A 111,811-nucleotide genomic window follows, 5' to 3' on the forward strand; every position below is an offset into this window, starting at 1 on the left:
GTCTGGATGTGTTCACTGATCCAGTCTCTACTCCATGTGGACACAACTTCTGCATGGTCTGTCTCAGAAAGTACTGGAACAGCAGCTCACACTGCCAGTGTCCAGTCTGTAAAGAAGAATTCTCCAAAAGGCCAGAGCTCCGTGTGAACACCTTCATCTCTGGACTGGCTGCTCAGTTCCAGAAGTCAGTTCAGGTGAAACCAGTACAATCTCAGGTCTTCTGTGATTGCTGTGATGAGAAACGTGCAGCTCTGAAGTCCTGTCTGATCTGTATGGCCTCTTACTGTAAAACTCACCTGGACTCACATCAGAAAGTCGCTTCATTAAAGAAACACAAGCTGATGGATCCTGTGGAGAACCTGGAGGACTACATCTGCCAGAAACATGAGAGACCCCTGGAGCTGTTCTGTAGAGATGACCAGACGTGTGTGTGTCAGTTCTGCACTGAGGGAGACCACCGGACTCACAGCACTGTTCCTATAGAGGAGGAGAGTGGAGAGAGAAGGGTGAGAAATTTGAATATGATAAATATGATCTTAATTTTTATTTTAATATTTATGTGTAGTACAAATTCCTTCATATATGATTGTTTGTCACAGAATCAGCTGGAGAAGACACAGGCAGAAGTTCAGCAGATGATCCAGGAGCGACTGGAGAAGATTAAGGAGATCAAACACTCTGTAGAACTAACTTGGGTAAGTGTGAAAGTTTGAAACAGTGGTTTTTAATCTTGCCCTCAAGAACATAAGATGATGTAAGATGACATTGAAAATAGTTCCCCCAGGACCACTGCTCTAGACCATGCTGTTCTTTGTAAACAGTGGTGTCACATTGACTATTGTAAGATTGTTAGGCTTGGTGATTTTTTCTCCTTAATTTAATGACATCTATTCTGGATTAGCTCAAGGGCAGGGGCGTTCACATTTGTTTTTTGATGTGGCTGCAGGTTTTTATACCAGCAAATTAAAATCATACATAATGACTGAGCTCAACTGGTTGAACAAGTAGGGACAGGTGTGCTTCAGTTGCTGCCCATTGTAAAACGCTGTATAGCTCACCCAAAAGTACAGCACGACAGTCAATGTAATGTATTGAATTATTATACAATATCTCACGACAGTGAATACACTCCTCACATTTCTGTAAATATTTAATTATATATTTTCATGTGAAACACTGAAGATATGACACTTTGATACAGTGTAAAGTAGTTGGTGTTCAGCTACTGTGCCCTTAAAATAAGTGAAACTGGCCAAATTGTCAATGTATTTGTGGTCACCATTATTTTCCAGCACTGCCTTAACTCTCTTGGTTATAGAGTTTACTAGTTCTTTAAAGCTTCACAGGTTGCCACTGGAATCCTCCTCCAGTCCTCCATGACAACGTCACAGAGTTGGGAGCCGTTAGAGGCACTGTGCTCCTCCACCTTCAGTTTGAGGATGCCCCACAGTTGCTCAATAGGGTTAAGGTCTGGAGACACATTTGGCCAGTCCATCAACTTTACTTTTCACCTTTATCTTCCTCAGCAAGCAGTTCTCACCTTGGCGGTGCGTTTAGGGTCGTTAACGTGTTGGGAAACCTGCCATGTCGCCCAGTTTCCGAAGAAAGAGATCATACTCTTCCTTAAAATGTCACAATACATATTGGAATTCAGCTTCCCAGTTCTGAAAACACTCATACAGCCCTAGACCATGGTGCTACCACCACCATGCTTTACTGTAGACATGGGACATTTGCTTTGGTACTCTATACCAAGACACAGCCACACATGCTGGACACCATCTGAAACAAATTTATCTTGGTCTCGTCAGACCACAGGACAAGGTTCCAGTAATCCATGCTCTTGGACTGCTTGTCTTTCGCAAGCTGTTTGCAGGCTTTCTTGTGTTTTGGCTTCAGAAGAGGCTACCTTTTAGGACAGTTCTTCAACCTCTGCAGCAATGCTGGCAGTACTCATGCGTCTAGTTTTTAAAGCTAACCTCTGTATATTGCGCTGAACATGTGGATTTAACTTCTTTGGTTGACCGTGGTGAGGCTTGTTTTAAGAGGAACCCATCCTGGAAAAAACTGCTGTATGACCTTGGTTATCATGCTGTATCTTGGTTTTAGGGTGTTATCAGTCTTCTTATAGTCTAGGCCATTTTTGTGGAGAGCAACATTTCTGTTTTTTTTCAATGGTCTCATGATAAGTTAAATTTTCAGTGGCCACTTTAAGTGAATTGAACCCAAAACAACAAATTTAACAGGCCTGATCTGGTAAGACTAATGAGTCACATGACACCAGGGAGGGAAAATAGCTAACTGGGCATACTTTGAACGTGTTTACTTAGGGCTGTACATACTTTTGTTGTCAGTGGTTGAGACATCAATGGCTGTGTGTTGAGTTAATTTTTTTAAATCATTACTGCTGTTGTTTATCATTAGAAAATCAGAGAGAAGGAGGAGGCAGACAGTGTGGAGATCTTCAGGGCTCTGGTGCGCTGCATAGAGAGAAGCCAGGCTGAGCTGCTGGAGGTGATGGAGGAGAAGCAGAAAGCAGCAGAGAGGCAGGCTGAAGAGCTGATTAAAGAGCTGGAGCAGGAAATCACTGAGCTAAAGAGGAGAGACACTGAGCTGGAGCAGATCTCCCACACTGAGGACCACCTCCACCTCCTACAGGTCAGAGTCCCTCTGTTTCTCAATAGTAATGCAGTCCATCACAGGACAGCACTGCCCATGCTGAGGGGTTTCTCCTCTCTCCTGCTGTACTGTAGATTTACCCGTCCCTCTGCAGACCCCCACACACCAAGAACTGGACTGACGTCAGTGTTAACACTCCTCTGAGTGTGGAGAGTCTGAGGAGAGCTCTGTCTCAGCTTCAGAAACGTCTCACACGGGAGATGCAGAAGATTGATACGAGTGGTAGGTATTGGCTATCAAGAAAGGGCTTGTTGTGCCGATGGTCTGTTTAACATGAAGGCTTTTTTCTTTATGAATTCACTCAAGTTTCGAAGTATTTAATTTGCAGCAAGGTCATTACTATTGAACTGCAGCCTTTTAGTACATGGGGATGTCGATCCACTCAGAGTGCGTACATATTTGATACCCTGTGTTAGTTTCAGGGTAAAATTAAAACTTGTGTAGAAGTTTTGTTTGTTTATATTAAGGAAATGTGTTGTAAATCATTCAGTGTTAGTTCAAATAAATCACTAAAAAGCCCAGCATTACATTTATGTTTAAATATTCAGTTTAAATAACATTTTTCTCTCTTCTGCAAACAGAATTTAAGAGAATTCAGCAATATGCAGGTAAGTGTATTCACACTGTTCACATAACTGAACATATTTCTTCACTTTTACACTTTTTACACCATATTTAAAATTGGTTTAAATTGAACTGTGTTTCTCTCTCAGTGGACGTGACTCTGGATCCTGATACAGCAAATCCTTTTCTCATCCTGTCTGATGATGGAAAACAAGTTAAGGATGAGGATGCGGAACAGAAACTTCCTGATAATCCAGAGAGGTTTGATTATTGTACAGGTGTTCTGGGAAAGGAGGGTTTCTCCTCAGGGAGATTTTACTATGAGGTTCAGGTCAGAGGGAAGACCGAGTGGGAATTAGGAGTGACCAGAGAGTCCAGCAACAGGAAGAGAGAGATTACACTGAGTCCTGAGAATGGATACTGGACTGTTTGTCTAAGGAATGAAACTGAATATAAAGCTCTGGATTCTCCTCGTGTCCTCCTCTCATTGAAACAGGCTCCCCAGAAGGTGGGGGTGTTTGTGGATTATGAGGAGGGTCTGGTCTCCTTCTATGATGTTGAGGTCAGATCTCATATCTACTCTTTCACTGGTCAGTCTTTCACTGAGAAACTCTATCCATTCTTCAGTCCTGAGCTCAATGAAGGAGGTAAAAATTCAGCTCCACTGATCATCACTCCTGTTCAGCAACATCAATAATTTTCGGTAAATTTTTGTGAATTGTACAAATGAGTAGGTAATCAGTACAGAGGCGAACAATTAAGAATACCAGCAATTGTCTAATTATCTGATCTCCTTTCACTACCTGTTGTTTATGAAATATTCATTAGTGTTGTTATCAACTTATTGCATTGCATATAATTTATATTTGTCTTGGTTAAAGTCAAAGTACTAACAATGTGTTCTGTGACTGAGAACAATATTAAAACTCTTTTTTAATTATATTGTACAATTGTCGACAGAATTGAATTAGATGCCATAGAATTGAAAGTTGTATTTATCTTGTCATCACCTCACTTTGTTCCTCCAGAACTGGAAAACAAGCCAGTTCCATAACCATAAATCTATTATATAGCAGTCTTAACTTATTATATTTACACCTCCAAAATGTGCATCAATCCAGTCCTGGTAAAAGACAACAGCAATTTCAAGATAATATGGTTTTGATCAGAAATTCCCAGTGTCCCCAGAAGAGTAACCCAATTTAACCAGTCAATAAGCTTTCTTTAAAACGTGGTGCAGTCTGGAAATCCTGACTAACAGCTGGGAAAATATCTTGTGTCTGGTAAGGCGGGGCTTGTGTTTTGTTGTGCAGAGGTGGAAAAAGTACAAAAAAATTGTAATTGAGTAAAAGTACCTTTACTTTGTTAAAATTCTACTTAAGTAAAAGTAAAAGTACCCATCTTAAAATCTACTCAAGTAAAAGTAAAAAAAGTACTCAATTTAAAATGTACTTTGAGTAAAAGTCACATAGTTACTTTTATTTATTTGATGTAAAAAGTACAAATCATAAATTAAATAATTAATACATTAAATCATTTGTTCAGACCACCCCATAAAACATTTTTAAGAACAAGTGGCATAGGTTTTTTATGATCCATTTTTTTTTCTTTACTGTTAAAAAGTTTGGTCATATAGGTGACTGTAAACTGTATTTTTATAGTTTTACAGTTCATTATTATTTTTGTAACTTGCCATTGCTATGCTTCAACTGCTGTTTACATGTTTTTTTATCATTCAAGCACATGTTCCTAATAAAAACTTAAGGAATTATCATAAAAAACATGAAAACATAAAAAAAAATGTTGGTTGGTGCATGTGGTGCCATAAAGAAGCACATATCGATATGTAGCATAACTCGCCTGCACAGCTAATTCAGACAGCTAATTCTCCTGCTAACTGTAATAAACACTGCATAAAGAAGTTCAGCTGCGCTTTTTTTATTCAGACAATTTGTTTTTGCATAAATGTTTTACTCAGTAACGGGAAGTTTTCCAATGTAGCAAAGTAAATTACTTGTGTCAAAATGTACTTAAGTAAAAGTAAAATTACTTATTTTAAAAACTACTTTAAAAATGACAAATTACTAATAAAATCTACTCAGTTACAGTAATGTGAGTAAATGTAATTAGTTACTTTCCACCTCTGGTAGTGGTTGATATTTAGTCATTTAGTGTGCAATGGACATTTTTATTTCATTTTCCTTAAAAGTCAGAAAAATTCTTTGGGGAAGTGTTTGTCTAATTATAATCTGCTACCACCTTAAAATTGTCTTGTTGTGTGACCAAAGGCTTCAGGGCATACTCCACCGAACCGGTGCCTTTCTGTCCCCAGGAAATTACATCTATAAATGTGCACATAAATTAACTTTAACAACATTTTATTATTGTCTTCTACATTGACCTAATAGTAAGAAAAAAAAGTAAAATATTTAATTAAAAACTACTTAGAACACTTAAAAAACACCTGCCTCCACTCTCTAACTATAAACTTAAACATGAAATATAATTATAAAAATCCTTCAGAGATGTAATTGTTTTCGCATTGTTTTGTGACTCCAAATCCCATCTATGCTTTAAAAATACTTTTAATAATAAATCCATAATATTTAAGCATTAAAATGCACATTTTAGTTGTGTCTCTGGGTTTCACTCAGTCCTGTTACCGTAACACATTACCCCAAATCAAACATCTGGAACATTCTACAACAGGAAGTGACATCAGCTGGTCCTTCTGAAGAACATAAGAAGACCAAAATTAAGTTCCCTCATTAGTTTTTCTGTTTATTTGATCTTATTGTAACGATATCTGAGTATATCAATCTCAAAACTCACTCCTGTTACCTTAATTAATTCTTAGATCTTACTTGTTTATTTTGAAAATACACATTTTGGGAAAATCACTAGAATGTGCTCAGTGTCCTCATGCTATTAGCATAGCCATCATTTAGCTATTTTTCATATTTTTGCTAATTCTTTGCTAAAAACTCTCTTAAAACAAACTCACATTAAGTGTAACAGGAGTGAGTTCCAGTAACAGGAATGAGTATTGTCCCCTGGTTTATTGATTTATTTCAGGTTTGGATCTTCTTTAAAAGATAAAAATAGCTTTGCATCTTTTAGAAAAATACAAAGTGTATGCAAATATATTGTGATTCTTTTGTCATAAATATCAATTATTTGAACATGCAGTCAAACGTTTCTTTAAAATATAGATTTTCTTGAGGGAAAATCAAAGGAATTAGTGGACTTGCTTTTAAACAAGCAATACATTTTAAATGTCACGTGAGGTTTTTAACCATCTTCTGATTAGAAACCTTGTAATAAATGAACTAAAGCTGCCTAGGATTGACCAGTACATGTTTTGCATAATTAAATATATGTTATTAGATTCATTGTTGAAAAAAATATTAAAAATTAAGTTTAATTGGCTTATTAGTCAAGTCAAGTCAAGTCAAGAGGCTTTTATTGTCATTAAATCTGAGTACAGGTACACAGTGTGATGAAATTACGTTCCTCCGGAACCATGGTGCAACATAGAACAACAAGCAATAGACAACATAAAGTGCAGGAGTGACGACAGTGCAACATAAAACTATAAAATTATAACACTAAATAACAATAAATACAATAAATACAAAAGACGAGACAATTTAAAGACAGGACAGTGCAGTACCGATACGGTATAATAAAGTGTATAGTGGGGATAAGGTGCAGAGATGTGTGACATACTGTAACATATATAATTACAGCAGTTACTGAGGTAGAGTTTATAGTTTTTAAGAGTGCAGCAAATAAAGTCATGTCAGCCTCTGTGTGCTGACTGGGTGTGTGTGTGGGTGAAGTTCAGTTCTTTGTGAGTGTAAAGGGGGGGGGGGGGGTGTACAGTTTAGTTTTGTGTAAAGGGGGGGGGTGTACAGTTTAGTTTTGTGCGAGTGTGTTGGGTGAGTGGTGGGTGGGGTGGGAGTTCAGTTCTGTCTCTGTGCGTTGAGAAGTCTGACTGCCTGGTGGATGAAGCTGTTGCAGAGTCTAGTAGTGGAGGCTCGGATGCTCCTGTATCTTCTGCCGGACGGCATCAGAGCGAAGAGTCCGTGTGAGGGATGGGTGGGGTCGTCCACAATGCTGGTGGCTTTGCGGATGCAGCGTGTGGTGTAGATGGAAGAGGGAAGAGAGACTCCGATGATTTTCTCAGCTGTCCGCACTATCCGCTGTAGGGTCTTGCGGTCTGAGGTGTTGCAATTCCCAAACCAGACGGTAATGCAGGTGCTCAGGATGCTTTCTACAGTCCCTCTGTAGAACATGGTGAGGATGGGGGATGGGAGATGTGCTTTCCTCAGTCTCCGCAGGAAGTAGAGGCGCTGCTGGGCTTTCTTGGTTTCTTGGTTACAACAAGCTAATTGCACCCATTCGGTGGAATGGCCCCTTACAGTGGTAAAAGCTAAAAGTGGTAAAAGCTTACAGCTAGGCTAAGCTAGACTCCTTTTTTCATCAGTCCTCCATCAAAGCAAAATAAGTCTGTTTTATTCTGAGGTAAAATAACTGATTGTTAAATAGGCTTGCAAGACAGCATATGTGCATTTTTTTTATCTCAATCAAAGTCTTTAACTTACCATTTACACATCAAACAAACATACATGCCCATACACACTACTCAATAAATGCTTTCTATGACACCATTAAAGGTCGTAGCAGATGCAGAAGATGTTTTTCTGATGTTTTAAGAACAATGTAACCTCGGCAAAGAACAATATTTATGTATTTACGTATTTAGTTTAGGAGTTTCCATGGTTAATTATTGTCTTTACTAAAATAATAAGTTTATGTATATTTTTTGATGGTCTCATATGGGGGTTTCTTTCTGTCTTTTTTTGTTTATGTATTTTATATTAGCACAATGCATGGACTATACCTACTAATCACTCTGTAATTCATAGAATTCTTTGTATACAGTGGGATTTAAACGTATGTGAACCCTTTGGGTTTAAGGTTTCTGCAAAAAAAAAAAATGTCTTGATATAATCACTTTTATATATAACCTTTTTACTATATTATAATATCTCAGATAATTTAGATGCTTTTTGAATTAGACTAATTAATGTGTTGAGTTACTGAGTTTAACAGAGCATTAGTATTAAACAGAAGCAGCTGTGTGTGAAAGAGAGCGAGGAATAGAGGGTTAGTGAGAGTTAGTTATTAGGGGTGGGAATCGTTTACTATCTCACGATTCGATTCGATTCCGATTTTGGGGGCCACGATTCGATTCAAAATCGATTTTTGATTCAAAACGATTTGAATTGTAAAAATTTCTGCTTCTGGCTTATGAATCTTATTGAAAAAAAACCCTCCATAATATACACTGGTCCTGGAGCAAGTAATGTGTTACAAAAACAATAAAATGTGCAGGAATGTGGGTCCTCAGTGACAGAGGAATCACTGGGATATCACAATGACGTTAATGAACAATAAATAAATAATAAATAACACTGCTTTATTACCAGGCTACTAGTGGTGGTGTGTAGGTGACGCTGCTGGGCTGATGTGATGATAGCAGTGGAGCGCTAAAGTTCAGGAGCAGCTGCTGATTAACTAGTTAATTTAAGGTCGTTGTATTTCTTCAGAAAGGGGGCAGGAGGTGGAGAAATTAATTCATATGGTCCATTCCTTAATTCCTCTGTGATGAGGAGCTGAAATTAGCTCTGATTAGCTCATTGTATTTTTCCGTTCCGCCTTAAATGCTGCAGCCCGCTGCCACCTGTAGCGTTATTTAAGGTGGAACTGGAAAGTTAGCTAGTTAGCTAGCTAACAGTTACAGAAACTAACTACTAGCGATCTTTTTTATGCTTGTTATGAAGCATTCTGCCATAAAACATTGAAACTACACGTTAATCTAAGGTAATATAGTGCTTGTTCTGCCATCTTACCGGTGATTCTCAAACACCTAAGTTACGCTCTGTGTGTGTCTGGAAGATCTCCGTTTGAAAGGACAAGCGCTATCCCCAGGGTTGCCAGGTCCAACAAAAATACCCAGCCCAAAATCAGTCTAAAACCCGCCCCTCAGAATCGATTTTGGGACATTTTAAATCGATTCTGAATCGTAGTAAATGAGAATCAAGATTCTTATGTGAATCGATTTTTTGGCACACCTCTATTAGTTATGAGATTTAATCCACATTTCAGCATAAATAAATATTTTTTACCCTTTGAACTCAAAAGTTCACTATGTCACTTGTTGTTCAAAAGCGTCACTATGTTGTAATGTATGATGTACTATGTATAAATTAAACTGCTAATATGTCACCAGGCCCATGGTAACATTATTACTTTGTGTCAAAAGAAATAAATGCATTAAAATTGACAGCTACTACCAAAGTCTCACACTTACTGTTTAGACATCAAACAACTATAATTCTACTCAATGAATGCTTACTATAACACCTTTAAACACTTTATAACCTGGGCAAAGAACAATATAAGCCTTTAAGTGTTTAAATTAGAAGTTGCCATGGTTTTTCATCATTGTTTTTACTGAAACATTAAAGTGTATGTATCTTTTTAAGGGTCTCAAAAGTTTGATCTTTTCTGGAGTGATGCTTTTTTTGTCTACTAATCACTCTGAACACATGCTAATTACATGGATTACTTTGTATACAGTGGCAATAAAAGTATGTGTATGGGAATGAATCTGATCTTCATCCAAGTCAAGGCTATTGACAAACATAATGCGCCTAAAATAATAACACAACAAAAATTATGATCTTGCATGTCTTTAGTAAACACATTCATTCTACAGTAAAAGTGGTAGTGAAAAAAATAAGTGAACCAATAGCTGGTTAATCCCTCTTTAAAGCAATATTCTCAGCCAGTAGCTGTGGGTCAAATCTTCACATGGTTCAAGGAGGAATTTTAGCCCATTCTTCCTGCAGAACTGCTTCAGCTCTGTCATATTCATTGGATGTTTCAAGCGTACATTTCTCTATAAGTAAATGCAGAGAATCTGAGATCTGAGCTCTGGCTGAGCCATTCCTAAATGCCAGATGTTGTTTTTCTTTAAATATTCAGGGCAATTTAGGACTGGCAAAAGACTCCACACACACAAACACCATCAGTGCCTGGAATATCAGCAGTAAAAACATTTAACGGTGTGGAGTTTGCATTGCTATTTTATTAGATTGTGTGCACTATATAATATTTGCGGTCAGTAAGAAAATCTTACATTTTCTATATCAATTCTGAATCTCCCCCCATTGTGAAAATGAGGATCTGGGCACTTCCTCAGTTCTTGTGCTGCCTGTAATCATTATCTTCCACCACAGTGTGGCGCCCAAAGCCTGCAAATGGCAATAAAGCTGCAAGTGCCTTCCTAAGGATTGGAGTTTTACTCTAGGCCTGTGGTAACACCAATCCTCCCCTCCTGGAAGCTCAGATCAAGGTTGATCAAGGTTTCTCAATATGCATTTTTGAATGTTCCTGCATCCTCATGTTCAAATATGAATTAGTTACCCTCAGTTCCAAATGCTACCCTTGTGGTCCTATAGGATGTCCCTTTTACATTGGTGAAGGGGAGGGGGAGGGCAGTATAGGGTTACTAAGTTTATTTGAGAGCTTAAGCGTCAAACAGGAGCAGCTTTGTGTGTGTGTGAAAGAGAGATAGAGGGTTAGTGAGAGTTAGTTATGAGGTTTAATCAAATGTGTGAGAAGTATCTTTATTCATTCCTCTGTAGTTAGAAGTATGGATAGTATCTACAGTATCTATACTACATGCCGATTTTACCCAGTCTCTTTCTAATGGTTGAGTCATGAACGCTGACCCTAACTGACGCAAGTGAGGTCTTCAGTTCTTTGGATGTTGTTGTGGGTCTTTTGTGACCTCTTGGATGAGTCGTCCCTGCGCTCAATTTTGGTTGGCCAGCCACTCCTGGGAAGGTGTCTCCTGGGAAGCCACTCCTGGGAAGGTTAACCACTGTTCCACATTTTCGGCATTGGTGGAAAGAGGGATAGAGAAAGTTATTTATGAGATTTAATCAAAGGTGTGAAAAGTATCTCCATTCATTACTCTGCAGGTAGAAGTATAGATACAGGTGCTAGTGTTTAAAATACTTCTGTAGAAGTTGAAGTATCAACTCAAGCTTTTTAGGTGTAAAAGTTTTGGTTTCAAAACTACTTAAAGTATAAAAGTAATGTAAGGGTAAAAAGTACCATCAACGCATTGCTCTCTCTGGGTGGGTAGATGGCGCTCTCTTCCCACAAGGCATCTGTGAGCTGATGTATGAATCAGCAACAGTTCTAAAAGAGGCAGTCTGAATTCACATGTGTTGGAGGAGGCAGGTGTTAGTCTTCACCCTCCTGGTGTTGGGGCATCACTAGTGAGAGAGGGAGTCCAAATGAGTGGGTTGGATAAAACTTGGGTAGAAAAGTGGGATAGAAAAATAAAAACATGTAATAAGCAGAGCTTTTCAGCTGGAGTTAAACAGATTAATCCTGATATATAAACTATGGTGAGAGTTTTTATAGAGGCAATTACACAGCTCTGAAAAATAATAAGAGACCACTTAAAAATGATGAGTTTTTTTATTTTACCAAATTGAAAACCTCTGGAATATAATCAAGAGGAAGATGGATGATCACAAGCCATCAAACCACCAAACTGAACTACTTGAATTTTTTGCTCCAGAAGTAAAGACAAAGTTATCCAAAAGCAGTGTGTAAGACTGGTGGAGGAGAACATGATGCCAAGATGCATGAAAACTGTGATTAAAAACCAGGGTTATTCCACCAAATATTGATTATTTCTGAACTCTTAAAACTTTATGAATATAAACTTGTTTTCTTTGCATTATTTGAGGTCTGAAAGCTCGGCATCTTTTTTGTTATTTCAGTCATTTCTCAAAAAAAGACAATATTTTTTATTTGGAACTTGGAAGTCTGTAGTTTAAAGATTAAATGTTCATTTTACTCAACCATATACCTATAAATAGCAAAATCAGAGAAACTGCAAAAAAATAAGTATCTGACTAGTTGAAATCAGCAGAGTCCCAACAGCTCTGGTACTCTATACAAAGATACTGCTGTAATATAGGCTTATACTGAGTTATTAATCTCATATCTGAATGTTGTTTATTTATTTCAACAAAATTCACCAGAATCTATCATTTAGGGGCTTTTAAAAAGTATTCTCCTAGTTGAGCATACCCCTGCATTACTGCATTACCCATGTGTTACTTTTACATTCAACTTGTCTACTTTTGAGTATTTTGCCAAAAGTCTCTTTATTATGGTGGATTTATGAACACTGACCTTAACTGAAGCAAGGGAGGTCTGCAGTTCTTTGGATGTTGATGGGGGTCTTTTGTGACCTCTTGGATGAGTCGTCGCTGCTTTCTTGGGGTAATTTCGGTCGGCCGGCCACTCCTGGGAAGGTTCACCACTGTTCCACATTTTCGCGCACTTGTGGAGAGTGGCTCTCACTGTGGTTCGCTGGATTCCCAAAACTTTGGAAATGAATTTATAAAATTTTCCAGACCAATAGATCTCAATTACTTGATTCCTCATTTGTTCCTGAATTTCTTTGGATATTGGCATGATGCTGAGTGTCCTTGGTCTAATTCGCTTTGTCAGGCAGGTATCATTTAAATGATTTCTTGATTGAGAACATGTGATGCAGTAATGAGAACTCAGGTGTGATCAAGCACAGTTATGTTTTAACTAGGTGGGGCAAACACTTTTTCACACAGGGCCATGTAAGTTATATAAAACCTTTATTTAAAAACTGCATTTTGTGTTTACTTGTGTTGCCTTTGGCTAATATTTAAATTTGTTTGATAAGCTAAAAAATAAGCTGTATATTTGGCCCCGGGGGGCCTACATTGTTGTGTTAAAAAAGTGTGGCATGACCGGCAGCATCTGGCTACAACTGTCCATATAAACAGACATGTGCCCACAGTGTTCTTTAGATTTCATGGGACACAATGCTAGTAAACACTGGTTTGAACTTGCAGAGAGGCCTTAAACGCTGGTGAAAATGAACGTTCTCCAGTAAAAAAGCAATTCCAGCCCATCCGTCAGCCGTAATGAATTCCCCGGGATTAAACGCTTCGATTCTCACATTCCAGTATAAAATAAGTTGACCTTAGGAGCCTGTAAGGACGATTCTTAAAGGCTTCGGAAATTCCAGTGCAGCTCTGAGCCTGGCGTGATTCATGGCCAGAAGCATTAAGTTTGCGAGCTGTAATCCATTATAAGGTAATAGGCCCAAATAAATCTCCCCATAATTGAGATCAATCCCTCATATCTACGGGACAAGTCGGGTTTTTAAGACCCAATTAGCCCTTTCTGAGCTCGGGGAGGGAGCTGACCGCTGCATCGGCCCAGAGAGAGAGAGAGAGAAAGTGGAGATGGTCCAAGGATGAGATGGGGTGGGAGCACTCACTTTCTCCCGCTAATAGATTTATGAGAAACGCGAGCAGCGTTAATTTGTGTCCGGCGGAGAGCGTCTCTCCGGGCCAGCTCGGCCTCGCGCTATGTTTCATCACTGGATGTTTCTTTAATTATATGTCAAAGGCCATAAAACTCAGAATCCCAGCTTTTTACCACACGGCCGCACTCGCGCCACGCTTTCACACACTTACGCTTTCTTTCAAATTCTAAATCCTCACTAAAACAACGTATTTAACCCGTAATAACGACGTAATAAGAGACCAGATCCATTTCTGATCACTGACATCAAATACAAAACTGAATCAGATAAATTCAGAGAGCAGATCATTCATGTTTTGCTTCTTACTACGAAAATGTGACTGTAAATATTTTAAGGATAAAATCGTGATGTAACAAATAAAACACAACAATTTCCTAACTTATATTTTGGAGCGTACAATATTAAAACATTTAAAAGATTGAACGGTTTGGGGCAGAGCTGTGATACTAATTAAATTGCAGTTACTGCTGAAACTGCAGTGCCAAAACTTGAACTAAGGTATCCGTGGTGGTAGCTGTGGGGTTACTAAGGTATTGATGGTGGTAGCTGTGGTGTTGCTAAGGTATCTGTGGTGGTTGCTTAGGTTTGCTATGGTATCCATAGTGGTTGCTAAGGAGATGCTAAGGTAACCATGGTGGTAGCTGTGGTGTTGCTGAGGTATCTGTGCTTGCTAAGGTCTTGTAAGGTGGTTGCTAAGGTGTTGCTATGGTATCCATAGCGGTTGCTAAGGTGCTGTTCATTTATCCGTTGTGGTAGCTATGGTGTTGCTAAGTGTTAGTATGTAGTTGCTTAGGTGTTGCTATGGTGTCTATGGTGGTTGCAAAGGTGCTGGTAAGGTATCCATGGTGGTTGCTGTGGTTTTGCCAAGGTGTTAGTAGGTAGATGCTAAGGTGCTGCTATGGTGTCCGTGGTGGTAGCTGTGGTGTTGCTAAGGTCTTGGTAGGCAGTTACTAAAGTGTTGCTATGGTATCCATAGTGGTTGCTAAGATGCTGCTAAGATAACCAGGGTGGTTGCTGTGGTGTTAGTAAAGTGTTGATAGGTGGTTGCTAAGGTGCTGCTATGGTGTCTGCGGTTGCAATGGTGTTGCTATGGTGTCCATGGTGGTTGCAATGGTGTTGTTAAGGTATTTGAGGTGGTAGCTGTGGTGTTCCTAAGGTCTTGGTAGGTAGTTACTAAAGTGTTGCTATGGTATCCATAGTGGTTGCAAAGGTGCTGGTAAGGTATCCATGGTGGTTGCTGTGGTGTTAGTAAAGTGTTGATAGGTGGTTGCTAAGGTGCTGCTATGGTGTCTGTGGTTGCAATGGTGTTGCTGTGATAATCGTGCTTGTTGCTAGTTGATTGCTACAGTGTTACTAAGGTAACTGTGGTGTAGCTAAGTGGCTGCCAGGAGGATGCGAAGGTCTTTCTAGGAGGTTACTAAGGTGTTGCTGTGGTATCTATGGGATACTTAAAGTTTGGGATATGTTTTTATAACACAACACTGCTTATAACGTCTTCCCCACAACTTTATCTCTGACCTGTCTGGTGAGTATCTTGGTCTTCATGATGCTGTTTTTTCACTAGTGTTCACTAACAAACCACTGAGGCCTTCAGAGAACAGATGTATTTATACTGAGACTATATTACACACAGCTGCAGGACTCTTATTAACTAATTAAGTGACTTCTGAATGCAATTGTTTGCATTGGATTTTCTGAGCTGAATACATTTGCATTTCACACTTTTTAGATTTTTTTATATTTGATTAAATATTTGAGTTTGTGGTTGTAAAGTGTATGTGTAAAGTGTTAATTTATTAAAAAAAAAAACTCTTTATGTATTATATACATATATAGTGGCATCATGGGCTCATCAAAACAACTCTCAAATGATCTAAAAACAAAGATTGTTCAACATAGTTGTTCAGGGGAAGGATACAAAAGGTTGTCTGCGAAAGAAGTCATTTCTAAAAGCACGCCACAAACAGAGTCACCTGAGGTGCGCTTGTGGTGTGCTTGCAGAAATGGCTTCTTTCGCTTGTGCAAAGTGCGCTGTATTGTTGAGCGATGCACAGTGACACCATCTGCAGCAAGATAATGCTGCAGCTCTTTGGAGGTGGTCTGTGGATTGTCCTTGACTGTTCTCACCATTCTTCTTCTCTGCCTTTCTGATATTTTTCTTGGCCTGCCACTTCTGGGCTTAACAAGAACTGTCCCTGTGCTCTTCCATTTCCTTACTATGTTCCTCACAGTGGAAACTGACAGGTTAAATCTCTGAGACAACTTTTTGTATCCTTCCCCTGAACAACTATGTTGAACAATCTTTGTTTTTAGATCATGTGAGAGTTGTTTTGATGAGCACGTGATGCCACTCTTCAGAGGAGATTTAAATAGGATAACAACTTGCAATTGTCCACCTTAAATACCTTTTCTCATGACTGGATACACCTGGCTATGAAGTTCAAAGCTCAATGAGGTTACCAAACCAATTTTGTGCTTCAGTAAGTCAGTAAAAAGTAGTTAGGAGTATTCAAATCAATACAATGATAAGGGTGCATATACTTTTGCACCGGTCAAATTTTGGTTTAATGCATATTGCACATTTTCTGTTAGTACAATAAACCTCATTTCTATCCTGAAATATTACTGTGTCCATCAGTTATTAGATATATCAAACTGAAATGGCTGCTGCAAACACCCAAATATTTACAACTAAAAATGATTAAGATTAATAGGGGTGCCCAAACTTTTTCATATGACTGTAAATAAAAAACACGTACAGAGCTCTGTTGCAAATCCAACAAAAAACATATTTAATATTTTTTTTTCCATACATTCTCAAACACTGACATACAATTCACTTCTGTGAACAAGAGATGTGTGTTATTTCAGAATATCTGGGACACATCATCAGGGATTGTTCGAGTTATCAGGAAAAAAAATCTTAATCCTTACACGACACATTCTGTCTGAAACAGTCAAGCGTCCCATGCTGTATGAACGTGGTTGAATGCTGGGAAAATGCGGCGCAAACTGTTGATTCCACCCAAAATGACGACACTGGGAGATGGTTGAGCAAAACTGTTGATTCCACCTTAAATGATGATGCTGGGAAATGATGGAGCAAACTGTTGACTCCACCTTAAATGATTAGGCTAGGAGATGGTTGAGCAAAACTGTTGATTCCACCTGAAATGATGATGCTGGGAGGTGGTGGTGCAAAACTGTTGATTCCACCTTAAATTACAACGCTAAGAGATGGAGCAAAATGCTGACTTTGCCTTTAATAATAGACATAAAGGAGATGTTTGGGCAAACTGTTAATTCCACCTTAAATGATGATGCTGAGAAATGGTGGAGCAAACTGTTGGTTCCACCTTTAATGACGACGCTAAAAGATGGTGGAGCAAACTGTTGACTTCACCTTACATGATTAAGCTAGGAGATGGTTGAGCAAACTGTTGATACCACCTTAAATGAACATGTTACGAGATGGTGGAGCAAACTTTTGATTGCACCTTTAATGACGATGCTGGAAGATGGTGGAGCAAAATGCTGACTCCACCTTTACACCTTAAATGATGATGCTGGGAGACGGTGGATCAAAGCTGTTAATTCATCTTTAAATGACAAGTTAAGAGATGGTGCAGCAAAACTGTTGATTCCACCTTAAATGACGATACTAAGACATGGTGGAGCAAACTTTTCATTGCACCTTTAAATGTGATACTAAACTGCTGACTTCACTTGATGCTTGAAAATGGGGGTGCAAATAGCTGACCACCTTAAATCATGATGCTGGGGACGCTGTAATAAGTATAGAAGGAGATGGTAGGGCAAACTGTTAATTCCACCTTAAATTATGAAGCAAGGAGATGGTGGTATGAAGCTAGGAGATTATGGAGCAAACTTAATTCCACCTTAAATACTTAAGCTAGGGGATGGTGGAGCCAACTCTTGATTCCTCCTTAAATGACGATGTTTACTTTGTTTACTCTATCATCTCCTAGCTTTATAATTTAAGGTGGATTCAACTGCTGATTCCAACTTTAATGTGGATGCTTGGAAATAGTGGAGCAAACTTTTGACTGCACCTTTAATGACTTTGCTAAAATAAGGTGGAGCAAACTGCTGACTCCACCTTTAATGAAAACATTAGGAGATGGCAGAGCCTAAGGTGGTGGAGCAAATTATTGATTGCACCTTTAAAGACGGTGCTGAGACTTGGTAGGGCTAATTGCTGACTCCACCTTAAATGATGATGCCAAGAGATGGTGGAAAACTACTGACTGCACCTTTAAAGACAATGCTAAGACTTGGTCGGCTAATTGCTGACTCCACCTTAAATGATGATGCCAATAGATGGTGGAGCAAACTATTGATTGCATCTTTATTGACGATGCAGATACTTGGTCGGGCTAATTGCTGAGTCCGCCTTAAATGAATATAGCAAAAGATGTTGGAGCAAACTACTGATTGCACCTTTAATGACAATGCAGATACTTGGTAGGACTAATTGCTGACTCCGCCTTAAATGATGTTGCAAAAAGATGGTGGAGCAAACTACTGACTGCAACTTCATTGACGATGCTGAGACTTGGTAGGGCTCAATTGTTCTCCACCATCTCTAGGCATCATCATTTAAGGCGGAGTCAGTAATTAGCCCGACCAAGTCTCAGCATTGTGATTGAAATTGCAATCAATTGTTCTCCACCATCTCTTGGCATCATCATTTATAGCGAACAATTGATTGCACCTTTAAAGACGATGCTGAGACTCGGTAAGGCTAATTGCTGACTCCACCTTAAATAATGATGACAAGAGATGGTGGAGCAAACTATTGCTTGCACCTTTAATGACGATGCTGAGACTTGGTAGGGCTCATTGCTGACTCCGCCTTAAATGATGATGCCAAAAGATGATGGAGCAAACTAGTGATTGCATCTTTATTGACGATGCAGATACTTGGTCGGGCTAATTGCTGACTCCACCTTAAATAATGATGACAAGAGATGGTGGAGCAAACTATTGCTTGCATCTTTATTGACGATGCAGATACTTGGTAGGACTAATTGCTGACTCCACCTTAAATGATGTTGCAAAAAGATGGTGGAGCAAACCACTGATTGCAACTTTATGGATGATGCTGAGACTTGGTAGGGCTCAATTGTTCTCCACCATCCCTTGGCATCATCATTTAAGGCGGAGTCAGCAATTAGCCCTACCAAGTCTCAGCATAATCATTAAAGGAGCAATCAGTAGTTTGCTCAACCATCTTTTGGCATTATCATGACAATGCTGAGACTTGGTAGGGCTAATTACTGACGCCACCTTAAATGATAATGCCAAGAGATGGTGGAGAACTACTGATTGCTCATTTAATGACGATGCTGAGAGATCATAGCTGCATCTTTAATAACGAAGCTTGGAGATAACAGAGCAAATTAAATCCAGCTTTACTGAGGATGCTTGGAGATATTGGAGCAAACTGTGGATTGAACCTTTAAAGTTGGTGGGCAGTTGAGAAAGTTCAGGAAGTTCAGAAAGGATGAAGAAACCTGTACAAAACTCAGGGTTGGAGAGGAACACCACACTCAAACGTGTCCACGTGAACATATTCACACGTCCATTGCAAAAGGTCTCCAGCAGGGGGGCGAGGCGGAGGGCGGAGTCTGTAATGGGAGGAGCAGCAGCCGAAAGAATTGCGCTTAGCGTTGGAAAAGATGCCGACAAAAAAAATAAAAATAAAAATGTCATGATTAGGCTGAGAGAAAAAAAGGATAAAAATCACATTGCTTTCTTTTTTCAACTACAGAAACATCTAAATATTGTTTATAAAGAAAAAGGAAAAAGAAAAAGAGTTATATGTAGGTTTCAGGAGGCCTTCAGGCTCATCATTGCGTACATTATTGCACATGGTTTCAGTTTCAGTGCTAAGGCTCAACAAGTGATGTATTTCATTTCCACACATTCTATTGAGTACATAATTCACACGACCATGCTGAGCTCGTACATCCCTTCAGGAACTGTGCGTACAGTTAATATTCACAACATAGAGAAGAAGAGCTCACGATCATAAAACCATACACAACACCTAACAGTGCTCCACAGGAGGGCCAATCGCTTGAAAAAAAGAACTACGTCCACACAGCAGGTGAAAGTGGCCACCAAATCCTATGTTTTCACCCAATTATAATATTTAAAAAACCTTTATTGTATATCTAACATTCGTCTGAACAGTGTACGCCACTAAACTCCGCTTCCATTGGTACAGGCCTTTTCTTTTTCAATGCGTTTTCTTTATTTTCATGACTATTTACATTGTAGATTCTCACTGAAGCATCAAAACTATGAATGAACACATGTGGAGTTTTATGTACTTAACAAAAAAAAGGTGAAATAACTAAAAAAAAAAAAAAAACTTTTATATTTTAGTTTCTTCAAAAATAGCCCCCCTTTGCTCTGATTACTGCTTTACACACTCTTGGTATCATCATTCTCTCAATGAGCTTCTCAAAGACCTGAAATGAAATGTTTTTCCAACAGTCTTGCAGGAAGGAAGGAGTTCCCAGAGGTGTTTATTAGCACTTATTGCCCCTTTGTCTTCTTCACTCTGTGCTCCAGCTCACCCCAAACCTCAAATCTGGATTGGGTTCAGGTCCGGTGACTGTGGAGGCCAGGTCATTTTTTGTTAAGTACATAAAACTCCACATGTGTTCATTCATAGGTTTGATGCTTCAGTGAGAATCTACAATGTAAATAGTGATGAAAATAAAGAAAACGCATTGAAAAAGAGAAGGTGTGTCCAAACTTTTGGCCTGTACTGTGTAAAACTGTTCTAAAATGGAAATGAAAATATTAGATTTAGTAACACAAATGTTCACCTGCTACATGTACATAGCTAAACTTTCTGCGATTGACCATGCCATACAAGTAATTTCGCAAACATAACTGCAACCTTTTAAAGGGGAATTCCAATACATTTCAAAATTTCCTCATAATTCAAATAATTAAGATGTTAACTAGATCATCCAGAGTGTTTTTTTGTTGTATAAAACTTCATTTAAGAGAACACTGGTTAAGCTGAACCAAATGAGTAGATTAGACCAGTTCTGATTCTGCTTCTTTAGGCTGGGCTACATACTCCCCAAAGGATGGGTATTTTAGTTGGTAGAGTACGGTGGCCGAGAAAGCCCAGCGCAGTGCAAATTGAAAAGCGCTGCAAAAGCACAAAACACATCCATCAAAATTGCAACACAGGCGCAGCAAATAGAAAAACGCGCTGCAAAAAGAAAAACGCGCTGCAAATAGAACCACAACACAACGGAAGTGAGTCACAACACAACAGAATTTTCCCGGGGGACCTTAAAAGATGCTGTACCAGCTGTATACAAAGGACAGTAACTTAAGTGGCAAACAAGCTTCTGAAAAGTAAGTTATGTTTATTACCTGTGATTACCACGGTTGTGTGCATATTATTAAAAGTTCTGCTTCACAAAACGCCTTGTTTGCCACTTATTGTCCTTTGTACACATAGTGAAGTCCGAGACGTTACTGAAGATGCAGCTTAGCTGGTACAGTATCTTTTAAGGTCCCCCGGGAAAATTCCGTTGTGTTGTGACTCACTTCCGTTGTGTTGTGGTTCTATTTGCAGCGCGTTTTTCTATTTGCAGCGCGTTTTTCTATTTGCTGCGCCTGTGTTGTAATTTTGATTGATGTGTTTTGTGCTTTTGCAGCGCTTTTCAATTTGCACTGCGTTGGGCTTTCTCGGCCACCGTAGAAGAGTCTGTATTTGTGGCTGAATGACTGTTTAACATCTCCACCACTGAATTATGCTGTAATTTTGTTAAAAAATTTATAGAATTCCCCTGTAAATCTTCCATATAAACAACAGCAGCTACATAGTAATTCTCAATCTCAAAAAAGGCAATCAGGGTCGAGGGTCTGATCGCAATCATAGGGCTGGGCAATATGACACAATTTTATTGTATAATGATAAATTTGTTACTTTTTTGTTACTAAGTAAATCGTTGGTATCATTAGTGCGTTTAGAACACTGAGTATATGGAAAAACAGTTATTTAGAATCCTTTTAATGGCATTTTATTAATGATTTGGTCACAAAATATTATTTTTTGTGATAAATAAATTGTGACACTTGAAGATGTCTTTAAACATGGTAATACAATTTTATTTATTTATTTATTTTTTTACCACATTGCCCAGCCCTAGCTAAGATCATCGTAGTGTTGCGTGTTGTGTGTTGCATGATGAGCAATCTACCATTTAACCACGATCTTTGTGCTTCTGGAAAATCCAGCCCTTAAACATTCGGCCTTCCTTAACAATGAAGCTGGAGAAAATGAAAAAACAAAACTCTGAAAAAACAAAATACTGAAAATACGACAGGTTAAATTCCCCTTTAGCTACTGCGTTAAGCATGAAAACTAGCACTTTTTAGCGTAGCTAAAATGACACTGTTGAGCACACTGTTTTTAGCGAATGCTAAACTGGTCTATGCGAGGCTAAGCTAAAGTGATTAGCAGTCAGATTAGCATTTTACAGCAAATCTTAAAGCGAAATCTTCAGAATCTTCTGCTTGTTTGTGTTAAAGGCTCATGTTTTGGCAACATACTGTGTAAGAACGTCCTTGTGTTAGTTAGTACAGCCGACCTCTTTACTGTGTCTTTACTGGCAAGGCTACATCTTCCGCACAGTCACGACAAAAAAGAGCAGAGCTAGCATGTTAGCTCATCCACCGCCTTTCTCCTTTTCCTTTTTTTTTTTTTTTTTAAACACCCAAACCAGCACTGCAAAAATCTGAAGATACTCCCAAACACCAGCCTAGCAAAATCTTTGGTGAAATATGCATCACGTTATTGGATTGCACTGCCTTGAATGGTGACGTCTAACGTTTCTCATGGAGAGTTTTGAGCAGTATAAGTGTATTTATATATATATATATATGAATACATATACCATATACGACTATACTGACCCAAACACAGTCTTTTAAAATGCTAAAAAAGTTGGTATAACCCCATCCTTCCCCCAAAAGTCCCTACAGCACGTCTCCAAATCATCCTCCATCCTCCTGTCTCAAAGCAGAGGTTCAGAGGTTCCAATAGAGGGGTTTTGTTCTTATCTCTCTCTCTTTTCTACATCATTCTTTTCCCAGCGAATCAGCGCACATCTGCTGCAGACGAAAGCTGCCCCTCTCCAAAAGCTGGTCACTTCCAGTCCCAGTGCCGTGGCCACATAGTCCTCCCTCTCTCTCCCTCTCTCTCTTTCTCCCTCTTATTCTCTCGCTCCAGCAGTGCAGGGGAATCGCTCCTCAGCTGAGCTCGAAACCCGAGGACGACTCGATGGCGTACAGCAGTTTGCTCTTCATCAGCTGCTCGTCACAAAACTCCGGCAGCTTCAGGAGGTTCATGCAAGTGCTAGCGGTGGGGAGGCGCTCCAGGTCGTTCCCCCCGTTATGGATGCAGAAGGCTGGGTACAGTTCCTGAGGGGAAAGAGAAAAAAAAACAATCAGGAATTAGGGGAGATATGTCATTACAAACAACACAAATACTAATCTATTATTAAAAATGATTTCTGACTAGTACTAGCGCTAGTGCTAATATACACCAGAGCTACAGAACGGCCTTCTATGAAGGAACACATAAGGAATCATGTAGTAACTTAAAATCTTAAACAAACTTAAATACTCTGTGAAGAAGCTTTTAGTGATCTTATCTGGGGAGCTGTTAACTTGTGGTTTCTGGGGCTGGTAACTCTGATGAACTTATCCTGTACAACAGAGGAAACTCTTGCTCTTCCTTTCCTGGGGTGGTCCTGATGAGAGCCAGTTTCATCATTACAACGTTTTTAATGGTCTTTGCGGTGACTGCACTTAAGGATACTTTCCAAGTTCTTTTTTTTTTAATACATGTTTTGGATTGACTGAAATATTCACTATTCACTGTATACCTGTAACTCTACCTCTTCACTACTTTACTTTAACTGATGCTCTCAAACACTTTATTAAGAGACAAGAAATTCATGTAATTAACTCTTGATGAGTTTAGCACAGCTGTTAACTGAAAGCCTGAATTCCAGGTGACTCTACCTCATAAAACGCACTGGAAGAAAATCCAGCAGAGATGTGCAAAACTGTCTAATCTAAGCAAGAGGTGCTACTTTGAAGAATGTAAAATATAAAACATATTCTGGTTTGTTTAACACTTTTTTTGTTTACTAAAGTTTACTACTGTTTTTCTTTATATTTCGGATGTCTTTAGAATTAATCTACAAAGCATTTTTTTAATAAACAAAAAACAAACACTGGTGGTGAATCTAAAGCACTAATATGTAAACATCAGAGAACGTTCTTGTATTGCCAACAGAGTAGGACTCTCTGAAGCAGATATACTTGAACTAATCAGCACCATGCCTAATGTTAACTGTGGGCTGTAACAGTGTTCGCTAAAATAATGGAGCTCCTGTGTTTTTTGGGCTGATGTTTCTGGTCTTTAAAGGCTGCACTCTAAAATCAATGAGGGCAGTCTGAGACACTTGGTCTGGAGGAAGGGGTCTACCGAAAGAGTAGATAAGACCGGCTCTGCTTCTGATTCTTTAGTCTGGGCTTCAAAACTCAATGATGGCAGTCTGAGACACTTGGTCTGGAAGAACCGGCTCTGCTTCTGATTCCAATGGTGGAACAAACTACCTTCTACTACCAGATCAGGAGAATCTCTCACTATCTTTAATAAACTCCTGAAGACAGAGCTCTTCAAAGAGCTTTACTCTCCTAACACCTCTAACTAACTACCTTCTACTACCAGATCAGGAGAATCTCTCACTATCTTTAATAAACTCCTGAAGACAGAGCTCTTCAAAGAGCACTTACTCTCCTAACACCTCTAACTAACTACCTTCCACTACCAGATCAGTAGAATCTCTTACTATCTTTAATAAACTCCTGAAGACAGAGCTCTTCAAAGAGCTCTTACTCTCCTAACACCTCTAACTAACTACCTTCTACTACCAGATCAGTAGAATCTCTTACTATCTTTAATAAACTCCTGAAGACAGAGCTCTTCAAAGAGCACTTACTCTCCTAACACCTCTAACACACTAACTACTTCTAACCTCATTTCCTTCTTCCCCTCCTTCACTCCTCTATCCCATTATTTCCCTATCTAAAAATGTTTTACCTTTAACTTCTATTACTATTGTAAGTCGCTTTGGACAAAAGCGTCTGTCAAATGTAATGTAATGTAATGTAATGATTCTTTAGGCTGGGCTCTAAAAACTAAATGAAGGCAGTCTGAGATGCTTGTTCTGGTAGAAGGGGTCAGTCTACCAAATGAGTAGATAAGACCAGCTTTGCTTCTGATTCTTTAGGCTTGGCTCTAAACTCAATAAAGGCAGTCTGAGACACTTGTCCTGGAAGAAGGGGTCTACCGAAAGAGAAGATAAGACCGGCTCTGCTTCTGATTCTTTAGTCTGGGCTTCAAAACTCAATGAAGGCGGTCTGAGACACTGGTCTGGGAGATAAAGTCAAAAATGAGTAGGTAAATCCAGCTCTGTTTCTGGTCTCTACTGTATCACTGCAGTAATTTTAGACACCATATTTAATTTAGCATATAACATTTTGTATTTAATACTGGAAAAGCTTATAGGTATCTTCAATGCTATAGTCAAAAAGAGCCTAAGAGAAGTTCGTCCAGCTGTTGTAAGCAATCTCCACACCTCAACTCCTGACAACATAAAGCAGAACTGCTGACCGTGTGCGTGCCTGGTGCGATACGACGTGTTGACACAAGATCAGGCCTGAGCGCTTTCCATCACCCAAATCATCACAGCGTTTGACACCTAATACCCATAAGGTCGCCGCCATCACGAAATCTCACACAACCGCCCACAAATTCTCCCTGACTTTTAGCGCGGGCCCGCGGGCTGCGGCGGGGCTCAACCCCCGAGCGAACCCGATTAAACCAATCTGGGGGTTCCGTTTTAACAGCCCCATTTTTCTAACAATTAACGTATTAAAGTATCGTTGCTTATCGAGGAAGTGTCAGGGCGGGAGCCATCATTTTGAGGAAAAGGTTTCCATCATCTTTTTTAAATGGCTTCCTCTGACAGGGCCATTTCTGCCTTAATGAATTCCCGGGTGTTTAACGGCACCTAATTAAGGCCGGGCTGGCTGGAGAGGAGGTAGAGGTGAGAGGGCATCCTGCCTTGGACCGTCTCGCTACCAATCCACCACCCCCCACCCCTCCGTCTCGCTCCCTCGTTCTCTTTACCGCTCTCCTCCAGCCCTCCTGTACTCTCTGTCTGCTGCAAAGTCAAATTCATTAAATAGCCTCTTCTCCTTCTGCTGTGCCAGTTAAACTTCGGTCAAAATTCGACTGGATTTAGCATTAAAATGATTTTTTAAACTTAGGTAAATGTAGTTCTAATAAAGTCTATTTCTACTGCGAACAAGTTAAGATCTTATTCTACACTTTCAATCAGAAATCAGAAATATTCAACAACCTTCTCCTACAAGTTTTAACTTTAAGTTTTAACATTTCTGATGATTTTTATGAGCTTGTTTTCAAAGTAAAGCTACTGTTGCTTTACAATGTCTCAATGCTGCAACATGACTTAAAATTATTTAAAAGGATTTTAAAACCACTGTTAAACACTATTAAAAGACCACTTCAAAATAAAATTTCTCTGATTTAACTATCTATAGATTTATGTTTGAGTAAAATGAACATTGTGGTTTTATTCTACAAACTATATTCGGACAACATTTCTCCCAAATTTCAAGTAAAATATTGTCATTTAGAACATTTATTTGCAGAAAATGAGAAATGGTCAAAATAAGGTAACATATGCAGAGCTTTCCAAACTCAAATAATGCAAAGAAACAACAGTACTAATGTTTTAACTCCGTAAGAGTCGTACACACTGCTTTTGGGTTACCTTCTGTACTTTCTGCCACACAAATTCAAGAAGAAAAGTAGAAAAATAGTAATATTTTGTGACAATATTTCAGAATAAAGTAGTAATATTCCTTGAATTTCCTGAAAAAGGCTTAAAATTCACAGAATAAAGTTGTAATATTTAAAGATTAAAAAATCTTATTTTTTGGAAAATAAAGTCATAATATTTAAAAAAATAATATTAGTAATATTTAGAAAATAGTCATAATGAAAAAAATACATTGGTAATAATATTATAAAATATAAAATAATATTCTGAAAATATCTGAAAATAATTTTCTCAGTATGAATTTGTGATATTTTGAGAATAAAGTCATAATATTGAGAAAATAAAGTCATAATTAAAAAAAAAAATAAAGTAGTCATTCTTAGAAAATGAATTTGTAATATTTTGAGCATAAAGCCATCAAATTTTGAGAAAAAGTGACAATATTACCACATTATAAAGTAGTATTGCTATCAGTGAAAGCAACAATATTATGGACATTAGAAATTTGCGGGTTATAATTTTGATCAGTTTTACCAATAAAGAAAGACTTAAACAGAACATCAGCAGCAGAATATTGTTGGTATTATAAAACTAAGACATTCGTCTGATTCTCTTCTGTTTAACTACATTCCCTCTTTGGGTGGCGTGAGATGTAACTGCTCACAGTCTTGTGAGTTCATCTTTAACTTTCTTTCTGCTTCTTTCTTTAAACAATTTGCAGTTTCAGCCATTTAAGCGTTCTTATACTATGATTATTAATCTGGAGCCGATGGGCCAGGAGACCCATGAAGAACACCAGAACCCAGATTACAGTGTGTGTGTGTGTGTGTTGACTGAACTCTGGAGTGTGTATTAGTGACTATATTAACACACTATAGATTCTTAAATTGCGGCTCTATTAAGCTCTTAAACCCCACAGTAAAGACCAGCCCAGCCTGCAGCTCCACCACTGATAAGCCCAACAAATGAAGCTCTAACTACAGCCAATCCCCCGTCCAGGTGAGCTCCTGAACTCTACCTGAACTCTGATACAACAGACACAACAAAAGGCCCAACACCACCACCTGCTCACACACACAGCTCTACAGCCTGACCTCACCATGAGCTAGATCTTCATCATATTCACAGTTTAGCATTCTGTAGTGCATCTATCCTGTAGTGGTAAAATCCAGGGCCATTATATCCATTATACACTATACACTGCCTTAAGTATTCGCTCACCAGCCCCACTCACAAGATAACACCTCACAACTTATACAGGTGTGGGCGTTCACAAGCCGTCACCTTATGGTAACATTTCGTGGTCAGTTTACATATTGTAGTCCCCTGTCTTTTGGCATGTCAGTGTATGTTTAGATCATTAGTGAAGATGTTCCTAAATTGATACAACCTTTTTAGTACTATCATTTGGTACTAGCAACTGAAATTTCATAATAAAGTTGTCAAAAAAAAAAAAAAGGAACACATTTGAATAAAATTGTGAAAGTTTGAGGAAAAAAGTAAAATTTGTAAAATAAAAGTCTTAAATTTTTAAGGATTTTTTGAAGTCATAATATTTAATGAATAAAGTCATAATATTTCTTGTATAAAGTCGTTAAATTTGAGAATAAAGTCGTAATATTTCATTAATTAAGTCGTAATATTTTGAGAATAATTTCATAATATTTTTAGAATGAAGTCAGAATACTTTATAAAAAAAGGTGTAATATTTTGATAATAAAGCACTGAAGTTTTGAGAATAAAGTTGTAAGATTTTATGATAAAAGTTGTAATATTTTGAGAATAAAATCGTAACAAATTTGCAATATTTCGAGAATAAAATAAAGCTGTAAAATTTGGAAATAAAGTCATATTTCAACAATAAAACTGTAATTTTAGCAAATAAAGTTGTGGTATTAAGATAAAAGTTGTAATACTTTGAGAATAAAGTCATACTTCAAGATCATTTTGTACCATTCCATGGAATTTCATAATTTACTCGTTTATTTATTTCATAACTCACTTTAAAGCCCAGTAGTGGAGGGCGAGAACAGCTGGTGACGAACTTGAGCAGTTTACGTTTTTCATCATCGCTGAAGTTCTCCACAACGTCCCAGAAGATCTTAATTACCGGATGAGTGGCTGAATATCCACCTGCACACAGAGCGAGACATTATTCTTAAACATTTCATTACTTTTACCATTCTCACCTGATCAGAGATCAGAGATCAGGGACGGCACCGTCTGTTATATATTTCAGGGGGAAAGAAATTATTGGTACTGGAGAACAGGTGGACAGGTAAGACAGTAAAAGGTGGAGGTGTACCTGAGTAATTGGTGAACTTCTTCAGGTCATCCAGACAGATGGGAACATGGGCTCCAGAGATCAGAACCTGAGAAAAATATTACCCACAAACAGTTAAAATACACAACAAAATTTATCTTAGCATAAGAAAGAACAAATACAGAGATACAAATCAGCACATTGTATTTTTTTTTTATTTCAGTTTTTACTGATTAATACAGTCCCTAAACACTTTTATACTGAAATTATACACATGAATTCATTATTAACTAACTGACCATATGTAGTAAAATAATTAGGCAAAAGTATCACTGATTAGTTCTTCTTTTTTTTATAATTTTTGATATCACAATTCACAATTATAATTTTTTATGCCTTCAAAAAAGGTATACAGAAAAAGGAACTATTAACACAGAGGATGGCTTTAATTAATTTATTTTTGCAATAAAAAAAAAAAAAACCAATATGGAAGGAATAAATATATTCTTTCTGATTAGTAGTATATTCTGTTTGTGTTTTAATGAAATCTGGTCTTTTATTCTTCATGTAAATTGTCCATTTTTCCCACACATCTGCAGCCTAATAGCAAATGCAATTTTTTCCAAAACATATATTTCATTGACTATTTTAATCTATTCTTTCATTACTGGGGGATCAGGTACACGCCATCTCCTTGTTATGTCTTTTTTTTACTTGCAATCATCACTGATTATTTTACTGTTATTCTGTTTAATTGATTGTTTATGTATCATTTATAATTAAAATCAACATTTATTTAAAATGATTTGGTTAATACGTTTTAATTATTAATTATTATTTAATGAATTTATTATATTGCAGCCCTGTCACACTTTATGCAGGGTCAGGAGCAGGTGTAAATTGTGTGTGTGTGTGTGTGTGTGTTTTCACTCTGTGCACGCTTGGCTGAGCATTACCTGTATCTCCTGCTGGTCAAACATGCGTAGCCACTCCAGGTTGACCACATTGGCCAGTCCCTGTCTGAAGGCCAGGCAGTGTGCGCGGATCTGTTTGTTCAGGCGGTAATCGGCCACTAAATGGATGTAGGCGATGCGATTCGCTGTGGTCACTGGGATGTCTTTTCCCCCCGGCTTCAGCTCAACCACCTGGAAAAACCAAAGGAAAAAGGATGAGATGGAGAAAACGAGATTATACTGAGTAAAAACTTCAGAACTGATTCTCCTATAAGGCTTTTTCAGCTAAAACGGCTTCTGATTTGCTCTATTCTGTTGTATTATATCCTATTTATTTATTTATTTGTTTACTGTTTTTTTTTGTTTACACTTTACTTACACTTTACTTGGATGGTCCATTTTATGGCCTTGTTGATGCTCAACTGACATTCAACTAACACTGAATTGAATCTCCATTAAATTTAACTTAACCCTATGTTGAATGTAAATGATTCAAAACAGAACATAACCGTACACCTAACCCTAATCTTAACCCTTAATCAACCCTAAAATCTAACCCTACACCTAACCCTAACCTTAACCCTTAATCAACCCTAAAATCAAACCCTACACCTAACCCTAATCTTAACCCTTAATCAACCACAAAATCAAACCCTACACCTAACCCTAACCTTAACCCTTAATCAACCCTAAAATCAAACCCTACACCTAACCCTAACCTTAACCCTTAATCTACCATAAAATCTAACCCTACACCTAACCCTTACCCTAACCTTAACCCTTAATCAACCCTAAAATCTAACCCTACACCTAACCCTAACCATAACCCTTAATCAACCCTAAAATCTAACCCTACACCTAACCCTTACCCTAACCTTAACCCTTAAACAACCCTAAAATCTAACCCTACACCTAACCCCTAACCTTAACCCTTAATCAACCATAAAATCAAACCCTATACCTAACCCTAGCCTTAACCCTTAATCAACCCTAAAATCTAACCCTACACCTAACCCTAACCTTAACCCTTAATCAACCATAAAATCTAACCCTACACCTAACCCTAACCTTAACCCTTAATCAACCATAAAATCAAACCCTACACCTAACCCTAACCTTAACCCTTAATCAACCATAAAATCTAACCCTACACCTAACCCTAACCTTAACCCTTAATCAACCCTAAAATCAAACCCTACACCTAACCCTAACCTTAACCCTTAATCAACCCTAAAATCTAACCCTACACCTAACCCTAACCTTAACCCTTAATCAACCCTAAAATCTAACCCTACACCTAACCCCTAACCTTAACCCTTAATCAACCCTAAAATCTAACCCTACACCTAACCCTTACCCTAACTTTAACCTAAGCTTAAAATCTAACCCTAAACCCAATCCTAAAATATTAAGATAAGCGTTTGGGTTAGAGTTGAATGTTGGGTTTTATTCAATAGAGAATCATTTACTTTCACCTTTTAGTTCATTTGCATTTAATAGACATGTAGTTGAATGTTAGTTGAAAGTCAGTTGAGCATCAAAGAGGCCATCAAATGGACCATCCAAGTAAAGTGTTACCTGTTTACTTACTTATTTGACATGTACAATCCAGCACCATTGGATCTGCGACATACAAATATGCACACAAATAAATGCATGCCGCCTGGATTTAAGTAAGTAAATGATGTGGGGTTGGTTGATGCTGCAGTTGGTCTGCAGGTTTAGGTTCAGCAACAGTATGTGCTGAAAGAATGAGGTCAGCTGACTACCTGAATATACTGAATATAGACCAGGTTCCATCAATAGATTTTTTTCTTCTCTGATGGAACGGCCAGGAGTAAACACAACCATGGTTGGGCACGTGCTAGTAAACGTGAGCACGTGTTGAAAGCTGTGCACCTCAGTCCAGCACAGTTTTGAGCAGTTGAATTCACGCTTTTATACTCAGAAAAAAGGTAATCAGTTTTGTAGGAAGCTACACTGTATGACTATATACTCTTCTTTTACAGGGTGGCAGGACTGTGCCGGTAAACACAGAGAGAGAAACGTGCTTTATCAACACAGCCACTGAGGCCAGACCAGGGATAATCATTAACAGCAAAAAGAGAAGAGAGAGAAACAAAAGAAATAAAAAGACCAAAAGACAAAGCATGAGAAAGAGACGGACTAGATGAGAGATTATTTATATGAATTATTTCTACACTAACTTGTGTTTTAGTTTTTCATTCTTTATTACATCATGTTTGTTACTTGTGTTTTAGCAACGTAGAGCAAGGCAGAGCCAGACAGTTTAAGTTAGAGCAAAGTAAAACGAGGTAGAGGAAGAGCGATGTAGAGCAAGGTAGAGTGAGGTACAGCACAAGGTAGAGGATAGTAGAGCAAAGTAGAGGTAGAGTGAGGTAGAATTAAAAAGAGTCAAGAAGTAATAGGAAAAGTGATGTAGAGTGAATTAGAGAGAGGTAGAGTGGTAAAGGTAGGGTGAGGCAGAATGAGGTAGAGTAATGTAAAGGTAGAGTGAGTCAGAATGAGGTAGAGTAAGGTACAGTAAAGTAGAGGTAGAGTGAGGTAAAGTGAATAAGAGCAAGGAAGAGTAAAGTAGAGCAAAGTAGAGGTAGAATGAGGTAGAGTGAAGTAGTGGTAGAGTGAGGTAGAGTGAAGTAGAGGGAAGTAGAGGTAGAGTAAGATAGAATTAAGTAGAGCGGAGCAGAGCGAAGTAGAGCATAGTAGAGTGAAGTAGCGGTAGAGTGAAGTAGAGCGGAGTAGAGCATAGTAAAGTGAAGTAGAGGTAGACTGAGGCAGCGTGAAGTAGAGGTAGAGTGAAGTAGAGGTAGAGTGAGGTAGCGGGAAGTAGAGGTAGAGTGAAGTAGAGGTAGAGTGAGGTAGCGGGAAGTAGAGGTAGAGTGAAGTAGAGCATAGTAGAGTGAAGTAGAGGTAGAGTGAGGTAGAGTGAAGTAGATGTAGAGTGAAGTAGAGGTAGAGTGAGGTAGCGGGAAGTAGAGGTAGAGTGAAGTAGAGCATAGTAGAGTGAAGTAGAGGTAGAGTGAGGTAGCGGGAAGTAGAGGTAGAGTGAAGTAGAGCATAGTAGAGTGAAGTAGAGGTAGAGTGAGGTAGAGTGAAGCTGAGCAAAGTAGAGGTAGAATGAATAAGAGGAAGGTAGAGCGAAGAGTGAAATAAAGGGAAGTAGAGGTAGAGCGAGGTAGACTGAAATAGAGGTAGAGTGAAATAGAGGGAAGTAAAGATAGAGTGAGGTAAAGTGAAAAAGAGCAAAGTAAAGGTAGAGTGAAGAAGAGTAAAGTAAAGGTAGAGGGAGGTAGAGTGAATGAGAGGGGGTTAGAGCGAGGTAGAGTGAGGCAGAGTGAGGTAAAGTGAGGCAGTGGGATGTCGAGCACAAGGTAAAAGGAGGTAGATTTCTAACCTGAGCTTCTCCAAGGTCGTTGTTGACCACGGTGAAGTTCAGCCCCAGATCCTCCACATCGCCCTCATAGCTCTTCATGAACAGCAGGTTCCGATACATCTCCGGGTCCAGAGACGCCAGGTGGTGGATGTCCACATCAGCACTGGTTCCCAGCAGCTTAGACAAGAAGAAACTGGCAAACGGCAGCTCCACCAACATGTTCTCATACAGAGCCTGAAACCACAGAGAGAGAGAGAGGAAGAAGAGTGAAGATACAACATATATATTACATTTCATACTGTTTATACGTCACTAATTAGCAGTGAGTAAAGTGTACGCCTCAATCGCATCAGCACGCACTTGTAGCTTTTTTACAACCACGGTGGTAATAGTGAAAACAGTGGCAAGAAAAAGAAACTTTAGAAATAACCAAGACACTGATCGACCCAGACATTACACACTTATGTACACACACATTTCCAGCAAAAGCCATTTTAGCTTGATAAACTAAAATTGCCAACACTCTCACCCACTCTGGGTGGGTACAGTAGGTGGCGCTCTCTCTGTGATGCTGGTTAGAACAGGTATCTGTTAGCTGATGTATCAGAGCTGGGGATCCGGTTCTTTCCTCTGAGCGTGTTGTGTTGCTTCCCAGTGATGCTGCATCAAGTCAAGAGCAGTAATCGGTAAAAGATGCACAGTCTTACTTCAGATGTATCAGAGGAGGCATGCGCTTGCCCTGACACTCCTAGTGCAGGGGTGGGTTTTATTTGGTAGGCTAATTAGGGGGGTTATTATTATCTATTTCTTTAACATATCATTGCAGTTATGATATAAAAAAAATGTTTTTACACTGAATTTCACTATAAGTTAAAGGGTTGATTTTTCAAGCAGAGATTAAGCCTATCCCTTGAATACACAGCATTTTAAATGGAGATTCAATTATTTCAGGACTAGGCTTAATTCCTGCTTGAGAAACTCCCCTATTAAGTTTTTTTCATTCTCCTATAAAGCTGCCGTGAGTGATGATATCCAACTTTTTGGAATTTTATTTAGACCCCCAACTTTAACCACAGAACTGGGACCAAAAACACAGAAGCTGATCTTACAATGTTCACACATTCTAACAATCTGCAGTAAAAAAAAACACCAACCAGCACAAATTCAGCAGCCTCAAACTTCCCAAGCACCCAAAGAATCCTGACCTTGACCCGAGACGCCACCAAGCACTCGAGTCGAGTCGTAAAGCCGTAAAGCTAATGTACTGGAATAGTCCTGAAAAAAGCCCATTTCAGGACATTAAAATATACAGAGCTCCTATAAAGGATTGCACTAACCCCCTTGGCCGCATCAACTAAATGGATTATAAATTTCCCAAATCTCCATAATGCACGCATCTAAAACACACAGGCGGCTCGTAAATCAGGGCATTTTTCTAAACACAGGTTAATCGCCAGACTTCCCAAAAAAACACCCCGCATTTTTTTATGCAAAATAATCCACTTAGCCCGCGCTGGAGCGGCGACATATGCGACGCGGGACCCCCCTGAAACCTATCAATAACCCGGCTACCGGGAACAAGCAGCAATAAGAATATGGAGGCAAAAGCGGCGACTGTTCTTTGGGCCTCCCGGTTATTTATTGCTGTTTATTGCCAGAAATTGTGCCAAAATGACTCAGGATAAAAAGGATTAATGACGGCCGCGCCTTTTAATATCAGTGAGTGCAGTGGCAAGGTAATTAATGCAAATCGCCGCGCCATCAGGGGAGTTTAAACGCCAACAACTTAAGCGCCTGCCTTCTGTTTGCTGCCAAATAAATTTGTTAATTTACAACATTAAGAATCAATAAAAAAATATCACGCTTTTCAAACGCCGAGGCCATCAGTCAGACTGTGACCTTCGCTTTCCCGGCTGTCGCCTCTCTGCGGGGAAACTTTTCTCAGCAAAGTCTGCAAGTAAATTACAGAGTAGAAAATGTGGAAGAAAGTGTGAAATTAGAGAATCTAGAGAATGAAGAGCACGTCTACAGGACTTCAGTCACTGCTTTCACGTTAAGTCCCGCATTATTGGCACCATTCGGCTCTAATAAGCTCCACATAAGCTTGGCTGAAAGCTTGAGAATATCCTGTAGGGCTTCAATTATGCCTATATAATCTTTAAAAAATACAGCAGACCTTTAGAACACTGTAAAATTTGTAGAGGCTTGCAAAAGTATTTATACCACTTGAACTTCACATTTTGACACCTTATAACCACAAATTTTAATGTATTTTATTGAGATATTGAGACATAATTGTAAAGTGGAACGAAAATGATAAAAATCTCAATAGGTGCTGAGTGGTCAAGCCAACTAAAGTGCTGACACTATGATCTGGAAATCGCTGGTTCTAATCCCGGTCATGCAGCTTGCCATCAGCGGTCAAAGCCCCAAGAGAGCACAATTGCCCTTGTTCTCTCTGGGTGGGTGCAGTAGATGGCACTCTTTCTTTCCCCTTTATCACTCCTATGGTGTTGTAGATCAGCACAAGGCGGCGTCTGTGAGCTGATGTATCAGAACCGAGTCACTGTGCTTTCCTCCGAGTGGTAGCGCTGTGATGCTACTCGGCAATGCTGTGGGGATGCTTTTCACTGTATACCTGTAACTCTACCTCTTCACTACTTTACTTTAACTGATGCTCTCAAACACTTTATTAAGAGGCAAGACATTTAAGTAATTAACTCTTGACGAGTTCAGCACAGCTGTTAACTGAAAGCCTGAATTCCAGGTGACTCTACCTCATAAAGCTGACTGGTTTAACACTTTTTTTGTTTGCTAAATAATTAATTTTTCTTTATAGATTAGATGGCTTTAGTTTTAATCTACAATGTAAAATATTTTTTTACTGAATTTATTTACATCTATACTTTTGAGATTAGCAAGATCCTAAAGCTGATATTTTAAAGCACAATAGCTGTATAATACAGTCAGCCCTAAACTTTAGCACAATCAATTTGTTTCAGCATCTGCAATCTGCAGTATCTGAAAGCTGTTATGACGCTATCTTTAAGTGGGTCTGCTTCCAACACAATGAGTTAATAAACAGGTCTCCAGCGAGCGTCAATACGTGAGCTAGCTGCCTGTAATTCACCCAGCAGTTTAAACACTTTTCAGAAGTCTATCACAGCCTAACGTGACTGCATCACATTACCCTCAGCAGCATTAATTAGTATAATGAAGGCTGGGGGGCCGTTGGAGTGTGCGTATTTATATATATAAATATATATGAGTGTGTATTGAATGTGTGTGGGATGCACTGCAACAGTGATGTAATTGTAATCTATGTCAGCTGCCTTTATAACAGCACTAAACAAATATCAATAGCCCACTCCCCCTGCCACTCGCCGGCGTATTTATGGAGAGAGAAAGAGGGTTAATTGAAAGTCAAATTCAAATTAATCTCCTCATCTTAATTGCCTGGGCCATTAGCGGGGAACGGGGGCAAGAGAATGGAATAAGATGGGAGGAGGGGCCCATTTCTCACAGGCCGTGTCTGATACTCAGTAAAAGGTGTGTGTGTGTGTATTAATGTGTGTATGTGTGTGGGGGGCTCTAATAAGTGGTCCGAATCCCCTCGTCAGAAGCGGTGTTGATACTGGTGACTGTAAAACAGATCAAAACTCTATTACCGGTGGGCCGGGTTTGGGTTATTTATGGCCGTAGCTGATTTAGCGCGCAGGCGGCTACGCAAACACGGCCCGGGAACCATCGGCTAATGGAGGGGCGTAATTGAGGAGTGGGGGGCTCGCGGTGTGAGGTCATTTCACCTTCCTCAACACCCCCAATACCACCCAACACCACCCCCCACCTAATATCCCAGCCGCTGCTTTTCCACATAAACAATCCGGCCCAGAGGCATTAAAGAAACTTTAAAAACATTAGCGGATAATAAATCCAGACATTCAGACGCAGCCAAAACAACAGGGAGCAGATATTCAGGTACAGTTCAGAGTGAGGGACAGGGGGGTTGGTTTGGAGGGGAAGGATATTTAATCATCAGGTTTAGATCATCAGGTTTACATCAACTGTAGATAAAAAACATAGCAGCTTATCTCTGTTTTTCCTGTTTTTCTTAGCTTTAATCAGTTTTAATCAGCTTTTTTCAGCTTTTTCTTAGCCTTTATCAGTTTTTCTCAGCTTTTTATGTTTTTATCAGTTTTCCCATTTTTTTCTCCCTTTTTCTCAGCTTTTTTTTTTTAGCTTTTCTCATTTTTTTTCCTCACTTTTTCCAGTTTTTCCCTGCTTTTCTCAGTTTTTCTCAGCTTTTCTCAGCTTTTATCAGTTTTTCTAAATTTTCTCAGTTTTTTTCAGCTTTTATCAGTTTTGAACAGTGGTGTGAATTTATCACATCTCAGAGACGCAGCATCGTCACTCCGCTCTGATGAAAAGCTCGACCGGCCGAACCTGTTTGGATCAAAAGGCCACAAATACGCCTGACTTTCAACTGCAGTGACCTCATAAATAAAACGCTCGGGTCCGTCCGCTAGCCCAGCACTCAGACTCGGGCCGCTAATTGAAAACGACCTTCGCCCTTCATTATCGATCCATGATCACCATATACATATATATACTCTGTATATATGCACCATGCCATAATCAACCCACAGAAAGAAAATGAATTAAAAAAATAAAGTTTGAAAAAAGAAAGAAAAAATGAAAACAAGTCAAAAAGAGACAGAATGATGAAATAAAGGGGATACAAAAAGAAGGAAAGAAAGAAATAAAGAATAAAAAAGATAAATAAAAGGGTTAAAAAGAGCCAAGAAGAACAAAAAAGACAAATTAAGAAAGAAAAACAGAGGCAATAATAAGCAAAGAAAGAAAAAAAATGATGAAAGAAACAAGATAAAAAATTAACAAAAATAGAGAAAGAAAAATAGAGTAAGAAAAAAAGAAAATGATCAAAGAAAAATAGAGAATGAAAAAAGCAAAGAATGAAACAAATGAAGAAAGAAAAATAAAGAGAAAAGAAAAGAAGAAAAAAAACCTAAGTTTAAGTTAAGAGAAATACATTTTAAAAACAGAAAGAAAGAAAGAAAAAAAAGAAAGAAAGAAAAGAATAAACATTGAAAGATTCTAAAAGAGACAAATAAAGAAAAAGAGAAAAAGGCAGAAAATCATCAAAATCAGTTAAAAGAAATTAAAACAGAAAACAAAAGTCAAAAAGAAACAAGATAAAAATGAAGAACAAAAAATAGAGAAAGAAAAATCGAGGAAGAAAAAAAGAAAATGATCAAAGAAAAATAGAGAATGAAAAAAGCAAATAAACAAAAAACTAAGTTTAAGTTATGAAAAAAAAACATTTTAAAAACAAAGAAAGAAAGAAAGAAAGAAAGAAAGAAAAAGAAAGAAAGAAAAATAAATAAACACAACAAAGAAAGATTCTAAAAGAGAAAAATAAAGAAAAAGAGAAAAAGGCAGAAAGAATCAAAATCAGTTAAAAAAAATTAAAACAGAAAACAAGAAAGTCAAAAAGAGACAGAAAAAAAGAAAGAGAGAGAATACAAAGACAGACAGGAATAAAAATAAAGAATACTCTTGGAGGTTCCTGAAAGAACCTTTGGGATTTCTCAGTATGAAATCTGGTTCCTTAAAGAACCAAATTAAAATCTCTAGGCTACTGAAACCTGAATCTAACCATGAGAAATGGTTAAATTTAAAAACAGGGAACTCAGTTCTCTCCATTTATTAATGTTAAATATGTTGAGATTAGATGTTTTTTTTTGGATGCAGTTTTGCTAAATGATCTCTCACCTCTCAGGAATTATATGTGAGAAGCTGTTGAAAACCAGTCTAGACCAAAGGCAATATTGACTCTTCACACGTAACTGGATTCAATAACGGCTGCTGTTGACTCTTCTTCCATCTATTCAACATCAGCGGCTCATTTTTGGGTTTTATACAGTAATAATAGCAGAGAGCGGAGCGGGTCAACAGCAGCCCGTGCCTTATCAACCCCCAGCCCACCTGCACTCAGATAGCAGAACCGATACTGAGATTTCCACACCTCATCCTCATTCTGCAGAGATTAACACTGTATTATTAGCTCATTCAGACACTCAGCATCAGCCAGCTCCAGCATTCAGTACCTGATACTCACTCTGATATTATACCCCATCTGATCTAGTGGCTGTGCTGGAACATATGGATTAAAAACAGCAGAGATATTCATGCTATATTTGCACCATTCCTGCATGATCAACTCAGAGAGAGAGACAGAAAAACAGACAGGAAAAAGAAAGACTTAAGAGTTAAAACAGGTGAAAAGAAAAAAGGAAGAAAACAATAGGACAATAGACAAAAAACAACTAAGAACCAGAAAGAAAGAAATAAAGAAAAATAGAGAAAGAGCAAAAAGAAAAGAAAAAACAACAAATAAAAGGGTAAAAAGAAAAAAGAAAAGTAGGAAAGAAAAAAGAGATCAATAAAAAAAGTTAAGAATACAGACAGAAAAAAGAAAGGAACAATAAAAGAAAAAATAGGTCAACAGAAAGAAAGAAAGAAAAAAAGGAAATAAAGAAAAAAACAGAAGAAAAATACAAAAAAAGGGTAAAAAAGAGCAAGAAAGAAAGAAAAAAAGAAAACAGTAGACCAATGGAAAAGGCAAGAAAGAAAGAATACAAACAGAAAAAGACAAAAAGATAGGAACAATAAGAAGGAAAAAAAGAAAAAGAAAGAGAGAAAGAAAAAAAAACAGACAGGGAGAAAAAGAAAAAGAAGAGGAATGAAAAGAAAGAACTCAAATGCTACTCAATACTCCTAGAGGTACCTGAAAGGCATCTGGTTCCGAAAACCCAATTACCAGTGGATTAGATGCAGCAGTGCTGCTGGAGGTTTTAAACACCTTGGAGTCCACTGATTGTGCACAGATTGTGCTGGTCATTCTTTAGTTTTTTCCTAGTTGTGACAGGACGCCGCCAACAGGACGCCGCCCACAGGACGCTGTTTGTGGACTAATCTCAGTCCAGCAGTAACACTAAGATGTTTAAGAACTCCAGCAGCACTGCTTGTAAACGTGGTTTGGATGATAAAGATAAACACAGGTAAATCTACCTTTCCCAGTATCCGCCCCAGGAAGTAGTAGTGTCGGGTGAAGCTCTCTCCGATGAGCATCTCTGCGGTGGGGCTGGGGAACAGCAGCCCCTCGTTGGTGGTCCTGAAGAAGCCCTGGTTGGGATTAAAGCCGGATTTCAGCAGTTCACTCAGAAACTCGCGGAATATTCCTCCTCCGTCGATCCCGGCTTCATCCAGACCGTGAGCGTTCAGGAGGTGGACTCGGATCCGCTTCTTCAGATCCGGCTCTGAAACACAGAACAGGTTTCACATCAGAAACAGGAAAACTTCTCAGTGCTACATGAAACTACATCACTGATTATTAATATTGATTGTGCTGATTCTGATCTTTACCAACTGGCAGAAGAATAATAGTTTAATCAAATCCACTAGAGGGCGCTGTGTCTGTCAGTATTCTGCCTTTCCATTTCTCATCGATAAATCAGTAAAAATAAATCAAAAATCAAATAATTTTCAGCATATATTACTTACTTTGCTGAATTGAGTTTTGTAACTTTATACAACACTAACTTTATTTATTTGTATTTGTGGTTTGTTTTCTGAATTAGGTAGAATTGTATATTTTAAAAAATGCAGTTTTTAAAACACAAAAAATAAACATTAATGCTTTTTCAGTGATTTATTTTAACATTTATTGGGGACCTGGAAAAAACACTTTTAGAATAATTAATAAACTCATTTTTAGATGAATTTATTAACAACCAAAAAACGTTTGATTAATTCATAAAAATATTAATCATTAGATTCACAACTTTGCACGTCTGATTAGATGCTCACTACAATTTCATTGGCTCGCATTTTTATCATGTTTTTATCCTCTAAAATGTGTGTAATCAGAGCTCTAACTACACTGTGGAACTGCTATTTGCAGCACTGAATCATATATCAGTTCAGTATAATGATCAGAAGGTCAGTACCGTTCTCAGGTGACAGTTTATCGTAGGCGTCCTCGTAGATGTAGTTCCGCCGGATGGTGACGTTGATGCCATCCAAGAACGGGCCGTCTCCCTGAACATCCCTCTTATCAGCGTAGATCAGTCTCTGGAAGATCTACAGCAGCAGAGACAGAAGAGAGACAGAAATACATGAAGACAAGGAGAAAAGACATGTGGCCGATCATACAGAGCCATCTGCTGGCTGTATGTGCTTTGATGCATTGCTGGAAACTTTATTTAGGAAAAAGTTCAGATAATCATGTGCAAAAATTATCAAGAGCTGTTCTTTTAGAGAGCGTACTGCCGAAGATTTCTAGACTCAGACTCTTTCTCACTACAGGAAATGTTTAATTTGATTTTAGTAAGGGGTGCTGCACCTTAAAATATCCAGAGGCTTTACTTTACACACTATACTTAATTTAGTTACTGTATGTTTACCACTATACAGGGTTCATACAAGTTTTAACCAATACACTTCCATTATTTTTTCATGGCTTTCCTATGCTTTCATGACCATACGAGTGCAGAAATGAACAATAAAACCAAAAATCAACTAAAACTATAATAAAAAAATGATATGTTAATCTAAAATGAATCAGATAAAATGTTGACACACAATCTTTAATAATAAAATGTGGGTCAGATCCTAAGAACTCCATTGTGTAGAGTTAAATTACTGAATTAACTCTGAGCTCACGTATTTGTTAGCTCTAAATAGATTTTCTCCATCAATACACGGAAACACTAGGATTTGTAGACCAAATAGATTTATTCAGGCCTGGAAATTGCCATTTTCAAATTTCATGACTTTTCCAGGTTTTTTTTTTTTTATAACCGTATGAACCCTGACTATAAGGTGCATTATAAATAAACATCTATATTCTGGTCAATTTTCATACAGAAAAGTGCATTGAATTATAAAGTCGCACTGACGATTTTTGAGAAAATTAAAGGATTTTAAGTGCCTTTTATAGTGCAATAAATATGGTAGATATTTGTCATACTGAGGATGTTTTCACATCAACCTTTTACGCTGAAAATAGTACAGCGAATCATAGTCCTGACCAAAATCTGCTTAGACCAAAAGAGGTGCACTCTAAGGGAGTTGAATTTAGTAAGATAGACATAATTTGGCACAACACCTGGAAAGGTACCTTCCCGAATTGACAATATGCCGGCGTCCAACATACGCCCTTCTACAAAACAATCAATGTCTAGTTAAGGAACTCTCTGCTCTCAAGCTGCCGGTGCTCGGAGGGAGCACAATTGGCTCTGCTCCTTCCGGGTGGGTAGATGGCGCTCTCTCCCCACATCACTCCTTGGGTGATGTCCGCAGCACAGGGCGTCTGTGAGCTGATGTATCAGAACCGAGTCTCTGCGCTTTCCTCCGAGCGTTAGCGCTGTGATGCTACTCGGTAATGCTGCATCAGCAGCAGCTCGAAATGAAGCGGTGGCTGACTTCACATGTATCGGAGGAGGCATGTGTTAGTCTTCACCCTCCTGGTGTGTTGGGGCATTACTAGTGATAGGGGGAGTCCTAATGAGTGGGTTGGGTAATTGGCCGTGTAAATTGGGGAGAAAATTGGAAAAATTTGAAATAAAATTATAAAAAAAAAAAGGAAGTCTCTACTCACACAGGTGAAGTTCATTCTATTTATTTTTTATTTTTTCAAGGTAATATAATACAGGAAGACGATACGTCCTGCACCTATTATTCACCCAATTAACAACCAAATCCACAACCGCAACAATCTGATACTGGCTCAACACGGATCCAGAAGCACAGCCTCACACTGTGTTCATGGTCCATTACCTCAACAGCCAAGTACTCTACAGACCTACAGAGAAAATGAACCAATACTGGGAACTCTTACGAACAAACAGAAAACACTCCTTAGTCTGTGCTCACTTCCTTTAACCATAACAACCAACCAACCACAGCACAGCACACTATCTAAGCACAATATTCTTATATTAAAATGGCTTATGGGTTGATCAGATTTACCCAGGTGCTAATTTCCCACTCTACACAGAAATGATACCCAGGGCCTGGACTTGTACCTTGACTCTTTCTTCAAAGGGAACGACGAAAGGCAGCTCAGTGAGGATGGCCAGGTGTCTCTCTTCTGATACGGACAGCGGCGGAGGCTCCAGCCCAACTGTAGGAGAAAACAAGCCGCATTAAATTAACTCCTCAAGCATTTTCATACTCAACTCCCTCTCCAACTTAAATTGATGCTCATATATTAAGCAAATATACATTTAAACCACCCTGCTACTATTCTAATTCACTACATAATTTATAAATATGTGTGTACACCTATTCTAATAAATGCATTTAAATCAGGGGTGTCCAAACTTTTTTTGAAGTCACGGGCCACAGACTCTGTAATAAAACAAATAATGAAATATAGCACTTTAAATAATATATTTTTCCTGATCGTTTCATTTACACACCATTTTACTTGACTCACTATCTTTATCTTTGACAGTGTTGTGTAAACTAAGATTTTTCAAATTGATGTTTCATTTCATGATGTCTCTTATTATTAAACTCCTTAATTACGGCAACTTTTAGACTCTGTTTTTCTGCGCTAGAAATGCGCACCCTCTCCGCTTTTAGACTCTTTGGCCCCGTTTTTTTTCATTAGAAATGCGCACCCTCTCTGCTTTTGGACACTTTGGCCCGTTTTTCTGCGCTAGAAATGCGCACTCTCTCTGCTTTTAGACTCTTTGTCCCGTTTTTCTGCGCTAGAAATGCGCACTCTCTCCGCTTTTAGACTCTTTGGCCCCGTTTTTTTTCATTAGAAATGCGCACCCTCTCCGCTTTTAGACTCTTTGGCCCCGTTTTTCTGCGCTAGAAACGTGCACCCTCTCCGCTTTTAGACTCTTTGGCCCCGTTTTTCTGCGCTAGAAATGCGCACTCTCTCCGCTTTTAGACTCTTTGTCCCGTTTTTCTGCGCTAGAAATGCGCACTCTCTCCGCTTTTAGACTCTTTTGCCCGTTTCTGACACCTAGCGTTCAAACTTTGAATCTCACATTATAAAAATCTGCTTAACAGCGGGCCAACTTTCATTCTATTTCTAAAATACCTCGCGGGCCGCTCCAAAAAAGGAAACGGGCCGGAAATGGCCCGCGGGCCGTAGTTTGGACACCCCTGATTTAAATACTTTAAAGTTGCTCCTATAGCTGGAACATACATGTACCCACTAGATCAGCGATTTTCAACCGATGGGGACCCAAAAGTGGGTCGCGCACATGCTTTTAAAAGAGAGAGTCATAATTGTTCATTCATAATAAGTGGATTAACCGTGATAACTGTTAATTGCTTTGTAGCCATAAAACAATTATCAACATGATTAGTCTAAAAATACACCAAGCGCTTTTATTTATGAACTCAACTAACAAAAGGCTCAGTCTTCACTCAGACTTCTGAATATTCCTGAATTTTTAAAAGGAATTATTTAATCCCTTTCAATTTTTGCTTAAAAAGCAAAGAACATATATTTGTATATTGTCATTGTTTTTCAGTAAAAAGGTTTTAGCCAGTACAGATGCAAGCATTACTGTTATGCTATAAACTCAGACTTGACATCTAAAGTCATTTTTGAGTTTTGATTTAAACTTGATATGTCCCAGTCTTTGTCTTGACTTTGACTAGACTACTAAAAGTCTTGGTCTTGACTTAGACTCGTTATATCCTGGTTTTGGTCTTGATTCAGACTTGACTACCATGAGTCTTGGTCTTGACTTGGACTCAACTACTGCAAGTCTAGGTTTTGACTCAGATTCTATATGTCCTGGTCTTGGTCTTGATTCAGACTTAACTACTACAAGTCTTGGTCTTGACTCAGACTCAACTACTAAAAGTCTTGGTTTTGATTCAGATTGCTATGTCCTGGTCTTGGTCTTGACTCTGACTCAACCACTACAAGTTTGGTCTTGACTCAGACTCAACTACCACAAATCTTGGTCTTGACTCTGACTCAACTACTACAAGTTTGGTCTTGACTCTGACTCAACTACTACAAGTTTGGTCTTGACTCAGACTCAACTACCACAAATCTTGGTCTTGACTCGGACTCTGCTAATAAAAGTCTTGATCTTGATTCGGACTCTGCTAATAAAAGTCTTGATCTTGATTCGGACTCTGCTAATAAAAGTGTTGATCTTGATTCGGACTCTGCTAATAAAAGTCTTGATCTTGATTCGGACTCTGCTAATAAAAGTCTTGATCTTGATTCGGACTCTGCTAATAAAAGTGTTGATCTTGATTCGGACTCTGCTAATAAAAGTCTTGATCTTGATTCGGACTCTGCTAATAAAAGTCTTGATCTTGATTCGGACTCTGCTAATAAAAGTGTTGATCTTGATTCGGACTCTGCTAATAAAAGTCTTGATCTTGATTCGGACTCTGCTAATAAAAGTCTTGATCTTGACTCGGACTCTGCTAATAAAAGTCTTGATCTTGATTCGGACTCTGCTAATAAAAGTCTTGGTCATTAGTGTGTGTTCTTTTAAACACTGTATTCTTCAGTGCAGATTCAGTATTTACAGAGAGTCCCTATTAAAGATCGCTCAAGCCCGCGTGTCTCTCGGCCGCCAAGCGCTTTAATTAACTCCTCAGCCCCCCGTCCGTCCTCCTGTCTCCTCCGGCCATTACGCGGACGTTTGTTTTGGATTAAAACTCTGTCCTCGAGATGTTTGGATCGGCGCAGGGGGGTGAAAAGTGCCGGAACAGCAGCGGAGTGGCATCATTTGTCCGGCATGCTGCTAGTACAGCGCAATTATTCTGCTCAATTAGTCAATCCTCCCTCTCTCCCGCGCTCTGATGCAGCCATCAACACGCCATCTCGGGGAGAGAATTATGGCGTGGCGTGGTCAATAGCGCGGCCATTCGTCACCAGAGCAAACGTCCATTTAGGGAAATGAAAGGGGTCCGGACAAACAAGGGGCCAGATGTGACTTGCCTTAGGCTAATTGAATTTTTAAGCGGCTGTGCTCCTGAGTAATGCACAAGATGCTGTTATTGGTTCTCTCTCTCTCTCTCTCTCTCTCTCTCTCTCTCTCTCTCTCTCTCTCTCTCTCTCTCTCTCTCTCTCTCTCTCTCTCTCTCTCTCTCTCTCTCTCTCTCTCTCACACACACACACACACTCACACACACACACTCACAAACAATTAATGCAGCACAGATAAAAAAAATAGATTTTTCAGCACTATCGTCATTTATAAAGTCCATATTATGATAGTGATGATGGTATTTTAGTATTATTGTTTTTGTTTGCAGTTTATCGTTGATTGCCGACATTTTCTCGACTTCTAAAATTCATAGATTTGACACAGACTTAACATGTCCCGCCTTGGTCTTGACTCAATCTCGACTACTAAAAGACTTGGGACTCAATATGTCCCAGTATTATTCTGCTTTACTCCTGGTGCAAAAATTCAAGCAGTTCAGTTTGGTGGTTTGATGGCTTGTGATCATCCGTCTTCCTCTTTATTATATTCCAGAGCTTTTTAATTTGGTAAAATTAAACTCATGCTTTTTAAGTGATCTCATTTTTTTTTTCCATTGCTGTTTATCCTGGTCTTGGTTTTGACTCCATGAATGTCCAAGTTGGGGTCTTGATATGGACTTAATATATGTCCCGTCTTGGTCTAGACTCTGACCCAACTACTAAAAGTCTTGGTCTTGACTCAGATTCTAAATATGTCCTTGTCTAAGTATTGACTCCAGCTTGACTATAAGACTGGCTGAATCAGGAGTCAGTGCGGGCTATACAAATTGACTATTTAGGTTATTTAGGCTTTTCGTTTTTGATTTCAGCCTTTTAAAAATGCATTTAATGCATTTCATCCCTTAATAAGCTCAACAAAAACAAATAGTAACGTCTCCCTTTCTAATAAACAGACGAGTTCAGCTGAGGAAACATGTCTTGACATGTGACATGACGTTATGGCCACAGTATGGCTAGTATTAATTAACTGATTAGACTAAGTAATTGACCCTGAATATGTCAATAAGTCATCCTGTGTCTGTTCATCAATACATCAATATGTCTGGATCAATAGTACTCCAGATAACTGGTCATAAAGAGAGCACAGTTTAGTTAACACATCTCACCGTCTAGCGTGGACTGCAGAGGTCCGATCCGACCCATTCGCCGACTCCTCCATACGTGTCTAGCGGACGGGACGTACAGCTGGGTCACCTGGAGTTAGACAAAAAGGTATTCAATTAAAACAAAGGCCTGATTATTTTAAAGATATTTATCTCTAATTTCACACCAACATGCCTGACTTTCATGCGACAGGAAGTAGCATCGTGTCCCATGACTTTTGTCCTGAGTCACTTGTCTGTTTACATGGACAATTCTAGCCAGAAGCCGCAGGTCACCATCATTGCTACCAATTACACTGATCACTATGGGTGGTAATATTAGCCTTTTATGGCATTACCAAGCCGACCCTAAGATAACACTTTTATCGATTCAATTTGCATAAAGCTATCCCATGACTTTTGGGATTTTCTTATATAAGTGCATCTCAAAAAATAAGAATATCATTAAAAAATTACTTTATTACGGTAATACAGTTCAACTTCATGCTTTCCTCTGCTGACAACTACTATCGAGATGCGGATTTCATTTTCCAGCAGGACTTGGCACACTGCCCACACTGACAAAAGTACCAATTGGTCTTATATAATATTCAAATTTTCTGAAACACTGATTTTTGAATTTTCATTGGCTGTAAGCCATAATCATCAACAATAAAATAAATAAACGCTTACAATAGATCAATCTGTGTGTAATACATCTATATAATATATGAGTTTCACATTCTGAATTGAATTACTGAAATAAAGTACATTTTTAATGATATACATTTTTTTTGAGATGCACTTGTTTTTCTATGTCAAGATATCTTTATCTCTACCTATATATATATATATATATATATATATATATATATATATATATATATATATATATATATATAGTTTTATGTAATAAAACAGTTTGAAACAAGCAACTAAAAATGAACCACAGTTAAATCTCCTGTGTAAAATAGGCTTTATATATATGGCTCATTTCTTTTGCTTTAAACAGGTACATTTATTACTGTTCACTAAAACACAATGAACATTTTCATAATTTATATTTCAATAAAATAAGTGTAAGCATCCTGTACCAGTCAAAAGTTTGGACACCTCTTCTCATTCAGTGTTTTTCTTTCTTTATTTATTTTATTTATTTTCTACATTGTAGATTTTTAATATTAAAGACATAAAAAACTATTAAGGAACACATTCTCCACATTAATCTCCTAAACCTGATGAACTGAGATGGTGATTTGAGGTGATTTAATTGGGATGAGCTGGAGCTTCACAGCGTGAAGGAAAAGCAGCAACTATTGTTCAGCACCTCCAGAAACTCCTTCATTCAAGATGCTGAGAAAACTATTCCAGGTGACTCTCCCTCATGAAGACACTGAGATTAAAATACCAGATCTGTCCTCAAAGAGAAATGTGATCTATAGTATAATAGATTCTGGTTTATTTAACATTTTTTATTTACAGAATAATTCAGCATGTGTTCCTGTAAAGCTTTAATATAGTCTGTAATATTAAATTTACAATGTAAAAAATAATTAAAAGAAAAAAAAAATGTTGTGTCTAAATTTTTACCTGGTACTTTATATACAGAGTGAATTAATGTGTATATAAGCTGTATATGTATTTTTGTAAATGTGATGTAACAGTAAATGAGGACATCTGAAGATTCACCTTATCAGCTCGGATGTTGACCTCCTCAGACAACCAGTGACCCCCAGGGCAGAACGGCCTCCTGATGTCTCGCGCCTTCAGCATCTTCACCAGGTTCGTGATCACCTGAAACACACAGGGAATTTTCTGTAACACTTTCTATGAATGTTATGTCTATTAGACTCTATAAACATACTCATAACACATTATAATGTATATAATAATGCAAAGAAAACAAGTTCATATTCATAAAGTTTTAAGAGTTCAGAAATCAATATTTGGTGGAATAACCCTGGTTTTTAATCACCGTTTTTATGCATCTTGGCATCATGTCTTCCTCCACCAGTCTTACACACTGCTTTTGGATAACTTTATGCTGCTTTACTCCTGGTGCAAAAATCCAAGCAGTTCAGTTTGGTGGTTTGATGGTTTGTGATCATCCATCTTCCTCTTGATTATATTCCAGAGGTTTTCAATTTGGTAAAATCAAAGAAACTCATCATTTTTAAGTGGTCTCTTATTTTTTTTTCCAGAGCTGTATATGTATGTATAACCATGTTTATATTACCTTTTACAGCCTTCTTTACATGCTGATATGCTGTAAAAAAGTGCATATTTACGGCTATCTGTCTTTTTTTATTTTATTTTAATTAAACCAACAGTTTTAGTTTAAAAATGACTTTGTTTAACAGCAGATTTCACCATGCTGACCAAACGTAAGAGCTAAAAAATCTCCCACACACATCTATTAACTGTTTACACTCATACACTGCTGGAAATGGGCTCCTCTCTCAGTGTGAAGGACAGCATTAGGGTCATTACTGGTCAGTTGCGAGCGGCTGGAGAAGACGGATGAGCCGTCGTGAAGCAGCCGACGCTGCTAATTAGCCAGCAGACTGCTGACACTGAGATAGAGAGATGAGAACGGAGCACCATAGACTTTAAACAGGATTTCCACCAAACACACGGTTACTGTCCAAATAACAATACAGCACATTATCCAGGAACGACCACTCAGTGAAGAACTTTTTACTTCTGTCGAATTGTCCTACCCATAGATACATGCTTTCCAAAGGTACTGCGCATGCGCTGACCTACACAATTTAATTATTTCTTGTGTTTTTTTACTTATAATTAATCTGTTTTAGGGGGGTTTATGTACATTAAACAACCTGGACGCACTGTCGTTGCACAAAAGTGTAAATGTAAACTAAAAATTACAACTATTATCATAAATAAATACAAAAGCAGTTTGTAATGAGCTTTATTTGCCATAACTTATATATATTATATTATATAACACAATATAACTTCAAGTAAGTCAAACTTCTGTGAAATCAAACTGTCCAGTTAGGAAGCAACACTGACAATCAATTTCACCTGCCGTTATGCAAACGGAACAGACAACAGGTAGAAATCATTGGCAATTAGCAAGACAACACCTATAAAAGGAGTGGTTCTGCAGGTGGGGACCACGGACCACTTCTCAGTACCTGTGCTTTCTGGCTGATGTTTCGATCACTTTTTAATGGTGGTGCTTTTACGCTCGTGGTAGCATGAGACGGACTCTACAACCCATGCAAGTGGCTCAGGTAGTGCAGCTCATCCAGGATGGCACAACAGTGCGAGCTGTGGTAAAAAGATTTGCTGTGTCTGTTTGCAGCACAGTGTCCAGAGGCTGGAGCAGATACCAGGAGACAGGCCAGAACACCAGGAGACATAGAGGGGGACATAGGAGGACTACAACCCAGCAGCAGGACCGCTACCTCCGCCTTTGTGCAAGGAGGAACACGAGGAGCACTGCCAGAGCCCTGCAAAATCACCTCCAGCAGCCCACTAATGTACATGTTTCTGCTCAAACTGTTAGAAACAGACTCCATGAGGTTGGTATGAAGGCCCGACGTCCACAGATGGGGGTGTGCTCACAGTTCCACACTGTGCAGGGCAATTGGCATTTGCCAGAGGACACCAGGATAGGCAAATTTACCACTGACGCCCTGTGCTCTCCACGGATGAAAGCATGTTCACAATGAGCACATGTGACAGTCGTGACAGAGTCTGGAGACAATATTTTTAGATTTGCTGTTTTTAAGCTTCTCATTTAGACAGGATGCTCTATCTGCTCTTCCTCTCTCTCTGTTATTAGATCTGCAGTGTTTTTAACCTCTCGTTTAGAGAGGATGCTCTATCTGCTCTTCCTCTCTCTCTCTGTTGTTAGATCTGCAGTGTTTTTAAGCTTCTAATTTATAGAGAATGCTCTATCTGCTCTTGTTCTCTCTATTGTTAGATCTGCTGTTTTTAACTTCTCGTTTAGAGAGGATGCTCTATCTCCTCTAGCTCTCTCTCTGTTGTTAGATCTGAAGTGTTTTTAAGCTCCTAGTTTATAGAGAATGTTCTATCTGCACTTCCTCTCTCTCTGTTGTTAGATCTGCAGTGTTTTTAAGCACCCAATTTGGAGAGGATGCTCTATCTGCTCTAGCTCTCTTGCTGTTTTTCGTTTATAGAGGATGCTCTATCTGCTCTTGTTTTCTCGCTGTCATTAGATCTGTAGTGTATTTAAGCTCCTTGTTTAAAGAGGATGCTCTATCTGCTCTCCATCTCTTGTTGTTTTTAGATCTACAGTGTTTTTAACCTCTCGTTTAGAGAGAATGCTCTATCTATTCTTTTTCTCTTTTTGTTTTCAGATCTGTTGTGTTTTTAACCTATTGTTTAGAGAAGATGCTCTATGTGCTCTCTTTTTTGAGCTGTTGTTTAATCTGCGCTTCTGATTTAAAGAGGATGCTCTATCTGCTGTTGTTCTCTCGCTAATGTTAGATCTGCAGTGTTTTTAACCTCTCGTTTAGAGAGGATGCTCTATCTGCTCTACCTCTCTCGCTGTTTTTAGATATGCAGTGTTTTTAACCTCTCGTTTAGAGAGGATGCTCTATCTGCTCTTCCTCTCTCTCTGTTATTAGATCTGCAGTGTTTTTAAGCTCCTAGTTTAGAGAGGATGCTCTATCTGCTCTTCCTCTCTCTCTGTTATTAGATCTACAGTGTTTTAAACCTCTCGTTTAGAGAGAATGCTCTATCTGTTCTTTTTCTCTTTTTGTTTTCAGATCTGTTGTGTTTTTAACCTCTTGTTTAGAGAAGATGCTCTATGTGCTCTCTTTTTTGAGCTGTTGTTTAATCTGCAGTGTTCTTAAGCTTCTGATTTAAAGAGGATGCTCTATCTGCTGTTGTTCTCTCGCTATTGTTAGATCTGCTGTTTTTAACTTCTTGTTTAGAGAAGATGCTCTATCTGCTCTTGTTCTCTCGCTATTGTTAGATCTGCTGTTTTTAACTTCTCGTTTAGAGAGGATGCTCCTATCTCCTCTAGCTCTCTCTCTGTTGTTAGATCTGAAGTGTTTTTAAGCTCTCGTTTATAGAGGATGCTCTACCTGCTCTTGTTCTCTTGCTGTCATTAGATCTGTAGTGTATTTAAGCTCCTTGTTTAAAGAGGATGCTCTATCTGCTCTCCATCTCTTGTTGTTTTTAGATCTACAGTGTTTTTAACCTCTTGTTTAGAGAACATGCTCTATGTGCTCTCTTTTTTGAGCTGTTGTTTAATCTGCAGTGTTTTTAAGCTTCTGATTTAAAGAGTATGCTCTATCTGCTCTTGTTCTCTCGTTAATGTTAGATCTGCAGTGTTTTTAACCTCTCGTTTAGAGAGGATGCTCTATCTGCTCTTGTTCTCTTACTGTTGTTAGATCTGCAGTGTTTTTAACCTCTCGTTTAGAGAGGATGCTCTATCTGCTCTTGTTCTCTTACTGGTGTTAGATCTGCAGTGTTTTTAACCTCTCGTTTAGAGAGGATGCTCTATCTGCTCTTGTTCTCTTACTGGTGTTAGATCTGCAGTGTTTTTAACCTCTCGTTTAGAGAGGATGCTCTATCTGCTCTTGTTCTCTTACTGTTGTTAGATCTGCAGTGTTTTTAACCTCTCGTTTATAAAGGATGCCCTATCTGCTGCGATGCAGTGGAGGCAGCGGGGGGGTGATTTTTATAAAAGATGGCACGGGCGGCCTCCTGTCAGATGAAACGAGCTGTTAAAGCAGTGAGCAGCACAAACGCATTTTCCAAATTGAAGGCAGGATTTACAGACGGCCGGACCACCGCTGACCCCGCCCACGCTAATGTTTGCCTCGGGGCCTGGGCTGTCCCTCCGCCGTGTTTTATCACCCCTATTGTCCGGCTATCCATTTAATTGAAAGAAGTTAATTGAATGAAAATGATCAACTAAGCTTGTATTAATATTGCTAATGGAAGCTTTCCTCTTGGCTGTGTTTGGAGAGCGGTGACACGGCCGGAGTTTGGGAGAGGCCCGTTACGGCCTGCACTTAACCTGATGGGCTAATTAACAGGCGCTCATTCTTCCCCCCCGCCCCCTCTCCCCCTCTGTGGGGGCGCCGATGAGCCCCCTCGGCTCCGGGAGTTGATCGGCGACAGCGTTTTGCACTTGCGGTTATTGCCGGCGTTTAGCCGCTGGCTCGGCCTCCGATTGATCGCCGTCCTTTAGAAACGGCCAGATCCTCACTTCACTCAGTCGGTCATGTGGGGAAAGATGTGAGTAGAGATATCATAAGGAGTTCATTACGTGAAAAAAGTAGGGCTGTCAACGTTAACACACGTGATTAATTTAATTTGCGCTAAACGAATGCTTTAAGGATTCCAGATTAATCATTTTATTAATCAATCAATTGGTGACTTATTTGTGTTTTTTAGCAGTATTTAGTTGTATTTAGAGATGTGTGAGGAAGAAAGAGATGGAGGAAGACAGTAAGAGAGATAGAAAGAAAAAGAAAGGGAGACAGAAGAAAGAGAAACAGAGAGAGAGGGAGACAGAGGGAGGGAGAGAGAGAAAGAAAGACAGAAAAAGAAAAAAGAGAAAAAGAGAGAAAGAAAGAAATAAAGAAACAGACAGAGAAAGAAAAAAACAGAGAAAGAAAAAAACAGAGAAAGAAAGAAAGAGGGAGAAAGAAAGAAAGAAAGAAAGTGATTAATCTGTAAACCTTAAAGCCTTAGTTTAATGCAAATTAAATTAATCATTTTATTAAGCAATCAATTGGTGACTTATTTGCGTTTTTTTAAACAGTATTTAGTTGTATTTAGCGATGTGTGAGAGAGAAAGAAAGAGAAAAAAGAGAGATCGAGAGAGAGCGAGAGAGAAAGAGAGCGAGAGAAAGAAAAATGGCATAAATAAAAGGCAGTCTAGCTTTTTAACTCAACAGTAAGTGATGTAAAAACACAAAACGTTTAGCTGTACTTAGTGATGTAAATGCAGTTTTACTACTACTGAGTTTAGAAGGTAGATTACTGTTAATTTTACTGAATTATGGATTAAATCTCATAACTAACTCACTGTTACTGTATCCCTATTCCTCTCGCGCGCTCTCTCTCTCACACACACACACACTCACACTCACACACACACACACACACACACACTCACACACACACACACACACTCACACTCACACACACACACACACACACACTCACATACACTCAATTTAAAAAAATAAAAAAATAAATAAATGATATCAAATAATAAATAAATATTAATTTTTAAGAATCTTTAGCCATTGCTAAAGCATTTTATCGTGTGATAAATATTTTGCATAATCAAAAATGTTTTTAAATATCACAATATATTTTTATTAGATCGTCCACCCTTATGTAAAACAGACAGAGCGACCAGGCATGATTATTACTCGGTTCTCTCAGACACAGTAAACATCTCCTCGTTTCCTGAGCCGACGCTCTCAGTGTGCGCCTGAGTGATCAGAGCTGATACACACACATGAACACACACACACACACACACACCTCATTAACCTCCACTCAGCTAATCACACCCTCAACCACAGCATCAGCGCAGCCGTCTCCAGCGTGATGACAGCAGGCTGAGGACTGAGGAACGCTGGTCAATGTTTTACCCAGACGACGGGTTAACGTGATTGTGTGGTGATAATTAAGCTAATACAGCCACTGTAAACGCTGTTCACATCTCTACTGATCAACCAATCAACCACGGTATTAGATCAGGACAACAATGCTGAAGAACCAAGAACTAAAGAACCGTTTACTGGATGTGTTTTCTTAATTCCACCATTCTGAGTAAACTCTAAAGCATGGGTATTTAATTAGAATTCAGTTCGGTCCAGTTAGAGAAAATTTCGTCAGACCAAGGTACGGAGCATCATAACTTAAAATTTTGTTATGATTTAGTGCTAAATACTGTTTACTAAAGAAGCCTAGTAGTTCTGTCAGTTACAAATACTATTTTGTATATTTCAACAATATGTATTGTTTTAAACAGGCCTGTCACAATAATTACATTATCGACTTATCATACAATAAATGGAAACACCCTCAATAATTTAACTTATGAAGTCTATTTATGTGTATCTAAATGCTATATTTATCCTATTTTTTTAAGGGTGTGCCATATCATATCGTATGCAATAATACAATAAAAAATTTGTAGTGTATTCTTGAATTTTTTTTTTATTTAGTGTTTTGTCATATCGCCAAGAGTATCTTTATTGCAAAAATAGCGTGATATTATTTTAGAACCATATCGCCCACACCTAACGCCAAACAAGCACTACTATTTCAACAATTATACTGTTTCCATATATATATATATATATATATATATATATATATGTATTACTAGAATTTCTTGTCTCTTAATAAAGTGTTTGAGAGCATCAGTTAAAGTAAAGTAATGAAGAGGTAGAGTTACAGGTATACAGTGAATAGTGAATATTTGAGTAATGTTCTAATCCAGATTATGAGAACAGCTACGGTACTTAACTAAGTAAAGAAAAAATCACCTATAGAAAAATGAAGGTGAGTCAATTCAAACAAGAAAAAAATCAAGAACTTTGAAAGCATCCCCAAAGACATTATTATAATGATGAGACTGGCACTCATCAGGATCATCCCAGGAAAGGAAGAGCGAGAGTTTCCTCTGATGTACAGGATAAGTTCATCAGAAACCAGCCCCAAAAACTGCAAGTTAACAGCTCCCCAGATAAGAGCACTAAACGCTTCTTCACAGAGTATTTTTGTAATAACTAGGGTTTAAATCCCCAGCTGGACAAGTAAAAGACTCTAAACCAATAAGAGTAATTTGGTAAGCACCCAACTCTACATTCTCCTACCAGGGTAACATAATAACATAATTCACAAATAGAAGCCCTAAATAAGAGCATTAGATAAATACTGTGAATGTACAGGTAACTATAAGGGACAGAAACTACAGGGCTTACTGTACTGTAATTACAGGGTTTTACCTACAGCCACAGGTCCACTGGAGTCTGTGCTCACCTTAAAGAGCTGGACCCAGCGTTTCTGCTGGGCCTGGATGCGCTGCTGGACCTGGCTGTTGGTTTTGACCCCGACGCTGCGGAAGGCGGCGGCGTACTCCTCCCTGTGCTCGCTCTTGGTCTCGGGGTAGGCCAGCTTAATGATGCCCAGGCAGGCGTCCCTCAGACAGCGGGACAGAGTTACCAGCTCAGACAGAGAGAAGGGCATCATTGACGGCTGCCCCTGACCTGCAACAGGAGACAATTTCACCATTAATATCACAGAAATATTGATTTTAACCCCTTAAAATGTCTTGTCTTGTATACAGGCTACAGGTGTAGGTGATAAAAACTCTTTTTTTCTGCAGTAAAATAACTTATTCACACGCTAAACAGTTGAGGGCTTTGAAATCTCCTACAGGACACTTGGAGAAGCTGCCTGTTTTCTCTCTACTCCACTTAACAATTTAAGATCAGTAACAGGAATCAACCCAAATTCTGCAGATTTAAAAATAGACGTAAAACTAGAGAAATATAATGAAACTAAAGGTTTGGAGGACATAAAATGTTTGATTTGTATTCAGGAAAATATTGATTTTAAAATGTTGAAAGTTCAGGAAAGAGCCAATTTTATGATTTTTTTTCATCATATTTTGACATTTTGAGATTTACATAGTTTTAAAAAATATTTTTAATTAGAATTACAATTATGCTTTTCAGTAAAAAACAAAATTGGCAAAACATTGGTAAAACATTGATTTAATCTATACACACTTTTCTGTGAAAAATCTAATTTAGTGTTTTAATTAATTTCGTTTTTAATTCTTACATTATAAATGAATAGTGAAGTGATCCAGACTATGAAGGAACACATAAGGAATCATGTAGTAACTTAAAAATGCTAAACAAACCAAAATACTCTGTGAAGAAGCTTTTAGGTGCTCTTATCTAGGGAGCTGTTAACTTGTGGTTTCTGAGGCTGGTAACTCTGATGAGTGCCAGTTTCACCATCATAATGTTTTTGATGCTCTTTGCAGTGACTGCACTTGAGGATACTTTTAAAATTCTTAAATTTCTTCTTTTTTTTTTTTCTTTACTTAGTTGAGTAGTTCTTGCTTCTCATAATCTGGATTAGAACATTACTCAAATATTCACTATTCACTGTATACCTGTAACTCTACCTCTTCACTACTTTACAACTGATGCTCTCAAACACATTAAAGCTGGTGTCCGTAAGTTTTAGGATTTGGGGACTCTGTTGCGTTCCTTTTTGGCTTCAGAGCTTGCTTCACTCCTTCGTTTCTTTGGTTTTACTATGAGTGAATGAGCTACTGAGCTCTGAGTTTCCTCTTCTGAAGTCTCCATTGCTCCATCAGCCGCTCACGTTCAGTCAAAATGAGCCAGATCCTCTTTTAGAGGCTGTATGTGTGACGAAAGTACGTAAAGATGTGTGACACCCCAGTTTTTAGAATAAATATATTATTAGGCTTAGCAAGGATGGCCATTCCAGCACAATATTTTATGCAGATACTTCTCCACAAATAAAATGGACTGCCACTTTAGAAGACAAGAAATTCAAGTAATTAACTCTTGATGAGTTCAGCACAGCTGTTAACTGAAAGCCTGAATCTCAGGTGACTCTACTTCATAAAACTGACTCAGAAAATCCAGCAGAGGTGTGTAAAGCTGTTCATCTAAGCAATGGGTGCTACTTTAAAAATCTAAAATATGAAACATATTCTGGTTTGTTTAACATTTTTGGTTTAATAAATAATTCTAGGTTTTTCTTCATAGTTTGGATGACTTTTTTCCAAAATTTTGACTTCCACAGAAGAGAACTGAACCAATTCCACGGGTTGGAATGGTCAGGTGCTGATTTCTCTCCACAGAATGGTAAGAGCACGGTAGGACTTTTGGACGGTTGTTTTAAAATTGAGATAATTCAACCACAGACGCAGCTTCTCTTCACTGGAAGGTGGTGGATATAATAAGCTCTATGGATCTGTGTATGTGTGTAAGTAAGCGTCTGTTACCATCCAGAGAGTCTCCGAAGAACTCTGTGTCGTGTATGGAGATGAGGGAGTGGCTGAAGAGAGAGCTGAACAGGTAGAAGAGAGGGATGATCCTGCTGGAGTCTTCAGCAGACATGGGAGACCCGCGGGACATCAGCTGCAGCAGAGGAACCAAAGACCTGCACACACAAAACACACACAGCCAGATTAACACTGTGAAAGAACAGCTCAAGTTACACTCTAAACTGGAGCTCTGAGGCTAACGGAGAACTCACCCTGTGATCATTTTGGTCCTCATGGATGTAATTAAGTGCCACAAGTGTCTGAGAAAGCGTGCGTTGAATGCCAAGCTGTACAGGAGCCTGGAGAGGACAAAAAGGACAAAAAAGGCAATAAGGACAGTGAGGATAGAAATACAAAGAAAAAGAAAATCAATCAAAAAATTCAAATATTAATACAGTTTTAAATGCTGCAATTAGGCCTTTCACGATTAAAAAATATTGTGAATGACATATTGTCCCAGAAATTATTGCAATAAACGATATGTAAAATCCTAACAAAGATTTAACACCCTTTAAAAAGGCAATAAGCTTTCCATTCCTGAACGGCCCCTGTCTGTCCCAGCTGGCCCACATTGGACTGATTAGGCAGGCAGTCAGGACCAGCATAAATCTCTGCGTCAGCCTTCACTTGAGAGAGATGCTAGAGGTAAGAGGAAGGCTGAGGCAACACATACCTATATAATAAAGGTACATTTTGAGTTCATTCACTCCCTGAGTCTGTGTCTCTCTGTGCTTCTGCACTACCGGGTCACGATGGCCACGTCCCTTTTCCCAGGGGCGCGGTCACAATATAGGTAAGTACATTTTATAAGTGTACAAGTACAAGTATACAAACACAATGGACGATATCACGATTATTAAAATTCACTGAGATCATGTCCATTTATAGTACGATAAGTTGATAATGTAATTTTTGTGACAGGCATAGCTATTTTTTTTTTAACAATAACGTCATTTAAGCCATGATGCCCAAACATTACTCTACGTAGGCCTGTGACAATAAGCATTTTTGTTTTAACAGTATACCGTTTCTAAAATAATTGTGATAAACCATTCTGTTCTAATTTTAAGTCCATTTTACGTGACTGATATAATTATAATATCACAGCATAACAATGCTACTACATCCTTCTAAAAGAGCAATTAACCTCCAAATGTTATACTCCTCAAATTTAAGTAATTTTGTAATTTCATTATTATCTTTTTATGGGATAACACTGAAGATATGACACTTTGATACAGCATAAAGTAGTGCGTGTACAGCTACAGTATAACAATGTAAATTTATTGTGCCCTCAAGATAACTCACTTAACACACAGCCATTAATTTTTAAATCGCTGGCAACAAATCTAAGTACACCTCTAAGTGTAAAAGGCCAAATTGGGCCCATTTATTATATTTTTCACTTCCTGGTATCATGTGACTCATTAGGTGTGAATGGGGGAGCAGGTGTGTTAAATTTGATGCTTTGGGTTAAAGTCTCTTATACTGTCCACTGGATATTCAATGTGGCACCTCATGGCAAAGAACTCTCTGAGGATGTGAGAAACAGAATGTTTGCTCTCCATAAAGATGACCAAGGCTAACAGAAGACTGACAACACCCTGAAACTGAGATACAGCATGATGGTCAAGATCATACAGCAAATTATCAGGACAGGTTCCACTCAGAACAGAACTCCCCAGGGTCAAACATAGAAGTTAAGAGCACATGTTCAGCACTCGGTTGTTTTACTCACTGTTCTTGTCAGGGATTTAGACATTAATGGCTGTGTGTTGAGTTATTTTGAGGGCAAAACACATTACACTTTACATTGTATCAAAGTGTCATATAGATATGATATGATAAATTAAATACAAAAATGTGAGTGGTATTTAAGATATTCGTAAGATACTGTATTTAGAGACACATTTAGCTGAAAGCCAAATCATTTAAAAGTACAATAACAACATTTATCTGACCGCATTGACCTTCAGTAGGACGCTGTTCCTCTAAACGGGGAGCTGGACGACTGAGAGAGGTGGAAAAACAAACAAATCAGCGAGTGCTGCTCTCAGCTCGCCCTATTGCTCCAGCGCTGGAGGAATTAAAGGAGCTGTTAAGCTTTATTTAGGCGAGCCACTGTCCATTAGTGCAGCAGTGACCTGTGGCAGGGTCATAAACAGGTCACAGTTTCCTGCGAGGGTCTTATTTAAGTTAATGAGCAGCTGAGAGACAATGCGGAGCTGAACTACAGGCCACGGTGGTCCTAAAGCAACTCGAACCACCCGGCCCAGAGACTTCACACCCAGGTGAGAGAACCCCCCCGGTGCTGACCCGAGCCTGCTTTACTGCCGCGGGAAGAAAAGGAGGAACAGGGGAGGTACAGGGGACGAGCACGAGCGATTAACTCCAGAGAAAAGAGAGAAATGTGTGTACACACTCTAAACCACACACTCTAAACCACACACTCAAACACAGCAGTTAACACCACGTAGCACCACAGTAAAAACATCATACTGAAAGTTAAACATGATGGTGGTAGTTATGTAATGTTCTGGGGCTGCTTTTTTCTGTTTCAGGATCTGAACAACTTGCCGTAATTGATGGAATCTGCACGTTTGTATCCTCAGTTTGTGACCTAAACCTTAAGCGTACTTGGGTTCTGCAGCAGGACAATGACCCAAAAGCACACCAGAAAATCCACCTCTGAATGGCTCAAAAAATGAAATGAAGGTTTTGGGGTGGTCTAGTTAAAGTCTGATTGAGATGCTATAGATGATCTTTAACCGGAAGTTTATTCTTGAAAACCCTCCAATTTGTCTGAATTGTTCCACAGAGATGAGAAAGACTCGTTAACAGTTCTCAAACTCTTGATTGCAGTTGTTCCATTGATTAGATTTAGTGGAAAAAAATGTTTTTCACATAGGGCCAGGTTATATTTGTCTGATATTAAAATGTGTTTGTTAATCAATTGTTAAAACGTAGTATAATAAAAAAATACAGCAATATAAATATACATTTGAGGTTTATACAAAAGAAAGTGCATTGCTTGTGGCATACATTATTATTACATGCATATAAGACATATTAAGCTAAATGCAAGTGAATTAAAAGCACAATAACAATGTTTATCTAACCGTATTATTGACCTTCAGCAGAACACTGTTCCCCTAAACCGAGCACGAGCGATTTACTCCAGAGAAAAGGAGAGAAATGTGTGCACACACTCTTAACCACACACTCTAAACCACACACTCAAACACCACACTTTACACCAAGTAGCACCACTGAGGTAAATGAAGACACAACAACATAAAACGCAACAAAAGCAGAACACAAAGAGCTCAATTAGCAGAGCGAGACCACATTCCAGCTGCCTGCTCAACAACTTAACGAAGTGTTGTCACTTATTCAACAGAATTCTCTTAGCTTTTAATAGTGTACATTTAAATGTGACTATAAAACTGCAAACCAGATTAGCAAAATGGAATTATATTTATATTAGTGGTGTCAGTCACTTAAAAAAACTCTTTACCTCTAAAAATGTATTAAAAATAAATAATGGTATTTCCCTGTATTTTGAGAGGGAGAAAAAAAAAATCAAACAGCTACACTACTAAGATAAGACACAGAAGGCCCTAACTTAGTAATCTGTAAAAGATCTGTCAACCAGCTAAATCAGTGCAGCGAGATTAAGGGTGTTTCAGTGTGTATTTGCTATCATAACGACGGGGAAAGTACAAAAGGCATTTACTAATTCTCTACTAATTCTAATACTGTGGGTGTCATTCCCTTCAAAAGCCAGGTGTGCTCTAACTTTGATGGATTGCTATTTTAACGGTGCAGCAAATTTTTTTAATAGAATACGGTACAGTATAATTTAATTTTCTGAATCAGTTTCTCTGATTTTGCTATTTATAGGTATATGTTTGAGTAAATTTAACATTGTTGTTTTATTCTATAAACTACATTTCTATAAACAACATTTCTCCCAAATTCCAAATAAAAATATTTTGACATTTAGAGCATTTATTTTCAGAAAATGAGAAATGGCTGAAATAACAAAAAAGATGCAGAGCTTTCAGACCTCAAACAATGCAAAGAAAACAAGTTCATATTCATAAAGTTTTAAGAGTTCAGAAATTAATATTTGCTGGAATAACCCTGGTTAGTTTTAATCACATTTTCATGCATCTTGGCATCATGTTCTCCTCCACCATTCTTACACACTGCTTTTGGATAACTTTATGCTGCTTTACTCCTGGTGCAAAAATACAAGTAGTTCAGTTTGGTGGTTTGATGGCTTGTGATCATCCATCTTCCTCTTTATTATATTCCAGAGGTTCAATTTGGTAAAAATCAAAGAAACTCATCTTTTTTTTTTGACGAGATACCAAGAATTTCAGATAATGTATTATAAATACTCTGTCATAAGTTGCATACTTTAGGGCTTGGTCATGTACAGAATAGCAAAGTACCATCAGTAACATCACCTCTGTAACAAAGGGGGAAACAACTGCATTAAAAGTATGTAGCTTAGATGGAATATGATCAATTTGATGTAGGTGTTCTTTTTCTCATTTGGCTTTAGATTTATCTGGATTTTGTATTGAATTATTAGACCTTTATCTTCTTTCTGAACAGCGCCGCAATCCCACACTTCCCTCTGGGTGCAGCTATTTGTTTGAGGATGAATGCAAGGACATTACATTTACATATAAACTATATTAAGTGTATGAACAGCACAATAACACTAATAACTCCAGGCCTGTAAGGGTTAAATTATCAATACTAATAGAAAGTAATAGAACTGAAGAGGCCGTGTGCTGCTCCACAAAAGCTAATAAGGGCAGGGCCTGTGTTGTGCTCGGCGGCCCAGCTGGTGTAAGAGGGCGTGAGAGGGGCTTTATGGGACACTCGCGTTTGATTGAAATGAGACACAAAGCTCTAAAGAGCTGACTGACACCACTGATTTACAGCCCACCCGCACCACTAACCCCACCTACAGCCCACCCGCACCACTAACCCACTTCAATTACCAAATGAAGTGCTGATAAACACACACATGCACACACACACTTACACACAGATACATTCACACACTCATACACACACAGTTAATACAGGGGGAGGGGAAAATGACCTTCATGAAGGAACGTAGACAACATGTAGAGAATTATTCAAATACAGTACAGGCCAAAAGTTTGGACACACCTTCTCTTTTTCAATGCGTTTTCTTTATTTTCATGACTATTTACATTATAGATTCTCACTGAAGCATCAAACCTATGAATGAACACATGTGGAGTTTTATGTACTTAACAAAACATGAGCTGAACCTCCACAGTCACCGGACCTGAACCCAATCCAGATTTGAGGTTTGGGGTGAGCTGGAGCACAGAGTGAAGAGGGCAAAGGAGCAACAAGTGCTAATAAACACCTCTGGGAACTCCTTTCTTCCTTCAAGACTGTTGGAAAACGTTTCATTTCAGGTGGCCACCTCTTTGAGAAGCTCATTGAGAGAATGATGCCAAGAGTGTACAAAGCAGTAATCAGAGCAAAGGGTGGCTATTTTGAAGAAACTAGAAAATAAAACATGTTTTTAGTTATTTTAGTACATAAAACTCCATGTGTTCATTCATAGTTTTGATACTTCAGTGAGAATCTACGATTTAAATAGTCATGAAAATAAAGAAAACACACTGAAAAAGAGAAGGTGTGTCCAAACTTTTGGCCTGTATTGTATACCAGAGAGGTACAGAGAAAATCACTTGTAAAATCAATGCTACCACGGCCTGGGATTAACACAAAATCACAGTGTCCAATACCTTCAGTCCTGTGCACATAATCAGACTGATAACTGGGGATGCACAAAATATCTGACAAATATAATTATTTGGTTAAAAAAGGCCAACAAATGACTAACTGCAGTATTAACTCTAACATTATGATTCTTCTTTCAGCAGCAGAGCCTAAAATCAGTCCTAAAATTCAACTATATTAATGTAAAACAGGCATAAGATAAGGGCTTGACTCAGGTTAAGCATTAGTTTAGCATGCTAGGCTAGCAGGGACAGGGAGTTATTTAATGTATACAATAGTGAAAAAACTCATACTGTTTAGTTTCTGCAAAAAAATAATTTTGGTGCTTTACTACTGACCTCATTCAAATTTCCCAAACACAACAGCACAAACTTAATGTTGGATTTCCAGATCCCTGGTGGGAAGCCTCTTCTAAAGCTGAGGCACAAAAAAGCTGGAAAACAGTTTACTGAAGACAAGCAGATCAGGAGCATGGATTACATGAACCAGGTCCTGTAGTCTGACGAGATCAAGATAAACGTGTTTGGTTCAGATGGTGTTCAGCATTTAGTAGCATCCTGGTTCAGCCCTGACTGAACATGGATGGGACAGTGTGAGGAGTGCTCATGTCTGCTTAAGGTTAAAATACTTGAATTTCAGGACTGAAAGAGAAGGATTAGCGGATGTTTAGAAGGCTAGGCTAGCAGGCTAAGCTAGCAGGGACACTGGGCTCTTCTTTAGGTCTCGTAAATCACAGGCGGCTGCAATTTGCTCCCCTGCGCCTCTTGTAAAGCCATCTTGCCCACTCCTGCAGAAATGAATCTCTCCAGGCGAGCTAATTATTTTGTACAGATATCCGATAATGATAAAGCGCTCAGCGCAGGATTTATGGTAAAAGCGTTCCTCCTTCAGAGCTGTAAAATAAATACCAGCGCATACGGCGCGCGGAGAGCTGGGGAGGATAGCTAAAGACACATACAACCACATACACACACATTCATACACATTTACACACAATCATATCTATTTATATCCATGCCAAAATGTACAACATTAGCTCCGCACTGGCATTCTTATTCTTGAGTGTATGTGTGTGTGTGTGTGTGTGTGTGTGTGTGTGTGTGTGTGTGTGTGCAGAATGTGCAGAAATTCCACCTTAAATTAGTTTTCCTAACTAAACTCCCTAAAGTGTGTTTGAAGTGTACACTTCAATGATGTGTGGCTATTTTAAGTGTTCAAGGTGATAAATTGAAATACATGATGGGAAGTGTCCCAATTTCCCAATTTCCATCTTAAGTGTCCCTTAATTACCTTCTGTCCTATAAAACAGTGTTTTTCAGCCCTGATCCTGATATAAAAGTTGTTTAACTCATGCTGTTGACTTTAAGTTATGCGCACAATTTTCATTTCTTTTGTAAAGTGAAATATTTTATGTTTAATTAACAATTTGCACAGAGTTTCTTAATAAAATTAGCAATATAACAAAGCAGTAAAACATACTTTTACTCGTCCAGTGTTATTCAAAATGGAATAAGAAACAAGAAGTCTTTAGTGGGGTTAGTTTTCAAAGAAAATCTACTGAATTTATAGAAAATATGCTATATCATCATATACAGCTCTGGCAAAAATGAAGAGATCATTTCAGTTTCTGAATCAGTTTCTCTGATTTTGCTATTTATAGGTTTATGTTTAAGTAAAATAAACATTGTTGTTTTATTCTATAAACTACAGACAACATTTCTCCCAAATTCCAAATAGAAATATGGTCATTTAGAGCATTTATTTGCAGAAAATGAGAAATGTCTAAAATAATAAAAAAAGATGCAGAGCTTTCAGATCTCAAAAAACTCAAAGAAAAACAAGTTCATATTCATAAAGTTTTAAGAGTTCAAAAATCAATATTTGGTAGAATAACTATCTCCTCCACCAGTCTTACACACTGCTTTTGGATAACCTTATGCTGCTTTACTCCTGGTGCAAAAATTCAAGCAGTTCAGTTTGGTTTGATGGCTTGTGATCATCCGTCTTCCTCTTGATTATATTCCAGAGGTTTTTAATTTGGTAAAATAAAATAAAATCATAATTTTTCAGTAGTCTATTGTTATTTGATAGGGCTTTTCTGTCATATCACAGTTACAGAGTCCCCAAACTTTTTCTGTTCAGTATTCAAACAGCTAGAACATCAAGTACGAGAGGTACCGATGTCCCAGACACCACGTCCCTCTCCTCCAGTCCCCAACAGCTCCTTCTGAGACAGGGTACGACAGTGCGGAGGACAGGGACTAATCTGTATACAGATAAGCCTGCGCTCTATCACTCATCCCCCATCCCTCGCTCTAAACCTGGCTCTTAAACAGTCAGCACTGAGAGAGACAGAAAATAAAAGAAAGATGAAAGACCGAATAGAGCGCTCTCATTACCCTAATTGATGAGTGACAGGTCCTGAGACGGCCCACATCCTGCCCCCCGGCCGTAAAACGGCGAACAGGGAGACGGGAGCTAATTGGCTGATTGGCTGCGTCGTTAGCTTCATTAGTGCTTAGGGCATTTAGAATGCAAACGATACAGAGAGAGACAGAGAGACAGAGAAAGGTAAAAGAGAAACACAGACAGGGTTTAATGGAGGGATGGACGTTTTGATGAGCGGGTATCTGTTTTACGCCGGTGTAAAAGGAGATTCTGCTTTCTGCTGCACTACTGCCTCTGCTTTACATTGATCTGAGAGATACTCCAGCTTCTTATCATAGCATCAGTCTATCTGTCTGTGTGTGCAGAGCCCTATATTATCATTAATATCAATAATAACTAATCACAAATTAATATTATCATAAAATAAAAACATATAAAACACCTAAATACTAAAATACTGTGAAATCAATTTTCTAAGTTTAAAATTATACTTCAGGGTTCTTGCACCATTTTAAAAGTCAATTTTAATGCATTTTTTAAGACATCAATAAATATAATTCTTCTAATTTTCTCCCCAGTAATGTTAGTTAACTTTCTGCTAATGTTAGTATGTTAGCTAGCTCTCTGCTAACCTTAGTTCTATCCCTGGTAACATTAGCTAGCTCGCTTTTGCTAGCTTAAGTGAGTATCTTAGCTAGCTTGCAACTAAATTAGATGTTTACAATAGGCCACTGTGTTTTCCCACCTGCAAAAAACGCACTGTCTGAAATGTAATAAATCAAATTTACAGTAAATTTAGGACAATTTAAGACCTTAATTACTCAGATTTTAATTTAAGACTGTATTCTGGTTTCTGACTGAATATTCAGGATAATTCTAAAAAAAAAAATTAAAAACTAAACATATCAAAGACTAAACAAAACGTTTTGGTGAACTAGTCCTTTTCTGCTAAAAAATATCACTTTCCACAATGGTGCAAATTTTACAAGCTCACATGAAACCGACCAACTCTTCAACAACTAACAAACTTCTATAAAAGCTTATTTCAACATAAAATATAATCAGTGTTAACATCAAAGGGGACATATTATACCTATATTTACACAAGTTGAAATATATTTATGGACTATACAAAACATGTTCATCAAGTTCTTTACAAAAATTTGCTCTATAATACATTACACGTCCCTTCTGTGTTCAGACCTGGCACTGGAAAAATGTATGCTTTAATGTTTTTTTTGCACTAAGATTTTAATCTCATCATCTGAATTATACCATTATAATATTATACCACTCTGGACATACAAAATATAGAATATAGAATGTGCCATTTAAGGGCTCTGTCACATTTATGTAAATACATTTTTCCTGGCCATGTCTCATGTGTATACTTAGAGTTTACCACATATTAGTGTTAGTTTGGGCTAAATAGCAAGATCATGCTTAACTGCGATAGAAGCAAAAAAAAAATACATATTTGAAAGTAATTACATCTTCCTCATCTGCTGACTTGCCACAGACAGCAGGTATAGATCCCTCACTCAGACGAAGTCTGCTGGCTAATCCTGCTGTGTACTGTCTGAGATTCTCAACCCAAATTCTTTTTTATTAAAGTGTAGGTATCAAACTCAAAATAAAACTTGCTGATAGAAGAAGTTTTCCTGCTATATTCCTCTAAAAAGGGATGTAATCTGTCTCTATGTTTCAAGCATCAAAAAGTTCTCTGGTGTTGGGCCATGTATGAGAGAAAGTGTGTGTGTGTGTGTATTCTAACCTGACTTTAGGCACCATCATGCGGTGCTGCACCATGAGTGTGTGGCAGATGGACGCCATCATGGTGAAAACGTCCTCGCTGGCCGAGTCCCTCCACACCAGGGCCAGCAGAGCATTCGTCTGCTGCTTAGTGTCCAGCTTCTGTACACACAGCTCCGTAATCAACTGCACAGAGATCCTCCCCTCATCCTACAGAGAGAGAGAGAGAGAGAGAGAGAGACAGAGAGAGAGAAAGAGAGATTAGTGAAAAAAGACAAAATGTTAGGAGTGTGATGTCACCCAGACAAGGAATTGGACCCCAGTCTCCAACATGATATGGTAGCTCACTGGCAGGTAGTGGTGTTATCCACTATACAACACCAACCACTACTAGAAAGAATAGGTATGGATTTAATTCATTTTATTTATTTATTTATGTAATTGGCTGAGGAGAATTACAAAGAGCTCAGTGTTGCCAAGGTCTCCATATTCCCCATTCCCTAGTCATTTAAAATGTTTATTATCTAACTTTAGACAGCCTGTAACTGTTTACTTAGTCTTGTTAATACTTAACCTTTATTTTTTCTAATTTTAGTTTTTCTAAGTTCTTTATTGCCTTTTTATTTCTTTCCTTATTTTACTTTTTTACTTATTAATTATTTTTGTACAATTGCTTCTATTTTAAAATTACTATTACTACTATTACTATTATTTTATTTATTTATTTATTTAAATTAATTTATTAGTATTTTTATTGTGCTATGTTAGTTTTAGCCTAATTTTTCTTCTTTAAATGATTAAATGTAGTTATTATTTTCTTTTTCATGTCAATCCCAGTACTTGTAGATTCTTGGCTTTATTGAAAATGAGGGTTGCCCTCAATGTACTTCCGACTCAAAATAAAGGTTGATTGATTGATTGATTGATTTTTCAAAATTTTTGATCATGTGTTGGCTGTGCCAGAACACATAAAATCCACAGAAGCCCTATGTTGCAATTTACAGAATTTAATGGATCTAACGTAACAAACAGTACAGGACACATTCAGGGGTCTGTTTTTGGTAGACCGCAGAAGACCAACTGCATATTAGGCAGCATATTGGTGGGAATCTGCGTGAACATGAATGACTCTTGGAATGGGGTTGTATTCTTTTGCTAAAGAAGTCTGTTGCAGTTGAAAGCTATCGGCTCCCATTGCTGTGTGTGTGGTCATGTGATTGGTTCATGTTAAAAAAATGATAACATGGCACTTACTGCGTTCCTCCACTTTTATCAATGTATCCTAATATATACAGTGTGTATATATGTGTGTGTGTGTACCTGTGGAGTTGGACGGCGTACTGCATTATCGTCTTCATCCTCAGAGTCGCTGTTAATTTCCATCCGGCTGCGGCTCTCCGTCACCGGCAGCAGCGGCAGCAGACCCTGCAGAGTGCTCAGATACAGCAGCAGGCCTTCCTCTGACAGAGATCCTACACACACACACATTTATATATTATACGGAGAGATGTTTAGCACAAAATGTATATAAATCTTTGTATTATACATGAAAGAGTATTTGAATAGGAGATTTTAGAAGAAGAATCTTCCACTGCTGATGTATTTTGTCTGAGAGACAAAACACGATAAATACTGTATATCATACAATTAACTTTAAATAATGTTAATGTTATACAGTATTTTTACCATATCGTCCAGCTCTATCAGTGCATGATGACGTACATCAAAGGCAGTGGTTTTTATACTGTTTATATTGATATCGGAATTCCATCGTATTTACCAATATTAAAAAATACATTGTTGATTTATTTAGCTCTAGTCCAAGTATGTTTGGAACCCACTACTTATAAATAAATTCAGCTACTTTAGGCTCCAACAAAGGCAGGATAGAATAACAACTGCAAAAATAATATCTATAATAAATGTAATAACACCAGATCATGGTTTATCTAAACTGGAGAGGAGTTAAGAACTTACCCAGGCTGATTTCTCCCACTGACAGCACGAAGTAGAAGAGCCAGGGAGCCTGAGCCTGGGCCATAGAGGAGGAGGCTACGGTGGCCTGCAGGGACCACAGGAAGTCGTGGAAGGGGAACGATAATCTGGGGTCCGCCAGAGCCGGAACGAAGAAATGGAACACCTGCTCCGTGAAAGGAGGGGAGATGAACTGCTCGGTGAAGGCAGAGAACACAAACTGCCTGAGAGGGAAAAAAAATAAAATAAAAATAGACAAAAGAATTTTTATATAATACTTATCTTTAATAACATTATGGGCCCTATTTTAGCAAGCAATAGGCAAGCCGTCGAAAAAGCTACTTCATATCATTAATTACAAATCTCCTGATTTCACAAAGTCTCAAAAACCTACTGAAACATGAATAAAACAATATAAAACATCATTTCCTTATTAAAAGGTCTCATTTCATCGTTTTTTCATTTATTTTAAAATGTCTAGTTTTGGTCTCTAGTATGAATAAAGCCATGTAAACCATTTTTTGTGAGAAAAAAAAGTTTCTATTTAGCCCTGCTTTAGATCACTGAATAAGAGGTCTCTAAAGAAAGACAGGATTTCAGCTCTTGCTCATGAATATTCATACATGCAAATATATCTTCTCTGATTGGCTAACAGCACTGCAGCAAAGAACGCCTACCTGCCTTCCCCCACAGTCAATTTTACAGCTTCAAAACTCAAAGGACAAAATGTTTTCAGAGATACAGCCTTAGTTATAAAGATACAGCACTGAGTGCTAAGTAAAATTAACCCTTAAACTTTACTTAACAGCAGACTTTCAGCGTCTCCCCTTTCGCAGCAGAGCGAGAGAAATGTTATTAATGCGGCTCAAGCGGCTCTCACAACCACAAGTCGACCAAACCTATAGGTACCAATAGGGGTGTGACGAGATCTCGTGCCACGAGATTAAACGTGGCGATATTTCTCGTCAAGCTTTAACCTGTCTCGCGGGAAAAAAAAATAGTTTGGACTTTTTAAGCAGGATCTGGCAACACAGCAGGAGTGCAACTAGTTCTGTTTGTGGTGTATACAAACGTAGTATCAGGCTTTCATTTGGCGCCCCCTTTAGTGCAGCGCCCCTATGCGTCGCATTTTGGCTCCAGTGGAAACAATAAACAGTAACAGACTGACCAACAAGACACAAACCATATATAAATACTGTTAATAAATCCTACACGTAACTGTTTCATAGACAGCTGTACTAATCCCTTAACTGTGTACTGTATTTAATAACATGTTCTGTCTCTGTTTCACTTCAAGCATAGTCTTAATATGACTGGTTATGATTATGAATAGTTAAATTACAAGAGATTTAGGCTTAATATGACTGGTTATGGTTTGCACTTATTGTTGCACTTCGTATAAAATTAATATTTGAGAGAAACCAGTCTGTTAAATTTGCGTTTTATGATTTTGGCAAACAATCTCTAGTTTTCAAGCCATTTTTCATTTAAAAAAAAAAAATTTAAAATCTCGTCTCGTTCTCGTGAACCCAGTATCGTGTCTCGTCTTGTGATATTAGTGTCTCGTCACACCCCTAGGTACCAACCAAAACAGCTAACATTAACTAGCTGGTGTAAACAGAACTGTAAGCTCTTTAGCTGACGAGAGACAGTTTCGGCTCTGCTGCAGCCCAGTTTTAGCTCCATCTATGGGTGATCCTGAGCCGATTTTTGGCGAGGCCATGAACTCACGAGTTGATGTAGATACACAGCTTTTCCTGATCAAATCATTTTTCTAAGTATTTTCTTTTACTAGCTACTGCAGACAACGGAGGATGAGAAACAGTTTCACATTCAGCATCATATTCAACTTAGAAACTTAGACCTATAGTATTATACAAAGACCAATAAAAATGGATTTTAGCAGAGAGAGACATTTAAACATAGTTTAAACACACTCCAGCTACACACATCTGGCAGCGAGTAAGTGATTGTGTGTGTGTGTGTGTGTGTGTGAACTGGTAAACAGGGGGAAATGTGTGTGTATAAGCTCCTTCTCTCGCGCTGAAATTTCACAGTGAACAACAGAGGCGTTAAGTCACAGAGAGCGTTTAGAATACAGACCAGCCCCTGAACAAACATCACAGATCCAGTCAAAGAGCCTGCAGGACTTTTACTGCTGCCTGCTGTAAACACACTGCGCTAATTACACAACCCCCCCCCCCCCCCCCCCAACACACACACACACACACACACATTCCACCAACACCTACAGCACAGACACGCCCCTGATAGACCTGGAGAGGTTTATTTCAGAGTAGGTGTGACCAGGTGTGGGTGAAAAGACAGAGAGACAGACACACTTTTGCACACTGACTCATAACACACTCATCACTGTTACACCACTGACCCGTAATACACTGAACAGCTTTACAACATAAACATATGCAGTGTTACACCACTCACCTGTAACACACCCTCCACACACTATTACACCACTGACTCATAACACTGATACCAATAAGTAAAATCCAAAATTAACACTCAGCTGTAATACATTCAATTGGGGCTGCACGATATTGGAAAAAATTATATTGCATTGTTTTTGGCGATATACAGGGGTTGGACAATGAAACTGAAACACCTGGTTTTAGAGCACAATAATTAATTGTGGTGACGGACAGTTCTGGTGGAAACAGGAGAGTTGAGGTGCACATTGAATTCTGCGTGATTTGATTTTTTTTATGTTTTTTGGATACAATCCGGGTTAGCACCCAAACATCCCTTTCAGACAGCTTCCTCTTACAGCGTCCACAGTTAATCCTGTTGGATGTGGTTGGTCCTTCTTGGTGGTATGCTGACGTTACCCTGGATACCGTGGCTCTTGATGCATCACAAAGACTTGCTGTCTTGGTCACAGATGCTCCAGCAAGACGTGCACCAACAATTTGTCCTCTTTTGAACTCTGGTTTGTCACCTATAATGTTGTGTGCATTGCAATATTTAGAGCAGAACTGTGCTCTTACCCTGTTAATTGAACCTTCACACTCTGCTCTTACTGGTGCAATGTGCAATTAATGAAGATTGATCACCAGGCTTCTCCAATTTAGCCATGAAACCTCCCACACTAAAAAGACAAGTGTTTCAGTTTCATTGTCCAACCCGTGTATATCGCAATACTAAACAATCACTACAGTGATCCAGACCGACTAAAACCTGAGTCAGAGCTTTAGAGTCAGCCAAGCACTCAAAACACGAGGAAAACAGCAAAACAATTATTATCAAGCATTTAAATGGCCTTTTTAAAGGTAATTAAGCGTGTTTTTCTGTGTTTAAATGGCATGATTCCAGCTGTAACTGGAAATATCTGCACAAAATTGTGCAGAACTGAGGTGCACAGCTTTGGACAGACTGTCTGCGCAGTGTTCACAAGCACATGTCCAACCATGTGGAGGCCATGCGGTTACCTCATGTCTACATCCGCTCCCCCTCCCCCTTCTCAGGCAGCAGCAGACACAGAAACAGCACTGCTCACTCAGTATGCTGTGTATTTATTTCTTGTGTCAAAAACCAAACCTTTGCAACATGACGTGCTTGTTTTTTTTTTGCCTTAGGTGACGCCGCACATCCTGCGATGTGACGAGCATGCGCACATCACGATGACGATGCTTAAACACGATATCATGCAGCCCTGCAGTCAATACTGTGTAAGTGAAATATTCAGGCGACTCCTTTCTTTCTGTCTATTAAATCATTATTATCATTATCAGTATTTTATTCTTGGTTAATTGACTTTTTATTTGTTATTAACCTTCATTTGTTACTTGTGTATTCTACATTGAATTACTTTTACTTGTGTATAGATTATATTATACTTATGTGTTTTACTCCTGATTTCCAATGTGAATATATGTTTCATAAGGACCTTGTGTAGGGCCTAGTCTGGAAAGACGCCCTTTTCCACTGATTAGGGGCTTGTCTGTCAGGCCAAGGGGGGGTGGTGGTGTTCAAGCTCTCAACTCCAGTGGGGGGGCCTCAGGAAGATTATTGCATGTATGAGCGTTGCTGAATCCTTTTCAAGATATATAAGTGTCCTGTAGATAAGAGGCGACAGTGGGCTCACTCTTTTTCTGATTCTCTTTTCTTTAGCATCCTGGGCTTGGTCGTTTGTCAATTTCTACGACCACTGTTACATCACCTACCTAACATTACACCATTACACCACTGACCAATACTGCAGTCCTGTCCGACTGCACAACTGAATGGTAACACACCCCATGCTGTTACACCACTGACCCGTAACAAACAGCAAAGAATGTTACATTTTTTTCATTTAAATGTTCATCTCTAGGGTGTACAATTGATTAGTATGTGAAAGTGTATGTGTGTGTATATATGTATGCATGTGTGTGTGTTTACCTGGCACCCACAGGACAGGAGCTGTAAGTAAAGTGCAGGGGTTTGAGTAAGTGTTCCAGCAGTGTGTGTGCCAGAGGAACAGAGGGGGCGTCGCTGTATTCCAAACTCGACGGCAGTTTATGATTCACCAACACATACAGAGACCTGTAGTACCCTACAGCCGGGGAGAGAGAGAGAAAGAAACTTCATACATTTCATATAGCCACCATTAATTTGGTTTCTGTACTCAATAACGATCCCTCTGCTGGTTAGGGATGTCCCGATTAAATTTTTTTGCTCCTAATTTTGAGTCATTAAATTTGAGTATCTACATATACAAAGTCCCGATCTGATACTTTGGCAATACAGATATAAAAAAAAAAAAAACACATTCAAGCTGTCCGATAATGTTTTCGGAATAATTATTAAAACAAAAACGACTATTTTTAGCATAAAATAAGCAAATACCTAATAGCAATACAAATAAATTCAATTTAAATATTGATCTATTCTTAAATAAATAAACAAAAGCCAAAAAAATAATAATTACACAACAATTCTGTAATTAATCATAATTAAAATCATGTTTTTTTTTAATGCAAATATTTCTCTGTAAGTTTGAGATAAAGACATACAGAGAACGCAGTGTATAGTGAACTCCTGGAGAGACAATGAAAAGTTTTTGATAAATTACTAATCCGGATATTTTTATTTTTATGCATCTTGGCATCATGTTCTCCTCCACCAGTCTTACACACTGCTTTTGGATAACTTTATGCTGCTTTACTCCTGTTGCAAAAAAATGTAAAAATCAATGAAAATCATAATTTTTAAGGGCTCTCTTATGTATATGTAATATCAAACACCCTTTACAGATTAGTATTTAACAAAAAATAGTATCTTAAAAAATGATCTCAAAATAGCTCTAACCCTGAGGAGCAGCAGAGACAGGGTTGGGGTAACGTACCTTTCTGTACCATATAGTGCAAAATCTGCTCGGTGAGTGCTGTGGCTGCGCTGGAGTCCTGCAGGACAGGCAGGTAAATCTTCTCAGAGGAGAAAACCTCCAGCATCCGCATGGGAACGGCCACATTCACGCCATCGTCCTCATACAGCTGCAGCAGCCTGCAGGACACACACAGACACACACACACACACTTATTACCACTCAATAATTCAACTGTTACAACAGCAAAACAGTAGGGGTGTGACTCGCGAGATTAAAACGGACGATATTTCTCGTCAGGCTCAAACTTGTCTCGCGGGGCAAAAAAACAGTTAAGTGTGGACTTTTTAAGCGGGATCTGGCAACCCAGTAGCGATAGAGTATGGTGGAGAGCAGTGGCGCAAAAAGGGGGTATGCAGCCTATGCGACGCATAGGGGTGCTGCACTACAGGGGGCGCCAAATCCAAGCCCCAAATAAATTTGCGGAGCGCGGTGGGAAAGTAATGACAGGATGCTGACGATTTTAAAATACATCTCCCACCCCCCACCACCTGCTGAAAAAAAAAAAACACAAACCATAGGCTTAATATGACTGGTTGTGGTTTGCACTTATTGTTTTCATATAAGACCTAGAAAAGTTTTTTATATATTTTTTTATTTTTATTCTTATTTCTATTTCTTATAGAATCAATGTGCGAGAGAAACCAGTCTGTTAAGTTTGCGTTATATGATTTTGTCAAATAAAACTACAGTTTTCAATAATTTTTCATTTTTAACGTTTTCTATAAAAAATTATTTTTAAATCTCGTCTCGTTCTCGTGAACCCAATATCGTGTCTCGTCTCGTCTCGTGATATTAGTGTCTCGTCACACCCCTACAAAACAGTCATATTTTCTATTTGTTTTGCTGTTTACTATAAAAAAACTTTTTTTTACTGTAAAAAAGTTTGCAGTTTATGAGCATGCACTAACATTCTGTACTTTTAGGGTTACAGTATAGTCGTGATAGGTTACTGCTGTTTATAGAATAGAAAAAAGTTGTTTTTCTAAAGATTCTTGGTTTTTACTGAATTTTGAAACTGTTTCACAAAACAAAACTTTTAAATGCATTTTTATGCACAAGTATATTACTGTAAAATTATTAAAATATGTCACCAGTCAAAGGTTTGGACACACCTTCTCATTCAGTGTTTTCTTTATTTTTTTGTTTAATGTATTTTCTACATTGTAGATTTATATTAAAGACATGAAAACAATTAAGGGACACATATGGAATTCTGTAGTAAACAGTATAAATGTTTTATTCCTCCACAATAATCTCCTGATCTAAACCTGATAAACTGAGATGGTGATTTGAGGTGATTTAATTGGGATGAGCTGGAGCTTCACAGCGTGAAGGAAAAGCAGCAGCTATTGTTCAGCACCTCCAGGAACTCCTTCCTTCAAGACGCTAAGAAAACTATTCCAGGTGACTCTCAATCATGAAGACTCTAAGATTAAAATACCAAGAGTGCAGATCTGTCCTCAAAGATACATGTGATACTTATACAGAAGAATCTAAAATATCAAAAACATATTCTGTTTTGTTTAACACTTTTTAATTACAGAATAATTCAGCATGTGTTCCTGTAGAGCTTTAACATATTCTTTAATATTAAATTTATGGTGTAAAAAATCATAAAAAGAAAAAAACACCTTGACAAAGAAGAGATGTGTCCAAACTTATGTCTACAGGACATCACTGTATCCAATATATCAGTATATTTAACATATCAGTATATTTAACAGTATATTTAACAACATCATAAATACAGTTTCCTAGCTAGAGCATTACTGTATTATAGAACTACTCAGAGTAACGCTCTGACTCTGAACCTCAGTTCTGGTTCAGCCTGGACAGTCCAGTTACCTGCAGCAGTGTCCCAGAAGCCTCTTGATCTGGAACACACACGTGGGTCTCTCTGGTCCCGCCAGCAGCTTCACAAACTGAATGTGGTGCTTCACCACACTCTGACACAACCAGATCTGCAACAGTAAACCACAGGAGTCACCCGTGTAATAGACTGGGGTTCAATTCTCCTTCCAGCAGTATTTATTAATAATCAATAGTGTATTTTGAGGATTGAGACTCTAGCGCAGGGGTGTCCAAACTACGGCCCGCGGGCCATTTGCGGCCCGTTTCCTTTTTTGGAGCGGCCCGCAAGGTATTTTAGAAATAGAATGAAAGTTGGCCCGCTGTTAAGCAGGTTTTTTATAATGTGAGATTCAAAGTTTGAACGCTAGGTGTCAGAAACGGGCCAAAGAGTCTAAAAGCGGAGAGAGTGCGCATTTCTAGCGCAGAAAAACGGGCCAAAGAGTCTAAAAGTTTCCGTAATTAAGGAGTTTTATATTAAGAGACATCATGAAATGAAACATCAATTTGAAAAATCTTAGTTTACACAACACTGTCAAAGATAAAGATAGTGAGTCAAGTAAAATGGTGTGTAAATGAAATAATCAGGGAAAAAGTATTATTTAAAATGGTATATTTCATTATTTATTTTATTACAGAGTCTGTGGCCCGTGACTTCAAATATATTTCTCCTTCTGGCCCCCAACCAAATAAGTTTGGACACCCCTGCTCTAGCGATTCGAAACACACTAACTGGTCAAAAGAAAGGTCAACACCTGGATTAAAATAAGCAATTAAGAGCCTCCCATTGAATAATACCTTTTTATGAGTATTATAATTACTATTTAGCGCTAAGTGATGCAGGGAGTAGCTTCTCATTTGTTAAACACTCAACAACCATGTGGAAAGACTCATCCTGTGGTCATGTAAAAGATGTCCACCTGTTTCAGAAGGGTCAAACTATTGGCATTTATCAATAAAGCAGAGGAAACACCTAAGGAGACTTCTGAAGCTACTGTAATCAGGTTAAGAACTGTCCAACGTATTACTAAAAAGTGGACGAAAAGTAAAAAACATTTTTGAGGAAGGAAAAACTTGGTGAAATCTGGAAAGAAGACCTTAAGTAATGTGACTTAACTTAACTGACTTAAAAAACAAACTTAAAACATAGCTGTGAACATGTACATGAAGTAGTTATAAGACTGGGCCATTGACAGCAAGGTTGTGGATACAATACATCATCTTAAACAGCACTGGAACTATGATGTTTAATAGTGAAAGTAAGAGCTTTACCACACACACATTGCAGTGAAGAGAAATCAAGGGATTAAAGGGACTAAACAGCTGCGTAGCTTTAGGGAAAGCACTCATCATTAAGGCCAACCAGCAAAAAGAGCTTCAGATTGTTAGAAAGCATAAAGACTGAACTCTGGAGCAATGGAAGAAGATTATGTGAAGGTCTAATGAGTCCAGATTTACCCTGTTCCAGAGTAATGGAGCATTAGGGTAAGAAGAGAGGCGGCTGAAAGAAGTGATGCTCCCATCATGCCTAGTGTCTACTGTACAAGCCTGTGGGGGGCGGAGCTATGATATGGGCTTGCTGCAGTCGGTCAGGTATAGACTCAGCAACAGTATGTGCTGAAAAAATGAGGTCAACTGACTACCTGAATATACTAAATATAGACCAGGTAATTCCATCAATGGATTTTTTTCTTCCCTGATGAACACGGCCATATTCCAAGATGATAATGTCAGGATTCATGGTGCTGGAATGGTGAAAGAGTGCATTTTCACAAGTACATGGAGAGTCCACCATAGAGTCCAGGCCTTAACCTCACTAAGAATCTGTAGGATGAGCTTGAAAAGACTCCCATAATCAAAAAATGCATACCCTAATCAAAGCTTAAGGCAGTCCAACCAAATATTACAGTGTAGGACCATTTTTAGGCCAGGCAGTGCATCACATAATATACATATATTTTATATATTTTCTAGACCCTTAATTATCACACACTCACCAGTCTGTGTGTGTCCTCGCTGTGGCGGTAGAAGAAGAGCAGCTGGCGGGCGAGCAGGATGAGTGTGGTGCTGTCGGTGAGCGCCGGGCTGATGGCTGATTGGGTTTGACTCACACAGCGGTCAAAGTGGCCCCTCTGAATGGCGTGCTACCAGATCCAGAACACACACAAATAGAGAACACGAGTGAACACAAGCATATATATATATATACATATATATATATATATGTATATATATATATATATATATATATATATATATATATATATATATATATATATATATATATATATATACGTATATATATATATGTATATATATACGTATATATATATATATATATATATATATATATATGTATATATATATATGTGTATATATATATATATATATATATATATATATATATATATATATGTATATATATATATATATATAGACTCCCCCTTATACTAGTGATGCCCCAACACTGGGAGGGTGAAGACAAGCACATGCCTCCTCTGATACATGTGAAGTCAGACTCCGCCTCTTTTTGAACTGCTGCTGATGCTATAGCATTGCCGAGTAGCATCACAGCGCTCGGAGTAAAGCGCAGCGACTCGGTTCTGATACATCAGCTCACAGACGCAGCCCTGTGCTGACTGACATCACCCTAGAAGTGATGAGGGGAAAAAAGCTTCATCTACCCACCCAGAGAGAGCAAGGCCAATTGTGCTCTCTCAGGGCTCCGGCAGCTGATGGCAAGCTGCATGAACAGGATTTGAACCAGCAATCTTCTGCCTCTTTTAAGACTGCAGCTACATTGGCATACTGCTATTAACACACCCACTACTCCCATTAAATATGAGAACGGAGCTGCCATGCTTATTATTCATACCACATTATAAAATAAGGACAGTGCTACGTACCTGCCGCTTTCTCTCGTGGAACCCTCTTATGTAAGACTGGATGATTATTGCGTTTTTCAATCGTCTCCTCTCATCCTGTACAGATTAAACTACTGTTAGAAACAGAGTATGAAGAATATTGCATTGTATTGTTTACAAAAAAGACAGACAGTTATTGCAAACCTCTCGTTTTCTTCTTTCCTCTTGAGTCCGATGGAGAAGAGATGCTTTTTCTTCCTACAAAAAATAATAAATAAACAGATGGTCAAGACTATTTCAAGCCTAAGATTTCACAAATAACAAATAGGAGTCTCTTAGAAAAACTCGTCTCTCACCTTTCTACTGGCACCCCCAAGGGACACCTTAGGGGTCCGCTTGAAATCTCCCTCAAAGCTGAACATGGCTAGACTTTTCCCATTGAGCTGCAGCCTGTGAAATGACCTGGAGGAAGGAATCAAAAGCATTAAAAAAAAAAGCATTAAGAAACAAGCAGATCTACATATCACACCGTTCCATATTATATCCCATCCATGTCCCATCCATCTACAGCCTTTATCAAACCTCCAATTCCCATAATTCACGTGGCCTCACTCACAAGACAACACCTCAGGACTTATATAAGTGTGAGCATTTAAAGCTGTCAACTTAGATACTGCCATCCCAAGACATCTGGCATGTTAGTGTAAATCACAAGTAAAAATAATGGTTCAAATAGTGTGTTTAAAATATGTTTCATCTCATACCTTCAAAATTATACTTTTATATACAATTATACTACTTTCTGCTCTTTTAATTGAGTTAGAAGAGATAACAGGTGGGCAATAAAAGAAAAAGTCCAGCAAAGTTGTTGTTTTTTTTCTTTTTTAACATACCTATTAAACCTGACAGGTACCAGGTGAGTTTAAACAGATGTGCCTGGACAGGAAGATCATTAAATTGTAGATTGTAACAGTAGATTGTGATACAATATCAATAATTTCACTAGAATACAGTTTTATGGTCTTTTGACTGAATACGACTGAGATGCAGTGTCCATACAGTCAATACAATACATGTTCTGTTTTAATTGAGTTGCATTCAGATAGAGTACCCACAATTTTAGCACAACCCAGGTTATGTTCTTTTAATTGAGTTAGATTGTGATACAGTACCTATGATTTCACTCCATTAGAGTTTGTGCTCTTTCAATTGAGTTAGACTGTAGTTCCCATGCCCATCATTTCAATATACTACAGCTTCTGCATTTGTAATTGAGTCAAATTAAATTGTTTTATAATACAAATACTTTCACTATAGTGCAGTTTCTGTTTTAATTGAGTCATACTGAAACACAGTGTCAATCCTGTCAACACAAAACTACTGGCCTTTTAAATACGTTAGATTGTGAAAAAGCACCAAAAATTTAACTACAGCACAGTTTCTGTTTCTGTTTTGAGGTACAGTACCCATACTTTCACTATAGACCAGTTTCATCCCTTTCATTTGAGTTAGGTTGTACATTTTGGTACAATATCAATGCCAATAAACCAATAGTTCTTTTAACTGAGTTAGATTGAAATACAGTGTCCATACGGTCAACACAATACACTTTCTAATTTTTAATTGAGTTACATTGTGGTTAAATACCGATAATTTCCCTACAGTACAGTTTCTCCTCTTGCAGCTAAATGAGTTACATTAAGATACAATACCCATATTTTCACTATAGAATAGTTCCTGCTCTTTAATTAAGTAAGCTTGAGATACAGTACTGATTCTTTCAATATAGAACAGCTTCAGTTCTTATATTTGAGTTGGAATGTGGTATAATAGCAATCCCAATACTTTCACTATATCACAGTTTCATCTCTTATATTTGATTTACATTGTGAAACAATAGAAATCCCTTTACCAATAATTTTACTATAGCACAGTTTTAGGTCTTTTATTCAAGTCAAATACAGTCACCATACATTCACTATAGTACAGTTTCAGCTCTTTTATTTCAGTTCGATTAAGATACAATAACCATAATTTTACTATAGCAAAGTTTTGGCTATTTTAATTGAGTTAGATTGATCTGCAGTACATATACTTTCAATATAGCACAGTTTAATCTCTTTCATTTGAGTTAGATTGTGGTACAATACGAATCCCAATACCAAAACGTTCACTACAGCACAGTTTTATCTCTTTCATTTGAGTTAGATTGTGGTACAACAGCAATCCCTATACCAATACATTCACTATAGCAGTTTCAGCTATTATATTTGAGTTAACTTGAGATACAGTACTGATTCTCTGACTATAGAATAGTTTCAGCTATTTCATTTGAGTTAGATACTGGTACAATACCAATATTATCACTATAGCACAGTTTTAACTCTTATATTTGAGTTAGTTTGAGATACAGTACTAATTATTTGACTATAGAACAGTTTCAATTATATTAGATTTACCAATCCCAATACTTATAGCACAGTTTTAGCTGTTTTATTTGAGTTAGATTTATCTACAGTACATACACATATATTCCATATAGCACAGTTTCATTGTGGTACAATACAAATCCCAATACCAAAACGCTGCGGCACAGTCTTACCTCTATCATTTGAGTTAGATTGTAGTACAATAGCAATATCTATACCAATACATTCACTATAGCAGTTTTAGCTATTATATGAGTTCATTTGTGATACAGTACTGATGCTTTGACTATAAAATAGTTTCCGCTATTATATTAGAGTTAGATTGTGGTAAAATACCAATTCCAATACTTATAGCACAGTTTTAGCTGTTTTATTTGAGTTAGATTGTAGTACATCACCAGTTTCAGCTCTTTTATTTGAGTTAAATTATGGTACATTACCAATCCCAAAACCAATACTTTTGCTATAGCACAGTTTCAGCTCGTTTATTTGAGTTAAACTGAGAGACAGTAACCATGCATTCACTATGGAACATACATATGATCATCAGTCCGCCCTGATAGCATGGAGATGCTTCCAGAACATCCAGCTCAAATCTAACACAGATACAGCAGGGTATACACTACTGTAACACACGGTTTAATGTGCTGGGCTGGAGGTCATGGGGTGGAATCTGAGCTTGGATATATTTAAAGTAGTTCAGATAACTATCTTCAGAGTTTGGGTTTGAGTTACATAATAAATGTCATTGTGATCACTTGTGTTTACATCCAGGATGCTAGTTAGCTAACGCTAAGGCAGATAACCTGGGTTATCTAGCTTATTTAGCTATTATTGAAGAGCTATCCACAGCCATTCCATAACATTTTAAAACAGTAATAATAGATTATTAAATAGTGTGAGTAGATATTTAAGATTGAATCCAAACAGGCTACTTTAAAGCCTCTGGTGTGTTGTCTGAGCTAACTTAGTTAACCCAACTAAGATAACCAAAATGCTGGATATAGCTTCTGGAGCTAAAACAAGACAAATTATCTATAAAACCCAATTAGAGCCAGTTAATTAGGCAATAGCCGGGTTTACTTAATTAATTAAGTGGCAAATAAACTGGAAAGTCAAAGCCACTGTCATCCTGCTATTAGTTAACCTAGCTTAGCCTAGCTTAGCTTAAGCTAGCAGTGCTGCTAACTTTAGCCAGTCATTGTTTTGTTAGTGCTATCTGCTCTATAACAGCCTTTTCTGAAGCTTTAGCGAGTTAACACAGCATTAACAGGCTCGAATCAGCATCTCTAATACAGAATGTAACGTTTTATTAAATTGTTCGCTTTTAAACTCTGATATTTAAGCGTTTCTCCGCGTTTCTAAAGCTCTTAGCCTGCTGGCTAACCCCCTCACTCCCCGGACCTGCAGCTCAGTACTCCCTCTCTCGCTCCTGACAGCCTGATTTACAGCGTTTTTTAAACATTTCAGAGCTTCAACACGCAGAATAAAAACCTGCTTTCTTGTTTTACCTGTTTGTGAAAGAGCTCAGGCGACCCGGAGCGAAAAAACGAGAGAAAACGAAACAAAAACTCCCTCCAGTTTTTTCCTTTTAGCTCCACACAAACACAACACACGCGTAGGCCCGCCCACTCCGGCGGAACCGAGCTACGCGATTGGACGCCGGTGCAGACGCTGAAAGATGATTGGCTGCAACAGTACTAAGAAATTGACTTTATTCAGTGTTCATTTTTATTATTAATATATTGCTAAACTGTTTTATTCGAGTATATTTTGTGAAATAATCAATTAAATGACAAATAATGGGCTATTTTAATCGAGTTAGATTGTGACAAAGTGTAGATAATGTCCTTACAGTACAGTTTCTGCTTTTTGAATTGAGTTAGATTGTGATACAGTACCTCTATTTTCACTATAGTACAGTTTCTGCTTTTTTATTTGAGTTGAATTGTGATAAACGACCTACATTTTACACTATAGTACAGTTTCTGTTTTTTTATTGATTTATGCAGAGATACAATGCCAATATTTTCACTTTAGTACAGTTTATGGTTATTTAATTGACTTAGATTGGGATGCAGTACCTAAACTTTTACTATGGTTTGGTATCTGCTCTTTAACTTGATTTTGATAGTGATACAGTACCCATACTTTTAATACCTAAACTAATTAAAAGAGCAAAAACTGTACTAAAGTAGAGTAAAATTATATTATTTATACTGTTCCACACTCTAACTAAATTAAAAGAGCTGAAACTGTACAAACTGATACTGTTCTATTTTAATTGACTTAGAATGTGGTACAGTTTTGATAGTATCCAGAGTTGTCAAGTAACAAAATACACATTGTAAGTAGAAATGTTGGTTATCTATACTGAAGTAATTATTTTTCAGCAACTTTTTACTCCTACTTCTTACATTTTCACACAGTTATGTGATATTTCTACTCCTTACATCTTAAAAACAGCCTCGTTACTCCTGTTTCATTTCAGCTCGTTTTCATTCCGGCTTCTCATCTTTCAATAAAACCCCTATCCAGATAAATCTCTCCATCCAGATAGAGTGAATCTGATTGTGATTGGATGTAGAGAAGTATAAACATATACCATTTCGTATATTTCGTTGGGTATGAAATATATATTTTAATATACTGTACTACTTGTGATTGGATGTAGAGAAGTATAAACATATACCATTCCGACTCCCTATTGGTTTATACTGTGATCCATCACACCTGCACACACCCCCCAGACACACACTCCAGCAAGAGAATAGCAGATGTATGTAGTCTAGTATGAAGATGATCCGTGCAGAGACTCAAGAGAACTCCAGACAAACTCCAGTCCAACTAAACTTTATCTTTAATATATTTACATTCTACTAAAATACATTCATTTACAATCAGCATATATGCAGTTGAAACAGGGAGGAGCCTAGTGCATCCTAAATTATATAATATCATCATTAACATTTTAATAGAACATTATAGCCATTATGGCTTTTATACACTTTTTGGAATTTGGGATTGGGATTTTGGAAAATGCTCATTTTACTCAAACATAAACCTATAAATAGCAAAATCAGAGAAATTCTCTTAATTTTTTCCAGAGCTGTATATAACCATCACATTATTTTGAGGATTATAACCAGCTAAATCCATTTGTTTCTTCAGTGTATGGCTGTTTTGAGGTAATCAGGTTAATTAAATGTTGTTGGATGACTTTTGCGACCCTGTGGACGGGCCTGTAATGAATTCATTTCACCTCAGACAGCTGGTCTCATCATCCATCATGCAGACTGGAGGCTCGTCTGGGTGGCCTGTAGCACAGGAGGCTCAGGGTTAATATCCCCCAAAGGCCCTGATCCTTAAAGTGACAGATTCCATCAAATTAACACCAAATTTCCCAAATGTAGACAATCAGCCAATACATGTTTAGTGTCTGAAGGTAGCTTCTTAAAGTTACCGAGGCATTACAAGGCAAACAAGTAATAAAAGGCTTTTCTAGCATTAGCATGGTGCTAAATTTCAATGTGTGTATGTAATCTCTGTTAGAGCAGTCTGCAGACATTACTGTAGGATTATACACTGTGCAGTATGTCAAGAGACAGGAACTACTATTGTGTCCCTTGACTTGCCATGTCCCAAGAAGGCTAAAGAATGCTGCACTGACCTTTGGGATATACAGCTCTGGAAAAAAAATAATGATGGGTTTCTGTGATTCTTTGATGTTACCAAATTGAAATCCTCTGATCACAAGCCATCAAACCACCAAACTGAACTGCTTGAATTTTGGAGTGGAGCAGCATAAAGTTATCCAAAAGCAGTGTGTAAGACTGGTGGAGAAGACTATGATGCCAAGATGCACAAAAACTGTGATTAAAACCAGGGTTATTCCACCAAATATTGATTTCTTAAAACTTTATGAAACTTCTTTTAATTATTTGGGGTCTGAAAGCTCTGAATCTTTTTTTGTTTATTTCAGCCATTTCTCAGAATGTTAATTTTACATGTTAATGTTGCATTACAAAATAGAATCCAGAAGCTGGATTAGGAAATGCTGCTATAATAAGGGCTGAAAGCGTCCCCTCCACGCCCACCTTTAACAAATGACCTCTCACTTCCTGAGAGCCGGTCGGTGGCATATGGCGCACGTTTTAGAGAAATTAGCTCAGCACTCCTCCAAAAATTAGTGGTGTCCGGTGACTCTAAATAACGTCCTGCTCCTCAGGAGTGGCCATCTCAGACTAATTAAAGGAATAAAATGATTATGAGTCAGAAACGGAGCTCAGAGCTGTCCTATAGGTCCGGAGACAGCCCCCACTCTGTGCCAGTGTAATGAAATGTATTTATTGCAATAAAAGAGACAGTGCAGGTCCCCTGAAATTGTCTTTTCATAATGAACACATTTACCAAGGATAATTAATATATAAACTATTTCCATTTGTCAGTGTGATTTGTGTTGTAGTTAATTGTGGGAGTAATTACGGAGCGGGGGAACAGCTTTGAGGAAGGCCCTGGGCTTTGGGGGGCAGCCACCATCTTCAGGGTGCAATATTAATTCTACCCTCTCCTGATGTGATGAAAAAGAGCCGTAAATCTCCGGGCCAGTCGGCGCGGGCCAGTGTTAAACGGCTTCATATTTCACGGCCCCCTTTAATAGAAATATTCATGCGGCCCCTTAATGAAATTAAACCCAGGGAAGGGGACAAAAGAGGCGGGGTGATGCTTCAGAGTTTAAGGGCACTGTGCTGGAAAGCAAATGATTTAGACATTTTCTTAGTGTCTCACTTTTTTACTCACACTATTCCAGTCAGTTTACATTCACTAGTGCTGTTTAGATTATAATCTGGGTTTATTTTTTACCTTCTGTTTTTTTAATGCCGAATATTATTTATAATTAATAATATTTATAGTGATGCTAATTTGGTAATTCAATATAGTACAGTTTCTGCTTTTATACATTGAATTAGACTTGGATAAAGTACTCATACTTTCACTATAGTACAGTTTCTGTTTTTTTTTTTATTGATTTATATAGAGATACAATGCTGATATTTTCACTATAGTACAGTTTCTGGCCCTTTAATTGATTTATATAGAGATACAAAGCTAATATTGTCACTATAATACAGTTTATGGTTCTTTTAAATGATTTATATAGAGATACAATGCTAATATTTTTACTATAGTACAGTTTTTAGTCCTTTAAATTATTAATATAGAGATACAATGCTAATATTTTTACTATACTACAGTTTCTGGTTCTTTTAATTGATTAATATAGAGATACAATGCTAATATTTTCACTATACTACAGTTTCTGGTTCTTTTAATTGATTTATATAGAGATACAATGCCAATATTTTACTATAGTACAGTTTCTGGTTCTTTTAAATGATTTATATAGAGATACAAAGCTAATATTTTTACTATAGTACAGTTTCTGGTTCTTTTCATTGATTTATATAGATATACAATGCTAATATTTTCACTATAGTACAGTTTTTAGTCCTTTAATTTATTAATATAGAGATACAAAGCTAATATTTTCACTATAGTACAGTTTCTGGTCCTTTAAATTATTTATATAGAGATACAAAGCTAATATTGTCACTATAATACAGTTTATGGTTCTTTTAATTGATTTATATAGAGATACAATGCCAATATGTTTACTATAGTACAGTTTATCGTCATTTAATGGCATGCAGTACCCATACTTTTACTATAGTTTGGTATCTGCTCTTTAACTTGATTTGGATAGTGATACAGTACCCATAATTTCATTACCTAAACTAAATAAAAGAGCAGAAACTGTACTAAACCCAGGGAAGGGGACAAAAGAGGCGGGGTGATGCTTCAGAGTTTAAGGGCACTGTGCTGGAAAGCAAATGATTTAGACATTTTCTTAGTGTCTCACTTTTTTACTCACACTATTCCAGTCGTTTTACATTCACTAGTGCTGTTTAGATTATAATCTGGGTTTTTTACCTTCTGTTTATTCAATACTGATGCATATAAAATAAAAGTGCAGTATTTCTCACATTTACACTGATGCTGGTTTGATTGCAGACAGTTTATCTGCTCAACATAATTCAATAAAGTACAATTTCTGCTTTTATTTGAGTTAAATTGTAATTAATTACATATATTTTCACTATAGTACAGTTTTTAGTCCTTTAAATTATTAATATAGAGATACAATGCTAATATTTTTACTATACTACAGTTTCTGGTTCTTTTAATTGATGAGATAAAATGCCAGTATTTTTACTACAGTACAGTTTCTGGTTCTTTAAATTAAATTATATAGACATTTAAAGCTAATATTTTCACTATAGTACAGTTTATGGTCATTTAATTGAGTTAGATTGGAATGCAGTACCCATACTTTTACTATAGTTTGGTATCTGCTCTGTAACTTGATTTGATTAGTGATACAGCACCATACTTTCAATACCTAAACTAATTAACTATCATTGTCTCACTTTTTTACTCACACTATTCCAGTCAGTTAACATTCACTAGATCTGTTTAGATCATGATCTGGATTTTTTAACCTTCTATTTATTCAATACTAGACATAGAAAATCTATATAAAATAAAAGTGCAATGTTTCTTACATTTACATTAATGCAGATTTAATTGCAGACAGTTTATCTGCTCAACATAATTATTTTTTTTAATACACAGCTGCAAATCAGAAAAACTTGGGACAGTATGAAAATGTTTCTTTACTTTGATTTAACCCAAGTTCTCAATCCATTGTTTTTTCATTCATTCATTTTAAACAGTCTACTTGTGGTCTCTAGTATAAATGAATGCCATGTGAGACGTCTTTTTGTGGAAAAAAAAGTGCTGAGGTGTTTCTATTTTGCTCTTAGCCAATCAGAGGCGATATGTTTGCATCTATGAATATTTATGAGCAAGAGCCAAAATCCTGTGTTTCTTCAAAGGGGAGATCCACAGCAGTAAAATGTTTTTTTGTTAGATATAATAATGCTCCCACAAGCAATAAGCTTCATTCTCATTTAAAACCATATCAGGGCTGTAGTTCAGAAGATAGAAATATAGTGACATACAAACATTTTTATTCAACATTTTTATGACAACTTGATGTACATCTCTCCAAAATGTTTGAATTTTTACATTGTTTTTCCAAACCAATGTCATACTTTACAAAAAAAAAAAAAAAAAAAATATATATATATATATATATATATATATATATATATATATATATATATATATATATATATATATATATATATATATATATATTATTTTGAAATATTCTGCATTGTAGATTAATAGAAACGTCATCCAAACTATAAGAAAAACATATAAAATTATTTAGTAAACAAAAAAAGTGTTAAACAAACCAGATAATGTTTTATATTTTAGATTCTTAAAAGTAGCTCCTCTTGCTTAGATTAGACAGTTTTGAACATCTCTGCTGGATTTTCTCAGTTAGCTTTATGAGGTAGAGTCACCTGGAATTCAGGCTTTCAGTTAACAGCTGTGCTAAACTCATCAAGAGTTAATTACTTGAATTTCTTGTCTCTTAATAAAGTGTTTGAGAGCATCAGTTAAAGTAAAGTAGTGAAGAGGTAGAGTTACAGGTATACAGTGAATAGTGAATATTTGAGTAATCCACAACTGCAGTCACTGCAAAGACCATTAAAAACATTATGATGATGAAACTGTCTCCCATCAGGACCACCCCAGGAATGGAAGAGCAAGAGTTTCCTCTGTTGTACAGGATAAGTTCATCAGAGTTACCAGCCTCAGAAACCACAAGTTAAAAACAGCTCCCCAGATAATAAGAGCACCTAAAAGCTTCTTTACAGAATATTTTGGTTTGTTTAACACTTTTAATTTACTACATGATTCCTTATGTATTTCTTCCTTTCATTTCTCTTATTCTACTAAACACCTGAACATCTCAGCTGTGTTATCACACCTGTGTTACCTGAGCTGCAGTGTGGAATGTGCTATATGGTTATACTGAACCGTGATTGGCTCCGCCTCCTCTTTCTCCACAGGCGAGCTGCTGCTCTCAGCTATTACTGCTTTAATCTCTCATGATATCATCTCTGCTGCTCAATTAAATCCTGATCCGTCCAGCCTGCAGTTCGGGGGGACTTGTTGATTTCCCCTGAGCAAATAAGCAAGGGTCCCGCAGGACGCCGGGCTGATGGATAGAGGAAAAACTAATCCGCTTTATTGGTTGGACAGGTTAAGGGCAGCAGGGTGTCAGTAATTCAGGCTCTGCCCTCTTCCTCCATTAGCTTAAAGAGGCTGATTACAGGCTGCACACACACACACACACACACACACACACATAGACCTGCTTCATTCTCCAGGATCTTAACCAATGACCACAGGAAGCACACTGTAAGCACATGCCTATTTACTGCTGATAACACACACACCTTACATAGGGTTTATTGAAACCTCATATTCTAAATGCCAAATATACTGTATACAATACACAAACTTTGGCCAGAAATATTCACTTGTCTGTCATTAGATGAATATAAACATGACTAACATCCCCTTCTTAGGGTTTATCCGACATCTTTAATATGATGGGGAACCGACATCTTTAATATGATGTCGGTTCACCCTTTACAGCGATTTTACCTTTAACTCCTCTGGGAAGGCTTTCCACAAGGTTTAGGAGTGTGTTTATGTGATTTTTTTTTTGTGAAATCTCTTTATTGTCTTTTCAGCTTATAAAAAAACAAACAAACAAGCAAACAAGAACAATATGTGTACATACAAAAAACAAAAAACAGAACAGTAATAGCCAATATAAACGCAAATTGTAATAATGATAATAAACGTTATCATGTTTTATTATTTTCTATTCCACCATCCTTATCACTGCTCTGCATATATAAGTATACTGTATGCTTATTGTGTACAATTGTCTACGTACAAATCAAGGTTATGGCGTCTTGGAAAAAGAGTCCTCTGAATCATTCCACTTCGTTATTCCAGTAATGACAGAAAAAAAATTAATAAATTGAGACCAGGCATCTACAGACTCTTCAGTCTTACCTCTTAAAGTGGATTTTACTTTATTTTAAAATTTTAGGTGAAACATAACGTTGTTAAATGATTTCTGACATAAGAAGAGTAATTAAAATTTTTCCAATTAAACAGGGTGAGCTGGCCGGCCAACAAACAGGAAAAAAGTGACGAGTTTATGAAGTTTTGGGGGACATTTAGAAGTCTCTGGCTTCACACTAAAAATTTAAATCAAAGGGTCTGGTAAAATTGAGACATTGTGGGCCTCAGTGTTTAGGGGAATTTTTGACCATTCTTTCAGACAAAAACTGTTCTATTGGGTTGAGGTCAGACCAGTCAAGTTCTTCCACACCAAACTCAAAACTCAACCATGTCTTTATGGAGCTTTCTTTGTGTGCTGGTGCAGAGCAGTCAGGTTAGAACTGGGAGGAACCGTTCCCAAACCATTCCTGCAAAGTTGGGAGCATGAAATTGTCTAAAATTTTCTGATCTGCTGAAGAATTTAAATTTAGATTAACTGCAACTAAGGGGCCAAACTCAACTCCTGAAAAACAACCTCACATCATCAATCATAATGATCCCCCCTCCACCAAACTTTACACTTGGCACAATGCAGTCACATAACTACCAATTGTTGTTTCTCTGTCTTTTGTGTGCTTTTTTCCTTACATTTCCTTTCTTTTAGACTCATTTTTTCATGAGTTTAGTGATTACTTGTATGTCCTATGGAATTCGCTTTATTTATATATTCATGTATATATTCTTTCAGCATTTTGACCAGGGGTGTGTTTTTCAAAAGCTAGGGGACTTATAGGTGACTCTATATGCTTTTTTTGCACACACTTTCAATAGATGTAGTAAAAATAGTACTCTAATTATGACTGTAATGATTAATTATATTTTTGTAATTTAAATATACACACAATTTGTAGATATAGTATTACTTTTATTATAATCATAATTCAATTTATACATATAATATGGGAAAATATACACATGGTTTGTATTGTTATTGTTGTTACAATTATTATTTTTCCCCAATACCAAAACTAAAAAAAATACTTTATTTAGAATATTTTTATATCTATAAAACTAAACAGACTACACAGAGATCATATTTTCCAGCTTAATCTTAAACGTTTTATTTTGACTTGTTACATCCTATCACGCCTTTTTAATCTTTAAAATTTTAAGAACATTTAACCACTTAAACAAATCATTCTGAGTAACCAGGCAGCACTACAGACATGGCAAAAAACGCCCACACGTCAAAGACTGTATTTTTAATGTAATTTTCTGTCAAATTCAGAACGCTAAACTACTTTTTGTATTTACATATTGTATCCATAAATATACAGACAAGTAGTGTTAGATCAAAAAGCGTAAATAGCAATAAATAACGTATTTACGTAAATAACGTAAATAATAATAAAGGGTAAATAACAGTCAGAAGTGTTTCAAACACGTGATTTACGGGCTATCAGCAAATATAGAAAAACACTGAGCCGTGTATATTTTTTGCTAGCACAAACTGTAATTTAACAGGGATTTATATCCATATCAGTATTGTTTTAAACGAAATTTGTAATTTTACAGCTAGTTTCCTTAGAATCGAATAGTTCAAAGCTGTTAAAAAAATGTTGTTCACGTACTATTTTACTTATACAGACGTTTTTTTGACTAGGTTTTGTTATCACTTAGGTACAATAAGAGTACAGTACTTAACAATGCTTAGAACAGAATGGGTTAACTAATTATTAATTAACAGTAAGAATTAATTATTAATAGTTGTAAATGTTTTACCTAATGTTTCTAATCATTACTCTTTAAAAAATTCTTAAGCATTAAAAATTAGTAATGTTTAATAATACCTGGTTTTATAATTAAGGCATTACAATTAACCATATATAACCATATAATATTGATTATTACTGTCATACATACTGTTATTTATGAATCGTGTTTTACAATACAATAAAATAATTCCAAAACATTTTTTAAATATTAAAATAATATATATATGTATTTTAATATATCTTTTTAGAGACTCTAATATTAAACTATTTATCTACCTGAACCTTCCATCCGTGGAGGGCAACACACACACCTGTGTTCTTTACACGAACACACACACCTCCTGTAGTTAATGTCCACCAATCAGCTACTGCGCGTCCGCTGATTGGTGGGCATTAACTCTAGGAGGTGCGCGTGTTTGTGCAGAACGCAAACCTGAGCGCGAGCGGTGCAGAGGGATAGATCGGAGCGCGTGCACGCGTGTGTGTATTTTCTGATGGAGAAATCGAAGAGTTTTCGTATCGATGCGCTGCTCGCGCCGCGCGCCGGGACCGACCCGCCGTCGCCGCCGCCGCCCATGCGCGCGCACCACGCCGCCTTCCTGGATGCGCCTCCACCGGGGCTCGCGGGGCTGACAGGGGTGCGCGCGCACGGCGGTGGTGCAGCGAGCGTGTTCGGGCACGCGGGATTCGGTTACCCCGCGCTGGGGCAGATGGGGGCGGTGGGGCAGCACGCGGCGCTTTCTTACCCGCACGCGTACCCCGCGGACGCGCTGAAGCTGAGCGCGAGCTCCCTGCAGCTGGAGCAGTGGCTGCGCATCAACACCGCGAGCATCAAACTGGCCGAGCTGCACTGTGAGTCTAATATTCAACTTTTACTGTTAATATTATTGTTTTATATACACAAATATTACTGACAATTACTGTCACCCTTTAAAAGTTCATTTTCAGCTGTATAATTTTTTTTATTAATATTCCGAGTTTAATTTCAAAATATCCTTTTCAACGGTATTTTTTATTTATTAATATTTAGAGACAAATATCCAAATATTACAGCAAGAGTTTTAGCATTTTCAACGGTAGAAAATTGTTATTAATACTCCCAGTCTAATATCCAAATATTACTGCGAGTGTTTCTCCTTTTCAACGGTAGAAAATTGTGATATTTTGAGTCCGATATTCCGAGTTAAATACCCAAATATTACTGCCAATGTTCCTTTTTATCCTTTTCAACGATAAACAAAATTGGTAATAATATTTTGAGTCTAATATCTAAACATTACTGCTAATGTTTATCATTTTCAACGATATAAAATCTGTTAATAATATTCTAAATCTATTATACACCCGTTACTGCAGCTGTTTCTCTTTTTTAACGGTGCATAAAAATCTTATTAATAGTGTGAATCGCATATTAACTATTTCACTGTGTTTTTATTCATTTTTATAAATTAAATATTTGGCATTTTACCATGTGTCTATTAGTTAGGTATTGCCGTTAAGATGCATTATTACTGATATTATTATTGGTAATAGTAATAGTAACAATTATTAACGCTTTAAAATTCATTATTGTTTAGTATGTGCAGTATGATTATTAATCTTAGTATATTATTAGTAGTAGTCTTATTATTAATAATATTAGTATAACTTAATTAACACCATAGGAAATTATTTAATTATCACACTAAATATTTACTGCATTTCCCTGCAGATCAAAATAAATATTTTGTGACTCTCAATGTTAAGTATTCTAATTGTAATAATAATCAGGCTCCAAATTAAGTTTATTAGGTCCAAATTAAGTTAGTCTGTTATGTTGTTGTTATATATGTATCATTAAATTATGTTTAAATGGGAAGAATATATAAACGGTCTCTGACCCGCAAACCTTGACTGTCGGAACCTCCAAAACGGCTTGTCATAAAAAATTCACATGGACAAAAATATTTTCCTACTGCAGTAAAATTGCGGTTTTTCGCAACTGGACTATAAACACACGCGCACAAATAAAATATGTCTAAACCATCAGCAGACGTCAGAGCACACTAACCTGGATATTGTGGTTAAAACAATTCAACATGAAAAAGACAATTCAACATAAAAAAAAAAACTGTACGCGATGAAAAACAAACGCATGAAATTTGCTTTATTCGACACAGGAACACATTTGGGTCAAAGCGTTACTTATAAAGCTGAACAAAAGCGCTTCAAGCGCTTCTACCCGCATGACGTCATTAAAGAGGATAGAAAGGAGTTAACCCTTCTATTATGGTTTGGGTCAAGTTAACTATATTCAGTGTATAAATATTGTCATATTTTTGTGACTTATTAATTTAACGAGGACGGCCGAGTACACGCAAAATTAATATCATAGTAATTTTTTAGTGTGCTGGATCTCTTTTAGCTTAACAACGAAACGTAAAATATCTGATGCATGAATCAATGTTAAATAATAATACATTTATAGATGTTTAAATTGCTGGGGTCAAATTAACCACACAGATAAAGAGTGTTAAATAATTTGAGTAACTGGAGAGCATGGTGTGGGTAATTATCCATACAAAAATTGGAAAATAAAAATAAAATGGACTGATTGGATAAAAAAGAAAGATATGAGTGTACACGTGCAACCTGTGTTTATATTTTTGAATAATTCTAATGTTACATAGAGTTTTACAGACACTATTTAATGGTTATTTGTGTTTATACAAAGGCAGAGGTAGGTGCTCTCATTGACCACTAACATGGACTACATTGCATTTTAAATTGAGATTTAAATAAAATTTAGTATAGAATTATGCTTAATCCTAGTCTGGGAAACAAACCATTTATGTTTACTTGTTTTTATTTATATAGATATATAGAGGTAAACATTTTCACTCACCACTTAGTTAATGTCTATGTTTATGTTTGGATTTATTCTAATATTCTAATAAACATTATGTTCTTGTGGAACATATATTGTGGAGTCCCACAGGGCTCAGTTTGAGGGTCTATTACATTGGTGTTAATTATGACAGTAAAGCAGTTATGAAAGTGAAGCAGTTAGGGTTTAAATGCAGGGTTTTGGAGAGGCAGGTCTTTCGTGGAGATCTATAGAAGGTGTGTGTGTTTCAGAGAGCAGTATAAATGGAGGGATAATGGAGAGGGAAAATGGAGGGAGTGTGTGAAGAGAGTGTGTTTGCTTTGTAACACACTGTCTCTCTGTTTCACACACTCAGAGGTTTTCTTATCCAAGTTAAAAACTCAGCATGTGAAGCTCTTAGACATTCTCAAGGGTTCTTAGAGATTCTCAGGTGTTTCCTGAGGGTTTCCCAGGGGTTTCCAATGGTTCTCAAAGTCTTCAGTTCTCAAAGGTTTTCAGTGGGTTTTAAAGGCTGGCAGACATTCTCTGGGGTTCTAAGAGGATTTCTCAATGATTCTTAAAGGTTTTCAGGGGTCTCAAATGCTTCTTAATGGTTCTCAGATGGTTCTTGCTTGGTTCTGAGAGGCTGTAGGAGGTTCAATGGTTTTCAGAGGTTTTTTGAGGCTCTCTGAGATTTTTAGTGGTTTGAAGAGACTTGCAGAGATTTCTTAACGTGAGGTTGTTGCTCCTAAATTATGGAATACACTACCAAACTCTTTAAGAGTTGCTGATTCAGTGGAGAAAACCATTTTTAAAGACTTATCTTTTTAAGCAGGCTTTTGGATAATGTATCAGGTTCCCTGTCTTGTATTTTAGATTGTGTAGTATGAATTATTTAAAAAAAGCACTTTGTGACTACTGTCTGTGAAAGGTGCTATATAAATACATTTTACTTACTTTACTTACTTATGTTTGAAGAGGATTTCAATGGCTCCTAGTGTTTCTCAGTGGTTCAAATAGGTTTTTAATGGTTGCCAATTGGTTTCAGAGGGGTTTCCATATGTTTTTAGAGATTTACATATGTTTTTGGAGTTCAGCAAAATAATTTAATATTCTTAACGCATGCTGAACTGCAGTGATCACAGGAGAACGAGTTGTTTAATGTGTTTATTTATTTTCAATCTGAATCTTTGAATGTGTTTCAATGAGTGACAGCATGGCTGTTTGGTTCAACCTCAATCTGACCTGTAGTGTGTGTGTGTGTGTGTGTGTGTGTGTTACAGCTCAGCCTCAGTCTAATCTGTTGGGGAAGTGTCGTCGGCCAAGAACAGCCTTTACCAGTCAGCAGCTGCTGGAGCTTGAGCACCAGTTTAAACTCAACAAATACCTGTCCCGCCCCAAACGCTTCGAGGTGGCCACCGCACTGATGCTGACCGAGACACAGGTACACACACACACGCAAATTATTAGTCTGATTTACACACTGACTCAACTGAGAGATGTAGAACTGTAGGCCTAATTGCAAATATACAACACAAGCTACAATATATGCAGTAAATGTTTACTGGCTAACAGATCTCTAATACCAATTTTAAAATATTTACAATAATTTAATATATTAATATAATTTGTACTGTGACATTATAGTGGGTACAATGCATCAAATGGGTGTAATTATACTAATTATCCCAATTTCAGGTTTGTTTTTATGTTCAATATTTTTGCACCAACAAAAAATGCTGTACATTTTTTACAGTACAGAACTGGACATAGATTACTTTTACATTTTAACAGAGCTTAGAATAGAGAAAATGGTAAATTTTTTCTCAATTATAATGTTTTAACAAAAGTAAGCAGGGATTTTTTACTATAAATAACCAGAAGCTAATTACCTATCAACTTCATGTTTGCAATACTGAGAATGCAGCAGAGTAACAACTCTACAGTTTTCATGAAATGTTTAATTGTTTTTTATGTGCTGTAAATTGTACAGAAAATAAGTGGAAGCATTAGTGGAATAATAAGTGGGAGTGTATTTCAATGTCATACTTCAAAATGCTGCAAATTTTACAGTACTCCATAGAGTAATATAGAAGCTTTAAAAACGTTTTATATTTTTGCAGTGTTTAGAAAACACTTTATATATGTAATATACATATATTATTTTCACATTCGGTACAATTTTAAAGTTTAAAATTAGTTTTGATTCAATATTTTGTTGTTTTAAGAAAACCTACAGATTATGTGTGTAATTTTACACCTATTTTTTGTTTTAACAAAAATAGTAAATTCTACATTACATAACAAAAAGCAAATAGCCTAGTTATTATTTGTGTTTAGAATGCTGTTTATTTGTGTAATGATTTTCTTATTTTCAGATTTTACATGATATGATCATACAAAATTTTAATTTCCGATATGTTCGATATTTTCCATTATTTACATAAAAATGTAAAAACATGACCTGTTTTTACCTATCATCATAAAATAATTATTTACATGTATGAGGTTATTATGTATTTCGATATTCTGTGTCAAATCCTTGTGATTGTTGTTGTTCAGGTGAAGATCTGGTTCCAGAACAGGCGCATGAAGTGGAAGCGCAGTAAGAAGGCTAAGGAACAGGCGGCTCAAGAGGACAAGCAGAAAGGCTCTAAAGGGGCGGAGGAGACCAGCGGTGGATCTGCAGGAAGCGGACCTGAGAGAGACCACCAGAAAGCAGAGACCACCAAAAGCAACAGAATCCGGGACTTTAGAGACAGTGACGCGGAGGATGGAGATTCCTACGTGTACAACTCTTCCGATTGCTCATCCGAGGACGAGCGCGCTCACACCGACACGAGCCCGAGACCCTGAGATAATAGAACACGCCCCCCTCTATACACCAACTGCATGACCACGCCCCAACACACACACCACGCCCCCCAAACCCACAACTCCCAATCCGGACTGGCCGCAGGGTCAGGGTCAGCCAGGTAAAGGCTGCGCTCCAGTCTGCGCGTGCAGATCCATGATGTTCTAAAATTCGAATTGATCTCAGTTTTTTATCTGAATGATCTGATATAAAGAACGTTAATACTTTATTTTTTAATGTTCAGAAAAAGAGCGCGAGTGTTCTAAATAGAAAAAATAATAATTTGGGCATTTTTAGTCACTAAATTAATACAGTGTTGCGTGTTAGAATACAGTTTTTGAATAAAGTAATTTAAGCGTTTAATATTGTATTAACGTCAAAACTTTACACAGCCAGTAATCACACTCAGAATATGTGATAAAATTGTGCACTTAGCTAAACATGTAATAAATCTTACATGTATTAATAACAATAATATGTTTTAAATACTCTGCAGAATACTCGCGCTCTGCTAAACTGATGCCAGCTTAATAAACAATCTGAGTATTTAAATGGTTCAATACTGAAATTAATTTTCAGAAATGCATAGTCTTTATCAGTCAGTGGACATCTTAGCGTCCGAGTGAATGCTCAGAATCAAATTCTGCAACCGGTAACAATTCGAATTCGAATTAATACAGGAGCGCAGCCTGAAGCGGAATTTATTAACCGCTTTTCGCAACCACACAGTGAGAAAAGCTGCTGGTTATTACGGATATCAAACAGGACAACATAAACACTCTTTAAAATCGGATTAAACATCGTTCTTATAAACGAATGTCGATTTACAATAGAACATTTCAGTGATCAGATGTAAATGTAAAATTTTCCTCTAGAACAACACGTCCAAGCTCACAACCACTTTAGAACATTTGTTTTTAAGAGTGATGTTAGGATGTTGTTTTACTAAAGTCCAGAAAAGCCATGAGTTATTGATATAATATAATTATCGATAAAATTTTATATTAAGAGTCCAGTTTTCTCGTTATTGCAAATTATCATCTCAAAACCCCGGTTTCTGTGAGACCTGTGAATTGGTTAACATTTTATCAAATACATTTTATTTTTAAAACGTAATTAGGTTATTCACATTTAGTGGTATCTTTTAGATACATTCCTTTTTAAAGAGAAACAGTCTTTTTATGGTCCGTTTGAAGCACCTTTAATTGTGTTCTATAAAAACACTGTTTTTCCGAAATGCAAGTTACATTCTATTTTCTCAAGAAAAATCAATAGAAAAAATGAATAATGGCCAACACAGAGGAGGAGGAAAAACCTTCCTAACCTTATGAATTGAAGTCAATATAAAAAGTCATTTTGGAGAATTCGTGATAAATTGACCAATATAAAGAACATTTGCAAAACTGGAAATCGACAAATATGAATCGACAAATATATATTTATATAAAACTCTCCCATGGCCTTTCTGGAGTTCAGTGATGTACGGTCATCTCCGTTTCGCCAAAAACGTCATAGAGTTGCAACATTCTCTTGGTAACCACTTTGTTCTCCAGCTCATTTTCTGAATTTTGGTGTCGTGTTGAACATGTCCTCCTGTCCATAACGTGTTTCTGTGTGAAAATGTGTTTATTTTTCTATAATGTATTTATAAATAAGAATTAAGCAAATCACTGTATAGCTGCATGACTGATAAAACGGTTTAGCTTCATAATGGAGACGCAAATAAACTGTTTTTTTTAATGTGTGTTGTATGTGTTGTACATTAGTTGAAAAAAAAATGAATCTTCAAATGGTTCTTTGGCGCTACCAAAGAAGAACCATTTTAGTTACATAAATAAGAACCCTTTAAAGAACCCTTTGAAGAACTATTATTTTCAAGACTGTAATGCGGTCACACACACTCACGCACACATACACACACACCTGCACACACACCGCGAGCTCTGTGTGAATGAATGCGCTCTTCTTCTCGCTGACCTCACACTCCGCTGATCCGCGCGGGTTCATGGGAATCGCTGTATTTGGAGCTCGCGCATCCGTGCAAATGTGCGCGCGAGCAAACGCGAGTCCAGCGCGCGGCGGCAGAAACATTTCGCGCCAGGACAACAATGGAGCAGCAATAAAAGATCTGAAAGAAGAAGAAAAAAACAACAACTCTGAAAAAATAAAACACTGAAAAATAAATAGCAATGCATTAAAACTTTTCCTTATTTAATTAATTAAAATAACACATTTAAAATAAATACAATTTTAAAGTTTGAAAAAAAAACATTCGTGTGCACAACCCATTATATGAGCATAAACTAGATTAATTCTTTGTACTTTGTACTGACAGAAAGATCATGATGATAATAATTGATCAATTAATTTAACTCCCAAAGTTATTCTCAATGATTGTTTTTTTATTTATACATTTGAGCGTTTTCATCTCTGCTTTATACAATGTGATTCCTTCAAATGCACAACCCGTTTTTAAGCGCGTGAGATCGATTAATTTATAGAGCTTTGACAGTTAAGGTCAGGGTTAATGGTTTATGGATTAATTTATCAATTAGCTTAATTAATCATTTAAAGAACTACAAATTGCACATTTCTTCAGAATGTGTAATGTGTAGCATTGAACTAGAGTGTATTATATTTTAGTTTGTGCGCAGTATATTTTGTTTTATAAAAATTAAGCTTTTGAAAATAAAAGACAGACCTTTTCTTGAAGCGGGAGCTTTACTAAATTAATTGAGATTTTTTACTGCGCCTGTTCTCTATCATTTAGAAAACAGAAAACAGACAAATTATGGTTTTATTCAGAGTAATCTTTCTGATGCTAATACGATTTAGTGCAGTTAATCTGTATAATAGATAGATAGATAGATAGATAGATAGATAGATAGATAGATAGATAGATAGATAGATAGATAGATAGATAGATAGATAGATAGATAGATAGATAGATAGATAGACAAAACGCAAAACATTATCATAAATGGGAGGAGATATATAGGCTATTGAACAGTATAAATATATAATAAACAAAAATAAAAATATAAAATTAAAAAAGCAAAAATAATAAGAGAAACGTATGATGTGCAGATGTAAGAGGTAATACATCATATACTCTGTAAAAAAAGTAAAAAAAAAAGTTTGTTTATGATAATTGGACAAAACGCATTATAATAATCAATGGTATACACATTATTATTTTTTTTACAGTATATATAACAAATATACATATGAATTTTATCACTTGTATCATTTACACGCAGCACACCGTGAGGATGGTTATGATTACAGTGGGGATGGTTATTATGATGATGATGTTGATAAATGATGATGGACCCCCGATTAGCAGCTCTGGGGAACTTTTCACCGAAGAGGAAAGTGAAAAGAAAATGATGAAGAAGAAAAAGAGGTGATGTAGCTGCAGAATGCGCTGCTCTCCACTCTAATGGCCTTTCCTCTGTAATTGAAGTGAATCTCCTTTTTTTTATGAATAATAAAGCTGGAGACGGCCGCTCCTGGCCAAGCAGCTCCCCCACATCTATTAGAGGCCATTTAAATACCATCACCCTCCTCTTCCTCCAGCAGCAGGCCAGCACTGCGGCCCATCTGCACATTTTTAAGCTAATGGTGGAGACTGCTTTATGGGTGATTTTGATAATGAGGTCTGGCGGGGTGAGCTCCATCTCCAGCAGATCCAGCAGGTTCAGTGCAAGAACGAGACCTGCACAGGAATATTAAGCCACTTTCACTTTCACACCCTTTAATATGAAGATACGAACTTAAATCAAACAATCGATAAATCAAAATATATAAAAAAGCTTTAAAGACATTTTAGGGTCATCGTAAAATTAAAGTGATCGTTTGGCAAAGAGTAAAATGCACTCAGTTTTCACACTGCCCTCAAATGTAGTCAATTTGTCAACTTGTTGATGTCTAAACATTTTTTAAAATTGCATTTTGCACTGATAGGAGAGAACGTACACCTATCAGCCATATATATTTTTTTTAATTAGAAAGTGAAAAAGCATTACTGCTTTGCATTACTGTCAGCGGGAGGATGTTTTGATGAACAGTTGAAGAAAAAATGCACAAGCATAAAAATCTGAGACAGAAGAACATGGAGAACAAGACCTGCAGAAGAATATTAACTTCCACACCATGTATTACGAAGATCACAACTTAAATCAAACAATTAGTAATCAAAATATTAAAAAAAAAATAGGCCTAATATTGGATCATCACAAAATTAAAGCGATCGTTTGGCAAAGAGTAAAATGCACTCAGTTTTCACTCTATCCTCAAACGTAGTCAATTTGTTGATGTCTAAACATAAATAAAATGAGAAAGTGAAAAGCATTACTGCTTTGGTTCCAATGGAACCTGTCAACGGGAGGATGTTTTGGAGAACAATTGATGTTCTATTAGGACGAGCCTAATAATCCAAGATAGAACAAGATCTGCAGAAGAAAATTAATGTTCACACCATTTATTATAAAGATCCCAACTACCATCAAACAATTAGTAATCAGAATATTAAAAAGAGGCCTTAAGACATTTAAGGGACGACTTTAAGCAGAAAAGGGCAGGACGTGATGCTGGGGCTACTTTAAAATTCATTGATTTTAAGCCAATGTTTTCATTTTTTGTTATAAATGTGTATATCAGCACTGGCAATGTTACTATCAAAATATCAGAATAATACCCCTAGATGTTATACGATTAAATGGATAGTTGGGCAAACAAACTAAAATGCACTCAGTTTTCACTCTTACCTACAAAGTAGTCAATTAGTTAAGACATGATTGGCTTATTTGGTTTTGCACTACAGAAAGTGAATGTAAATGAATCAGAAATAACATTAAAAACAATTAAAATGGCTTTGGCTCCAATGACACCTGTCAGGGGGTGGATATATTAGAGAACAATCAGTTCTTATAAAGGTGATTTGTTGGAGCAGGAAAAATGGGAATGTGTTAGATTCTAAAACAAGAATCTGACAAGAACCGAACTGCAATGTTCTAGACAACTGGATCAGAACATCTCCAAAACATCAGGCAGGGTTTGTGGGGTTTTCCTGCGATGCACCATCCAAGGAAAGACAACCAGTGAACCGGTAACAAGAACATGGGCACCCAAGGCTCATTGATGCTCATGGAGGACCCACCCACCTCACAACATAGAGAACTTGAGCATGATTGGGACCAACACAATATTAGACTGGTGTTTTTAATGTTATGGCTCATTGGTGTGTATACCAAACTGTATGTTTAAAACATCACACACTCTGTAAATGCATAAACCCATGCAGACACAGATCCAAAACACTTAAGATAATGTTCAAATCAACCATCCAGATGGTATGATTGTTGGTGTCAGAAGTGGAGTTTTGAGTATTCCATACACTGCAATTTCTCTAAAATTATTGAAAGTAAAGAAGTGTTTCTTTTGCCATATTTTGTGACATTTTAAATTTGAATATCTCCTATTTTAAGCCAAACTATCACTAAACCAAACTATCACTTTTAAACATTTTTAACAGCCATAAAGGTGTGATGATGTCACACCTTCATGGCTTCAGTAATCCACTGTACAGCATAAAAGACAATGAATATATAGAACATATAGACACACTTTTACTCACATTAGACGGCGACCAGACGGTGAACTTTCACTGACCTCGTCCCTTATCTGGACCACACAGAGCACCAGATTAAAACAGTGGCTGTGTAAAGATGCTTATCGTCATGTGTATTAGCTTTTGATTATGTATTTTAAAAATGTACGAAATGAACAGCTCATGATTGACGTTCATAACAGGTGAGAGAGTATTTCGGGAATGTATTCGAAGCTGGAACGCCCAGAAAAACAGCCCAGTGAACCAGTGTTGCTATGTGCAGTGATGACAATTTGACGATTAGTTGTTATTGCTGTGATAAAATGAGAGACATGAGTATATATTTGGCTGTCACCAGAACTTTCATTATACAGCTACAATGACAGTATATTAATAAGTAGTCAGCGTTCAGCTTGTATAACAGTATACATTTGTTGTGCCCTCAAAATAACTCAACACAAAGCTATTAATGTCTAAACTGCTTGCAAAAAAGTGAGTTTATCACTAAGTAATGTAAAAATGGCCAAATTTTGCCCAAAGTGTCAATTTTTTGTGTGGCCACTATTAATAGCTAACACTGCCTTAACTCTCTTGGGCATGGAGTTCACTAGAGCTTCACAGATTGATACTGGAATCCTCTTCCACTCCTCTATAACAACATCACAGAGCTGGTGGATGCTGTAGACATTGAATGCCCTAGATTTGCCCTAGATTCAATAAGGTTTAGGTCTAGGTCCATGTTTTCAAGCTCTGCAGCAATGCTGGCGGCACTCTTGCATCTATTTTTTAAAATCAACTTCTGAATATTAGGCTGAGTACATGCAGCTCCCTGGCTAAACAAAAAACTACTCCTATTACACGCATATGATGTGCTATTTCACCTGACTTTACCCAGAGTTCAAGGCCAAAGCATTAAAATAAATCTAATTCTGCGCAAACATAATATTTCTATGCATTTAAATAAAGCATTTAATAAAAAAAAAAAAATATATATATATATATATATATATATATATATATATATATATATATATATATATATATATATATATATATATATATATATATATGGCTTCTACAAGTAGACCCTGAAAAGACCTATTTTGAATGGAACACAGTCCTGGAAAACTGTTGTATAATCTTAGCCATCACTCTGTATCATAGTTTATGGGTGATACCAATCTCCATATGTTCTAGGCCATCTTTGTGGAGAGCAACAATTCTGTTTCTCACATCCTCTGAGAGTTCTTTGGCATGAGGTGGCATGTTGAATATTGGACACAATTTGGCCATTTTTATACATTAATGACTGTGTGTTGAGTAATTTTAAGGACACAGTAAATTTATTATAAATAAATGTATTTTGTTTTGCTACTTTACATTGTATCAAAGTATCATATCTTCAGTTTTGTCCCATGAAAAGATATAATAAAATATTTACAAAAATGTGAGGGGTGTACTTAGTTTTGTGAGATACTCTACTGTCTAAATGAGTTGATATATCACACGGGAGTTTATTTGAAAAAGCAGAATTTGCTGTGTATCGTAATATCGTTTGATTGTATCGGCCACCTGTAGCTCTGCATACAGTGAGTCAGTAAAAGTAAAAGAGAGAGAGAGAGAGAATGTCCTGAGCTCTATCAGGATGTCTGAGCGGTTATCAGCTAAAATCACAGTTTACTTCATATTACAGGGTCAAAACCAGGTCAGCTGCCCAAGGTGGGACACACACACACACACACACACACACTCTCTGGTCACCTGTGTGTATCTTAGTGGGCCGGCCTTCCATTACATAGTTGTGTTCACACATGGTGACAATGTTGTCTTTGTCAGAGAGTGGAAACGCAGCCCATCTGTGGACGTCCCCCCGCCCCCCCCCCCCTCGTCCCCCTCACTCTCAGGACCTATGAGAAAAACAAAGCCGGGTCGGCGTGTCCTTACCACCCCTTTTGATCTGCTCTCAGCGCTGACACATCTGATTAGACTTGATCAATTGAGCTGCAGCATGTAAACCTCCCTATCAAAAACCACCCATTTACTCACACAGCGTCCGGATCCTTCTGTCACTGCGCTGCCACATACTGTCCCACAGCCACCAAACCACCAAATAACACACCACACCACAGAGACATCTGCTTATTACTACATTATTACTAAATTAACCAACTAAAACCTAGAGAACATCTAGTTTTAGTCACATTATACATGAAAAACTGAGCTCATGGTACAGAGCATGTGGTACAGACCCTTTAAAACAGTGGTTCTCAAACTGTGCTACAGGTACCACTGGTGGTACTAATAGCATCACAAGGTGGTGCACATTAAGAAAAGCAAGTACAGATTAGTACTTAAAAGAGTACAAAGCTTGTAACTGAGCCTGTATGGTACCTTATACTGAGGTACAATCAGAGGTGGAAAGTAATGAATTACATTTACTCAAGTTACTGTAATTGAGTAGATTTTATGAGTAATGTGTAATTTCTAAAGTAGTTTTTAAAATAGTAATTTAATAATAATTTTACTTTTACTCAAGTACATTTTGACACAAGTAATTTTATTGCTACATTGGAAAAGTCCCCGTTACTGAGTAAAAAATAAAATGCTGGGAAAAAAAACAATTGTTCAAATAAAAAAAAAACATGGATGCTCGTGCGTGGAATAACGAGGCAGTAACGTCCTCATGCAATACAAAAAGTGCCCCGCCGGACAGAGCTGTCAGCTTTCACAACTTCCACATCAAACCTGAGAAAGAATGTGCTGGTAAGTATTTTTATCATTAAACAATCTGCTTAAATGTTAAAAAAAAAACATTAAAATAGCATTTAAAGCAGAGCAATAACAAGTTAAAAAATAATAATGAATTTAAAATTATAAAATTACAGTTTATAGTCACCTATATGACCATAACCCTTACCAGTAAAGAAAAAAAATGGATCATAGAAATCTATTCCACTTGTTCTTGAAAATGTTTATGGGGTGGTCTGAACAAATACTGCCTGAAATATCCAAATTATTATGTGGAATAATAGTTCATTAAAAACGATTGAATTTATGATTTGTTGTACTTTTTTACATCAAATAAATAAAAGTAACTATGTAACCTTTACTCAAAGTAAATTTTAAATTGAGTACATTTTAACTTTTACTCAAGTAGATTTTTTGATGGGTACTTTTACTTTAGTAGAATTTTAGCAAAGTAAAGGTACTTTTACTTAATTACAAATGTCCAGTAATTTTTTCACCTCTGATTATTACTAAATTAACCAACTAAAACCTAGAGAATATCTTTCTGGATTCTAAATTTGATGTTTTTTAGTCAAATTATGCATGAAAAACAGAGCCCATGGTTCCACTGGTGGTACACTAAGAAAAATAAGTACAGATTTATACTTAAAAGAGTACAAAGCTTGTAACTAGGCCTATACTGTACCTTATACTGAGGTACAATAGAGTAGTTTAAAGTGACTGTCTTTTTTGTACCAATACGTTTTTTTGTACCAGTAAAGATTATAAAGATTATAAACTTTATCATCATCAACTGAATACTGTATGTGTCAAAAACATGATGATTCACAATGTGTCCGACTTACAAATGAAAATATATAATTAAAATATACACTTAAAAATGATGAGTTTCTTTGATTTTACCTAATTGAAAACCTCTGAAACATATTTAAGAGGAAGCTGGATGATCACAAGCCATCAAACCAAAACTGAAGCTGAACTGCTTGATTTTTCTGCACCAGGAGTAAAGCAGCTTTATCTAAAAACGTTATCTAAAAGCAGTGTGTAAGACTGGTGGAGGAAAACATAATGCCAAGATGCATGAAAACTGTGATTAAAAAACAGGGTTATTCCACCAATATTAATTTCTGAACATTATCATCAACTGAATATGTCGAAAAAATGATGATCTACAATTGTCTGGCTTTTAAATGTAAAAATGTATAATTAAAATATACAGCTCTGGAAAAAAAAATAAGAGACCACTTAAAAATACTGAGTTTCTTTGATTTTATTAAATTGAAAACCTCTGGAACATAATCAAGAGGAAGATGGACGATCACAAGCCATCAAACCACCAAGCTGAACTGCTTGAATTTTTGCACCAGGAGTAAAGCAGCATAAAGTTATCCAAAAGCAGTGTGTAAGACTGGTGGAGGAGAACATGATGCCAAGATGCATGAAAAAAAACTGTGATTAAAAACCACCAGGGTTATTCCACCAAATATTGATTTCTGAACTCTTAAAACTTTATGAATATGAACTTGTTTTCTTTGCGTTTTCTGTAAATAAATGCTCTAAATGAGAATATTTTTATTTGTAATTTGGGAGAAATGTTGTCTGTAGTTTATAGAATAAAAGAGCAATATTCATTTTACTCAAACATAAACCTATAAATAGCAAAGTCTGAGAAACTGATTCAGAAACTGAAGTGCTCTCTTCATTTTTTTTTTTCCAAAGCTGTAGAAACTGAAGAATTATAATTGGAAAATACTCTATGGAAGGTTTTTAAATTGAGTTTAACGTAGGTAAACCCAACATTACCAAACTCTGGACCCTACAGTAATAACCTGCAGTGGACGGGGAGTTTGGGGTGGATGGATGGATGGGTGAGGTGGGGATGTTTCTGCAGTTTGACCTCAGATGACCCGAGCTGGCCTGCTGACCGCTGCATGCCGAGCGAGGACTGATGTTGGCAATGCTAATGCTGATAATTAATTAAACGTGGGCATCAAATGTAGAGGCAACCCGCTGCTATGCCACGAACTCCAGCCTCGTCCGGGAGCCCGGCGGCGGCCTGCGGCTGCAAACGGCCACAACACACAGCCGGCCTCCGTCCTCACACTGCTGTGAATGTATGGCGCATGTTAGCATCCTCGGTCTAACTGAGTCAGCGGCAGATTATAATCCTACGGTCAGATGGACTCAGGCCACAGGCGAGGCTCTTCTCACATTCCGGTCTGATCAACAAAAACCACTAATGACAAGATGTGAACCAGCAAGCAAGAAACACAGAGAGGGGAGGGAGCAGGGAGCTGTGGGGTCAACAATACACAGATATTAATATTAAAGCCATTATCAGACTGCTAGCCCATATTTAAGTCCTATCTGGACAGGTTTAGTTCCTCAGGGGGTTCTGGGGTACTTTTCTCTTTTAAAAGGGCTTTAACTGAATCATTCTATCACATGAATATGTGTCTCTGATCTAAACCATTCCACTGTAGCTCTGGCTGTATGTTTAGGGTCATCATCTTGCTGGAAGGTCTCAAGAATTTTACAGCCTCCAACAGGTTTTCTTCCAGGATTGTCCTGTATATCTTTTCATCATCTCTGACCAGCTTCCCAAATCTGTCACTGGCTGCTGAGAAAGAGCATCTCCACAGCATGATGCTGCCACCACCATGTTTCACAGTGATGAGGGGTGGTGTGTTCAGGATGATGAGCAGTGTTACTTTTCAGCCTTACAAATCACTTTGTATTTAGGCCAAAAAGTTCTTTGGAACTTTGGTCTCATCTGACTACAGCACCTTCTTCCACATGTTTGCTGTAGAAACAGCACTTCTTATCTCTTTCTTTTAACAGTGGCTTTCATCTTGCCGCTCTTCCATAAAGGTCAGATTTGTGGAGTGCACAACTTATAGTTGTCCTGTCGACAGATTCTCCTACCTGAGCTGTGGATTTCTGCAGCTCCCCAAGAGTGACCATGAGCCTCTTGGCTTCTTCTCTGACCAGTGCTCTCCTTACTCAATCTGTAAGTTTTGGTGGACATTGGCCATGTCTTGGTTTGGATTTGTAGGATACTCAACATTTTTCAAAGCGCTCTTTGAGATGCTTAAAGGTTGGGATATGGCGTCGATATGTTTTTATAATCTAACCCTGCTTTAATTTTCTTCTTCACAACTTCTATCTCTGACCTGACCTGTCTGGTTAGTTCCTTCATCGTCTTCATGATGCTGTTTGTTCACTAGTGTTCTCTAACAAACTACTGAGGTCGATACAGAACAGCTGTATTTATACTGAGACTGAATTACACACAGCTGCAGGACTCTGTTATTCAGTGACTTCTGAAGGCAGTAGACTGCACTGGATTTTATTTAGGGGGGTTCAGAGTAAAGGGGGCTGAATACTTTTGCACATCACACTTTTCAGATTTTTATTTTATTAAAAAAATGAAAACAATGTATCATTTTCATTTCAGTTCACAATTATTTACTATTTTGTGTTGGTTTACCATTTAAAATCTCTCTAAAATACATTTAAGTTAGTGGTTGCAAGGTGACAAAATGTGAAAAAGTTCATGGAGTATGAATACTTTTTCAAGCTAATGTATGTGTTTTTCTCAGACGTCCTCTGAGGAAATTACAGGCTGAATTATCTACTGTTTTTAGCTCAACTCTGTGGTCCTCCAGTAATTTTAGTCCCGTCCGGACGCACATCTCTGAGTTTCGTCACCTCGCATTTAATAAAACAGCTATTTGTCCACTGCAGCGCACCATAATTACACTTTGGGCACGCGTTTCCATGGAGATCCATGTTAAAAACACAACAGTGAGTGGAAATGGAGGAGCTACTGAACGCTTGTCATGTGACCGAGAAAACCTTAAAAGTCACTGGTCCTCCTGTTTTTTCAAATTCAGTCTGGGTGCAAGAGTTGTATCACACAGAGAGTTATCACATAAAATCAGAATTTTCTGGTATTTGTAGATTGAATCTAAATCAATTTGTGATG

General features: G+C 37.4%; 3 protein-coding genes across 4 annotated transcripts in view; 2 read left to right on the forward strand and 1 right to left on the reverse strand.

Moving 5' to 3' along the window:
* Window positions 1-3,045, forward strand: part of LOC103025950 (E3 ubiquitin/ISG15 ligase TRIM25-like) — a 10,124-nt gene extending 7,079 nt beyond the window's left edge. For both annotated transcript variants that reach the window (XM_049481973.1, XM_049481975.1), the window contains exons 2-4: window positions 1-506; window positions 600-695; window positions 2,425-3,045. The exon at window positions 1-506 is cut by the window's left edge and continues 58 nt beyond it. In XM_049481973.1, the coding sequence (XP_049337930.1) occupies window positions 1-506; window positions 600-695; window positions 2,425-2,823 (1,001 nt within the window). In that variant the 3' untranslated portion in view covers window positions 2,824-3,045. The remainder of the gene's footprint in view (window positions 507-599; window positions 696-2,424) is intronic.
* A 19,471-nt stretch (window positions 3,046-22,516) lies between these two features.
* Window positions 22,517-84,559, reverse strand: ube3c (ubiquitin protein ligase E3C). Its single transcript, XM_022666681.2, has 24 exons — window positions 84,445-84,559; window positions 80,861-80,966; window positions 80,709-80,762; window positions 80,547-80,621; window positions 79,638-79,784; window positions 77,638-77,753; window positions 75,751-75,908; window positions 74,805-74,958; window positions 70,410-70,630; window positions 69,753-69,904; window positions 68,455-68,642; window positions 58,700-58,786; window positions 58,446-58,603; window positions 56,435-56,661; window positions 49,106-49,210; window positions 47,441-47,528; window positions 43,378-43,475; window positions 41,299-41,431; window positions 40,361-40,608; window positions 33,290-33,502; window positions 29,878-30,066; window positions 28,964-29,030; window positions 28,661-28,791; window positions 22,517-23,197 (listed from the first exon to the last, which is right to left on the reverse strand). Exons 2-24 carry the CDS (start codon window positions 80,924-80,926, stop codon window positions 23,027-23,029), a joined length of 3,246 nt encoding a protein of 1,081 aa, XP_022522402.2. The 5' UTR covers window positions 80,927-80,966; window positions 84,445-84,559; the 3' UTR covers window positions 22,517-23,026.
* Window positions 84,560-94,220: 9,661 nt separating this feature from the next.
* On the forward strand, window positions 94,221-101,204 carry mnx1 (motor neuron and pancreas homeobox 1). The gene is made up of 3 exons (XM_007236444.4): window positions 94,221-94,617; window positions 97,894-98,054; window positions 99,173-101,204. Exons 1-3 carry the CDS (start codon window positions 94,260-94,262, stop codon window positions 99,464-99,466), a joined length of 813 nt encoding a protein of 270 aa, XP_007236506.3. The 5' UTR covers window positions 94,221-94,259; the 3' UTR covers window positions 99,467-101,204.
* Window positions 101,205-111,811: the final 10,607 nt, after the last annotated feature.

This window comes from Astyanax mexicanus, chromosome 8 (genome assembly GCF_023375975.1).
Source record: "Astyanax mexicanus isolate ESR-SI-001 chromosome 8, AstMex3_surface, whole genome shotgun sequence".
NCBI classification, from domain to species: domain Eukaryota; kingdom Metazoa; phylum Chordata; class Actinopteri; order Characiformes; family Acestrorhamphidae; genus Astyanax; species Astyanax mexicanus.

Coding starts and splice junctions, on each gene's coding strand:
- ube3c (XM_022666681.2), bottom strand. CDS start 80,926: ATGTTCAGCTTTGAGGGAGATTTCAAGCGGACCCCTAAGGTGTCCCTT. Junction 77,754..79,637: donor GCGAGGACACACACAGACTG/GTGAGTGTGTGA, acceptor TTACTGTTGCAG/ATCTGGTTGTGTCAGAGTGT. Junction 69,905..70,409: donor AGTGGGAGAAATCAGCCTGG/GTAAGTTCTTAA, acceptor GTGTGTGTGTAG/GATCTCTGTCAGAGGAAGGC.
- mnx1 (XM_007236444.4), top strand. CDS start 94,260: ATGGAGAAATCGAAGAGTTTTCGTATCGATGCGCTGCTCGCGCCGCGC. Junction 94,618..97,893: donor CAAACTGGCCGAGCTGCACT/GTGAGTCTAATA, acceptor TGTGTGTTACAG/CTCAGCCTCAGTCTAATCTG. Junction 98,055..99,172: donor TGATGCTGACCGAGACACAG/GTACACACACAC, acceptor GTTGTTGTTCAG/GTGAAGATCTGGTTCCAGAA.